Consider the following 143,491-nt stretch of genomic DNA (forward strand, 5'->3'; position numbering starts at 1 on the left):
GGTACTCCTTTGATAGGTGACTGGCTAAGAACTCCCCAAAGTCCTTGCTACACCTGCCTTAGAATTGCCTAGCAGCTGGGTTCAATGGTGCATGCCTGTAGTCCCAGTTACTCAGGAGGCTAAGACAGAAAGATTGTAAGTTCAAGGGAAGCATCAGCATCTTAGTAAGACCCTCAGCAGCTTAATGAGATCCTGTCTCAAAATATATAATAAAAAGGGGTAGCTCAGTGGTAAAGCACCCCCGGGGTTCAATCTCCAGTACCATAAAAAAAAATACTGCCCATCTCCTCCTTTTTCCTCCCACTCTCAGATAACACCTCAGAGCAGCCATCAATCCTGATCTGACAGTTCCCCAAACTTCTCTGAACTCCCTCTCTATTCCTCTCAGGTATTACCCCTCAATAAATTCCTTGCATGCTTAATCCCTTCTTGGGATCTGCTCCTTAGATAACCTAGAATAACATTTATTACCTGCTTAATACTTACTTTTACATCAACTCATCATTAAATAGACATATTTAAGAAAGAGATGTTACATACATCTCTACTGGAAATAGGAACCCAATATTGTTTGCATAAGAACAATATAATTGGGGGGGGGGGCACGGAGGCAAATGCCTGTAATCCCAGCTACTCAGGAGGTTAGGCAGGAGGATCACAAGTTCAAGATTAGCCTGGGCAATTTAGTGATACCCTATCTCAAAATAAAATAAAAAAGGCAGGCTGGGGTATATCTCAGTGGTAAAGTGCCCCTGGGTTCAATCCCTAGTACCACAAAAAAATAATAAAACAATGACCCCCCAAAAAATCACATGCTTAACAAACACAGGGAAAGAGTGTTTATTAAGCACATAACATTATTATTGTTATTTAATAATAATTAAATAATGTTATTTAATTTCTGCCAGATATCTAGAGCTTGCCTGCTAGAGAACCCAAATATGAGGATGGTTTGCTTTTGAAAGGGAATTTAGTTAATGTTAGAAAGGTATCAAAGACTCATTAGAGCTGGACACAGTGGTGCACACCTGTAATTCTGTAATTCCAGCTACTCTGAAGGCTGGGGCAAGAGGATGGCAAGTTGAAGGCTAGCCTAGGCAACTTAGCAAGACCCTATCTCAAAAAAACAAAAACTCTGGGTTTGTAGCTCAATGGCAAAATGCCCCTGGGTTCAGTACCTATAAGTAAGTAAATAAATAATAAAAGAGATGGGGATGTAGCTCAGTGGTAGAGCACCTCTGGGTTCAATTTTTGGGGGGTGGGGCATGGAGGCAAATGCCTGTAATCCCGGCTACTCAGGAGGTTAGGCAGGAGAGGGAAAAAAATCTAATAGGCACCAAGAGAAGACTTTTCCTGAACCTAATCAGAAGGATCAAAAGCAAATAAACAGGGGCTGGGGATGTGGCTCAAGCAGTAGTGCATTCGCCTGGCATGCGTGCGGCCCTGGTTCGATCCTCAGCACGACATACAAAGATGTTGTGTCTGCCGAAAACTAAAAAATAAGTATTAAAAAATTCTCTCTCTCTCACTCTCTCTTTAAAAAAAATACTTTTTTATTTTTATTTATTTATTTATTTATTATAATATTTTTATTAGTTATTTGGCCTTGGACCTTGCCAATGGTCTTATTCACTTTGTAGATGAAGAAATGAAGCCACAGGAGAAGTTAAGTTTTTATTGTTAGAATGGATTACCAGTACAGTACTGCCTCAAAACCAAGACTAACTAAAGCATCTGAACTTCTCCCTAAATGTTTGATGACTGTAGCTTTTTTTTTTTTAATCACTGAATACAATATGTACCAGATTTTTTTTTTTTTTTTTAAATTTTCGGCGGACACAACATCTTTATTTGTACGTGGTGCTGAGGATCGAACCCAGGGCCGCACACATGCCAGGCGAGCACGCTACTGCTTGAGCCACATCCCCAGCCCTACTTTTTTTTTTTTTTTAAAAAAAGCAAATAAACAGAATAACCAGAAGGACCAAAAACAAATAAACAAAATAACTTTCTCAATTGACACTTCCACTTTAACACAAGCTGGGTGTATTGGTACATGCCTGTAATCCAAGAGACTGAGGCAGGAGGATCACAAATTCGAGGTCAGCCACAAGTTCAAGGCCAGTCTCAGCAACCTAGTGAGACTCTGGTCAAAATAAAAAATTAAAAGGGCTGGAGATGTGGCTCAGTGGCTAAGTGCCTCTGTGTTCAATCTGTGGCACATTGCGGAGGCTGGTTTTGAACACAAGATTCTCCTGCCTCAGCCTCCTGAACTGCTGGGATTACAGGTGTGCTCCACCGCACCATGCACACTTGCAGTATTTAAAAAATATATAATTCATGATTGGAGGGAGAAATGGGAGGTTGTTCAGGGAGAGAGAGTCTCTGGATCTAGACAGCAGGAAGAACCTATATACCCGTTTTGGGGGATAAGATGTGGAGGGGAGGGAAAAGAAGGCAGCTATTTTATAAGCCTACCACTTGGGGTGAAACTGTGGAATGAAATTAAAATAAAATCACATGACATTATTTACACACCTGAGTTTGTGAATCTGGATTCATTCAGACTCTAAGCATCCTAAGCATATTAAAACAGCAATTCTTACAATAATAATCAAATTACTCCCTAGCCATTTAATTACATTTATATTTTCATGTTACCCCCAAATGATGGAGAATTGTTTCTTTCTATCTATCTATCTATCTATCTATCTATCTATTTATCTATCTATATCCTTAATGTACAGAGCCATATCCTCTGTCTCGCAAGAACAAGCTAGAAAGTTATTGGGCTCCGGGGGCCTTTGGAGAACTAGCTTGTAGTTTATTGGAAAAGGATACAGTGTCTTTTCTATGGGTCACTGGTAGGACAAAGAGAGCAGGTGTCACTTTAATAAGAGTTTAGTTGAAACTTGGTAGCAAATGAAGAAGCACCACCCTAACTGGAGAGAGAAGGAGAGGGAGGAAGGGAAGGTGGGAAGGAGGGAGAGAGGGGAGGAAAGAAGAGGAGGAGGGGGAGGGGAGAGGAAGAGAAAAGAAAATAATTTGACTACTCCAGGGATGGATTTTGCTTCTGGCAGGGCTGGATATAGCACTGTATTGGGGACTCTATCTCTTGGCTTTACTTTCTTCTTGTCATTAGTCTCAGGTGGCTGCTGGCAGCAGAGTTGGCTGCCCCAGGTTTATATCACATCCTGCCCTCAAGCTCAACCAAAGTTGGTTCTGTTTGGGTCTCAATTCTGCTCTTGAAGCAATCACTGTGGCAAGCTGACAGAAGCTCTAATTAACTGAGTTAAATGCCCACCTCCCACAGGAGGGGTGGAGTTAGCCTGTCTAGAACTGCACTGGCTGAGTGGAAAAGGAGCGATTTCCCAAGAAAATGAGACTGAAGTTGCTGGACCATAGGAGATGCTGGAGAACGTGAAAACACCAGGTGGTCTTCCTCAAGTTGAGTTGGTAAGGTCCTCCTTTCCCACCCTTTCACAGACACAAACGTGCTCCGATAATGTGGAGGAGCTGCTGAGATCTTGGAAAATTCTGAGTATGTATACAGACTGAGTAAACCTCAAGCCAGGGGTCCCCATATGGCACATCCCTGGCTGGGGGTGGGGTAGGGCTAGTGGACTCAGGGCTGATTCCTGCTGAGCTGAGCTCTGGATGCACATTCTTTGTATCCTGGTGCATCCTTAATGAGGGGCTTGGGAACTTCTCCCACTCACCATTCTAATTACCACTGGTATCAAGTTGATTAAGTCTATGCATCTTATCCTTCAGGAATATTTTGACTTTTCTTTCACAGAAATTTTAAGACAAGTTGGTCAGTTCTGCAATAAAGAACTTTTTTTTTTCTCAAATATTTTGGAGGTTTGTATTAAATTTGCAGAAGAATTTAGGGATTTTGGCTTTTTTAAATTCTAAGTCATCCAATCCATCATTATGGTAAATCTTTCTATTGATTAATATCTTATTTCATGTCTTCTAATGAAAAGTTTCCTAAGTTTATTCATGAAATTGGGCAATATTTTTTAAAATGTATTTCAGGGATCTTTGTATTTAGAATTTTTTTTTCCTGTCAAAAGTTTTCCCCCCCATTAGACTTTTTATTTTCCTGATTGTTGCTGGCATTTAGAAATATAATTGATATACACACCAATAGGTTTTCTATATGATTACTTTGCTAAATTATTTTAATTCTAATAATCACCTGCAAATTCTTTTGAGTTTCTATGTAGACAATCATACTGACTATAAATAATCATTTTTTTTCTCTTTCTTTTGGAATCCTTATACCTTTATTTCTTCTTTTTTGTCTTATGGTACCTTCAAGGACATTGATCTGATGTTGAAATGACCGTCCTGAGTGATGAGAATTGACAGTCTTGTCTTTTTCTTGAAGGCTGCTCCCACATGTGAAGTCAGTTTTTTAGAAAATATATCAGGCTGGGGCTGGGTTTGTAGCTTAGTGGTAGAGGGCTTGTATAGCATATGCGAGGCACTGGATTTGAACCTCAGCACCACATAAAAATAAATAAAATAAAGGTATTGTGTCCATCTACAACTCAAAAATATTTAAAATATATATATCAGGCTGTATACTTCTGACATCCATTTTCATGGTACTATACTATACATTAATAAAAACTAAAAAGAAAAAAATTTAGGAATCATCCTAACCTCTTCTTATTACTATGCACACTAAGGATGCCACTGAGCAGGTTTCAACTTGACTTTACATTACTGGGGAAAATAAGTCTTAAGTAAGAACACAGATGATTGCTGCCATGGACTTGGAACTATCAAGATGAGGAAGGGACACAGGGATGGTCTCAGTAGCTCCAGAACCAAATGAGAGGTGACGTGGAAGCAGAGAGAAGCAGATTTCCACATAGCAGAAAGAAAAACTATCATTGGTATCTAACCAGAGAATAGATTGCTGTTTGATAGTGAAATGAAAGTATTCAAGAGAACTGGATACATATTTCAAGGATACTGTACAGGACTCTCACTTCCAATATGGTGGGGGTATAGATCTTGCCATGTCTTCTGTCTCCTCCAACTTCAAGCCTGAGGTTTTTTAAAGAATTGGGTTCATTCAATCCTACTTGAGAGGTTACTCTATTTTCCTATAGTATTTAGAAAACTGAATTTACAATAAAGTTAACAAAGACAAAAGTTCGTTCTTTGTATATGGTAATAGCATTGGTACACCCTTGCCAAGTATGAGCATGAAAAAAACAGAAGAGAAAGAAAGAAAACACTATTAGAATTTCTTTCTCCCAAAGAAACACTTAGCACCTATTATAAGTGTGTATTTGATAATCATAGAATAAATATAGTTATAGTCTTTATTCTTCTTTTCCAAATCCTTAAACTTACCTGTGTTTTTTGAGGTTTCTAGGCATATATATCCACTGTTTTATAATTTTTTTAAAAAAGTTTTTATTGGTGCATAATAATTATACAGAATAGTGGTTTCATTGTAGCATATATATTTTTTCTATAGTCTTCACAAGTAACAGAAATAGATAAAGTGATCTTTTCATTGATTTGAAATCTTTCTTTTTTTAAAAGCTTTACTAATGGGGTTGACTGCCCTTTTTTCTAAAATAGGAATTTCCAACGAGGTTTTACAATTTTTTGAAGATGAGGGATAATTCTGATTGCATAGTTCCCTCTCCCCCCCCCCTTTTTTTTAATCTTTCATTCAACCCAGCGCCTTCTTTCTAGCAAATCTCCAGTTCGTTAGCAGATAAAAATACATCTGCAGAGTCTCCCAGAAGCTGCGCCATCAGCCTTGTAGCCAAGAAAGAAACCTCCTTTCTTGTGCTGCTGTAGAAATGTCTTCTTCCTCCTCCTCCTCCGGCTCACAGGGATCAAAGTCCCTTTCATTCTTGGATCGTTTTTCTCGGAGAAAATCTGGAGTTCAGACACGGCGAATACTTGAAGGCAGGTCTGCAGCCGTGGCGCGCCTGTCCCCTCCACAACCCCGGCAAAGCTGCGCCCCCTCGCCGTGCGCCTTGAGAATACGCCAGCCAAGCCGAGAAATCCGTTACCAGGCTGCGGTGTCCCCAAAGGCCATTCCAAGGCGGAAGAAGACCAGGAAAACCGCTGTGTTGATTCCCCCGCCCCTTGGGCTGGGCGCTCAGCAGGTCAGGTTACCGACAGGTGAGGTCGTCGGCCGGTTGAGCTGCGGCCGCTAGAACACCTCTGGCCAGATGTTCCCACTCCGCAACCCCCAGTAGCTGGTACCCCAGAGAGGGGCACCTACAGTGACCAGGCAGGGCAGGTTGCCTTGGGCGTATCGGAACTGGGCCTTGGAAGGGGCAGCGCCGCTCCCAAAAATGAGAATACCGCCCTTAGAAACTTAACATCTTTTACCAACCCCTCTTCTTTCTTTTCCTCCCCCTTCCAGGAATAAAGTAGATAGAGAAATGCAAATAAAAATAATAACAAAACTTTCCAGCCACCTCCCCGGTAAAGAGGAGAAAGAGGGTGTAACTGCATTCAGTTCCTGACTTCCTGAAATGCGTTTTCTAGTCTTAGAATTTGGGGATCAGGTGGTTAGGGGAGGCAATAATGTGAGTAGGCGAGAACTGGAGACTTGCTTTGAAGCTGCGTTTGCATAACCTGCACTTGGCTTTTGTTTCCACCATGTATTTATTTGGGGTGAAGGGGCTCTTGGGATGTAAGGTCTTGAGGCGGACGTTGCTTTGAAGGAGCAAGCCTTGTTTTTCTTAGATTGTGTGGCACAAATTAGTAAAATCACATATTCCAAAGACGCTACCTTTAAAAAAAAATTTTATTACTGTATATTCTGTTGTAGACAACCGGAAAGCTTAAACCCTCACGTTCCCCTTTACCAGGTTAGAGTCCCGAGGAGACTCTCGACCGCCTCCCACTTCCGACCACCAAAATTTCAGCAAGCCTCTGGAGCGATCCACAAGGTCTAGAGGAATCGAGCCATTTTCTGGCTTGCTTTTCTGAGACAAATCCACTCGGGAGGTGGGGGCCAACTCCCGGGAGGCTCTAACTCGGGGGAGGGGTGTCCCAGGGAGCAGACCTGCGGTTTACCTCGAGGAGTTCGTTCTGAGATGCACGTAAAGGGAGAAGGGGGCAGAGGGCTGAATAAAAAATGCCCTTCTTTTTTAAAAAAGAGGAGGGGGGAAGAATCAGACGTTAAATTCTTTTGCAAACATTCATGCCTAAGGAAGGGCTGGAACAGGCAGCCCCGGCCGCCGGAACCGGTCGGACAGGTAGCGAGCTTGTTGACACCGTTATGTTGCACGGCGCATGCTCACTCCCAAGTTTCCTGGTGCCTTTTCTATTCCACCTTATGAAACTTTTTTCCCGGCGTGGTCTCACCCGCGATTTAAGGCTTAGGTGTCGCCAAGCCCAGAGGCTGGGAGTCTCCGGGAGTGCGGGGGAGAGGCCCGGGCAACGCCGCGGCGGGGGGGAGAGGAAGAGGGCAGGCGAGGCGGGAAGGTGGGCTCTGACCGCCGGGAGCTGGGGACCCAGCCGCCACCTCAGCCCCTAGCGGGAAACAGTCGAGAGGAGGGGGCCTCAGCCTGGCAAAGGGACCCCACCATGCCCAAAGTCTTCCTGGTGAAGAGGAGGAGCCCGGGAGTCACGGTCCGCAGCTGGGATGAGCTCCCGGATGAAAAAAGGGCAGACGCTTACATCCCAGGTGAGCGCGGCGCGGGGGCCGGGCCTGGGCGCGGGGCTCTCCGGGTGGGGGAAGGGGCGGACGAGTTCTCTGTACTCTTGGGTCGGGGCTGGGCTCCCCCCACCTCATCTCCCTCTTTCGGGCAGAGGACGCTAGGGTCTTCCAGGCGGAGAAAAGAGGGGAGTGAGGCTGGGAAGCCTGGGACACCCTGCGCTCCCTTCCCCCTAGTGGGAGCCTCTAATTGCCCGGCGGCAGGACCGTTGGCTGCCGCGCGGGCGGAGGTGGCCCAGGAAGGAGGTTGAAAACCAAAAAGGGATACATTCAATCCCACGTCCTCAAGGTGGGTGGTGGTGCATGAAGGTCCGCCAACCCCTCTAAAGCTAGATTGGAAGAGGTCGGAGTCGCCTCCCCGGGCACAAGAAACTTGGCGCGCGGGGTCCTCCGCCGCGCATGACCCTCAGTTCCTCGTGAGCACCGGTTTGGGGCTAAGGATCTGACCCCAGCACCCCGAAGTAGTTCGAGGGGCCGAAATGGGTGTTTACTCGTATACCCCGGCGACATTGCCCACTTGGCCTGGTGCCCAGGTCCGGGGCGGGGCGGGGCGGTGGCGGCGGCACCGCCCGCAGGTCAAACTGCCGCGGGCGCCCGTGCCTGACGCCGCGTGAGTGTGTCTATCGGTTGCGGCCCCTCCCTCCCTCTGCAGTGGTCCTGGGCTGTCTGCTCCACGACCCCCCCGAGGACTGCCGCAGCGACGGCGGCAGCAGCAGCGGTGGCGGCAGCAGCAGCAGCAGCGCCGGGGAACCTGGAGGCGCCGAGAGCAGCTTGTCCCCGCGCGCCCTGGAGCGCGAAACCCCCGAGCCCCGCGACGCCGAGGACCCAGATGGACACTTGGCAGCAAAGCGGCGCCCGGTTGCCAGGTCAAAAATCAAGGTATGGTGTCGACTCTGCCCCCGCCGCCACCTGCACCACGCCCTGGCGTCGGGCTCCCGGGGCCGGCGCCCCTCCCTGCCGCGCCCGCCCGCGCACCCCAGCACCCGCGCCCCAAGCTGGCGGGTCACACTGCTCCTGCACCTGCCCCTGGGCGGCGGCCAGGGCTTCTCCGCGCGTCCTCTCTCCCGTGCCGCTTCGCCCAGTGGACCCGCTTCCAAAGCGGACTCAATCCTTTTGGGTGGCCCCGCCTGACGCCGATAGTGGCCTCTAGAACTGTCAAGAGGGATCAAGGACCACTTCCTCCCTTTAGCAGCCCATTCTACGCACAAGGCCTGACTCATAACCAGGTTTTGGGATTGCAGGGTCAGAAAAAAAAAAAAAAAAGAACGAGGGCTTTCAAAAATTCCATCCTCTGGGGCGCAGCCCCCTGCGCCACGTGATTTAGAGTTTCATATCCTTTGTGTTTTGAGGCAGCTTAGCACACAGTGGGCCTCTGCAACCACAGTTATTCCTAGTACCAATTGTGGAGTGTTTAGACGGGTTGTACTGGGCACTTTGATTCGTTGTTTCTCTCAAATCTTGGTGAATTAAGTTGATGGATAAAAGGGTTCACATAAGAATTTCTTTAGAGCCTTTAACCCAGTGGTTTGGAGCGTCTGTTTCCCTTTTACTGTCGTGCTTCGGCGCTCCATCAAGATTCTAGAATTGTAGGCAACATTATTTAGGTGCCCATGTGCGCTTTTTTGGGTAGACGTTCCATGATCGTCTGCTTAAAGGATCCGCTACCCCCCAGGATTAAGGAATCCCGTTCTACGGACTCACAGCCAGCCAGAAGTAGGGAGTGGTGTTTTATGAATCACCTGATCTGGGTTTCTAGCGTGGTGGGCTACAGTGCCACTCTGCAAGGTATGTGATAACTTTAGAACACTCCAGGGCGGTCCTGCCACCGTGGCCGGAGAGGGGGGTGGGGGAGATTGGGGTGGAGAATACAGCCTTAGCTGGGGGTTGTGAGAGCAGCGGTTAACTTTCCTGAGAGAGGCAGTCCCTCTCCCCATGCACATTCCTGGCTCCTGGGGCTTGACTCAGGGGTAGGCGGGGTTGCATTTGGTTATGAATTGTGGTTTGAGGCTAGAGCTAGAATCCGGAGGAAAGACCTCTTTAAAGGATATTGTCAACCGCGCCTGCTATTTAGCAGTCAAGAGTGTTGCTCAGGTTCAAAGTCAGTTGGCCTGTGGTGGTTCTGGGCCAGGTGGGGTTAAGTGGGTGGGAACGGTTTGCGTGAGGCTGGTAGCTCTGCCCTTTGGGAAATTCTACAAAGTGTCCCACTTGCATATTTATCACCAGGCTGGAGAGACAATCACAACCGTTGTTTTGGGAGGGACTGTAGCCAATTTGCCCCTCTGTCCCCCCACCCCACATTGCCCAGAATCCCCTGAAGAGAAACTGGGAGGTGTGAGAGAGATCTAGTCCCTTATCTAACATTTGAGGGCTTTCTTTCCTTCCCCAAGCAAATATCGCCATTGGAACCCTGGATTAAGGGAATAAATCAATCATTTCCAAGATCAGTCACTATGTTCTTGGGAGCTGGGAGGGTGTGTGTGGTGTAGTTTGCTCCTGTACCGTCTACAAGGATACTTCTCCCCAAAGTTTCCCAGGGCGTTTTTATTTACTGATAGCATTCGGGTTCCTTCTCTCTGCCTCTAACTCAAAGAGAGAAATCTTAGTATTAGTATTCTTTGATCCTTTAGAATATCAGCCATGGTATTGGTGGGTTTTCAAATGACTGATCAAGTTGTCCACAATTTAGCACCTTGTGCAATTCTAAAGTTCTTTGCAAGGCATGCTAAACTCAAAGAGTTTCTTTAAGAATTCGTTTCTTGGGCTGGGGATGGGCTCAAGCAGTAGCGCACTCGCCTGGCATGCGTGCGGCCCGAGTTAGATCCTCAGCACCACATACAAACAAACATGTTGTGTCTGCCGAAAACTAAAAAATAAATATTAAAAAAAAAAAAAGAATTAGTTTCTTAAGTGGAAGAGAAGGAAAGCCATTCAAGAATGAGGACCATTCATGATGCATTGCTGTTTGGGGTAGGGGTATTGAGGATGGAACCAGGGCCTCATGCTGGGCAAGTGCTCTACCATGAGCTAGGGTCCCCAGCCTGATGGCATGCTTTAATACCTCACTGGGCAGTGGGCTTTAATGATAGGAGTAAGGGCAAATTTGAGCCATTGTATCCTATACAGGGAGGCAACAAACCATCCTACTTTATGGAGTGCCTGCAGTATGCAAGGCAATGAAAACGCTCCCATCTGGGTGTTCCTTCTAGAATCCTCTTTCAGTTGTGGTGAAGCATCTAAGCTCCAGCTTTGTCAATTCTTAGCTTGTGACCTTGAGCAAGTTGCTCATCCTCTGGGCCTCAGTTTCCTTATCTGTAAAATGGGGGCTAACAATGATAGCTATCTAACAGAGTTGTGAGAATAAATAAGTTAAAGGTGCAACATGGTATGTGCCCAGTAACTGTAGATACTGTTTGGGTTGGTGGGGAAACATACATACTATTAACTATTATAGGAGAATGAATGTCCAACCAGAAGCATAGGCAAAGATGTGATCACTTCCAAATAGGGAAGTTTGCTTGACATGGATTTGAAGGCTGTGGAAATTGCTGGCAGGGCAGGCTTTAGGGTGGTATGGGTTGAGCCCCACAGCTTGAGTAAGGAAAAGACTCAGAGCTCTGGTGACTAAATGATAAGGAGACACAGCTGTTGGGGAGAGTTGGAGGTATAAGGTTGGAAAAGGAGGACAGGGTGAGATGGTTCAGGGGGCCAAGCCAAGAAGCATGGATGCTCCTGGACAAGAAGCTCTGGAAGGTTTTTGAGAAGGAAAACGAAATCCTACCATCTGTCCTCATAGACAGTTTATTTCCTCAAAGCCTCTTCCCTGATCTGTAAAATGAGGAAATAATAGAACTGGACTTGGAAGCATGGTGTTGGTTAAATAGTTAGATAACAAATGCAAAATATTTAGCTCTTTTGTGCGTGCACAAACTGTCTAACAGGGAGTTGGCTGACAGTGACATACAGCAAGGTCTGCTAAGGTCTAACATTGTGTTGCCTGCTATAGGGACTTGGGATTTGGCAACCTGTTCTTGTTTATGTGGTGAGGGGATCAGAAAAGGAGTCCTGGAGGCAGGTTAGGAAATGTGGTCCATCCCAGCTGCCTTTTGACTGTGGACCTCAGGGCAAGTTGTGAAATTGTCTTTTTAATACCGAGGATTCTATCATTTTACAAAACAGATTGAGGTGGGGAGATAACGTATATCTAGGACAGTGTTCATGCCAGGTCTCTTTGATTCCTTTTGTGATAAAACCATTTGTAGATCTCCAGCTGTGGGTTAGAGAAACACAGAAAATACTGATTACCTTTGTCCAGAGTCTTATCAAAAACAAAGTTTGGAATTAATTCAGTTGACTGATATTATTTATTTCCCAGTGTGGCTAGGAGAATCCAGAATCAAATACAGACTAGCAGGTGAAATTGTTCTCCTATCCATCCTGTACTTTTCTCTCTTCCTTCGGCCTCTCCTGTGGGTAAAAGAAATTGAGTTTAGTGGACACAGTGGTACATGCCTATAAACCCAGTGACTTAGGAGGCTGAGGCAGGAGGACTACAAGTTTGAGGCCAGCCTCAGCAACTTATCGAGGCTCTAAGCAACTTTTCAAGAACCTGTCTCAACAATTAGAAGAGCTAGAGATGTAACTCAGTGGTAAAGCACCCTGGGTTCAATCCCCAGTATCCAAAAACAAAACAGCTGAGTTTAGAATTCTTTGAAAGTACTCTCAATCTTTTACCTATCTCTCTAGTGTGACTTTTCCAGTCGTGACAGATATATGAACTTGGAATACTCTTTTTCTTCCCCATCACTTTTAATTATGGAGAATTTCAAAGGCAGAGTGGTATGTATCTGTCATCTAGCCCCAACAACCATTGCCCTTGACCAGTCTTGCCATACATACCTCCCTTTATCCTTCCACACATGACTTTGAAGTAAATCTCAGACGTCACTCTAAGTAATGCACAGAGTAACTGCAGACTACATCCATATACAGCTCTGGTCCCCGGAGATTACAATGTCTGGTGATTCTTAGCCAGCTTAGTTTGTGTAAGTGCACACTCTATGATGCCCACGCAATGATGAAATTGCCTAACAAGGTTTTCTGAGAATATATCCCTGGCGTTAGGCAATGCCTGACTGTATTGCGAGTATAAATAGTTCAGAAAGTACCTCTAATAGGTAAATACATGCTCACACCCACATGAACTATTGTTAAATATCTCATAAATTCCTACTCCCCCCCCCCCCCCCAGTTTGCTTAACCAGGTCTACAATGATGTCTACACATTGTAATTGATTGGCAACGTTTTTCAGTCTTTTTTAATTGATGCATTTTCCCTCCATTTCTTTTTATGTCCTTACAAGTTAATTGTTAAAGAAATGGGTTATTGTTTTGTGGAGTTCCCAACAGTCTGGATTTTGCTAAATGTATCACCAAGGGGTTTTAACATTCCTCAGTTCTCTCTGTTTTCTCTAAATGGATATTTGGCGCTGCAGCTGTACTGTCCAGTGTGATAGCCCTTGTCACATGTGGCTTTTTAGTTAAGTAAGATTAAAAATTAAGCTCTTTGGCCACGCTAGCTGTTTTTTTAGTGGCTCCCATATTGAACAGTACAGAATAGAATCTTTTGATCACCGTTAGAAAGTTGTATTGGGTAGTACTGTTTTACATGCTTGACCAGATTTATTTTATTTTGGCTAGAATATGTCACTGTGGGGTTGTATATTTCCATCAAGAGGCACTGAATATTTGTTAGCAACTGTTATGCTCAGTGGCTAAATATTTCGGGTTATCAGATATTGCAAAACAGTGATATTCCAGTTCTGTTCTTTATTTATGAGCTTACATATGTCTTTCTTTTTTTTTTTTCTTTTTGTGTGTGTGGTTTTAGGGATTGAACCCAGGGTCTTGTGCATGCTAAACATATGTTGTACCACTGAGCACATCTCCAATCCCCTGGCTCATTTATTTATTTAATACCTTTGTTTATTTTTATGTGGTCCTGAGGATCATATCTCACGTATGCTAGGCAAGCGCTCGACCACTGAGCTACAAACCAAGCCCATTTTTTTTTTTACAGAGAGACTTCCCCCATCTATTATTTGGTTTCCTTTTTTAAAAAATATTTATTTTTTAGTTATAGGTGGACACAATATCTTTATTTTATATTTATGTGGTACTGAGGATCCAACCCAGTGCCCCACACATGCCAGGCGAGTGCTCTGCCTTGAAGCCACAACCTCCACCCCTTATTTGGTTTCTTATTGAGACAGTTCATCCAGGAAAGGCAGAAGAATGCTTGATTCCTTACTGTTATTTTTTTTTTCATTTTTTTATTAGTTGCACATGATAATACAATGATCTTGACATATTATATCCTTACTGTTATATATGAATGAAGATAATTAATTGGCTAACCAAAATTCTCCAGTGATGGCCAATTAGTTATTTCTAAGCATTGTTGTGAAACATGGTTTTAGGTTGTTTTTAAAAAAACCTATCGAGGGGTTGGGGATTTAGCTCAGTGGCAGAGCGCTTGCCTAGCATGCGCAAGGCCCTGGGTTCGGTCCTCAGCCCTGTAAAAAACAACTAAAAAAGTATAAAAAAAAAAAAAAAAAAAACCTATCGATTTGATATTAGAAGGGAACATAAGTTCTGTCTCAAAACTCTTTGCCTCTTGTCACCTATCTACCAAGGCAGAATTGAATACTTTTCCTCTCTCCCCAGTGAAACTTGCTGACTATCTTCCTGTTGTATATTTGACTAACCAGACTTTTTTTTTTTTTTTTTTTTAACAGTACTAGGGTTCAACCCAGGGCTTTGCACGCTAGGCAACTGTTCTACTACCTCATTCCTAGCTCTTAAAAAAAAAAAAAGTAGGGATAGAATCTCACTAAGTTGCTGAGGCTGACCTTGAACCTGTGATCCTCCTGCCTCAGTTCCCCCAAGTAGCTGGAATTACAGGTTTTATAGCACTCTGACTAGACTCCTTAAAGTGTTCCCATCAAAGCCAGAGAATACTGCCTACTGTGCTCATTTCCCAGCACCTGGCAGTAGTACCTGACTCATAGGAAGATACAAATCAACACAGAACAAGAATGCAGGCAAGGAAGACAATTCTCCCTAGACATGAGTGAGAGCATTGAAGGAAAACACAGGAAAGAAGAGGAAAAGGGGATCTGGAAAAATGCTAAGAATGAATTATCAAGGTTAATTTATTTATTTATTTAGTTTTTTTTTTTTTTTTAAGTAATTTTAGCCTTTATTTATTTTGCTGTGCTGAGAATGAAACCCTGGGTCTTGCACATGCGAGGCACACTTTATAACTGAGCTACATTCCCAGCCCCTCAGACCACTTTTAAATTTGTATAAAGGTGAAGTGGATTTTTATTGTTGGAAAGGATGGCGTGAGTTTAACTGCAGATAATAGAATCCACAGCAGCTAATTAAAACAAAGAATGAGTAGTTAAATGGTACTAAATGAACCAAACTGGGCTCTCAGGAATGATCCTAAGAGCCCCACTGTAGAAACTAAATCACTTGTGGAACTATGGCTGCTGCCTCTATGGCTTGATGCTTCTGTTAATGAAGAGTGTAAGCTGACTGTCTCCTGCCTGGAATTGGGCAGAAGCCCAGTTAACTCAGGGTTGAAATCAAATCTCCCCAAAATGTGTGCAATTGGTAGAATCCAAGTCTCCTCTTAAACTATAGCTGCCAGGGAGTCTGGGAAATGTAGTTTGCAGCTCTCTAGCCCCTATAGTACAGGAAGGCCCAACAAAAGAAGTTGGAATTGATACTGAGATTGTCAAATCATAGGGTTCACCGCTGGAAACTTGGAAACTTATATGGCCCAGACTCCTTACTTTCTGAGTAAGAAAGGAAAAGCCCAGAAAGTTTTCACTGAATTATTTGCAGTTAGCCAAAGCCCTACCCATGGGCTCTAAGTTCCTATCTTGGGATAGAATTTTCTGAGGTGATAGAAAAATTCTATCTCAAGTTTTCATTGAATTCCTCACAGTCATTAGTGGCAGAGCCCAACCCAAGAATCTTTATTTTAGCATTTTTGTGCATTGTGGGACAACTACACCATCCAATATGACAGCCATGGTCAACATGTAGCTTTGACACTTCAGCCTTTATTGAGTCTGATGTTAAGGAATCTGAACTTGTTCCTCATGGAGATACAGGTTGGTTCATTTCTTCTCCCCCTTTCCAACATCAATCCCAGATCATGGACCTGTCCTGCCCTGACCTGTACTGAGGAGAGTATAATGCAAGTTTCACTTTTAAAAATCTCAATGTGGGTACCTTAGAGGCCAGGTGACCACAGATAGTTTATGTGTCTTTGAGCCTTGGTTTTATCTTCTGGCTTATAAGGAGGTATTCCCTTCATCATCTCTGCCTTTGAGGTTCTGTATTCTGCTTTGTTAGGGAAGTTGTGAAGTCTCAGCCTACATGTTAAATGGAGGGAAATCTGAATTCAAAAGAAGTTGGGAAAATATGCTAGCTTAGCATGCTGTGAGCATTCAGGCATAGGCAACATGTCAGTGGAAATCTTGTCCAAATGGCCACTGGAAGGTAGTCTTGAACTCAGAGTATCTTTCCACAGTAAATAGGACCATTGATTTTTTTTTTTTTTTTTTTTTTTTTTAATGGTACTGAGAATAGAACCCAGGGCCTTATGCATGCTAGGCAAGTACTGTTCCACTGAGCCACATCCCCAGTCCTAGGACCATTAATTTAATAAACTGGTCTAGTGGAAAAATCTTAATGGAAAATGGAGTTGTTCCCCCATTTTGTTGGTTTTTATTTAGAAGTTTGACAGGTAAGTGATCTTAGCCAGCTCTGAAGTTGGTCTTAGAGCCAGGTGAGATCCCTGCTTCCCTGGGTGCTCCTGACATTTTCCGCAGCCCTGATATAATAATCATTTTGGTTTTGCTGCAGAAGTCTGTTCTTTTTAGAAGGACTTGAGGGGAATTTTGTTTGTTTTTTAAAACAAAAGCTGAGTTGGGTTTGGTAGGGTACCCTGTAATCCCAGAGGCTTGGGAGGCTGAGGCAGGAGGATCCGGAGTTCAAAGCCTGCCTCAGCAAAAGTGAGGCACTAAGCAACTCAGTGAGACCCTGTCTCTAAATAAAATACAAAATAGGGCTTGGGATGTGGCTCAGTGGTCAAGTGCCCCTGAGTTCAATCCCTGGTACCAATAAATGAATTAATGAATGAATGAATACATACATACACACAGAGATCTTGCAGAGAAAGGACTATAAGCAGAAGAATAAGACAAGCCAAAAACTTGGAAAATTGCTTATTTGCTCTTCATCTTTCTTGCCCTGAATTAATTTCCAGACTGATGTCATTTCCCATCCTCTAGGGTAATTTCCCCACTTCATTAATAAGACTTTACAAAGTGATAATTTTGTATTCAGGGTGAGACTATTAGGCTTTTTCAGAAAGTAGCATGATGTAAACACCACCCTTGGCAGGTCTGGAACAGTATCCTATAATTAAATGCATTAACAATTTCTGTATCAAAACACATGAATGTTGACGCTACATGGAATAAAGTCTGTGCATATTTTCACATCAGCTTGGGTCAGATTTCACTGCCCAGGGAGATAGAAAAGAAATGTTAGTTTTCAGAGCTTTTGGGATTATAGCTTTGTGGATGAAGGACTGGGGGGTTTGTAGCTCACACTGAAGATTAGTTCTCTTGTTCTAAAACTGCAGAGAGAAAAATTCAAAAGCACACTGAGAAACTAAAGATTTTGACCAATTACCTTTTATTTAGGATCACAGATTTTTTGGAGCTGGTTTAACTGCAATAGGTCTTAACAAGTGCCAAGTCTTTTTAAAGTAGCTTATCTTCCTTAATTCCTTAATTTATTTCCAAGAGGCAAATATCATGATTCATATTTTACAAGTGATGAAATTAAGGTTTAGAGGTTATGTAACTCGCCTATATTCTCAGACTGTAAGCTGTGGAGAAGGAATTGAACTTAGAAAGTTGGAAAACAAACCCTACTGTTAGCTCCTGATACTGCTAAAGAGATCACATAGGACCATTTAATATTTTTATATATAGGGAAGCTATGACCCAGGGATATTAAATAACATTTCACATCACACAAATAACCAGGGCTAGGTTTTCATCCGATTCCTCAGCATTTCTTGTATCCCACAATCATAACCAATATGACCAAAATGTAACTTAGGTCTCAGTTTAGATCTCAGATGTAATTTGGTATAGTATTTGTAGAATGGAGTAATAAGGGAAGACTGGTAAACTCTCCTTTGAACTTTTAGGAGGTAGAGTGTTTGGTACAAACTTGTGTAAACATAATAAAAGTGCCCAGTGAGCAAATATGTGACCTGGGGAGGGAGAATTGGTCCTCTGGCCCAAGCGATGTCCTTCCAGGAATCAGAAAATGTTTTGTGCATTGCATCCTATCCTGGGAGAGAACTATAGAAACGTAGTAGATCTGGGCTGGGGGTGCAGCTTGGTGGTAGAGAATGAGCTTAGCATGTACAAGGCTGTGGCTTCCATCCCCAGCCCCAAAATGAATACAGTAAGTAATCAAATAAATAAATAAATATTTATGAAAAGTGACAGATCTGGTATTCTGGAAAGAATGTGATACATTTATTACTGTTCCAGTTTACCCAGTCTTGATACACAAGTAACCCCAAATTTGGTAACTAAAAATAATATATATTGTTTTCTTCTACTTGAGAAGGCTCAGCTGGGCAGTAATTTACCTGGGAGTTTATCTTGTGATTGCAGCTAGACGGCAGCTGGGGCTGGAGTCTACCAGGGCCTTCCCTACACTAGATATCCAAGAGGGCTCACTCAGAGGATTGGCAATTGATATGAACTGCCCCTGCCTCCAGTCTTTTCCTAGTTGCTTTGATTGAGTGGGTCTAAAATCATTTTTTAATAAGTACCTTCTGATGGATATATAAGTAGTTTTCAGGCTATTATTATCACAGACCAAATTTCAAGGCACAAGATGTGAAATACAAATTTTGGAATAAATTTTTTATTTAGGATTTATACTGCAAATATCCCTTCCTCTCTGAGAAGTGAAATAATCTGGCAGGCCTGCTGATAGTCTGGCAGAAGCTCACTTCATCAACCATAATATTTTACCACTTAACTAACCTTGCATTTTCTTTGAACAAGTCTCTCTCTAGGCTTTCAGTATAATTTGTTAACATCTGGTGGCTGTGTTGGTCATAAGGGTGGCATGCAGTGCTTTGTGAATGGTAGGGTGTACCTCCCAGTGAATTCCCTAAAGGAGTCTCAGTGGTGGCTGTTTTCAATGCCAGGAAGTAGGGTTTACAAAAAGATGGAGAAATGGGAAAATAACCTCTGCTGCAGGATACTTGGAGACTTTCAACTTTTGCTGTAGGAGAACCACAGGAAAGCTGGGCATGGTGGTGCACATCTGTACTCTTAACTGCTCTGGAGGCTGAAGCTTTTAAAGGATCACAAGTTGACATCCAGCCTGGGCAATTTAGTGAGACCCTGCCTCAAAATAAAATAAAAAGAACAGGGGATGTAGCTTAGTGGTAGAGTACTTCTTGATTCAGTCCCTATACTAGAGGGATTAAAAAAAAAAAGGAGAAAAAGAGAAAAGTATTGGCTGGGTACGTAGCTTGGTGGTAGAGTACTTGCCTAGCATGCAAGGGGACTTGAGTTTGATCCCTAGCAACACAAGGGGAAAAAAATAAAAGGAATTTACCAAAAAGATTAAGGTAAATAAAAAGTAAACAAGTGTTCAGGTTTTAATTGTGGTTGACAAGACATTCAAAAGACAGTTCAGTTCTAGGAGCTGCATATAGTGGCATATGCCTATTATCCCAGTGACTCAGTGAGGCAGGAGGATCACAAGTTCAAGGTTAGCCTTGGCCACCCTGGAGAACTTCAGCAACTTAGCAAGACCTTCACTCAAAATGAAAAGGGCTGGAGATATAGATCAGTGGTAAAGCACCCCTAGATTCAATCAAGGTACAATTTTTTTTTTTTTTTTTCAAAAATACAGCCCTGGAGTTTTACAGACTTTATATTAGAATTGTGAGGGAGGGTGCGTTGTCTCTATTCTTTTTCATTAGCCCCTTACTATCTCTCACTTTACCTTATGTGGATGAGACCATCAGAAGCTCAAAGTACTTGTGGAACACGTTTCCTCTCTGAGAAATCCCTTGAAGGGAGGCAGTGATCTGGATGGGAATTGCCGGACAAGGAGACCATGTCCTGGTGCCAGGAAAACCTTGGTCATGGCTGGGTCTTCCAAAGGCCAGAGTCAGTCCTCTGGGAGAGGCAGGACAGAGGCAGGGCAGCAGCACTTCTGAGGTGTGAGGCAATAGGGGGTCCAAGATGGCCAACCAGTTGGGCCATCCAACTTGACCCCTGTGACTATCCTTTGCCTTCCAGGGGTGCCCTCCTATATATATCTCAGCTCCGTTAGGGTTGCCCAGGTAGATCCCTGAGGGGATCCTACCTCTCTCCATTACTGTTACTTTCTCCATTAAATACTTTCCAGGCTCTGGCTGCCCCCACTGAACCGCACATGGTCCCTTGTTTCCCACTCTCCTCTCCCCAAACACTCTTTGCCATTTACCTGTGTTCCTCCTCATCGCTGCATGGCTGAGGGGCTCTCTTTCTCTGGAAGCATCTTCCCCAGGACTCTGCATCTGGAGTTGGTGCTTGCCCGAGGTGTCTCTGGCCTGTCAGATCTCAGTTGCCTGTTGACTTCTCTGCTTCCCGCTAGACAGTGGCAATGAGCCGTCTTGTTTCAGATCAACCACTGACTGAGCACAGGGCTTGTTTCAGATCGACCACTTCAGTGTTAACTGAGAAAAATTAAACTCCAAGCAAATGAGAAAGAACTGAAGGGCCAGGGTGTAGCTCAGTGGTAGAGCACTTGCCTAGCTTGTGTGAGGCCCTGGGTTCAATTCCCATAACCACCAAAAAAAAAAAAAAAAAAAAGGGAGGAGGAGGCAAACTAGAAACCCTGTTCTGGGGTCTCGTGCCTCCCTGTAGACTTCCTGCATCCTGCCATCTGTTCCCAGCTGCCTGTCAACACTCACTGACTGCACCTGCCCAGGGCTAGCCTTGGGGCGCTGGGAAGGGAGGAGGGAGGTAGGAATGTGAGTGGACACTAGTGACTGTCCTCAAGGCCTTGAGTTGAGGAGACCGTGTGCCTAATGAAACCTCTGGAATGAAGTAGAATGGAGTACAGCCGGCCCTCTCTGTCGGCAGTTTCTACATTTGTGGATTCAACCAACTGCCTATTAAAACTATTTAAAAAAAAATCTTTGTGTCTGTACCGAATTATGTATAGACTTGTGTGTGTGTGTGTGTGTGTGTGTGCACACGCGCGCGCACACACTGTTGGGTTTGAACCCAGGGCTTTGTGCATGTGAAGCAAACACTCTACCAACTGAGCTATATTCCCAGCCTTAGACCTTTTTTTCTTGCCAATGTCACCTAAACAATATGTCTAACAATTATTCATATAGCATTTATATCATATTAGATATTATAAGTAATTTAGAGATGGTTTAAGTTATATAGGAGGTTGTACATTGGTTATGTGTAAAAACTACACCATTTTGTATAAGGGACCTGAGCATTTACAAATTTTGGTATCTTCAGAGAGTCCTGGCACCAATCCCCAAAGGATGACAAAGGACGACTACTGAACTCAGGGCTAGTATTCTAGTCTAGCTTCGCTTTTTTCTTTTTCTTTTCTAAGTGTTAAGGAGTGAATCCATGGCCTTGCATATGCTAGGCAAACACTCTACAACTGAGCTACCCACTTTTCAAGTGCCATAAATACCATCTACAGGAGCAACTCTTGGGCACTGGCTAGAAATGCAGTACCTCAGACTCTACTGGATTTCCTGAACCAGAGTCTGCATTTTAACAATCTCCCTGAAATTCCCTCGAATGTGGGTACCCTCAAGTCTGAGAGGCACTAGTTTAAGGGGGATAGTGAAGAACAGTTTGGGCATGGGCAGCCATATTTAGAGAAGGTGGTGTCAGCCAGGGAGCAGTTGAGCTGGGTCTTAGAGGAGGCAATACCTCCTCTAAGATGATGAGAGGAAGATATTTGAAGCTAGTGTGGAGTCAGGAAAGGACCAGCTCTTCCTGCTAGTGATGATTAAATAAAGATAGGCTTTTCTTTGCAGTGGGATGTATCTGTGCCAAAGATCAATCTCAGTCCTCACACGTGCTAAACAAGCACCCTACCACTGAGCTATACCCTTAGTCTATTTCCTGATTTATGAAATGTGGAGCCGAGTCCTTACCAGCTCCATGGTACAGAGAATGGGGAAGGGATGCCCTTAGGGGAACAGAATTTCAGTAGAGCAATGAATCCATTTTCTAAAGCATCTGATCTGGTAACTTTTGAATCTATCAGATCTGCATTTTTTCATTATATAGCTAGAGATTCAGTTTCCTTCCTAGAGGCAGCAAATGCAGTTGAAAAAGCTCTTCAATTCCACTGGAGGTTGGAATTTGGTGATTTTGATTTTACACATAATGAAGCTGTGAGGTCTTGACTAAATCACTTCCCCAAGTGATCATTTTGTTTGATCTTGATTTTGTAGATTAGAAACTGGACACAGCTCAACTAAGCAATATATTCTGGATAACATTAGCAGGGGTCACTCACTGAGCTGGTGGCAGCCCTGGGTTAAGTGAGAAGATCCAAGGAGGCTTTATCCATATCTGGCACTGTGTTATGGCCTCTGGCTCTCCACATGGCTAGCTTGGGCTTCCTCAGAAGATAGTGGCCTTGAACTTCTTAGAAGGCCTCTGGCTTCCCAGAGGGTAGCAGTGGAAGCTGCAAAATCCCTTAAGAACTGGAGCTGACACATTATTACTGCACTCTGTTGGTCCCAGGGTCATAAGCCCTACCCAGATTCATGTCTTGATGGATGGAGCACACAGAGGTACAAGGAGGAAATAATCGGTTGGGTCTTTCTTTGGAGGTTATCTACAACAGGAGCCAGATTCCTTTCTTCTGCTTTTCCATCCTTAGCCCTTACTTTCACCTCATGATCCAAAGTGGCTGTTGGGTCTCTAACCAGCTGGAGCCACTCTCCCTCTTAAGGAAATTTCTATTTAATCAGCCAGCTAGTCACATGGTCGCATCTTGTTGTAAGGCTGTTGTAAGACAGCATGCACAGCTAGAAACCAGAGGTCTCTTCTAAGAGAGAAGGGGAAAATGAGCATCAGAAGGATCTGCCAGTTACTGTTTCTCCTTCTCCCAAACCAAGCCCCCTTGGAAGTTGTAGGGGGAAGAAGCCACTACCAGGCAAACCTAGAGACACAGGGAGGCAGGTCCCCCAAGTAATTTCCCTGGACACTCATGACCTCTCTCTGCTCCCAGTACACCACAGGCACGTGCACTGATTCAGTGATTCACAGCTGTGACCTGTGTGGCAAGGGCTTCCGCCTGCAGCGCATGCTCAACCGTCACCTCAAGTGCCACAACCAGGTAAAGAGACACCTGTGCACCTTCTGTGGCAAGGGCTTCAACGACACCTTTGACCTGAAGAGGCATGTCCGCACACACACAGGTAAGGCTGGGGCCGTGTGCTTTGCTATTAAGTCTATGTTTTGGGGCCAAGAGTTCCTGTACCTTTCCCCTCTAAGAACCAACTCAGAAGTGTGGAGCAGGGTCCTATTTCTGGAAAGGTCATGTAGACTGAGTATTTGGTGCCAGCCCATCTGGGTTCGTTTCCTGACTCTACTACCTGCCAGCATGCCAAGCAAACTGTCTCCTGTAGCCTGTTTTTGCCCCTATAAAATGGGAATAATGATATAAGTGCTGGTGAGTCTCAAAGCAAAGTATTCTGAGAATTATGATGCATGAAACAAATGCTGGGGAATATTGTAATTCAGCCCTGACTGGTCTTGACTTCTGGAATGTGATTCTGTGGTCTTACTATAAGTATTTTATTCCTCTTTCTTGAGAAGTAAGCCTGCCTTGGTATTTAGCTTTGTGTTCCTCCTAAGAGATCAAAAGAAGAAAATGCTCAGCTCACTTAGAATTGACCTGAGCCTTCTATGTGAGCTTGGTCGATAAGCATCTTCCATTTGGGCCTCCTGTTTCCTGACTTTTTTTTTCCCCCTCTTCAGAGCTGGGGATGGAACCCTGTGCCTCACCCATGTGAGGCAAGTGCTCTACCACTGAGCTACACCCCCAGTCTATTTCCTGACTTATGAAATGTGGAGCCGAGTCCTTACCAGCTCCATGTTATAGAGAATGGGGAGGGGATGCCCTTTGGCCTCACTCCTAGCCCTTCTGATGGGTCATAAGCCTCATTAGTTTTATCTTAGGGACATCTGGCCTCTAGGCTTCTCCACTAGGTGTGGCCCATAGTCCACACCTTTGCCCAGTGATCCCTTGAGGAGAATTTTAAGGATGCCATTTCCTTGGTAAAAAATTTCCAACTTCTGGCAGAATGAAATCCAGATTCCTCATTTCTTGTTGGATGAGCTTCATGTAAAGTCCTTTACAATCTGGGTCCCTGTTGTCAAATCCCTATTCTATTCCAGCCTAACCCTCCCCTCATCTATCCCATCTCATCCTCTCAGAACCTTCCTCAGGTCATCCCATCCCATCCCAACCCATTTCCATAATTCCTATTTTATCTCATTTAAACCCATCTCATCTCAACCCCTTCAGCCCCATCTAGATTGCCACCCACCCTTCTAACAACCTCATAGAATTTACTCTGTGTAGTGACCCTGGTCACTCAAGTCCTTTCAGAATTTAGGGTTTTCCCTGGCATTTTGGTGAAGTTAGTTTTCTAACTTCCCTCTTTCTAACTTCCACTCTTCCCTCCAGATGGAGTCCCCAGCTCCTTACTCACTCATAATGCTGTTCTTAAGCCCTCTGTATTCCATTTTTCTTTCATAGTTTTTAATAATATGTTATTGTTCTTAGGGTACTGGACATGAGCTACCTCCCTGGCAGGGGAAGAGTGTTTCCCAATTTATTGAACTGGCATATGAAAAGATACCCTTTTAATTTTTTCATTTAAAATATTTTTCTTTTGTTACTGGGATTGAACCCAGGGGCACTTCACCATTAAACTACATCCCTAGCCCTTTTTTTTTGTTATTTTGAGAGAGGGTCTCACTAGGTTGTTGAGGGTCTTGTTAAGTTTCAGAGACTGGCCTCAAACTTGTGATCCTCTTGCCTCAGTTTTCTGAGTGCTGAGATTATAGGCATGAGTCCCTGTGCCCAGCTATAATATTTTTCTAAAGTGAACTTTCCGTTGAAAAATGTAACATATATCTAGAAAAGTACACAAATCACAAGTGTCTAGATTAATGAATTTAGGAGTTTTTACAAAGTGAATATGCTCATGCACCTGGCATCCAAGATAGGAATCAGAATATTTCCTGCCTCCTCCAAGTCACTACTTCCTTGCCTCCAAGGGCAGTCACTATCATAACTTCTAACAGCGTAATTGACTTGCCTATTTTGGAACTTAATATAATGGACTCCTATAGTGTATACTCTTTTTTAAAAAAAAAAATTTTAATTGTAGTTGGACACATTACCTTTATTTTATTTATTTATTTTTATGTAGTGCTGAGGATCGAACCCGGGGCCTCACATGTGCTAGGCAAGCGCTCTACCGCTGAGCCACAACCTCAGCCCCATAGTGTATACTCTTTGAGGTTGTTTGGCTATAGTCTTCTTTTTTTAATCTCTAAGATATCATCTTTTTCTTCTTCTTCTTCCTCCTCCTCCTTCTCTTCCTCCTTCTATGTCTTCTCCTCTTTCTCATCCTCCTTCTTTTTTATCCTAGTGAATCAGTAAAGTCTAACTTCTGAAAGGCCTGGCTAGTCATTAGGGGGACAAAGTGCTTATGGAGTGGTGAGGGTCCTATAAGTGATGATCTGGCAGAATAGTGTAGGATCCTGGAGGGGGCAAAGGGTCATAGAGTAGCTGCAAAACTGGGCCTGGGGCAGCTGGCCCCAGGGGCAGGAGGAAATCAGGAACTACTTATTAGGTCAGTTGTCATTTCTGCTAGGAAAGTTTCTTAGCTTCTTCATCCCTATCTGAGGATACCCCTGAGGACCTGGCCTGTTTATTCTGCTCCTCACCTGGTAGATTCTATAGTCACTCCCCTACCCATGCTCTCTAGGACAAAGTGAAGGGGGCTCAGGGAACATGGAGGGCTACTGGTACCTTCACTTGAGATGAACATTGAAAGAATAAAATAAAAAAAGTTGGGGATGTAGCTCAGTGGTAGGGCACTTATTAACACATGTGAGGCCCTAGGATCAATCTCCAGTACTATGATTAAAACAAAAACCAAGAGCTGGGTGCTGTAGTACAGACTTGTAATCCCAGCAGTTCAGGTGGCTAAGGCAGGAGGATTGCAAGTTCAAGCCCATCCTCAGCCGTGAAGCCCTAAGCAACTCATCGAGACCCCCGTCTCTAAGTAAAATATAATAAAGGGCTGAGGATGTGGCTTGGTAGTTAAGCGCCCCTGAGTTCAATCTTTGGTACCAAAAAAATAAAATAAAATAATAACAAAAACTCATGTCTATGTTAGCTGACCATGAGCCTGTCTACATCACTATCCTTTCATTTTAGCTTTTCTTTCTCTTTTTCTTATTTTCCATTTTGGTACTGGGGATTGAAGATACATCTATAATCACCAGCAACTCATGAGGCTGAGGCAGGAGGATTGCAAGCTTAAGGCCACCCTCAGCAACTTAGTGAGACCTTTTCTCAAAATGAAGAAGGCTGGGGATGTAGGTCAGTAGTAAAGCTAGTGGTTTCAATCCCCAGTACCCCTGCAAAAAAGCAAGTGCTTAGTAGATTTTAATTATTGTTAAATTATTTTAATTATTGTAGATTTTAATTATTTTAATTATTGTTTAATTATTTTAATTATTGTTAGTAATATTGTTAATTATTGTTAGTAGTAAAAGTTTCAGCAATTGACAGGTTTCCTGGGAACCCAAGATGTGGCAGGCCCTCTGTGCACACTCAGCTCTGTAATTAGGAGGGCTCAGCCAACAGTGAGAAATACCCCAGACATCCTCCTGTCGCACAAGTGAAGTATCAGAGGGGCCAGTAAGAAGAAAAAGTGGCATCCTGGCAGGTGCATTTTTCCTGATGGCATACCAGGAAGGCCTCTCGGATGAGGGGCCTTTAGGCTGATCTTGAAGGATAGTGAGATTTCCATGGAAGTAGGGAAGGAATGGGAAGGCATTGCAAATGGATGTATGGATGAAATGTATGGAAGGAATGGGAAGGCACTGCAAATAGAAGTGTCTTGGTTTGAATTACCCCAGAAGAGTACCCCAACACAAGGATTTGGATATACACAGTTTATTTAGGAGGTAATCCCAGGATGCATGGTGAGGGAATGGGGAGGGGAGATAGGGAGAAGACAGCTAATATGAGTGCATTAATAATGAGCAGGTTACCACTGAGAGCAACTGGGGAACAGTCCCACTAGGGACCCTCTGAGAAACCACATAGAATGTACAGGTGCTGGGTGCTGTGGTATTTGCCTGTAATCCCAGGGACTCCAGAGACTGAGGCAGGAGGATTGCAAATCTGAATCCAGCCTGGGCAATTTAATGAGACCCTATCTCAAAATAAAGGACTAGGGATGCGAATGTGCCCCTGGTCACTCCAAGAGTAGGAAAGCTGGGATATTGTTCTGTCTACCTCCATTCCACCTTGTTTGGGAGTCCATCCTGATACCTTCAATGCCCAGGCAGTACTCCCGCCCCCACCCTTTGCAAGCCTGTCGTGTTTTCTGGGGAACTAGCTGCAGGTAGAAAGGTGCTGGAACCATCTGAGATGCCCTGGTGGTCTGCTGAGTTAACCTGTATAGGGTGTTGACAGTGTCTTCACCAGGGAGGCAGAAGAATTAGCAGGTGAGGTGGTGGCTCATCGGTGACTGGGAGACTCCTTCAGATGGCAGAGAGCTACACATGATCACTGTCCTGCATGCCAGGTCCTCAACATTGATCCCATTATCTCAAACAACTCCAAGGAGCCATTACTATTTTTTATTAGCCCCATTTTACAGATGAGGGAACCAGGCTTGGAGAGCTCACATGATCCATATGTGGTAGAGCTGACAGTCTGGTCCCGAAGTTCAAGGTCATTTATCTTCTATAGGATCCCTGTTTCCCTCATTGTATCCCAGGGCCTTCAGGTATTCTTCTTGAGGCAAGAATCTCACCAGCCTGCCCCTTTACAGTTTCTAGAAACCTGATTAATTCTGAAGGAAGGTGAGATAAAGGGAAATTCAGAGCTGGCATGAACTGTGCACTCCAGGATAGTAGTTAGGAGGTTCTAGAGAAGCCTGTGAGTGTATGTGTTCAGTGTGCCAAGATGCCCTCTGACCACGAAAGGGACAGAGCAGGAAATGGGGAGGCCTGTAACTCCCTGGTTCCCAGCTTCTGTTCTTCAAAAGTGAAACTTCTAGTGACTTCGTGTAGTGCTGAAAATCACATAAGTTGGTGCATAAATACACTTTCCAGCTGATGCTTTTGTAAAGGTCTTCTTCACCTAGTTTGTCTATTGGGGAAAGACCTAGGCAATGTCTAGCCAAGGAGAATATGGAGCTGTGTTAGCCAGGACAGCAGCCACTGTCTGCATGTGACTACTGAGCCCCTGCTATGGGGCTGAGCTGCATTGAGACATGGTTTAAGCATAAAACAAACACTGGATTTTGAAGACTTGCTGAAACCAAAAAAAAGGTGTGTAGGGGGTAAAATCTCAAAAATTTTAAAGGCTTTATGGTGATATTTTAAAATACATTTTTACAAAATATTTTTTTCGTTTTAGACAGACACAATGCCTTTATTTTATTTATTTGTTTTTGTTGGTGCTGAGGATTGAACCCAGTGCCTCACACATGCTAGGCAAACACTCTACTGAGCTACAATCCCAGCCCTTTTAATACATTTTGAAAGTTGTAGATGGACACAATATGTTTATTTTATGTGGTACTGGGGATTAAACCCATTGCCTCACATGTGCGAGGCAAGTACTCCACCACTGAGCCACAACCCCATCCCCAAATCTCAATTTTTAATGTTGCTTTCACGTTGGAATGATAATATTTAGGATATATTGAATTAAAATATATTGTTAAACTGGGTAAGGTGGCCAATGCCTGTTATCCTAGTGACTTGAGAGGCTGAGGCAGGAGGATGGCAAGTTTGAGGCCAGCCTTAGCAGTTTAGTGAGACCCTATCTCAAAATTAAAAACAAAACAAAACAAACAAAACCACCACCAATAAAAACAAAAACAAAATATATCATTAAAACTAATTTCAGCTATTTCTTTCAATTGGTTTTGATGAGGCTGCTGGAAAATTTTAAATTATAAAGTGGCCTGCATTTTAATTTCTATGGGAAAGCACTAAGATAATTGTTAACCATTTAAAAAATGTTAATTTTCACTCTTAAAGTGGTCAACCCAATAGCATTATGGAAACGACTTGGACCAGTTCTCCTGGCCACCACCCCTTTTGATACTAAGAATTGAACCCAGAGGTGCTTTACAACAGTTTATTTAGGAGGTAATCCCAGGATGCATGGTGAGGGAATGGGGAGGGGAGATAGGGAGAAGACAGCTAATATGAGAAGACAGCTAATATGAGTCCTCAGCCTTTTTAAACTTTTTTTTATTTTGAGACAGGATCTTGCTAAGTTACTTAGGGTTAGGGTCTTGCTGAGTTGCTCAGACTGGCCTCCAATTTGTAATCCTTAGAACAGGGCAACTAGGGAAAGACTCAAAGCACACAGGGAACTTCTTGGAAAAGATCCAGGGAAACCAGAGCCTGAAAACATCTTATATTAATATTCAAACCGATGAAAGAAAAGATTAGGTCTCCTTTTTGGAATATGACTTCATCAAGAAAAGAGTGAATGGGGGTGGGGTGGAGAATGAGTGTGATCAGGGAGGGGTGTGAGTTAAATGACATCTGACTGAAGATGGGAGAAGAGGAACCAATTGCTACAGAAAAAAATCGTGGTAACATTTTGTTAAAATATATCAGCAAATGAATGGCTGTTTTTAATCCAAATTGTCCTAGGTCTTGTTCCTGGATGCAGCTTCTTATCAAATGAATTATGAAGGGAAAGCTCTTGGAAGGAACCTGTCAGGGACTGAGGGAAGTGAATTGGGTGGGAAAAAGGGGCTGGGAAGAGGTGCGGTCAGAGTCTAGTCTCAGTCCCATCCCAGGGGGTGCTCTGGAGTATGAGTGATACCCTGGAATTGTTCTGTCTACAGGAAACTTTTCTGTGCCCTTTTCAGTCAGACATGGCAGATGGTCAAATCTCCCTGAGCTTCTGGGAGGTCAGTTCCCTTGGAGAATTGATTAGCCAAGAACAATTAGCTGCCAGAACACACCGCAGCTGATGATGTGCACTGGCCCAGAAAGGGGGTCTGGAGAGGGAGTCAGCATCACCTACAACACACATCATAGGGGAAAAAATCGCTCTGTTCCAGAGGAGTGGACAGGATTGCTGAGGCCAGAAACTATGGCTATTGACCCACCCCAAGTCAAAATAGAGAAAGGGCATATGAACATCAAAGAAATGATTGTATATGCGGTTCACAGCCTGTGAAAGTCATCATGGATTTTTTTTTTTTTTAACAGAATATTCTTTGGATTTATTTGTTTTATGTTGAACCACCTGGGATACTTCCTAAGAAGGGCTATCTGTTGATGTAATTGATTTGCTTTTGGTAGAGGGGAGATCTGTATTTTAGAGTAAAAAATAATAACTGAACACTAGCATATGCTGGACTTTGCCCTTTGTGTCCACATTCTTGCTACTCAAAGTGTAGAACCTGGGAACATGTTGGAGGCGCAGACTCACCCTGAGTGCCTCAGTGTATCAGCCTCACCATTTTAGGATAGCGATTTTTATGCTAGGCAAGGTGGTTCATGCCCATCAATGAGGAGGTTGGGGCATGAGGATTGAAAGTTCAAGGCCAGTCTTGGCAACCTAGCAAGTCCCTGTCTTAAAATAAGAAGTGCTGGGCGAACTGGGATTGTGGCTTAGTGGTAGAGCACTCGCCTAGCATGGATGAGGCACTGGGTTCAATCCTCAGCACCACATAAAGATAAATAAATAAAGGTGTTTTGTCATCTACAACTAAAAAATATTAAAAAAAAAAAAAAGTGGGGCTGGGGATGTGGCTCAAGCGGTAGCGTACTTGCCTGGCATGCGTGCGGCCCGGGTTCGATCCTCAGCACCACATATAAACAAAGATGTTATGTCTGCCGAAAACTAAAAAATAAATATTAAAAAAAAGTGCTGGGGATGTAGAGCACTTACTTAGTACTTTCATGAGGCCTTGGGTTCAGTTCCTAGTACTGCAAAACAAATAAATAAATAAAGCTGTAGAGAAGAAAGTCATCATCCACAATAGAAAGTGGGGTTCCTGGCTCAGTCTTGGTGGGGAGATGGGGCCCAGGGAGATAATAAATTCATGTTGGTTAATATACTCACAACTCAAGCTAGAATAAAGGAGGCCATTTAAAGCACATGCCATTTCTGTGGAAGCTTGTGAATTCCATAGAGAGAAGCTGAAGAATTCAGATTTGAGGACAGGGGGTGGGGAAGGGGGCCTTAGCCAAAGCTGCAGTGTGGCTCCACCCCAGGGGACAGGACAGGAGCCCTCTTGCCTTATCTTCCATCAGGGGCTACATTGAAAGGGATGAGAAGGCAAACAAATCCCATCTTGATTAAAGAAGAGAAAACAATGGTGTCTTTGTTGGGAGCTGATGGGAAGGATTGACTGGATTGGGAAAAATGCAGATTGGGAGAAGTTTGGAGCAGGGCAACCAGGGGAAAAAGAATCAAGTATACTTGCTGTAGCAGCAAGAGGGCTATCTTGTGGAATTGCCTCATCCACTTAGCAAACTGTCTCTCCCTGCTGTTTTACTCTTTTTTATTTGAACTTATATTTTTAGCTAAAATACATATACATATATATATATATTCATATGAGGAAAATTAAGAGGGGAAAAAAAGAGTAAACCTCTTTCTACTGGCCCAAGCCCAGTTGCACTCATGAAAGCACGTGGTCATTTAATTATTTTCCAGAAGTTTTTTAATGCACATTGCCTTTTTATGTTATATATATGTATGAAAATATATATATAGATAGATAGATATGAGCTTCCCTTATATCTGCATAGTAAGCACATCTTACTCTTTTTATTAGTTGTTGAAGTTTTTTTTTTTTTGGTACTGGGGATTGAACCCAAGTGCACTAAGTTGCTGAGGCTGGCTTTGATCCTCCTGCCTTAGCCTCCTAAGTTACTGGAATTACAGTGTGAGCCACCATACTCTTTGGAGCATTTCTTAATATGAAATCATGGCAAAGTTTCCAACATGGAGTGTACACAGTCCTTTTTTAGTTCCCCAGTGGACACTTGTTTCCATATTCAGGTTCGTTTTTAATTTCAGGCAATAATGCCATGAGTGAATGAATATTCTCATATATCCTTTGTCTACTTGTGGAAGTCTTTCTATAGTATAATTTCCCTCAAGTGGAATTGCTGGGCCAAAGGGTAAGGACATTATGATTTTTTTTTATAGGCTTCACCAAATTTCCTTCCCAGAAGACTGCCCTCAGTGTCTGCTCCCACAAGGAGGCCTATAAAAACTTCTTGTTGAAGTTCATGTTTGGATCAAGTTCAAAAAGGGACACATGAGCTATAGCAAGGAACGCAAGCAGAAAATTCCAGTAGCAGAGAATTTTCTTGAGGATCTGCTATGAAGCTTAATTTGATGTTAGGAATAAAAAACTTGAAAAGGAAGCCACCTTCCCCCCCCACACACACTTTTTTATGTAGTGTTGGGTATTGAACCCAGGGCAACTCTACCACTGAGCTGCATCCCTCGCCCTTCTTATTTTGAGACAGGTTCCTGCTAAGTTGCTGAGGCTGGCCTCGTACTGGTGAGCCTCCTGCCTTAGCTTCCTGAGTCACTGGTATTAACAGGCATGCACTATCACACCTGACCTGAGAAACCCTGTTGTTTTTTTTAATATTTTATGTGGTGCTGGAGATCGAACCCAGTGTCTCATGCATGCTAGGCAAGTGCTGTACCACTGAGCCACAACCCCAGCCTGAGAAACTCTGTTTTCATAATGAACAAAGAATATTTTGCGGGGAGGGAGGTAATACAGGCCTGTGGTACAGCATTCCCAAGGGCAGAAAGTAAGAGAAATCTTTCCACCAGCCATCTAGTGACCATGTTTAAAATTATTTTAAAAAATTTAAAAATTATTTTGAAAATATTTTAAAAACAGACATTTTTGTTGTGAAACAAATAATACATACAAAAGTGCCCATGGATAGAAAAGTTGACAGTGTAAAAAGAAATATGTATATAGGCACCAGACAGCTTGTGGATGGGCGTGTTTGCATTATGTCAAGAGGGATTGTGAGCACTGACCTTGTATCTTGTTGAGTCCTTAGTCTTGCTGGGTGCTTTGCGTGTGATGTCGCAGTTAACCCTCAGAGCAGCCTCCATGGGAGTGTGAGTGTTATCCCCACTTTACAGGCCAGGCAACTGAGCCTTGGAGGGGTTAAGCAGTCTCACCATGGACCCAGTTAATGAGTGGCAGATGTGTGAAGCCTGGCTTTTCATTGGCCTTGGACTTTGGTACTCACGTAGGTGTCAGTAGGTTAATGATATCTGGCATGGATGATGCATTTCAGTTCCCAGTTCCGCACTTTAGAAGTGGAGAAGATTGGCCTTTGCTCTGCAGCACTAAGATGGGTGAAGATTCAGTGTTGGGGGCAGGGCTCAGCCTCAGTCCCCCTTGTCCAGGGCTCCTGTCTGTCCACCACCTTCATCCCCTGAATGCATGGCGTGAGGAGAACTTGTTCCCAGGCCCAGAAACAGATACCAAGGAGCTTTGGGGTTGACCAATGTCTGTCTGCCTAGGGGTGGGAGTGTGGGGGGGTCAGGTTTACAAGTCAGAAACACCCTAACTAGAGCTTCCAGAACTCATGTTTGTGTCTGTGAGTCACCCAACTTCCAAACCAGGCTCAAATCCCATCCCCACCCCCAGTGGAGATGCAACAGTCATCTCCATTCTCCATGGTCCATGTGGTACCAGACTCTGAATTCTATCCTTTGCTATTTGGTCTTTCTGGGTACTCTGCAAAGAGAAGACAGAGAAGATGTATTGAATGAAGAGGAAAAGGAGACATGGCCCTAGGCACACTGGGCTTAGGTGGAGGTACCACTGCCTTCTCCCAGAGACAGATCACCCTTTGGGTAGGAACTTCCAGTAACATGGGAAACATCCATTTCTGGGCATCTAGAAGTTTCTTGATCCACGTTGAAGCCTGATGTCAGTGTGTTTTCCTCTATTTTTAGTCTGGACATTTTAAAACAGCAGCAGATCATTTCCCATAACTACAGAAAAAGGCAATTGGTCTCTAGGTACATTTGTTTTGATGACCTGTAGGTTTGAAATTAGGTTTGCAGTTTGACCAGCCAGGGATGGTGGGAGCCAGCTCCCAGCCCCAAAGACCCATTAATACACAAGTTTGCATCACAGTGCAAAAGTGAAAGATAAAGTAGGTATATTCCTTAGGAGAGACATCAATAGCCCTTACTTTGTAAAAACTTGTCCCAAAGATGTGACCTCTCTTTTCCAAGGTTAGTAGGGTTCATTCATTTATTCATTTAAACACTATTCACTGAGCCAGGTGTGGTGGCACACGCCTGTAATCCCAGCAGCTCAGGAGGCTGAGGCAGGAGGATCGTGAGTTCAAAGCCATCCTCAGCAACTTAGCAAGGAGCTGAGCAACTCAGTGAGACCCTGTCTCTAAATAAAATACAAAAAAGGTCTGGGGATGTGGTTCAGTGGTTATACGCCCCTGAGTTCAATCTCCAGTACCAAAATAAAAATAAGAACTATTTACTGAGTACCCATTATGTGCTACTGAAGATTATAAAGGGTGCTTCTTTGGCAGCTTTCTAGAATGTGTAGAATATAATAAAGGCCTGCATTTTACCTGATTAGCTGGAATAACATCTTACCAGGACATTGCTCCAACACATTTTTCTTATGTGGGTGTTGTAGGAAATTGTGCTTCTGGATGTAGACTGGAAGAAATATGGAAACGATTTGATTTTTTTGAAGTAGTGGGATGGAGTGGAGGAGAAATCCTTTTTTTTTTTCATTTTGAACTTGTCATCTGTGTAGTTAAACAAAAATAATAATAATGAACAGAAGTGGCTAAGTGGCTCTTTTTTGTTTGTTTTTGTTTTTTTGTACCCAGAATTTAACTTGAGGTGCCTAACCTCTGAGTCATACCCCTTTTTTTGTATTTTATTTAGAGACAGTGTCTTGCTGAGTTGCTTAGGACCTCACTAAGTTGCTGAGGCTGCCTTTGAACTGACAATTCTCCTGCCTCAGCCTCCTGAGCTGCTGAGATTATAGGTGTGCAACACTGTGCCCGCTCTAAGTGGCTCTCTTGATCCCCACTCCATGAACTGTCAGTAAGGAATTGGGGACATTCAGCCTTGAAGAGAAGAGCCTTGGGGCCTGGCTGCCTTCAGATGTCTGACTGCTGTCCTTAGGCTTAATTTTGCATTGTTTTGGTCCTGGGGTTTTCAAAGAGTGATCCAGAAGCAGTCTTATTATCACCTGAGAACTTGTTAAATAGAAATTGTCAGCTCCGCCCCCAGAATCAGAAATTCCAGGCTGGGATACGGGAATCTTTTTGCTTTTCTTTCTTTCTTTTCTTTTCTTCTTCTTCTTTTTTTTTTCATACTGAGGATTGAACCAGGATACTTTACCACTGAGCTACACCCCAGCCTGCCCCTCCCTCCTTCCTTCCCTCCCTCCCTCCCTCCCTCTCTTTCTTTCTTTTTTTCATTTTATTTTGAGACAAGGTCTCATTAAGTTGCTAAGGCTGCCTTCAACTTCTGATCCTCTTGCCTCAGCCTGGGATTAAAGGCATGTGCCACAGGAATCTATACTTAGTCTAATGCTCTATCAAGTTTGAGAATATCTGCTTTTAGATTCCTATTCAGTAGGTCTAGGTTAGAGCCCATATTACTCTGTTCTTTGTTGCCATACCAAAATATCTTAGGCTGGGTACTTAGTAATTAAAGAGGTTTATTTGGCTTAGGATTTTGGTGGCTAAAAGGTCCAAATAGCAAGGTGCCAGCATCATTCTGCTTTATTACAACATGGTATAAAAGCAGAAAGGGAACTGGCCACACGGAGAAGGGCCAAGTGTAGGCGGTGGTCTCCCTTTATAGCAATCTACTCTTGGGAGAACTAATCCATTCCTGTGAGAGCCACATTAATCCCTTCAAGAGGATGGAGCCCCCAAGATGTGATTACCTTCTACCAGGCCCCTCAACTTAAGTTTCTGCCATCTCCAATACCACCATATTTAGGGACTAATCTTCCAGCTCATGCACCTATGGGGCACATACTCAGAGCACATCCAAGCCACAAGAGGATTTGAGATTCTGTATTCCCACATGTTCCCAGCTGATGTGGTCACTGTTGGTCCATGGACCACCCATAAGTTATTAGGTTGTACAAAGCACTGTAATGTGATGGGAGGGTTTGGGTTGGAGGAATAGTTCCTCAGTCTTCATAGTTTTTTGTTTTTTTTTTTTAAGAGAGAGAGATTTTTTAATATTTATTTTTCAGTTTTCGGCGGACACAACATCTTTATTTTATTTTTATGTGGTGCTGAGGATCGAACCCAGAGCCCCGCACATGCCAGGCAAGCATGTTACCGCTTGAGCCACATCCCTAGCCCAGTCTTCATAGTTTTTAAAATAAGAGATTTGGATTCAGCTATACAGTGAGACACCATGGTACTGTTAAAAGGATTGAAATTAATGTAAGCACCAATGTGGAAAAATCAGCAGGAATATTGTTAAGTGAAGAAAAATTATTTTTTCCTTTGTGGTACTAGGAATGGAACCCAGGGACACCCTGCCATTGAGCTACATCCCTATCCCTTTTTATTTTTATTTTTTTTTAAGACAGAGTCTAAGTTGCCCAGGGTGGCCTTAAACTTGGGATCCTCCTTTCTCAGCCTCCTAAATTATTGGGATTATGGGCATGTGCCACTGTGGTAGGCAACTGCTTTTATTTAAATGTAAAAACTAAAATACAGTTTCCTAGCCCCCATACCTAGTTCCTAGAGTCAAGGCAAGCCCAGAAATCTGTACGGGCCTTGGGGGATTCCTCCAGATGGCAGCCCTCCTGTCTCCTAGGCTCCAAGATGGTTCAAGGGCCATGGCAGCAGCCTGCTTCGTGTAGCCCTAGTACCATATTCACCTCTCCAGGCTATCATGCTTCCCGTCCCTCCTTTATAGCCATGATCATTCCCTCTAGAGCCTAAATTGGATCTTACTCTGATTTGGGTATTTTTTTTTTAATGGACGTTCTGAGGACCAAACCCAGGGTCTTGTGCATACCAGGCAGGTGCGCCATGATTGAGCTATACCCCTGGCCTGCTATGGTTATCACTTAATTTCATTTATGTGGTTGCAATGTTTGAACAGTATGGGTGTGTGCACTACACTGCCTACTACATTGCCCAGCAGAATTGGACCCGGCTGCCCACTGCAGAGACTGGCGTGGTAATTCACTCAGCCCTGGCTCCTTCCCTTTCCTGTTTCGCTTCTTCAGTACCCAATTGGTGCTTCCCAGGATGGCCTCTCAAACTACTTGGACTGAAATCTTTGATTCAGTGTGTGTTTCCAAGAAAACCCAAACTACATAAAAGAAAACCAAAGCTGGGTATGGTGGCAGTTTGGGAGGCTGAGACCGGAGGATTGCAATATGAGGTCTGCCTGGGTAACTTAGCAGGCCCTTAAAACTAGAAGTGAGACCCTGTCTCAAAATAAAAATAAAAAGGGCTGGGGATGTAGCTCAGTGGTAAAGCACCCCTGGGTTAAATCTCCAGTGCTCCCCGCCCTTACCCCACCTACCCCCCCAAAAAAGCAAAGAAAGAAAAGAAAAAACAAAGTTGACTTTGCCCACTGTAAAATGAAAACATTAAGGCATACATGTGGGAAAAACAAGAATCCCTCCCGGAGGAAGTTTTGCTCTGTTGGCATTTTTGTGTCAGGTTTGCTTGTGTGGATGCTATGATGTTTTGCAGATGGTTTTGTGTTTCGCTTTAATCATTTTTCTCATGTTGCCATAAATCTTGGTCTTGGTGATTTTTAGTGGCTTCATAATTGAGAGGCTTTGGATTGGCTGTGACCTGACAATGATGTATCTGTCCCTCCTCTTTGCAGGCATCCGCCCCTACAAATGTGACATCTGCAACAAAGCCTTCACCCAGCGCTGCTCCCTGGAGTCCCACCTGAAGAAAATCCACGGGGTACAGCAGCAGTATGCCTACAAACAACGTCGGGACAAACTCTATGTCTGTGAGGATTGTGGCTACACAGGCCCCACGCAGGAGGACCTGTACCTCCACGTGAACAGTGCCCACCCGGGCAGCACGTTTCTCAAAAAGACATCCAAAAAGTTGGCAGCCCTTTTGCAGAGCAAGCTGATGTCCACACACCAGGAAAATACCCTCCTGAGTGAGGAAGAGGAGAAGAAATGAGGAGGATGAGGAAGGGAAAGAGAAATGCTAGTGCCGCCATGTTTATTGGGACTTTTGGTTTGGAGGCTGTCATACCCTCCCCTCATCCAACTGGCTTTTTTTTTTTTTTTTTTTAAGTACTGAGGATTTAACCCAGCTGCTCTTTATCACTGAGCTACACCCTCATCCCTTTTTATTTTATTTTAAGATTGTGATGCAGCCAGGTTGCCCAGGTTGGCCTTGAACTTGGGATCCTCCTGCTCAGACTCCTGAGTCTCTGGGATTATAGGCGAGCACAACCAACGGTGCTCGACTTCCACTGGCTCTTTTTAATTGCAAGTGTTGAGTTCACCTCTCTGTCTTTTCCAGACATCAACAGTAGGATCTGTCCCAAGGTTATCAATTATCATGTAGCAATCAGGCCCTGTCGCTTGTGTCCAGTTGAACAGTCACATTCATCAGAGTCACGGCTGAAATCACCATGTAGAACTTTTTTTTTTTTTAATTTCGCACATGGAGGGAGGGGTGTTCCTTGAGAGACCATCATTTTATGGTGCCTTGAAATGCTATTTAAGCAAGGAAAATGAATTTTATTATTCTGAAAGAGTTTACAGAAATTATTTTAATAAATGAAACATTCACGTGAAAGTTCTCTTTCCAAACAAAATAGAGTGTTGACCTATAATTCTGTGTTTAGGGTTTATTGTGTAACATTGGACTCCAGGTTATTTTGTGGGGAGGTTGATGGTCTCATAGGTTTGAGGAAGCAAATTTTCATTTATTTATTTAGTTTTTGTACTGGGAATTAAGCCTAGGGCTGCTTTACCACCGAGCTACATCTCTAGTCCTTTTTTTTTTTTTTAATCAGGAATTGAACCTAGGGGCACTTAACCACTGAGCCACATCCCCAGCCCTTTTTAATTTTTTTTAAATTTTGAGACAGTGTTTCACTAAGTTGCCAAGGCTGGCTTTGAACTTTCAATTCTCTTGTTTCAGCCTCCTGAGCACTTGGATTCCAGGAATGCACCACAGCACCCGGCTTCTCAGTTTTTTCTTGACTTTATTTTATTCTGGGACAAGGACTCACTAAGTTGCTTAAGGTCTCACTAAATTGCTGAGGCTGGCCTTGAACTTGAATCCTCCTGCCTTGACCTCCCAAGTCTCTGGGATTATAATAGTGTACCACTGCACCTGGCAAGGAAGCCAGTTTTGATGTTTGGGAAGAACAAATGATTGGTCGAAAGCATTGAGCAACAAGTTGGTGGGCAGATATACCTGGAATGGGAATACCAGGGAACTCATCCACTCTGGTCTTTATTGATGGCCTGGGGGCACCTGCAGAGGCCTTTGGCTTTTGGGGACAGGGAGTTGTTGGGTGGAGGCTCTGCTTCCTCCCTTGAGTCTGGCACTGGGTAAAGTATGCGGAAAACCCTGGAGCATGAGCAACCCGCTTGCACACAAGAGTGTACCTGCCTGGTGCAGTCTCCTTTGCTATCTCTGCTCACTTTGGATGCCCATTCCCTGAGGCAGGGGAGGTTAACAGTTAAGTCAAGATGAGAGTTGAGATGAGAGAGATAGGGCAAAAGTTGAGATTAGAGAGATAGGGCACGACAAAGTAGTTCTCAAGGTCCTTCCATGACAGAGCAGCAGGAAGGGTCCAGAACCCTCTCCCAGGAAGCCCCATGGTTGGGAGAGGCTTTTACTCAGACATGTGAGCTGCTGCCTGAATTGAGTAGGAATTGCTGATCAGCTGCTTTATGTTATCTCTCTGCCTACCCGGGTTCCCTGGGCACTGCCAGGGCCTGTCCTTGGTTTATGGAAATGTTGGGAAGATGAGTCTATTTTCTTATTTCTTCCCTCCCCATTCCCATCCTTCCCACTCTCTACCCTCTTCCTTTCTTTTCTCTCCTCTCCTTTCTCCTTTCATTTCTCTCCTGTACTCCAAGCCAGGCGTTATGCCAAGACCTGGGCATTTTAAGTGTTTCGTGTTATCATTTCTCTTCCAAATCTCTGCATTTCTTTCAGAAGGAAGGAAGCAAAACCCTTTTGTGAAACACCTGTGATGTGCCAGGTGGTGAGCTGGGCAACCTTCCTTGCACAGATGTCTTCTGGAACGTCTGCAGGGCATCCCCAGGAGTCAGCAGTCTTGTCCCTACGAGCAGAGGAGGCCACTGCAGAGGCCTTCAGGTCTAGTTCAAATCACTCTATTTTCTCCCTCTCTCAAGGAGGAAGAAAAAAGGCTTCAGATTCAAATGGGAGCACACGGAGGTGGTTCCTGACTTTGGGGAACCTCATCCCTTTCAGCTCCCCTGACTGGTGAGGCTTAACCAGCCTGCAGGATCTTTTCTGCCTTACCAGAAGCCCCAGGTACATGAGTTGAGTTGTGGCACAACACAGTCTGACTGACCACATTCAACCCTCAGCAGTGTTGACCTGGGGACTGCAAATGGCACAGGGTGCAGCACACCAGGAACATGAAGGGCTTGGTCCTAATTCCAGAGGACAAGTTGCTGACCTTGTATCTTCTAGCTTTTGCCACAGAGAAAGGTTAGAAAGCAGTTGACTTTTTTTTTTTTTTTCTTTTGCCTTAGTTATCTGGGTAATGCAGACAACAAAACAAACCTTCCTAGCAAGGAATATCTGTGGCAGGTTCAGACAAATGGCCTGTGGCCTGTTTCACCCAGGAAATATGTCCATCAACAACAAAAAAACATTTTTTTAAATGGCTTCAGCAAAGAAGGGAATGTACTAGTTGAAAACTCTAGGGTTATTCTGGTTTCAGGGGTGGCCACAACTAGTACCTAAATGACAGCTTCATCTCTCATCTTTTCCTCCATCTCTAAGCTCTGTTTTACCCATGGTGGTTTCTTTCTCAGGCTCTCAAGTGAAGCCCAGATGGCTGTCCACAGTTCTGCATTTGTATCCCACAGTGCAATAACCTGGAGGAGGGTTTCTTTTTTAGCCTAAGATCTTGGGTTGGTTTGGCTCTGGTATCCACCCTGAACCATCACTCCTTTGGGATGTGTGCCACCTTCTTGGCCCAGGCCTCAGTCACATGCTCCTGCTTCCCCTGAATCAGGTGCAGTAAGCAGGTTAGCTCCATCCTAGCCTACAAGTGGTCGGAGGGTGGTTCCCCGGCAGCAAATGAAGAGGCCATGATCTGAGGATGGAATGGATGTTGGGAAGGGGATGGGTACTAGTTAAGATAAGGCACAGCTGCTCTCACAAAGATGCCCAGCAAATCCTGTGGCATAAAGGAGAAGGTTGTTTTTCACATAGCAGTTCTTGGTTAGGTGCTTCTCCCCCAGTGCATCACTCAAGAACCCAGATTTCTCCTATTGCTCTGCCATGTCCGAGGATGTTATCAAGATATGCATGGTTGAAGCTGGGTTTCTGTGGGTCTCAATGCATAGTCATCTTGGTTTCGATTCCTCTAGAAGCCAGTTCTGAGGTAAGGAGTCAAGTTCCAGTCGATTGCTTAGGAGCTGACCCAGGAAGCATCTGTAGGGGCCTGGACAAGTGGGACAGGAAAGAGAGACAGTAAAAGCAACAGAGTTAGAATTTCTACAGTGGGCAACTGGAGTTCATCCCCTCTGGGAAGCAGTGTAGAACATGTCTGTTTCCTGTGGTTGGGAAGAGGAAAGTCCACTAACTCCCCATCCATCATTGGTGGAGGGACACTGCCATTTGGGGCATTCATTTCTGGGCTCTTCCAACTTGCCTGGTGCATTGGCCATGCATGTTTTATATGCCTGGAAAATCTCTATGCAGAGATAAATAAAAGCAGCCTTTAGCATATAGACCTGGAAGCTGACGAACCTGGGCAAGGTGACAGCCGTATCTGGTATGGGTATGGTAGAGTCACACTTGCTACCTGAAGGTGCTAGCCTGGATGAGGCACATGACCTTTCCACTCACATGAGAAGGATCCATGGGGAGGATTTTGCCACATTAACTAGATGGAAAAAAAAAGTCACACTTTTGTGTGTCAAAATGGGGGGATGGGTTATTATGGCGGATGACTCACTGTCTCTCTCGATGGCAGGCAAAACCAATGGATGTTCACTCTCAACTTTTTGACCCCCTCCTCATCCTAACCCTGCTGTGCTGTCCTGTCCTGCTTAGCCAGTTGCCAGGAAATCCAGCTAATGAGGCCAGGCTCATGATTTAGGACATTGGTTCAATGGCTGGTGGTCCTGGAACCTTGGGTCTATAGGTGGCGGGGATGGAGACTCATGAGTTGTTGACCTGTACTAAGTTTGCCCAGCATAACCTGTGTTGGTGGCAAATGTTCTTGCTAGGCACAAAAATGCATACTGAGCATTCATTTTGGAAAAAGGCATCTATTATCTTTCAGTGTGATTTACTTCATGGGTGTCTTAGGTTGGGTCCCATAAGCAGAACCAAAGACAGGGATTCAGAGGTGAGTAATTTATTGCAGGCAGCTCTCAGAAGAAACCAATAAGGAAGTCAGGGAAGCAAGACCTAACAGGAAGAAACGAGGCAACAATATGGGTTCACTAAAATCTAGTTGCAGCCTGATTTCATACGTACGGAGGAGTGTGAATGGCACCATAGAAGTTCCACCTTGAGCAAGGAGCCAGTTATCACATGTGACTTGTACTCTAATGTGTATATGTGTGGAAGGGGAGTACATAACCTCTGAGCATTTTCAGTTAGCAGCAACTAAGCTCTTTAGTAACCAATGTTCAAAGCACCTAGGGGCTGATTCACTTGGAGATCTCCAAAGTGGGGGAGAGAAAAGACAGAATGGATTCTTAGAAGTAAAAAAGGATCTGATGACTTCTCCCTGGAATATTGGCATTTTGATGAAGAATCTGCTTTTGGAGCTAAAGGAGTGAATCAGTTATTGCAAAATTAGGTAGTGTTTTGGGAAAAAAATTAAAAATATTTCTATATTAATGTATGCAATAAAAAAGTCATCTCCCTCATCTGCCAAATCTGTCCTCTCCCATCATAGTTAGCCACTGTCATTTGCTTCTAGTGTAACTTCCCTGAGTTTCTTTACCCATATGTAAGTAATATGAATGTGTATGTTTGCTTCCTACTATTTTTATAAAGTTGTAATTGACAGATCTTTTGTGTTTTTCTTTGTTTTCCCATTTATTATTATTATTGTTATCATCATCATCATCATCATCATTTCTATTTGTTCTAATTAGTTATACATAATAGTAGATGTGTTTTTCTTTTAATAGTACATCCAGCAGTTCTTTCCGTAATAGTTCCAAAAAGTGTTCTTGTTCTTCTTTACAGCTATCTAGGATTGAGTTGTATGGATGCACCATAATTTAGGTTATTGGTTTTTCTCTTGATGGACATTTGTGTGGCTTCCAAAGGTTTGCTACTATAGACAATGCTGCAGTGAGTAACTTTACACATATGTCACGTCACATATGTGCAAATATATCTGCGGGATAAATTCCCAGAAATGCAATTGGCAGTGCTAACAATTTCACATCAGTAAGTGCCATTTGTAGTTCCCTTCCCCATTTGTTTTCCCCACTGGATTTGGTAGTCTTTTTGTCTACCTAACTAGGGTGGGTTTTGGTGTTTTTTTTTTAGTTTTGTACTGGAGATTGAACCAGGGGCACTCAATCACTGAGCCACATACCCAGCCCTTTTTATTTATTTGAGACAGGATCTCACCAAGTTGTGAGGGCCTCGCTAAATTACTGAGGCTGGCTTTGAACTTGTGATCCTCCTGCCTCTGTCTCTCAAATTGCTGGGATTACAGGGCTGCACCATGGCACCCTGATCCTTTTTTCTTTTTCTTTTTGCTGTGCAGGGGATAATGGACTAGGCAAAGGTTCTATTCCTGAGCTACATCCCTAACCCCTCTGCCTAACTTCTACAAGTTGTATATGTATGTGTGTGTGTGTTTTAACTATCAGAAAGTTTGGTCTTTTGTGATGTTAGCTGCTGACTTTTGTACTGTTGGTAGATAGGACTCCTTTAGAAGGAGAAAGTGCCAATTTGCAATGTGTGAGAGTCCCCATGTCCTCACCATTAGACCAATGTTGTGTTGCTCCAAGTTTGGATTTTTGCCAATCTGATAGGGGAGAAATAGTTTTTCAGTGTCGTTTTTTTACATTTGTCTTATTATGTGTGAGAGAAAGAGGTTGAAGGTCTTTTCATATGATTAAGGCCATTTGTGATTCCATTTATTGTTAACTGCCTAAATATCTATTTTCCCACCAGGTTTCTGCCTAATTTCTTGGTCTTTTTTCTTGCCTAATTTCTCAGAGTTTTTTATTTATTTGCTTGTTTTAATGTATGAGGCAGTTTAGACCTTTGGATGGTTTTTCTTTCAGATTGTCATTTAGCTTTTGATTTTGCTTATGCTAAAGTATTGTTTTGTTTTGTCTTTTTTTCTTTCACCAAGCAGAAGTTTTTGACTTTTATGTAGTTTGAATTGACCCATCTTTTTCTTTTATGGCTGATGGAAATTGAGTTGTAGTTAGAAAAGACTACCCACTCTAAGGTTATATCGGAATTCTGCCATGCTTTTTTCTAGGACTTTAATGGCTTCATTTTATCACGTAGAAATCTTTGATCTGTTTGGACTATTTCCTGGTGTATAGTGGGAGGTATGGATCCAACTTTATCATTTTCCAGATGGCTGACAAGAGATATTTTTTAACAGGGAGCTGGTCCAAAACACACCAGAGAACACTTTCTTCAGGAAAAGGTCACGTGCCTCAGCAGAAGGTGTTGCGAATTATAGTAAGGAGCAGTTTTCTTTAATTAGCAAAGATTCATTTGTTCAACAAATATTTCTCAAGTGTCCACTGTGTGCCAGATAGTTTTCTAGATACTGAAGCTAGAAAAAATACATAGTCCCTGCCCTTAAGGAGCTCACGTTCTCTTGGGGGAAGATAGACAATAAATAAGCAAGTAAATACATTTATACCATGTTAGGAATTATAGGGAAGAAAGACGTTCCAGTTACCTTGGCTGTGTAACTAATTGTGCCAAAACATACTGGTTCTGTGGATCAGAGATTTGGACAAGGCACAGCACAGGAGCATAAGGGATAGGATAGCCGATGACTTTTCTCTACCCTTTGAGATCTGGGGCCTTACTGGAAGACCTGAAGGCTGGGGCCTGGAATTGTCTGAAGGCTCGGTCACTCATGTACCTTGTGATTAATGTTTGCTATTGGTTGGGAGCCTTGATTCCTTTCCACATGAATGTCCCCTTATGGTCTGTGTGGCCCAGTTTGGGCTCCAGTGATATGGTAGGTTCATATAGGTAATCTCAAAGAGTCAGGTGGATGGTGCATTATAGATTGAGACCCAGTTAACCAGTTGTGCAAGGTTGCTGCTGCCACAATTTGTCAGAAGCATGTTACTAAGGCTGGCCCATATTACAGAGAAGGAAAATAAGGCTCCCTTTTGATGGGAGGAATGGTTCTTGAAGAGCTAATGGGACCATATGTATTGCTGTGGCCATTTTTAGAAAATACAATTTGCTACTGAAGCAAAGAAGGCTGGAATGAGAAAGAAGTGATGTTGGTGGAGACTGGTGGCATTGTATACAGGGGGGCCAGGGATATGTGACCCGACAGAAGTCGGGGAGGAAGTTTCCTAACTGGGGAAGGATTCCAGACAGAAGGAACAGCAAAGTCATTTTGGCCAAGAGGCAGAGGGAGTATATTCGACTTATGTGAAGAGCATGATGAGCATTAGCTTATGTGGAGCAGGAACAGGTGGGGGGCATATAGACAGATGGGGGTCAGAGAGATTCAGGCAGTAAATCGCTACTGCAGGCTGGTTGTAAAGACTTTAGCTTGCTTTCTGAGTGAATTGGAAAACTATTAGTTTTGAATTACTATAACAGAATACCTGAGATAACTAACTTATAAAGAGAAAAGGCCTATTTAGCTCGGAGTTCTGGCAGCTCTAATCCAAGATTGGGTTAAATCCATTGCTTTGTGCATCTGGTGGGGATACTGGAAGAGTATCTGCTCTGGTGGGAAGCACATGGCAGAGCAAACCGCTAATCTCATGACCAGGAAGGAAAAAGAGTCCTATAATCCTCCTCAAGGGCATGCTTGCTCCCAATGACCTAAGGACCTCCCATAAAGCCCCACCTCCTAAAGGTTTATAACACATCCCAATAAAGGGCCCAGCCCTTAATGCATGGGCCCTGGAGGACACTCACCCAAACTATAACAGAAACCAAGGAGAGCTTTGAGTGGAGGAATAACATGCTCTCATTTATGTTTTAATGGATTTGCTCTGTCTGCTGTGAGAACAGATTTGGGGGTGGGAGGCAAGGGTGGAAGTGGGGAGACCAATTAAGAAGCTGTTGCAAAAATAAAGCAGGACACAATGAATGCTTGGACCAGGATGACAGTGGAGGAGTTGGTGAGAAATGGCCGGATGCTGGATATATTTTTTAAAATAGAACTAACTGGGTTTGCTGATGGGCTACATGTGGGTTAATGGCTAGACCATACATCCTTATTTGTCTGGGGCACTTCTGGTTTATGTAATAAAGTATATGGTCATCCTGGTTAGAAGGAAAAGAGAGGATACAGAATGACTCCAGAAGGTTTTGCCTTGTACAACTTGAAGAATCAAGGCATCATTTGTATGGGAAGAATTGTGAGGGGAGTCGGGTCTGGGGAGGGTGTGAATCAGGAGTTCAGGTTTGGATTTTTAAATTGCTAATAAGACACCCAAGTGTCTCAAAGGCACAGGGACACAGTGAGTGGTGGATAGAGTTAAAGGAGGAGGAATGAGGAGGCAAAGAAAATTTGTGTTACTGGATCACAGGGAGCAGGAAGCCATAAAGCTTCATGTCCTCAAGTTTTAGTGAGGAAGAATCAATGAGGGAGAGTGTATTAGTTGGTGTTTAGTCACTACAAGAAAATATCTGAATGGATTATGTATGAAGAAGAAGAGGTTTATTTTGTTCACAGTTTTGGAGGTTCAAGAGCAGGGCACTGACATCAGCTCAGATCTGGTGAGGCCCCCTATCCCAGCTATGTCATCTCACAGCAGAAAACAGTGAGTGTGTGAGTTTGCATCACCAAACAAGAATTCAGAGAGAGAGAGAGAGAGAGAGAGAGAGGCTGGGCTCCCATAATCCCTTCTGAGGGGAAAACTCCAATTACCTAAGAACTTCCCATAGGCCCTGCCTTCTAACGGTTCCTTTTCTGAATCCCACCACACTGGGGCCCAAACCTTCACCTGTAATGGACCTATATCCAAACCATAGCCACAGTAAGATGGAGCTGCTGTAGAATGGGAGGGGAAGTGGTGGAAGTCAGTGGAGTCATTGTTATGTGGAGGTGTATTTTCTACAACAGGGTAGGTTCGTGATGTTACTTTTTTTTTTTTTGGTTCTGGGGCACTTTACCACTGAGCTACAATTCCAATCCCCCCTCCACTTTTTAAAAATTCTTTTTCATTTTTTATTTTGAGACAGGTTGCTGAGAGTCTTACTAAGTTACTGAGGTTGGTCTTGAACTTGGATTCTCCTTCCTCAGCCTCCCCAGTTGCTGGGATTGCAGGTGTGTACCACCATGCCCAGTTACTATTTGTTTTGAAAGAGAAATTTTCTTAGGCATGTGTACTTCCTTATATTAAACAGGAGAGCAAATATTATCAGTTCTTTTTTCAAATTTAACAAAAATATTTAATGCTTCCAAACAAAAGTATAAAAATACAGTAGGAATGACAGTTTGCTACAAAGTGGTCTCTCCTAACTTATTTCTTTTATGTCTTTTCTACTTTGTGTGTTGCTGGGATTTGAACCCAGGGCCTCATGCTTGCCAAGTGAACACTTCACCACTGAGCTATATCCCCAGCCTGTTTTCAACATTTCATACATGCATTTTAAAAAGCTTAACAATGCTAGAGATGGTGGCACTTGCCTTTAATCCCAGAGACTCAGGAGGCTGAGGCAGAAGGATTGCAAGTTCAAGGCCAACCCCAGCAAGTTACCTCGCCTAGCATGTGTGGGGCTCTGGGTTCGATCCTCAGCACCACATAAAAATAAAATAAAGGTATTGTGTCCAACTACAACTAAAATAAAAATTTAAAAATATTTAAAAAATTTTAAAAATAAATTAAAAAAATAAAAAGAGCTGGGGATATAGCTCAGAGGTAAAGCGCCCCTGGGTTCAATCTCCTGTGCCAAACAAACAAACAAACAACACTTAACAATACATAAAAGATATGGATCACTTCACAAATATGCACGTCATCCTTGCCCAGGGGTCATGCCAATCTTTGCATGGGTCTGACTTTTTAGTATATGTGCTGCTGAAGCAACAAGCACTCGCTGACTCACGCCACCAACTGGTACAAGGGATTGAAGCCAGGGGCACTTTACCACTGAGCTGTATCCCTAGCTCTTTTTAATTTTTATTTTGAGACAGGCTCTTGCTAAATTGCCCAGGCTAGTCTCAAATTCACCATCCTCCTGTCTCAGCCTCCTGAGTTGCTGAGTTTACAGGTCTGCGCCACATGTCCAGCACCACTGGCTCTTTTAAGTAATGCCACAGATGTCAAATAATTTGTAGGCACATCCTCCAGAGTTGCTGAGGCCCCTGGCTGGCTTGTTCTTGCTATGCGGCCCTAGATATGCGGTGCTCTGAAACACCACCCTCTATTGCTTTTTCCTGCCTTTTCTTTGTGGCAGCTATTGTTTTCCTTCTTGTCCTGGGTCCCTCCTCCTTTAATCCTGGGCTTTCCAGGATACAATTGCTGATAAGGAGTTTATCAGGTGTGGAAGAACCACAGGTGAAGGAGGGTCTGTCCTGTGACCTTTAGTCACTATTTGAGCTGATTCAAGGCCTCTTCCTGCTTCCTTCTTCATTTCCCCTGGATAATTGCTTGCGGGAATGTGACTTTTGGGTAAACCAAGTGGAACTATAAAAGTTATCTTGTTGCTGAATCCATTCAGTCATTCTGTATTGGCCAGGGTCTTCACACATTGTGTCACACATTATGTTAGACCCAGCTGGGGCTACAAAGACGGATCAGTTCCTTTATATAACCAATACCAGTTGTGGGCTTATAGCCCAAACAGACAGCAATCCCTGCCTCTTTTGAATTCACATTCTAGAGGGAGAAGGACAACCATCAATATGATAAATGTATACAATATCAAGTATGCACATGGTGCCAAGCACCATGGAGAAATTGTCAAGCAGAGAAGGAGTATGGAGAATGCCAGGTGAGAACTGCACGGTGACACTAGGAGGCTTGGATCTTGTGGTCCTCTTGCCTTAGCCTCCTGAATCGCTGGGATTCCAGGAGTGTGCCACTGTGCCAGGCTACATTCCCACCCCCTTTTAAATTGTTTATTTTGTGACATTAAAGTTGGCCAGGCTGGCCTCAAACTTGCAGCCCTCCTGCCTTGGCCTCCTGAGTAACTGAGATTATAGCCAACACACCCAGCTCTGTCCTCTGATCTTTTTTCTTTTTTTGTGGGGCCTTATGATAACCTGGCAGCTTTTGCTTTTGAATGTTGGGAGCCCCAAGCTGCCATGTCTGGCCACACTGCTAGAAAGGTGTCACGAGGTGGCAAAATTGTAATGCATGCAGTCGAGGGGAGAAATAAAGAATATCCACGCACTTCTGCCCCTTTCAATGCTTTATTCACTCAAATTACTTAGAACAATTTTACTCTATAGGTTCTTAATGCTAGGCACAGCAGTAGACATAATCAATTCACAGCAAACAATTCTAGATTAATTCTAAGCACTGCAAAACACACGTAATCATAATAGGCTAATGACAGACATTTCCTCTGCATGCTAAATTCAAATGTCAGATCAAAAGTCTTAAGCCTTAGGCTTTAAGTCCAGCTGATGACACTCACTTAGACTGCGGTGACCAGGTCTGGAACCAAGGCAGGCTTTTCCTGGCATGGAGTGGAAGACCGGTTGAGGAGAGGGTCTTAGGGAGAAGTTGTGGCTCTCACCAAGGTCCAGACGAGGCGGTAGAGTTTGAGAGCAGTAAGGATCATGCAGAGGATTAGGAAACGATGACAAGTGATGGGATGTCAGGTCCTCATCAGGCTCTCCAGCTCGAGTGCATCCTTAATTTGGCTGGCTGAATTCCTGTTCATTTGCTCTATTATTTATACTAAATTTGGGGGCTTTTGACCCCCCTTTCAATCCTTATCAGCTACCTCTGGATTTCTCAGTGACATCATTTACCCTGGGGTCAGAAACCCTGGACTGGTGGTCTCCACCCTGATCTTCTTGCCTTTCCCTCTGTTCAGGCGAGGATAGCCTGCCAGGGGCTTCACTCTGTTTGTCAGAGTGAGAGGAAGTAACTTGTTTGAGGCCATACTGGAGGGCTCTGTGGGTGTGCCTGGTGAGACTGCAGGTTTCAAACTGGAGTTTTTAAAATGGAGTTGCTTAGGCTCAGGCCTAAGGCCATCCTAACAAAAGGCCACACAGACCAGCCTTGTGTCAAAGGAAAGGACCTGAGACTACAAGAAGAGCCTAGTTGTCCCATTCCAACATCCAGTTGGGCCCAGGCTCTCAGCCATCGCCTGATAAGCCATAGAAAAGTGAATGAGTTGTTTTAGATGTTCCAGCCTGGTCAAGTCTCAGATGACTGCAGCCCCCATAAAATCCTGTGTGGATGAAGAACCATCTAGCAGAGCCCAGTTAGTCTGTAATTTTTTTTTTTTTTTTTTGTCCCAGGGATTTAACCCCAGGGTACTTTACCACTGAGCCACATCTTCAGTCTTTTTATTTTTGATTTTTTTTCAGACAGGATCTTGCTGAACTGCTTAAGGCCTCACCAAATTGCTAAGGCGGCTTTGAACTTGTGATCCTCCTGCCTCCTGTGCCAGGCTACATCCCCACCCACTTTTAGATTTTTTTATTTTGTGACACTAAGTTGGCCAGGCTGGCCTCAAACTTCCTGAGCCACTGGGATTACAGGCATGCACCACCATGTGTGGCAGTCCACAAAATCTTGAGAGATGATAAAATGATTGTCATTTTGTGGTGGTTTATGGTGCCGAAACAGATAGCCAGAGTACTTTTGCTGACCACCCTTGCTCAAACTGCAGCTTCTGTGTCTTTCTGTTTCCTTTCCTCTGCTTTGCTATTTTCCACAGCACTTAAAACATCCTGACATTTATACCCATATTGTTCATTGTTCACCTCTTCTAATCTCCACGAGAGTGGGGAATTTTGTGTGATTTGCTCATGGCTTTATTCCCAGAGTTTAGGACAGTGCCTAGCTTCAAGTAGGGACCCAATAAATATTTGTTGAATGACTGACTATTTAAGTAATTAATCTTCTAAGATCCAAATAGTGCAGGGTGTGGTGGCTATAATACCAGATACTCAGGAGGCTAAGGCAGGAGGATTACAAGTTGGAGGCCAGTCTGGGCAATTTAGCAAGACCCTGTCTTAAAATAAAAAAGAAAAAGGACTGGGGATGTAGCGCAGTGATAAAATGCCCCTGGGTTCAATTCTCTGTGTGTGTGTATCCAAATAGCATCTCTTTTATAATGGCCCTTTCCGCCTGGGGGAGGATTCATTCTTAGCTCACAAGGACACATACTGTTCCCTGAGGTGCATCCTGCAACTGACCTCATGCATGAAAATCCACATATTTTTGTTGAACTGCTACATGGAAGACTGATTGGAAAACTACACATAAATATTTTAAAATAAACAGCAATTTTAAGCAATCAGTTGTATGTTTGGGCATCCCCTCTGTTGTGGAGGGGCAGGAAGCAGTAACTGATGCAAGGGCTGGTTCCAGGAAGGGGCCAAGAGCCCTGAGGTACTAAGGAAGAGGGGGATGTAGGGCTCTTATCCAGCTGCTCATGCTTCCCAGGGTCTACCTCTGAGTCCCCTCTATATAACAACTGCCCCATGAGATGCCTCCTGGACTCCCTCTGCCCCTACGCAGAGGGGCAGATTTGTGTCACCACCATGGTCCACACAGTTGCTATTCTCTCCTCTTGTTCTATCAGCCTGACATTTCCTCAGCCGATTCCAAGCCCAGAGTACCATTTTAGCTGACGTGGGTGAGTGTTTCGCGGGGACAGCAGATGGATGGAATGACAAATAGCAGGATGGTGGGGACAGCTGAGAAGTGCTTTTTCCTGTGCCGGAACTGTTGGCTGTGCACGTGTTCCGACGTAGTCTAGACACACTGTGGCAGCAGCAGTGTGTGCTAGGGGACAGCCAGCAAGCTGGCTTCCATTTTACTGCAAAGCATACTCATCCACACATGCAACCAGTCCACTGACTATCTTAGTTTGGGTTCCCCAAGAAGCAGACCTTCAGACAGTCATTTATGTGACCCCAGGAAGTGTGTAAGGCAGTGAAATGGTGAATAGGGAAGAGAAGAAAGCCAGTACAGAGTGGTTAGGGAGAGGACTCTGCCATGGGAAATGGGCACCCTGGGTGACTGGCAGAACTTGGCCCAGAGTTGCTCTAGGCTGGCTGTTTATCCACTAACTCCTGATTTTCCTTGGTTAAGAATTGCCCCAGGGGTGTAAACTTTGGTCCCCTCTGCACCCAAACAAAACCTTCAGGCAGGAATTCTCAAGTTCTCCTAGGTGTGGTGGCCCACACCTGTAATCCCAGCTACTTGGGAAGTTGAGACAGGAGCACAGAGAAAAGTTAGTCTTTTTCTTATTTTTTAAATTATTTATTTACTTTGTAATACAGGGTTTTATCCCAGGACTTCACATATGCTGGGCAAGTGCTCTACCACTCAACTACACCCCCAGCCCTTAAAAAAAAAAAAAAGTATTTTAAATAAAATAAAATAAAAAGTATTTTGAGATGGGTTCTTGCTAAATTGCTGGGGCTCACCTTGAATTTGTGATCCTCCTGCTTCAGCCTCTCCAGCAGCTAGGATTAAGGGTGTGCACCACTGCACCTAGATAGGTTAGTGCTTTTTATATTTTTCTGATCATTATTGAGAAGAAAACTTCTGGAGGTAAGAAGTTGGCACCTGACTTTTGCTGGAGTATACTCCCCCCTCCCCACTTTTTTTTTTTTTATCAGGAATTGAATCCAGGGGAGCTTAACCACTGAGCCACGTCTCTGGCCCCTTTTTATTTTTTATTTTAAGACAGGGTCTTGCTGAATTGCTTAGGGCCTTGCTAAATTGTACCTGCATTTTCTTTCTTCTTTATTTTTTTTTTTCCCCAGTGTTGGGAATTGAACCTGAGGCTTTGCACATGCTAAGCAAGTACCCTACCACTGAGCCACATCCCCAGCCCTGGAATACCCTCTTTTTTTAAAAAAAGAGAGCAGCCCTTAGATTCCGCTTTTTGGAAAGAACTGAGTTAGAATTAATCAATAGCCTTGTTTTGTTTTTATTATATTTATTTTATGGTTACCATCTATTTATGCCAAGGGAGAGCTATTTTCCACTGTAGTAGTAAGATAAATGTTTATTTTTGAAATAAATTTCTTTAAATAGTTAGCTGGCATGGGAGTCACTGAAGTTTAAGTAATATCGAGGCCAGGCGTGGTAGCACATGCTTGTAATCCCAGAAGTTTAGGAAGCTGAGAGGGGAGGATCTCAAGTTCAAACCCAGCCTCAGCAACAGTGAGGCATAAACAACTTAGTGAGACCCTGTCTCTAAATAAAATACAAAATAGGGCTGGGGATGTGGCTCGGTGATCGAGTGCCCCTGAGTTCAATCCCTGGTACAATAAATAAATAAATAAATAAATAAAAATAAAGGAAAAGAAAAGAAATATCAGCTTACCCAATAGAGATTAAACTTGATCATTATTATGATAACAATTAAGCAGCTATTATTGAGTATTTGTTATATGCCAGGGATTTTAAAATTTGTCATTCTAATCTTTATTATAACCCTAAGGGGGATGAGAGGGTGGTGCACACCTATAATCCCAATTATTTGGAGGGCTGGAGGATGGCAAGTTGGAGGCTAGCCTTTGCAATTTAGTGAGACCCTGTCTCAAAATAAAAAGGGATAGGGATGCAGCTAGCAGTAAAGCACCCCTGGGTTCAATCCCCAATACCAACAAAGCAAAATTAAAACAAGAACAATAGATGGGGACGTGGCTCAGTGGTGGAGTACTTGTCTAGTGTGTTCGAGGCCCTACCTGAATTCAGTCCTCGGCATTACAAAAACAAACCAACAAAAAACAAAAACAACAAAAATAAAGAAAACTCTATGTAGTATTTATAATTTTCCATCTACAGATGAATGAATGGAGCTGCAGAAGCTTTAGATAACTTGCCTGGGTTATGCTGTTAGCATAATAGATAATAAAAGTGTTCACAATTCTTTCCTTTCCTGTATCCACACCCCTTTATAATGTGACTTTTTGGCTCCTCTCGTGAAGAGGTGGAGTTTGTTTCTCCATACCTTGTCTTGGCCATGTGATTTGCTTTGGTGAAGGGGACAACAGAAAAAAGTCCTATAAAGTGCTTGTTCGTAGGGCCTTGTTTTTTTGCTGCTGCTGAGAACCCTCTGTCACCACTGCATGAACTAGCCAAGGCTAGCCTCTTGGAGGTTGAGTCACAGGCATCTCCCTGGCCACGGAGCCAATCCTTAGACATGTGAGGTCATCCTAGATCATCTATCTGGCTCTGGCTGAGCTGGCACGAATCAGAAGTGTTTAGTTCAGAAATACGTTTTAAACCAATAAATTTGGGGGTGATTTGTTACACAGAAAATGCTAGCCTTAGAGTTAGTGAAGAGAAGACTCAGAATAGAACCGGAGTGTCTCTCCTCCAGTCTTTCCTATCCCAGCAAATAGCTCTCAACTGCTCATGCCTCAAACCTAGAAGTTGCTGTTCACTTATTGTCTTCCTCATTCTATTCATCCGACCATGAGGGAGGGCTCCCAAAATACATCTCAAATTTGGCTCCTTTCTGGCATTTTCTGTCACTCCTCTAGTCTGAACTATTTACTTCTCATCACAAGTACATTGACAATTTTTTTCTGATGAAGTCTAGATAATAAATTAAGGCTTTGTAGGCCATATAGTCTTTGTTGCAAGGCTTAATCCCATTGCTATAGAATGAAAGCAGCCACGGATGATATGTTAACAAATGGCTGGGTTTTCACAAAACTTCATTTATGAACAAAGGAATTTAGAATTTTTATAATTTTCATGCATCATAAAGTATTTTTTTTAAAGAGAGAGAGAGAGAGAATTTTTTTAATATTTATTTTTTAGTTTTTGGTGGACACAACATCTTTATTTGTGGTGCTGAGGATCGAACCCAGCGCCCTGTGCATGCCAGGCGAGCACGCTACCGCTTGAGCCACATCACCAGCCCAATAAAGTATTTTTTATTTTTAGTTTTTCAGTGCTAGGGATCAAACTCAGGCCTCATGCATAATAGGAAAGAGCTCTACCACTGAGCTGTACCCCCAGCCCTACTTTTAAATTTTGAGACAGAGTCTTCCTGAATTGCTGAAACTGGCCTTGAACTTGTAATCTACCTGCCTTAGCCTCCTGAGTTTCTGGGATTACAGGCATGTGCCACCACAGCTATCTTCTAGCCTTACTTTTGATACCTTTCAAAAAATTTAAAAATAGGGCTGGGATGTAACTCAGCAGCTGAACACTTGTCTAGCATGTGGAAGACCCTTAGTTGCCCAACCAGTCTCTTTGCTTCAATTCTTTTCTCCTGTATTCTGGTCTCCAAACAATGCAGATATTCTTGAAAGGGAATGGAATGATGATATTCTCCTGCTTATCCTTCCTCACCTTCCCATCTTATTTAAAATCCAACCTCTTCACCAGGAGCTATTGAGTGTGGCCTCACCCCTCCCCAAAGTCGGCAATCCCTTAATTCCTTTCCTTTCCTTACTGCTTTCTGTCTTCCACGTGTAGCAACATACTTTCCTTTCTACCTCTAGGCCTTTGAACCCACTGATCCTTCCACTGGAGTGCATGACCATGTTGGCCACGTTTCATCCTTCAGGTTTCATCTGACTTGTTATGCCTGAGAGGAGCCCTTTCCAACTACCCAACCCAAAATTGCTATTCCCTTCTCTGCCTCAGTGATTCTCACTTTCTTCATGGAACTTCTCAATCTGTAATGTTCTTGTTAATTGTTTATTTTTTTGGCATTAGGGATTGAATCCAGGGGTGCTATACCATTAAGGTGCATCTCCAGTTCTTTTTATTTTATTATTTTTGGTACTGGAGATTGAACACAGGGGCACTCAATCACTGAGTTATATCCTCAGCCCTATTTTGTATTTTACTTAGAGACAGGGTCTCACTGAGTTGCTTAGGGCCTCACTTTTGCCGAGACTGGCTTTGAACTCAGTATCCTCCTGCCTTAGCCACCTGAGCCGCTGGGATTTTAGGCATGCACCACAGTTGTGGCTTTTTTTATTTTTTATTTTGAGATTCATCCTCAATAGGTTGCTGAGGCTGGCTTTGAACTCATGAGCCTCCTGCCTCAGCCTCCTGAGTTGCTGGGGTTACAGGTGTATGCTACCACACCCATTTTGTTTGCTACTCTTTTAGATTGTGAATTTTATGGATCTAAAATTTTTATGTCTGTTTGGTGCCTCTCATATTTTGCACAAAGCTAACACAAGATAGATGCATATGCCCAATAAACATTTGTTGGGTGAAAGAATGAATTACCATTGGCGATGGTAAATTTAGTTATTAACTTGACTGAATTAAGGAATATCCAGGTAGATGGTAAAGCATTATTTTAGGGTGTGTTTGTGAGGGTATTTCTTTCTTTCTTTCTTTTTCTTTTGGTACTGGGGATTGAACCTAAGGATGCTTAACCATTGAGCCAAATCCCAGCCCTTTTTATTTTTTATTTTTTGAGACAGGGTCTCACTAGGTTGCTTACAGCCTTGCTAAGTTGCTGAGGCTGGCTTTGAACTTGCGATCCTCCTGCCGCAGGCTTCTGAGCTGCTGGGATTACAAGTGTACGCCATTGCACCCTGCCCTTTTGTGAGGGTATTTCCAGAAAAAAATACATGGCATTTGAATCAATGGACTAAGGAAGACCCATCTTCATCCAATGTGGTTGTGAGGAGGCATCATCTAGTTGGCTGAAGGAAATAGGTAGAACAAAAAGGCAGAGAGGAAAGGCAAATTCTTTCTTTCAAAGGCAGAACACACTTCTTCTGTCCTTGGAAATCAGAACTTCAGGTTCTCTGGTCTTTGAACTGCAGGACTAGGAGCATCAGGTCCCTGGGTTCTTAGGCCTTTAGCCTCAGACTGAGTCACATCATTAGTTTCCTTGGTTCTGAGGCCTTCTGACTGGGATTGAGTCAGCTTCCTTGGTTCTTCATCTTGCTGATGGCAGATTATGGGATTTCTCAATCTCCATCATCATGTGAGACAATTCTCCAAATAAATCCTCACTCATATACCTATCTACATATCCTATTGGTTCTATCTCTCTGAAGAACTCTAGTACCTCATCCAACTCTCATTTCCATGACTTTTTTTTTTATTTAACAGAGAGAGAGAGAGAGAGAGAGAGAGAGAGAGAGAATTTTTTTTTTAATATTTATTTTTCAGTTTTCAGTGGACACAACATCTTTGTTTGTATGTGGTACTGAGGATCGAACCCGGGCCGCACGCATGCCAGGCGAGCGCGCTACCGCTTCAGCCACATCCCCAGCCCCAGTTCCATGACTTTTATAGCATCATGTCCACTGTGTTGCCTCACACATCCTATTTTATAAATTCTGATCCACTATGTAGCACTTCTAGTTGACACATACCTTTCAAATCGAGTTCACAGGTGTACTCATAGCCTCTTAGTCAGGGGCTGACCAGCACTAACTGGAATATTTAAGATAAAAAAAAAGTCTCTGGTAAGTTATTCTGGCCCCTAGATCTTTTTCTGTCATTATGGGGCAGGGCAGTTTTCCTGTTGTTTGTCTTCTCTTATCTCTCTTAAGGAACCCTTCTATGTGGCTTTTGTATACTTCTTTCATTTGCTTGACTTTGAATTCAAGATGCAGCCAATTCTTTCAACTTGTGACTACCTGTACTACATATGAAGTTGTGTAACTATTACCCAAGTCTTAGGTTAAAAAGCAATGTGCACTTTCCCCACTCCTCCAATACTGAGCCTCACACATGCTAGGCAAGTACATCACCACTGAGCTATATACCCCCCGTCCTTTTTGAAATTTTGAGACAGGGTCTAGGTTGCCAGTCGGACCTCCAACTTGTGATACTCTTGTTTCAGCCTCCCAAGTAGCCGGGATTATAGGCATGCACCATTGTATACAGTACAATACACACATTTAATTGGAGATTATAGTAATGGAAAATAAGGTGTCCACATGTAGGAAAATTCATTTAATAGTATGCTGGATGCCTCACATTTCTTTGGCACTGTAAACATTTCTCATGAAGTGGGGAGATGATATTCATATCTTAATCGGTGTAGTGACAGACAAAAGTAGAAACAAAAAATTAAAGTGGGTGATAAAAATAGTGGCACCACAGGAGTTCAATGAAGGTGGAGCCAGTTCTGAGAAGGGACAAACTAATATTTGCCCAATGCCTATTCTATATTGTTTGTCACATCTTCTCATGTTAATATCCAACAGCACTGATTTCTCTACTCTCCCCAAATTACCACTGAAGAAACAAGCATGGAAGGGTGAAATGACTTACTTAACTCTGCAGGGCTGGGACTCACACCCACATCTGCATGATTCTGCAGCTTCTCCTCTCTCCACTAACTTGCTTCCTGGGGAACAGGTAAAACTTGGGCTGGAGATGGGTAGGATTGGGGTATGGGTTTAGGCACTTAGACAATTAAAGATATGGCTGAACAAAAGGATGAAAGAAGTTGTTTTGGGCAAAGGAATCCTTACAAACAGAAGCTTAGAAATGGACATGAACCTGGCGTGGTGGGGCAGTCCAGATTGCTCTGAATGTATGTTTCTAATTACAACCAAACTTTACTTGCTGTTGTTTAGGTTTTATTTTATTATTATAAATTTTGATATAAATTTAGTAACAGTAATTTAAAGATATGTAACATTTCCAAAACTTTTTTTTTTGTGTGTGGTACTGGGAGCCAAACCCAGGGGCGCTTTACCTGAGCTACGTCCCTTTTTACTTCTGATTTTGAGACAGGTTCTTACTAAATTCCCCAGGCTTTCCTTGAACTTGCCCTTCTCCTAATTTAGCCTCCTGAGTTGCTGGGATTACAGGTGTGCGCCACGGCTAATATAGTTTGTTTATATCCTTAACTCTCACGAACATTTTTGTACAGATATTTTAAAATGCATCGGTGTCTTTGATGATCAATATTTAACATCTTAAGCATTCTTAACTTCTTTCAGACTGATTCCAGAAGTCTTCACAGCAGGTAATCTGAGGCCAATCTAGAAAGATATTAATGGCGACCCTCTTGAGCCAACTCAGCTCAGCCTTCTGTGGTGCTTGTGTGACTAGCACTGATGTTCACATTACCGTCTTTCCCACTGGAGATTCAAGACTGCTCAAGGAATGGCAGTCTCCTGCCCATTTGGTAAGTAGCCTCTTTCCTATTTTATCTCACTCCTCTTTTCTGAGCAGTGACCCAGATGCATTCAGCTGCAAGAGGCTTGGCTGGGCTTTGCAGACAGATCTTCCTTCATCTTGGACTTACAGAAAAGGCTATCACCATAGTAGAAAAAGTAAGAAGTACAAGCTGCCTAAAAATAGAGTAGATAATGGAAAAATCATGTAATTGATCTTATTCAAACCTAATAGCAACCAAAATTGCCTAATTTACCCCAAGATACAAGAAAATCTGTTCTTTTTTGGATCCTGCCCCATAACTGCAGTGTATACTTCTCTCACCACTAGAGGGCAATCCCATTTTAAAGCAGATTTCAAAGGCAAGCAGTAATGGTGTTGCAAATAAAAAATGAATGTTCACCCTAAAAGGTAGGGACTAAAAGGTCTTAAGATACGTGGAAAATCAGGAAATTCCAGACATTACTCGTGGGAGTGTAAGTTGATATTACCATTATGAAGAGAAATTTGGCAGTAATGTTCAAGCTGTCACCGAGCAAAGACATGTCCAGGTCTGATCATTTGACAATGACGACAGCTGACATTTTGTTCCCGCTCTGTAGCAGGCACTGTTCTAAGTGGTTGGCTCATTTAATTCTCACAACTCTAAGGATTATTATTCCCTCTTGTTATGATTTAGATTGTGTGTCCTGCAAAAGCTCACAAGTGAAACAATGCAAGAAAATTGAGGTGAGATGATTGGATTAGGAAAGCTGTGACCTAATCAGATTAATGGGTGTAACTGTGGGCAGTTGGGTGTTGGGAGGAGGCAGGTCCTGGGGGAGTGCCTTTGGGGTTTATATTTTGTCCCTGATGAGTAGAGCTCTGCTTCCTGATTGCCACATCCTGAGCTGCTTTCCTCCGTGATACCTTTCTGCTATGATGTTCTGCCTTACTCTTAGGCCCAGAGCAATGGAGACAGCTGTGAACTGAGACCTCTGAAATTGTGAGCCCCAAATAAACTTTTCTTCCTCTAAATTGTTCTTGTCAGGTCAGTGAAATAGCTGACTAAAATACCCCTGAATTTACAAATGAAAAAATTAGGTCAGGAGGTCAGGTAACCATGTCCAAGGTCACAGAACTAGTAAATGGCAAAGCCATGATTCACACCCTGCTTTCCACTCTAATTGCATATGCCTTGTATGTATGTACTGGGACACACATGCAAAGGTGTTCACTGCAGTATTGTCCATAGTACCAAAACATTGTCAGCCTTAGAGACCATTAGTATTACAATAAAAAATGAGGAAATATTAGAGAGCAGCTAAAGCCCAAGCACTAGATCTAGAAGTGGTCAACCTGGACAGATCTCAGAAAGAAATGTTGAGAGTGGTGGGTTAATCTTAGTGGTAGAAAGCTTGTTCACTATGTATAAGGCCTGGGTTTGATACCCAGCACTGTGGGGGGAGGAGTCAAGACAAACCAAGTAAAAATTAAAAAAGCATAGAAAGTAGGACTATGTTACTCATGGAGACCATACATATAATAAAACTATAAAAAGGATACACTGGAAAGATACATACCAAATTTATGATGTTTGTCCCAAGGGAGAGGGAAATGGGATTAGGGAAACAAACACAAGGGCTTTATCTGTAATGTTCTATTTACTTTCTTTCACTTTCTTTTAATCAAAAAAGAAAGACTAAAACCCTAACCCAGAACATCATTTTGATTAGTTTTTTCACAACTGCATTACTCAAACCTGAAAACTGTTAGTGTCAAGGTGACATACAAGCTTTTTGTTCAATAATGAGCATCTCCCCAAAGAGATTCTCTCAACCTCCCTTCTATTTAAGAGGATCAGCTGGTTAGACATCCAGGAGCAGCAAATTTGTGCTTAACTTTTAGGCCTGTGGGACTAGAAGGAAGAGTCAGTTCTGCCTTTTATTTAGCAAATGTTTAAATAATGTTTTTCTTCAGGTATCAGCTCAAAACACCTGAAGTGCTTCTTTATATAAGTTTCCACTATTCCCTTGTTTCACGTTTCTGTGGGGGTAGGGAGGGAGGGTATAGGGCAGGTTATAATCAAATGTCTAATTGTTCAGGTGGAAAGCTGCAGTGATTTAAACAAATTACCCGTCTCCAGCTCCTTTTAAAGTCAGCAGGCAAATTGGTTACCTAGAAACACTGACTTGTGACAAACCCTCTTCCTGTATTTACCAGGGTCAACACATATGAAAAACCAGAGGTCATATGTTGACAAGTTTTCCTGGAATTGTAATAGATTTATAGGGGTTAATGTTCTCAGATTGTCATGGTCTAATGGCTCTGAGGAACAGACCATGTTTCAAGGGGGGAAAAAGCCATTCTTATATTTTTAAATTGAAATTGTTTTTAAGTACCACTTTGAAGCTTTTGTCAGCTGCTGAATATATTAAGAAAGAGCAAAATTACATCAGAAAAGGGAATATAGTTAGTTTTGAATCTAATACATTTTTTGTAAAAGTAAAAACTACAAGGTTATGTCCTGAACTTCTGTGAGGAAGCCTCCTAAAGAGCAATATTTATCTCTTTTAAAAAATGTTTTAATAATGCTTAATTAGAAAATCTCTCCTTATTGTGCAACCTCAGTTTCATTTCACAGAATTTTAATATGCTGTGCATCACTTAGGAGAAAAGGTAGTATCCAAAAATCAATAAGTTACATATTAATTCTTGAAAAATTGTGACTCAATTCAGAAATTCAGATTTGGCTTTCTCCTGTCTTAGTAGTGATAACTTTTAAAAAAAATTTTAAATAAAGAAATAGGGTCTCATTATGTTGTCCAGGATGATCCTGAACTCCTAGGCTCAGGTAACCCTCTTGCTTCAGTCTCCTGCACCATGTCTAGGGCAATAACTTTTTTTTTTTTTTTTTTTTGATGGTACTGAAGATTGGACCCTAGGGGCACTTTATCACTGATACAGTCATAGTCCTTTTTTATTTTCAGACAGGGTCTTGCTAAATTACTGAGATTGGCCTTGAGCTTGCAATTCTCCTGCCTCAGCCTTCTAAGTCACTGGGATTACATGTGTGTTCCACCACACCCAGATGGTTAGTTCAACTTTTAACAGTTTCACTTGATTTTTAACTTTGAAAATTATTTGCTACAGGAATATATGCAGTATGGGAATCCATCCTCCATATTAATACAGAAGTGTACAGAGCAAGTATAAAGGTCTCCCACAACTCTCCTCTTTCCTACCTGTACTGTATTCTCTAACAGGTGACTATGGTTGAGAGCTTGCTGAGAACACCATATTCTGTGCGTTTATGTAGAACCAAGTAAGCTACTGGGTTGGTAACAAAACTGAATTTAAAAACAAAGTCCAAACTGGGTGCAGTGGCACATACCTGTAACACTAGCAACTCAGGAGGCTGAGCAAGAGGTTCACAAATTCAAGGCAGCCTTAGCAACTTAATGAGAACCTGTTTCAAAAAATAAAAAGGGGACGCTGGGATTGTGGCTCAGCGGTGGAGCGCTTGCTTTGCACGTCTGAGGCACTGGGTTCGATCCTCAGCACCACATAAAAATAATAAAGATATTTAAAAAAATAGAAATTAAACAGAAGAGAAATAGTTTAAAAAAATAAAAATAAATTAAAAGGGCTGGGTGCGGTGGCACACGCCTATAATCTCACTAGTTCAGGAGGCTGAGACAGGAGATCATCAGTTCAAAGCCAGCCTCAGCAATAACAAGGTGCTAAGCAACTCAGTGAGAACCTGTCTCTAAATAAAATACAAAATAAGGCTGGGGATATGGCTCGGTGGTTGAGTGTCCCTGAGTTCAATCTCCAGCCCACACACACACACAAAAAAAAAAAAAAAAGAAAGAAAAAAAAAAAGATTAAAAAGGGCTGGGGTTGTGGTTCAGTGGTAAAGAACCTTTGGGTTAAACCCAAACAAAATCCACAAAGTCCTGGGCATGTAGCTCAGTAGTACAGCACATGCCTAGCATGTACAAGGACCTGGGTTTGATCCCCAGCACCAGAGAAAGTAAATAAAATTTATAGCAGCCTATTATTTTAAGTCATCAACTGTAACTTAAATGCTACCAGACTTACTTCATAAAACAGAACAACTTCCCCCAGGGCAATAACAGGCATTTATTTAACTTTCTCAAACCCAAGAACAACTTATTACTTATCAAACATAGAAAAAACTTAATGGATTTTGTTAGTGTTCCCATAGCTACAAAGTTCTAAATAAAAATTTTATGTACAGCATCAGCTGACTGACACTAGAAGCAGTTACTAAACACCTACAGTGACAATTTCCACATGTCTGGCTACTTCTAGGGGTTATGTGGTATGCCATACTGTCAATGAAATGGTAAGTGTGCTCCATCTTTACAGATAGCAATGCTTACTCCAGGTTAAATAATCACATGTGTATGCAGTTAGTGTTCAATATAAGTTTTTCCCCTTAAATGAAATATATAGAGAACCCCAATATGTAAAAGCAGGTTTTAGGAAATTGCATTGGCAGTGGTGACTGGCTAATATATATCCTCATTCTACATACATGCTGGGGAAATTACAGGTTACAGGAATATATGCAGTATGGGGATGGGGGGAGAACACACACAAATACAGAATTGTACAGAACAAGTATAAAGGTCTCTCTCAACCTTTACACCCCTGGGGATATGCCCCTTCTCTCCCTGTGAACCTTGGGGAAATGCTTAGCACATCAAGCCTCAATGCCTTCCAATCTCAATTCAAAGACTGGGCATTGTACCAGAAACACAGAAGTTCTACAAATGTGGTTACCAATCCTAATTGCCCTCTTTTCAGGTAAATAATAAGAGGCAGCATAGTTCACATGCCATTATCTAGCTCTTTAAATCTTAAATTTTCCTGGCTTTTTAGTAACAACACGTTTTCTTTCTTTTTAAAATATTTTTTTATAGTAGATGGACACAATACCTTTATTTTATTTTTATGTGCTGAGGATTGAACTCAGTGCCTCACATGTGCTAGGCAATCACCCTACCAACTAAGATAGAGCCCCAGCCCAACAACACATTTTCAACAAATTGATATTTCTTCTTGTGTTCAGGCCAACAACATATTTTCAATTAATATTTCTTCTTGTGTTCATATAGGTTTTAAGATTCAGACATATCTCCTCTTTTAGAGGAGTGAATAGCAATGAATCTGTCTAAACAATGAGAAAGTACTTAATATTCCTAAAAGGTATACTATCCTGTTTTCTTTCTTTTCCAGTACTGGGGATTGAACCCAGTGGTGCTCTACCACTGAGTTACACCCCCAGCCCTTATTTTTTATCTGGAAACAAGATTTTACTGTTACCCAAGCTATCCTTGAATTTGTGATTCTCCTGCCTCTGCCCCCCAAACAGACGGGATTACAGGTCTACACCACTGTAACCAACTCTAATCTGTTTTTTGAATACGGTGGTTCTTTTTCTTTTCTGCATATTCTTCTAGCCGAAGAAGCCACTTGGTCCAATACTGGGAACAGAGCTCTGCATCCATGAAATGTGGGTGGGCAGGGGATCCATCTTTGTAAGCTACCACAATCAGGCCACACTGAACCTAGAAAGAAACACAGGGTGATACCAGTATTTCTACATTAGGTCCAGAATTAGGTTTATTTTCTTCTTACTCCAGGGCAAACTCAATCAGTACTAAGCATAATAATTCTAACTCAGTTTCTAAGGTGGGTTGATCAAAGACTTCACCAGGACACATGGAACTCAAAGATGACAGATAAAACACTAAAGAATGGTCTGTGATCATTAAATAACTATTTAAACAAATGCCCAGAATGAAAGGAAAAACAGTGATACTTAGGTGAGACAAGGATAAGAGACAGCAGTGGGATAAAAATAGGGTAAAAACCAAAACCAGTGAAGCAGCTGTAAATAAACATTGAGCAAAGCTTTAAGTAAGTAGAGGTTCAGTGCCCTAACCTGAAAACTGTAGTTGGCATCATGGTTTATGGCACCCACATATGCCACAACTTGTAGAGGGTTGTCATATGTATTTTGGATAAAAGGCTTTGGTTTCTCTGATGTCTTCCAATCAATCACACACAACTTGCCCCTGAGGAGAAACCAAAGGAAGTCTTTGTAGGTAACAGTCCAAACTGAGAAGCTCTATTAGGTTAACTCTTCTGTACCATTTACTACTTAGTTTACCCAATGACCTCCTGTTTCTATTCACCACTTTCCAAAACTAGTTTCACTTCTTTAGGATTAGAAAGGCACGATACAGCTGGGCACATGGTTCAGTGAAGAGCACTTTCCTAAGGTGCATGAGGTCTTGGATCCTGAGCAATATAAATAAGAACCTCAGATGTGAACTATGTGGGCAAACTGAAAAAAAAAACAAACAACTTTTCTGCAGTTTAAGTTTCTAAACTTTCTTTGTTTTTATTTATTTTTATGTGGTGCTGAGGATTGAACCCAGGGCCTCGCATGTGCTAGGCGAGAGTGCTCTACCTCTGAGCAACAACCCTTGCTCTAAGTTTCTAAACTTTCTTGTAATTCCTTGGACTTGTTTAATAGTTGACAGATGAATTAAAATGTGATTTTGCTTCAAAATCTTCAGAATGAAACACAATATGTCAATAGTGAAGTCCCCATCATGAAAGATTATGTATCTTGGCACTTCAAACATTTTCTTGCTCAAAAACCAAAGCTGGGGTTCAAATTCATTAACAATCAATAGGCACTGATTCCTCTACTAAAAGTTTACATACAAGGAAGGGAGTCTGGGATATTGGGAAAATAAAAATTTCTTGCCATTTTTTTTTCTTTTGGTACCAGGGATTGAACTCAGGAGGACTTGACCACTGATCCACACCTCAGCCCTATTTTGTATTTTATTTAGAGAGAGAGGGTCTCACCGAGTTGCTAAGTGCCTTGCTGTTGCTAAGGCTGGCAATCCTCCTGTCTCAGCCTCCTGAGTCACTGTGTCCAGCCCGCTATTTTTTTTTTTTTTCCAAGGGAGGTGTCAGGTAACCAGTATACCCCTCCTCACTCCCCCAATCCTGGTGGGGGTCTTATTTATTTATTTATTTTTTTGGTATTGAGGATTGAACCCAGGTATATTCACCACTGAGCCACATCCCCATTCCTTTTATTTTTTGAGACAGGGTCTTGATAAATTGCTTAAGGCCTTGCTAAATTGCTAAGGCTGGTCTCAAAATTGCTATGCTCCTTCTTGCCTCAGCCTTCCAAGTTACTGAAATTATAAGCATTCATCACTGTGTCCAGCCTGGTGGGCTCTTATATTACAATTATAGATATTAAAGGGATTGTAGTGGAGAGATATCATTGGTGCTATCTGTTCAATCTGTCTTTTAAAACTTCATTTCACAATCAGAAGTTTGGCTGGGTGCAGTGGCTCAAGCCTGTAATTCTAGTAACTTGGTAGGCTGATGAAGGAAGATTGTAAATTCAAGTTCAACCTCAGCAACTTAGTGAGACCTTGTCTCAAAATGAAAAATCAAGAGGGTTAGGGATGTGGCTCAGTGGTTAAATGCCCCTAGTTTAATCCCCAATACCAATAAATAAATAAATAAAAATAAAACCGCAGTTTGTAGAGTAATTTTATACAAAGTATGTATGTTACTTTTGTGTCAATATAACGCTAGATAGCTACAACTTATGCAGGCTTATATAAATAGAACAGCACTTTCTTTCTTTCTGTTACCAGAGATTAAACCCAAGAGTGCTCAACCACTGAGCTACATTCCCAGCCCTTTTTATATTTTATTTTGAGACAGGGTTTCACTAGGTTGCTTATAGCCCTGCTAAACTGCTGAGGCTGGCTTTAAACCTGCCATCTTCCTGCTCCAGCCTCTTGAGCCGCTGAGATTATAAAGGTGTGCCACCCTGCCTAGCTAGAGTAGCACTTTCTAAAATAAAATAAAATAGGAATGGGGATATAGCTCAGTTGGTAGAGTGTTTGCCTCACATGTACAAGGCCCTGGGTTCAATCTCCAGCACCACTAAAAAATAAAATAAAATGTCAGATGTCTGAAGTCCTAGCAACTCGGAGGTGAGGAGGGAGCAAGTAAGTTCAAGGTCAGCCTCAGCAATTCATAAGCAAGACACTATTTCAAATAAAAAATAAAAAAGAATGGGGGGATAGAGCTCAGCAGTAAAGTGCCCCTTGGGTGCTGTCCCCAGCACCATTAAATAAATAAATAAATACATAAAACAAATAAGATGCAAGCCATATGTCATTTTAAACTTTCTAGTAGCTATGATTAAAAAAAGAAAAAAATAGGTATTTAGTATTTTATTTAACCCCAGATGTCTAAAATATTATCATTTCAGCATATAATTAATGTGAAAATGTTACTAATGGGGTGTTTTGCCTTGTTGTTGTTCTAAAGCATTGAAAACTAGTTTGTATATAGTCACAGCACACCTCAGTTTGTATTGCCCACTTTCAAATTCTATATAGCCATTTATGGGTAGTAACTACTCAATACAGGTCTAGAGATTTTATTGTCTTTATAGTTGTTTTGTAACATTGCCAAGTCTGAGAATCTACCTAAATGAGAAGAGAGCCCCAGTAACTCCATGAGGATGGTATTTCTAATTTTCACTTGAATAAATCAAAATGCCTCTAAAAAACAAAACAAAGAAAACTCCAACTTTCTGCCATGGACCACTGTTTATAGAAATGTACTATAATTATAGAAATTAACATTGGTTGGATATATAGCCTTAACCAAAATGCTTAGGACATTAAGTATTTAAGATTTAAGCCACAGGCACATGCCTGTAATCCCAGTGACTTGGGAAACCACAAGTTCGAAGCTAGCCTTGGAGGTAACTGGGTGAGACCATCAGCAATCTGGCGAGATTCTGTCTCAAGATAAAAAATAAGAATGGCTGGGGATGTAGCTCAGTGGTAAATTGCCCTGGGTTCAATCCCTAGTGCAAAAACAAAAATGAAAACCAAAAACTTCAAGTTTAGAATGTTTCAGATTTTAGACTATTTCACATTTCAGATGAGAGATGTTCAACCTGTAATGTGAAATATCTTAGTAGCATATCAAAGACTGTAAAACATTGATGAAAGAAGATGAAGACGACACAAATAAAATTTAAGATATCCCACATTCATGGATCGACAAAATACTATTAAAATGTCCTCACTACCTAAAGCAACATACAGATTTAATGTAATCCTTAATAAAATTCCAATGTCATATTACATAGAAATAGAAAAAAAAAATCCTAAAATATTAATTTGAATCTTCAATAGCCAAAGCAATTGAGCTAAAAGGACAAAGCCAGAGCATTGCACTTTTTTTTTTTTTGGTACCAGGTGTTGAACCCAGTGACCTTAACCACTGAGCCACATCCCTAGCCCCTTTTTTCATGTTTTATTTTGAAACAGGGTCTGGCTAAGTCCTTGGTGCCTTGTTAAATTTCTGAGGTTGGTCTTAAACTTGTAATTCTTTTGCCTCAGCCTCACAAGTTGCCTGGACTATGTAAGTGTACCACTGTGCCCAGCACCACACTTCTTGATTTCAAATTAAAAATTATATGCTGGGCATGGTGACTAACACCTGTAATTCTAACCAGAATCGGAGTCAGGAGGATCTCAAATTCAAGGCCACTATCAGGAACTTAGTGAGACCCTTCTGAAAATAAAAAATAAAAAAGGTTGAGAATATAGCTCAGTGGTAAAGTACCACTGGGTTCAATCCCTAGTACCAAATAAACAAATAAATAAATCAAGTTTAGTAATCAAAACAGCATGGTTCCAGCAAAAATAAGAGACACACCGACCAATGGAACAGGACAGAGCCAGAAATAAATCCATGCATTTTAGTCAATTGATTTAAAAAAGCTGCCAAGAACACAATAGGGAAAGGACAGTATCTTCAATAAATGTTTAAAAAATGAATATCCACTTGCAGAAAAACAAATCTGCATCCTTATCTCACACCATATACAACAACTGACTGAAAATTAAACACCTAATTATAAGACCTGAAACTATAAAACTTCTAGAAGGGGAAAAGTTCTACAACATTGGTCTGGGCAATGATTTTTTTAATATAACCCCAAAAACACAAGTAACAAAAGTAAAAATGACAAATGGGATCATATCAAATTAAAAAGCTTCTACTCAGCACAGGAAACAATATAGTGAATAGACAAACCATAGAATAGGAGAAAATATTTATAAACGATACATGTAATAAGGAGCTATTATCCAAAATATATAAGAAATTCAACTCAATAACAAGAAAACAAATAACTCCATTTAAAAATTGGGCAAAGAAGCCAGGCATGATGGTGCACGCCTCTAATCCCAGTGACTTGGGAGGCTGAGGCAGGAGAATCACAAGTTCAACGTCAGCCTCAGCAATTTAGTGAGATCCTGTTTCAAAAGAAAAAAATAAAATGGACTGGGAATGTAGCTTAGTGGTATAGCACCCTGAGTTAAACTCCCAGTACTCCCCCTGCCAAAAGAATTTTTTTTAAAAATATTTTTTAGTTGTCAATGTACCTTTATTTTGTTTATTTTTTATGTGGTGCTGAGGATTGAACCCAGTGTCTCACACATGCTAGGCAAGCACTCTACCACTGAGTCACAACCCCAAACCCTGCCAAAAGAATTTAAAAATTTTTTTTTTTTTGGCATGTGTGGTGATGCTGGAGGTTGAACCCAGGGCCTGATGCATGCATGCTAAGTATATATGCTATCACTGAGTTACATACCCAGCCCTGTCTTTTTTTTTTTTCTTTTTTAAGTTAAATTTTAACTAGAGCTCTATGGGCTACACACACAGATACTGCCCCCACTCCCCATCCTGTTATCATTGCTCACATGCTTTATTTGGAATAAGGGTGCCTGCAGGTTATAGCTACTCTTGGAATCTGGACTAACTGGGAAAAAACAGTAATAGCAGCAATTTTAAAACTGCAGGAAGCTTCAGTAAGTTTAGAATTCTTCCTATCATGTCAACAACTTAACAGGAAGAGAGTTGATTTTCAGGGCCAACAGGTCATGGTACTACGTTTAGGAAAACAGGAAAAAAGAAAAAACCCCAAAATAAAAAAAATTGAGAAAAAAGGAAATGTAAGAATCAAACTGGATCTATGGCTGGTATCCTGTTTGGAGAGAGGAGAAAAAGGAAAGGCTGGAAGGCACCATGCTGGGGATACTGAAAACTAGACTTTTTTTTCCAGCAGTTTGATTATGAAATACTGATTATCAAGGACTATGCATCTTTCCTTTCTGTATCTGTTATATCTCCTTCCCTGCACCCAATACTTTCACCTATAATATAGGTTTGACTTTAAAGAGGCAATGCCACAACACCTACAGGTATCCCTTGAAGCAGGGGTAATGAAGAAAAAGTAAGCTGGGTACACGCCTAAAATCCCAGTAAGTTGGGAGCCTGAGGAAAGACTGCATGATCAAGGCCAGCCTGGGCAACTTAGCAAGATGGTCTCAAAATAAAAATGAGCTGGGAATATAGTTCAGTGGTTAAGTACCCCTGGGTTCAATGCTCAGTACCAAAAAATAAAAATAAAAAAACAGGAAAAGAAGTATCTCTTGACAGGCACCATCTGTCCTACCTGACATTCACTCACCACCACACTGTGACAGAAACAATTTCATACTTACTGATACTCAGCCACACAGTCCAGTAGACCTACATACTTTAAGGTCTCATGCTGAACAGCGCTTTCAAGAGCCCGCACTCCACTGACATCTTTCAGAATATGTTGGATGCTTTCGATGTAGCCACATTTGAGGAGTTCTTCATCTCTCTCTTTTATGTTCCCCTGGGGTGAAAGTATGCTTTCCAAGGCTTCATGGAACTGTTTCCCTTGTAAAAAGATGTCTGAAAGAAAAATCAAGGAAAAAGAAGGAAAAAAAAGATACAAACAAAAACAAAGCTAATCTAAAAATCAATGCTCTAGACAACTCTGAATCATAAAACTAAAAGTCACATGAAAGTTGCCAGGCATGGTGGCACAGCCCTGTAATGCCAGCGAATGGGGGAGGGCTGAGGCAGGAGGATGACGAATTGGAGGCTAGCCTCAATAACTTAGAACCTTATTCAAAATAAAAAAATAAAAATGACTGGGAATGTATCTCAGTGGTAAAGCATCCATGATATTGGTTAAATCCCCAGTACCAAAACCCCAAATCCCAAAAAACAACAACAAAAACACACAATTCATAAAAGTTACCTTTAAGAGGCAACCCTAGCAGGGCACAGTGGCATAAGCCTATAATCCCAGTGACTCAGGAGGCTGAGGCAGGAGGATTACAAATTTGAGGCCAACCTTAGACATTTAGTGAGGCCCTAAACTTAGCAAGACCTTTTCTTAAAAAAAAAAATAAATAAATAAAAAGGACTGGGGAAGTAGTTTAGTGAAATACTCCAGTACCAATTAAAAAAAAAAAAAAAAAAGAGAGAGAAAGGGGCAACCCCTATGATACCAAAATTTAGCTTCTGGTGGACCCTAAGAATGTACTTTCAAAAACCAAAGGGATCAGATCTGTTTAGAAATGAAACACATTAAAATAAAATATTTCTAGTAGAATTAAGCCAAAGCTAGAACTGAAGATCTGGGGGTGGCTTGGGGGGGCTTAAGGACCACATCTAATTTATGGTACTGTCTGTGTAAGTACCCAATTTAAAGAGTTTTAACTGGTTGTAATAAAAACCATTAGAAATTTAGGGCACTATGCTTCTGTTTAGTTCTTTTTACAACTAAAACTTAAGACAGGCATAGATTAAAAATATTTGGATGTTGTGGAATTTGGATGGGGAGGTGAGAAGAATATGTGGCAGTTTTCCTCTGCACTTATTTATTTTTTTTGGTACCAGAATCTGCTCTTTTTAATTCACCCCAAGCAAAGAAAGAATTTTAAACTCAGAGAACACCTTTCAGATACACACAACAATTAGTAGGAGATAATATATGCTTGGAGACAGACCCTCATAAAAGGAGAAAAACAATCTCATCCAATAGGTAAAATTAAACCATGTTAAGTTTTTCAAGTTTGTTTTGCACTACTGGGGATTGAACTTAGGGTCTCACATATGCTAGGCAAGTGCTCTATCCCAGCCCTTGTCAAGTATATTTATGAAGACTTTGAAAGTTGAATTCTACCACTGGCAAAAAAAATGGCATTGCTTCTAGGAAATTACTTGGAGAATTAAAGATGAATTCAACTTAGTAAATAAATTATTCTATTCTACATATACTTTGCTCAATTTGGATTATTAGCCCATAGAAAGCTTACAAAAAATTTTAAGACTGATGGAATTAAAACCTAAAGAATAGAGATGTGGTATTTATCTATAGACTAGCTTAATGAATCAGAAGATAAACATGTTAAAAACAGGAAGAGGGCTAAGGGGAGTAGTTCAGTGATAGAGCGCTTGCTCAGCATATGTGAAGTGGCTGGTATTCCCCAGCAACATACATAAGAAAATGTTGCTTTATCTACTGCCATGCAAACAGGCAATTCATTCTTTGCTGCAGACCTGACCCGTGGCTAGATTCTTCAATATATGTAACCTCACACAAGGAAATCTAGACTTCAGAGTCCCTTAGAGTATGCGGCTCAGAACATCAAACATGACTCAGTTTATAAATTTGGTCTGAGATGAGGTCATGAATTCAATCCCTGGCACCAGGAAAAAAAAAATAATTCAAGAATAGATTACAGGTATCATCAAGTCAGAGTATTTATTCAATAAAGGAATGCAAGTGAAATGTTTTAAGTCTCAGTACAAGTGCATTTAAAAAGAAATCATGCATCGTCAATATTCTGATGCTAGAACTGGCAAGATAATTGATATTTTAGGATTAAAAAAAAAATTAGCGTTGACTGGAGGGTGTAGTTGTGGTAGAGTGCTTGCCCAGAACATGTGAAGAGTACCACTAAAACAAAATAAAAACAAATGAGTGTAACAAAAACAAATAAATTGGAATAAACTTCAGCCTTTTTCATCATGATCAACACTTAAATCTGAGTGTAACAGACTTTCTCATCCTCACCCTTCTTTTAAAAAGTGAACTGATACTTGGAAATTGCTCAAATGTTTGGAAGAAGGTGAGCCTCTGGGCACATCCCTATGCTTTGGGCTTTGGATCCACTAGAGAGAATTTATCAATCCAGTAGTATTCAGATTGCCTCTCTAGACCCAGTAAGCAATTTAGTGACTTTTCTCTTTCCTTCTTTTTTTCTCTTTCTTGACATGACACTAATCTGTATGTGATTGCCCCTATTTTCTTAAAGAGTGAATTGAAGGTTGATCTGGAGTTAACAGAAAAACACAGCAGAAAGCTCATCTAGATCAACAAAGTTGACCTTGAAATGCGCCCTGGGTTACAGGGGCACATTTGCAATCCAAAGAGAAATTCCTTTCCTTTACCTAGGGGGCCACCAGTGCATTTCCTTACTCTGTGCCAAGAGCTGCAGACCCTAGGCTCCCATGTGACCCAGCAGGTTTCTCCCTTTACAATTCTTAAATTACCAGTAAATTCAGATTCCTGAAAGTTGTTTAAGGAAAATCAAAACAACTCCTCATGAGGAACATAAATTCTAGTGGTACAAATACAAAACTCAGGTCATTAGAAGAGTTTTTTGGTGCTTATTTAGAAAGCGGAGAATAATTTCATGGTTATCTCTAGTTACCCATTTTAAGAAGGCAGCCCCTGAGCCTGGCATGCTGGTACATGCCTTTAATCCTAGAAACTTGGGAGGCTGAGGCAGGAGGATTACAAGTTCAAAGCCAGCTTCAGCAAAAACAAGGCGCTAAACAACTCAGTGAGACCCTGTCTCTAAATAGGGCTGGGCTGGGGATGTAGCTCATTCGTGTACCCCTGAGTTCAATCTCTAGTTCCCCTGAAAAAAAAAGGTTGGGGATGTAGTTTAGTTGTAAAGCGCCCCTGGGTTGATGTACTGGTCATACTTAATTTTCTTTAAAATGTGTGCATGGTTACATCATCTTTTCTAAAATGCTTGAGAATAAGTACACTACTTTTACCTTTTCAGTACTAGGGACTGAACCCAGGTGTACTCCACCCCTGGGCAACATCCCCAGCCCTTTTTATTTGGAGACTTAGAGGTCTCCCTAAATACTGAGGTCAGTCTTGTGATCCTCCTTCTTCAGTTTCTTGAGTTGCTGGAATCACAAATGCCACTATGTTAGATTATAAACACCATAGTGCCCCTATGTCTAGTAAGCATACTACTTTTAAAACAAAAAGAAAAGCGCTCATGTACCACTAGAGGTATATTTACTGATCTTGAGGAAGCAAGGGCCAAGGAATGTCTATGTAAAATTTAGTTTGAACAAAACATACACGCAAATCTTGCCACTGAGCTAACTCCCTAGCCCCACTTTTTAAAAATTAACTAATTATTTTTTTGGTAGTGCTGGGGATAAAAAACAGGATCTTATGCATACTTTTTTTTTTCATTTTATTTTGAGATAGGGTGTTTTATTAATTTGCTGAAGCTGGCCTTGAATTTGTAATCCTCCAGCCTCAGTTTCCGAAGTACCTGGGATCACAGTGGGTACCAAGACTGTCCTCATGGGACCAGCTAATTGGCTTAAACAAATCATTTGTTTTTGAATGGAGCTATTCTTACCCATCTAAGAAATTTAGGACTTGAAAGCTAAAGTTAATTTACTTTTAGTTCCTAATCAAGAATATCTGAATAATGGGCCATGTGTTCTGGCTTATTGCCAGGATCTTTAAATTTACGTCAGTTTACACTTGATCTACTGAACAGGTGTTTATTTGATTCTGATGCCTACCAAATGAGAATTTTATTATCAAGTGACTTTTTTCCATAATTAGGGAAAATAACCAATTCTGATATAGTTTGTAGCTTATAAAACAAATTAATTTTATGTTCATGTAGTCAAATTATTGATCTCTGTGCTTCAGTTTCATCTATGAAATGGGGAACTAGTTTATGTTTCACAGGATTGTCATGAGGATTGTGTTAATACATATGAAGTGCTATTTTATGCTAATTAAATAAATAGTTCCTCACTAGTAAGGTTAAAAATGCTTAATTCTGCCAGGTAAAGTCGTATATACCTCTAACCCAGTAACTTGAGAGGCTGAGATGGCAAGTTAGAGGACAGACTCAGCAACAAAGCAAGATCCTATCTCAAAATTAAAAAATGAAAAGGGTTGAAACTGTAGCCTAGTGGTAGGGAATCCCTGGATTCAATCCTTAGTACCCCACCCCCCAACAGAAACCATCTTCATTCTTTTGATACCAATGCTTTCTCTATAATCTAAAAATTATAGAACCAGAATTAAGAGAATTACTTGAGGTGTATTCTGCAAAGCCATCTTCTCCCAGCTCCAGAATCATTCGCTGTTTCCACCTCTCCAAATAGAAAACCTGTTGTGATGTCATGGTCTGCTGAAGTACCCGGGTCACACTTGGTATCATATTCCTTTGCAAAGGGATTTTCAAAGGCATTGAAGAATCATTTGGATCAGAAGTGTCATTTCTCTCTGGATTGAAGATGGGAAACCAGTTTCGTGGGACTCTTGCCCCCTTATCTTGCTTTGAGAGTTTATGTTTACTCACGGGTCCATATAGTAAACAATCTTCCTCAAACAATGATTCTGGAGTCTGGGCAAGGCCTCTGAATGACAAAACAGACCTTACTAAACTAGAGTATTTTGTTTGGTCCACTTCTTCATAAGGGTTTTTTTTCTTCCGGCCACATGAATAAAGGGAAGTGGAGAAATTCACAAGGGGAGCTGGCTCTACAGAAAACCCCTTTACACTTCTGAGATGCCTGCAAATGGTCTGAAATGCCTTCATCTTTGGATTTTTTTTTCACTTCTATCTCTGCAATGTCGAGAACCTTTTTTATTTTGTATTCCTATTAAAAAGAAAAGTGGTGTTAGATACCAGACCTATAACATATTTGAACCACCAGTGAAAGCTGCATCGGAATCACGTCGCATATCTAACTGTATTTAGTAAACCTTTTCGACGTGTTTGCAGAAAGCTATTTCCCATGAAAGAATCAATCCCAGAAAGGCTAGCACTTATTAAATGCCAACTAGTAGATAGTTTGGGCAAGACGCCCCTAATCTGAAGAGATGCGACGCTCAGGAAGGAAGGTTTTCCTGGGAGACCGCAAAACAGAACGATGGAAAGCGTCCTGCAAAAGCCGCGAGTCGTAGTTATGGATCTCTAAATATCAGGTTTTTTGTTAAATATTCTGTACGGATATTTCTTATTTAATCCTCACACCCTCTAAAGTGGGCATTATAGTGATGCCGTTTTACGGACGTGAAATTCGAACTTCTGAAAGGTGGCCTTGTTACAGGTCGGTGCTAGTAAGCCGCGGTCAGCAGGGCCCACCGACCTATCCGGACAACGTGGTCTCCTGCTCCACCGCAGGTGCAGACCCACGGCGGGGACAGAGCGCCTGTGGGCCGTGTGGGGAGAATGTGGCTCAGGGAAGAGTTACAACTGAAACAGAACGTCAGCTTACAGCAGGGTTAGTACCTTGGACGCCACCACGCTTTGTTAACTCCCAGGGCGCCAACACCTTCTCGGGAATCCTACTTTTATCAGTCCCGCGCTTTGGCCTGGAGTCAGGCCCCGCCCCAGGCAAGACAGCCCCGTCATGCACTGCGGCGCTCACGCCCCACCTCCTGCCCTTTCTCAAGCCTCCATAGGCAAGCAACCCATAGGGAGTCCCACCCCTCGTGCTGAAGCGCGGGCAACACCAAATCTCGTACTTTCTCTCTCACGAGATCTTGCATACGTCACCTCTCGTCGCCATCTTGGACTCGGGCTGAGCAATAAATTGCTTGGTAGAGGTTCGTGATCTCTCTGTCGAAGCGTGCCTCGCAGGAAGAGGGTCAGTGGCTCCGCTCCGCGTCGCAGTCCTCGGGTCAGCGGTCTCCGCGTGGTGCGGAGCGAGGGTAGGCCCCGCATTACTTCTTTGCCCGGCTCCAAGATGGACGGCAGCCGGGACGGGGAGGCCGCTCTAGGGGAGCACGTGGCGTGCCGTTTGCCTGCTCCCGGGGCTGCTGGGATGGTGGCGGAGTCCCAAGGCCTCCTGCCGCCGTCGGGCAGGGAGGCCAGCGGAGGCGGGGCCGCGGTCGCCCCTGAGAGGCGCCCCGGCGGTGGTGGCCCAGCCTCTTCTTTCCTCGCACAGCCAGGCGGCCCCTGCTCTAGGCCCGCGTCGCCATGGCCGCGGTTCCCGAGTTGCTGCAGCAGCAGGAGGAGGACCGTAACAAGGTGAGGTCCTCCCCTCAGTCTCCAGGACGGGAGGCCCAGTCGACCTCCCGGAGCCTTGTTCCTTTCTCCACCCTCTCCCAGGGGCCTGGCTGCTCTTGGACCCCAACCCTCCCCCCCAGTACCGTAACACCTGCGAGATCTGGTACCCCTTTTCTGCTCTGTTCCATCTGAAGACTGCCCGGGGTCATCCCGGTGACCCCCGATTCTCCCATTGGGGCGAGGACTACGCATGCTGGAAGGACCTTACTTAGGAACCACTCCTCTACTGCCTGATACCGATACTGAGTAGTCTCTTGGCCAGTCTCCTTGACTGATTCTCGAAAACCCCAGAATGTGTTTTAATATTAGAAGTTCATAAAACTTCCGTTGGTTTCCATTGGTGACTGGAAGGTGGACGTGAAATTTACTCATTATGAAACAAAAGTCAGTGGTAGTTTCCAAACTGGCGCCTCTCCCAACCCCCTTTAAGAAAAGGGTCTTTTTGGCCCAAACAACTGGGGAAATTCAAATCTGTAGCATGTTCCTTGCAACTTCGTAAACGCTAAATGCGTCCTCGTGGGAGTTGTGTAATTTTTAGTAGGTCTGAAATATTTACTGAGCTGCGCTTTTATTTTTAAATTCTGTGTATTTATGTAAGCCCCAGGCGCGTTTCTTGAAGTCCAAAAGATTGCAAATGCCATAAACTGAGGTTACTATAGCCAATTAAAGATTTAGAGGTGAGTCTCCACTCTTTATTGGTCCTTTACGTTTGAATTGTTCGGAGCCGCTATCTTAAATGCAGAATCATCATGTAGTTTTCTTGACAGAAAATTTTAAAAAGGAAATATAAAACAATTAGGCGCTCTCAAATTTAAGAATTTTGGATCCATGTTAAAAACAGCTCTTTGGAACTCACAGGCATCTTTGGAGAAAGTATTCTTCTAGTAAGTAAATACCGAAGTTGCAGGCTGAGCAACTGGACTGTTGGAACAAGGGCGCCATTGTATTAGTTATTGAAACAGAGCTTTGTACACGGGAGGGGCTTGATTTTTTTTTTTAAGTTGAAAGAGGTTCATTTAAGTCAAAGTAAGAACTTGAAGTTAGTTTGAGTATTCTGGTTATTTTTCTCTTCAAAATGTAGATTTTGGATAGAAGTTTTTATAGCCATTTGTTTTTCTTATTTTCTTTGGTGGGGGGGTACCAGGGATTGGAACTAGGGGCGCTTGAATCATAGCAGCTCAGGAGGCTGAGGCAGGAGGATTTGAAGTTCAAAGCCAGCCTCAGCAACCTAGCCAGACCTTGTCCCAAAACAGCAACAACAAAAAAGATTTGATTTCTTTAGCTCACCTTATTTATTTAAATTGGTTTTTAAAATGACTTCCCCACCACCCTGATCCTCCATCAAAATTGGAAGAGGGTTATGAACACTATCAACTGCCTCTTGGTTTTAGTAGTTCCAGGAACTTGATCTATCAGTAGCGAAGATATTTTTTTGGAAACTATGGGTTCTTTACCACTGAGCTACCTTTTTACTTTTAAGACAGGGTCACACTAAGTTGGTGAGACTGGCTTTGGTGTCCCTGGGATCCTTCTGACAAAGTTATAGAAATCAGTTACCCTTCATTTTGCTGCCTGATCTGTGCTGATAACTAGTATTGTGCTGTGGTGGATCAGGTCTAGATAGTTTTACAATTTATCCAACAGGGAGTCTTGGGTAAAATCTTGATTAAAAAAACAGTTTTAGCCTGGCACGGTGGCACACCACCAGAGGCTGAAACAGGAGGATCACTATTTCAAAGCCAGTCTCAGCAAGGGGAGGCATTAAGCAACCCAGTGAGACCCTGTCTCTAAATAAAATACTGCTGGGTAATGTAGCTCAGTGGCCAAATACCCCTGGGTTTAGTCCCTGGTGCAACCCGCACCACCACCAAAAAAAAAAAAGTTTTATAGTTTGTTAGTCAACTGAAATATTTGGGGAGGGGGATGGTACTTGGAATTGAGTCTAGGGTTGCTTTATCACTGAGGTACATCCCTACTTAGTTCTTTTTTTAGATTTTGAGACAGAGTCTTGCTGACTTGCCCAGTCAGGCCTAAAACTTAAAATCCTCCTGCCTCAGCTTCCCAATATGCTGGAATTACAGGTGTATGTGCCTGCATCACACAGAAACATTTACATGTTAGCTTAATGTTTAGATGTTATTTGCTTTAGTTTGCAATTTCCACAAGGGTGGAATTCATGGATTTGCATAGACCCTACCACCCTATGGGGTTAAAACAAAAGTAGAGGGTAAAATTGATTATTGAGGATTTTGAATGCTAGTACATACTCATTTTGGCAAAGTGAGCAAAACTAAAAGTATTGAGCTGTGTCTGGTAGCTGAACACTCCAGTATTTGTAATATCCTTATGCCTAATGTGTTTGCTTGTTCCTCAGAAATCAGAGTTCAGGGGAAAAGTTGCATGGTTAATTTGGTCTTTCCCATTAGTGTAAGGGCAAATGTTAACATTTAACAGCATTTTTTTGTGGGTGATAGAGTCTCTTTGGTTCTGAAAAGCTTCAGATTTCTCTCCTTTATTGTGAGTGGACTGAAGTAAGCTGAACATTTGGAAAGGAAAAGCTGTCTAAGATTGAAAGCTGGTCTTAATTGATTTGGAAACTTTTAGGGGTGAGGGCCCTTAAGCTAGGATGGAGAAATGTCCTGCAGGGCCATTCCTGAATTTTGACCAGCTTTATAAGTCCAAATTTACCAATTTTTGTGGTCTAATGTTTTTTGCTACACTCATGACTATTTTTTCCAGGAAGTATGATTTATCAAAGCTGCCCACGCCCTAGTTCTGGATCAGTAACTTGCACACAGTGTCTTAAGGTCCCCATTTGTGAATACTATTTTGACAATTTATGATGATCTCCTATTTTTTGGTTACAGGAAGAAATGACCAAGAGGTTATTTGAGAATTTTCTAGATTTGACTTTTTTCTGAGATCTGAATTCTCATTTGGTAAGACCTAGTAAGTGACAACATCTAATCTAGAAGTTTACTTTAAGCCAGGATTTTTTTCCAACTTGAGCACTGTTGACATTTTGTTTTGGGAACTTGTCTTGTACATACATAGTAGGTTGTTGAACAACATTATCAGCCTCTCCTAGGTAACAGCAGCCTCCTCTCCTTCATTCTGATAGTCAGAAATATCTGTAGTCTTTGTCAAATGTCCTTTGAGGCCCAGTAGATTCACCCTTGATTGAAAATCTCTGTTTAAACTGACTCTAAAATGATGTGCTAATGGCTGGAGTAAAGTTGTTTTATAGATGCTAATCTTAGTTGGCTAGTTTGATGCAAGTTTATGGTGTAAGGAAGTAACATAAAACTTAGATAATTGATTTGATATCTTTGGTAGCTTTTCCACTAACATTGAAGAACTTTGTTGAAAAATGTTAAATGGTTGTCTTCAGCAGGTTCTGGGGGCACTTAAAGGTTATAAAGGGGCAGCTTTGTATATGTTATGTTTGTGAATGAAGTCCTGGGTTTGGACATTGTAAACCTTGGGTTCTTGTGCCATAACACCTGTAAAAGCTCTGTGGGCAAAAATTGAAGCTCACTGAGTAATGTGCTGTGGTGAGATGATTTTAAATTCTACTGTTTATTTAATTTTGCTTGCTATCTTTACTACCAGGGCTTTGTTGCTTGAGCAAATTAAGAACAGTATATAGATTAGAAATCTGAATATCTCAAATAGCCAGTGGTCAAAGAAGTATGCAGCAAAAGTTAGTATTTAAGGAAACTTGTAAACTTGATACCCATATTTTTAGAAGACTTTCAGAACTTTGTAAGTTCTGCTTTTTCTTTTTGAAACAGGAAAAGAAGATGGCTGTAGGACATCATGTGTCATGAATGTGGTAAACTTATTTAAGTACCATAATAATTAAAGTCTCTGGGTTGGGGATGTGGTTGACTGGTAGAGCACTTGCCTAGCATTCCTGGGTTTGTTCCCCTGCACCAAAAAAAAAAAAAAAAGAAGTTTCTCTGATGTAGCTTTTCAAAAAAAGCACTCTCTCAGCCTCCAACCTATTTCTGATCAGTTGATACGTTACTCCTAAGATAGCTGTCTTAATTCTAAAAGAGGGACATGGGCTTTGGTGTTTGTTTTTTTTTTAATTTGTTTTTTGGTACTAGGGATTGAATCCAGAGTGCTCTACTGAGCTACATTCCCTTTTGCTTGATTGCTTTTTTTTTTATGTATGTATTTGGACATGGGGTTTTGCTGAGTTGCTGAGGCTGGCTTTGAACTTGAGGTCCTCCTACCTCAGTCTTCTTCTGGGCAGTGAGATTACAGGTGTGTACCACCGTGCCCAGCTCTTTATTTTGAGATAGGTTCTCATGAAGTTGCTAGGCTTGCAGTCCTCTTGCCTCGTTCTCTGGAATTGCTGGAATTATAGGCATGCATCACTTTGCACTGGCATTTGTTGAGCTTTTTAAGGAAAACCCCAAAGGCAAATCATAAATATGCAAATTTTGGGTGGAGGTGAAGGGCTTTAGCTCTGAATGAAAGAAATATTTTTTTTCAACTATGGGAGCTTTTTCTCTTGCAGTGTTGTGGTTGTTTCCCAGTAGGATTTTTGTGCCAAGAGATACTTGCAGATCATATGGTTCACCCAACCCTTTTTGCTTTGTGAACTCATTTGAAGATAGTCCAGATAGCAACTAATTAGATGGATTTCTAGATATGAACTTAAAGCAATTCAGTGGAATCTCTTCTCTATTTCTATGTTCAGATTTGACTACTGAATGGACTGCAGCCTTGTGAAATGATGATTCGGTTTATCCATTCGCTGAGTGTGCTGCATTGACCTTCTTCCAAGCCTCAGTTCCTGTTCTAGGAACTTTGGTGCTATGTAGCTTCCAAATGCCCTGCAGTCTGCAATGTTCTATTGCAGATTGCTTGTGTGTTGGTAGCCTACTGGTAAGAGTGGTTGATGTCAGCAGGGATGGGTCCCTCTGGGTCCTATCTCACCAAGATGAGTGGTGCAAATCTGATCACTTGCTGCAGCCCTTCCAGGTTTTTGTTAAGCCTGTGCCTAAGTAATTTTCATGTTATTAGTAGCCTGAGATCTAGAAGTCCTAAGTTCTCTTTAAAAAAAAAATTATACACATTTAGTTGTTGATAGACCTTTATTTTATTCACTTATTTATATATGGTGCTCAGAGTTGAACTCGGTGCCCCTCAGATGTGAGGTCAGTGCTGTACCACTGAGCTACAATCCCAGCCAGTTTTCTTATTTTTGAGGATAGATATATGGTTATAGGCCTCAATCAGGGGGGAGAAAGAGCGAATTACCCATAAAGGCAGAGAGAATTAGTATAGTGGTTATAATTGATTCAGTTGTTTTATGTACCAGTGCTACAGTGGAGATTAAATTTTAGTTATTTGTTTTTTAAAAAATATTTTTAGTTGTAGATGAACACAAAAACTTATTTTGTTTATGTATTTTTTATGTGGTGCTGAGGATTGAACCCAGTGCCTCACATGTGCGAGGAAAGAGCTCTACCGCTGAGCTACAACTCCAGCCCCAAATCTTAGTTATTTTTAGGGTAGGAGAAAACAGTAACAATTCAGAATACCAATACTTTGAATCATTTTTTGCCTTTTAATACACTTAAACCATGAAGGAGGTGTAGGGAAGGCTATGGTATTTCTTAGAGCACTTTCTTCTTGTGAGTTAAAACAGTAACAAATTAATGTTTTATAAGCATGTGTGAGATGGATCTCAAATGTTTGCAGAAAATAGTATAAATCTGGAGTATTTGGACAAGTTTTTCTTTTTTCTATATTGGATATTGATCCCAGGGGTACTTTCCCACTGAGTTACATCCCCAGTCTTTTTTTGAGACAAGGTCTCTTAAGTTCCTGTGGCTGACCTCGAACTTGAAATCCTCCTGCCTCAAATCTCCCCAATCTATGGTAGAATGTTTTTGCATTTTATTTCATACTAATGAGTATTAGAAAGGAAGGTATTAATTAGTGCCTTGCCAGCTGAAATAATGCCTTGCTTTTTCTTACTGTGGGAAAAAAATGAAAATCTGATCCAGAAGGCATCTTTCCCCTCTCAGTTCCTTGTACACTTATACAAAACAAATAGTGTTTTCTCTGTAGTAGTTTATTTGTAATATTCAGATACATAGGGGAATATTGGGACTGACATACAACTTTGTAACATGGTGTACAAAACTGATTAGATTAAAATAGCTATTTCACTAGCTCCCACTCTGGCATATCCCTGTTTATGGAGTTTCATTTTGGCTATATGGCAATAGTCTAAATCAGAATTTGCAAGCAGCATAACATCCTGGTGTTTATCATTTCATGTGTTTTTGTTTCTCCTGTGGGTTTTGAATTTTGGAACTTTGCCCTTTTGTCATGCAGGTACCCTTTGCCATCTGTGATCCTTTAGATCTTTTGAAGAGGAAGCTTTGCTGATGGCATTAAGTCAGTCTTGAGCCAGAATGAGTCACAAGAGAGATTTGAACCAAAAGTGAAGGTCCCAAAGATCTGCCGGGTTGTCCTACCACCAGTGCCTGATTGACAAGTGGAGGAAAATGCACAGGGGAGTCACTAACAGTTTTTCTCCCTTCAGGAAAGTGCCTGGCTCTTACCAAAAGCATTCAGATTTCTTAAAAATGGTTCAAGGTTTGTTTCTAAACAAAGCAATGCTTCTTTACCCCTTGTTGGCCTTGAGGAAGGTGCTTGTAGTCTGTTGGTTTTAATACTGGAGATTGAAACCAGAAGTACTTTACCACTGAGATATATTTCAGCCTCCCCTTTTTTTCCCCCTCATACTGAGGATTGAACTCAGGGGAACTTAACCACTCACATCCCTACCCCCTATTTTGTATTTTACTCAGTGAGACAGGGTCTCACTGAGTTGCTGAGGCTGGCTTTGAATTCTTGATCCCCCTGCCTCAGCCTCCTGAGCTTCTGGGATTATAGGCATGTACCACTGTGCCTGGCTGTATCTCTTATTGAAAAATGGATCTGGTAGAGAGGTTGCGTGTGTGATGCAGTGGTTTATAGGGAAATCTAGAAGAGTCAGTTTAAAACTCAATTCCATTGTTTGGGTGTAGGTATTTGAAATTTGATTCTCTCAATGATAAGGGGTCTGAGAGAGAAATGAAACTCTACATGTCAAATGTCTGGCATTGAGCCATTTTCCCTGTCCCTAATGTCCAAGGTTGAACCTGGTTCTGAAGCCTTCCTTACCTTGCTGAATGTAAATGTCTATGTAAATTCTAGGTATTTTAACATCTGTTTAAGTCATTTAATATGTGGGTCAAGTCAGATGTTCACAATATTGGCCTCACCATATGAGAAGTAGTACTCTGGGTGGTTTAATCAAGATAAGGGGTAGAGGTGGGTAAAAACCCCTGAGTCTAACAATTTATGTAGCAAGTACTGGGGCATGGGTCTGAAGGGTGTTGGTTTTGTTAATCAAGTGTAAGAAGGAATGCTGACTTAGAAGCTCTAACCATTTCACAGTTATTTTTTCCCCCAGTGCTGAGGATTGAACCCAGGGCCTCATACATGATAAGCAAGAATTCTGTCGCTGAGCGACATCCCCAGTACATTTACAATTTTTTATTCCATGATGATGTGTGCTTCATCTGGAGGATTGTTTGCTACAGTGTGAGGCAGTTGGTGATGTCCTTCTTCCCCTGGGAATTTTGTCAGTATTCTGTTTCAGATCATTATTTAAGGCCCACATACAGACCTGCTTATTTGGTGGTTAAGACTATCATGTCAAGTTGTTGGTATTTTTGTTTGAATTCCTTCTAGTAGTGATATGAGAAGCATATCCTGCTTGGTTACTTGGTTGCCATTTTCTGGGTTTTTGATATTTTTTTTGTGGTACCTGGGATTGAACCCAGGTTGCTTAGCCACAGAGCCACATCCCCAGCCCTTCAAAACCATCTTTATAGCGCTACCTCTGGTTTGTTTTTTACAATTTGAAACCTTTTCTTTGTCACCATGCTTACAGAAAAGAGAAGTACTTACAACTTCTAAGATAGGGGAGAGAGAAGTAATTATATTTATGGTTTGTTTGGTACTGGGAATCAAACCCAGGACTTCATGCATGGTAGGCAAGCATTTTACCATACCCTAATTATATATTTTTAACGAATGTAGTCTTTTTATAGCTGATTGGGCCAGGTTTCTTATTTAAGTTCATCAGTTCCTAGACTTTAAGTTTGTACTTTGAAGACAAGAATTAAAAGGGAAACACCTCAGACTTCACTGAACATTTTCTAGAGTTTTATGACTTTAGCATTAGTTACATTGAGGAATGGGAAAGGAGATACTTTTGAGCTTTAAGAATTAAAGAATTGTTTGGGTGCATTGCTGCACACCTACAAAGCCAGTTCAAAAGCCAGTCTTAGTAAAAGTGAGATGCTAAGCAACTCAGTGAGACCCTGTTTTTAAATAAAATACAAAATAGGGCAGAGGAGGTGGCTCAGTGGTTGAGTGCCCCTGAGTTCAATCCCTGGTCCCCCCTCTCCAAAAAAAAAAAAAAAGAATTAAAGAATTTAACTTGATTTAAATTTAGTAATAAAACTATTTAACTGCTTTTTACTAGTAACTCAGTTTTAGTGTTTGTACTATTTTTTTTTTCCTTTTTCTGAAAAGAAATATTTTCTTAAATCTGGCAAAATGAAGATGGGTGTGTAGGCCCCCCACCCCATTTTTTCCAGATTTACAGCTCATAAAGTCAGTCATTTAGTTTCCAGGGCAGGATTCACACTTGTGCTCCTGTGTAACCATAGTAAGATTCTGCTTTGGTTAGTATCTGGTTTCTGTAATTCACCCTTCTTGTTTAGATTTCTCAGCTGTTTGTAACTGTCTGAATATAATTAGGTCCATTTATTTCTCCATCTAGGACCGCATACCAGGAGACTGTTCTCTGTCATTTTTCAAGGTTTTTCTAGTCTTTTGGATCCTTATGATATATAATCTTTACAGTCAATAATGCTACTGGGGATTCAACTCAGGGGTGCTTAACCGCTGAGCCTCATCCCCAGTCTTTTTTTTTTTTTTTTTGAGACAGTCTCACTAAGTTGCTTAGGGTTCCACTAAGTTGCTGAGACTGGCTTTGAACTCCTCTTTTCTTGGCCCGCCCCATCCCCAACTGCTGGGAGTTTTGTACCACTGTGCCCAGCTAATAATGCTTCTTGAGGGTCTGGGTCTGTAGCTCAGTGGCACAGCACCTGCCTAGCATGTATGAAGCACTGGGTTTGATCCTTTGCACCACATAAAAATAAACAAAGGCATGCTGTCCATTTACAACTACAAATTATTTAATAATAATGCTTTTTGAATGTTGTCATTAACATTTACATAAGAACTCAAGATTTCATCCTCATCTAGTTAGCATACCGTCATAAGAAATGCAATCTCATGTACATAATATTAGAATCATACAGTTAATTGCTTTGTTCAGTTTACGGGAATGCTTTGGATACATGGATTGGACTTAAAGAGCAGGTTTCCCTGTAATTTCAAATATCAAAACTGACTTTGTTCTAAATGATCTATATCAAGAATACTTTTTAGGGATGAAATTAATACTAAAAAAAAAAAAAATGTGTTTCAGCTGAGGTCTGTGTCTGTGGACCTGAATGTTGATCCCTCACTTCAGATTGACATACCTGATGCACTCAGTGAGAGAGATAAGGTCAAGTTTACAGTGCACACCAAGGTAAGTGACAAAATGGCTTTGGTAATACTAACAGTGCTAGGTTATAGCCTTGTTCGGATGTGAGAAGACTGATTCCATTAACTACAATGGTTACTATTTGCTGTGTACCAACTGCAAAGTATGAACCCCTCTCATATGTATAGCTTGCTGTTAGCAAGTGCTGTTGCTTCAGCATCCTTCTGCTCTGGTGAAGCCACAATGACAAAGTGATGTAGCTGGGTGCTGCCTATTTATATAATTCAAACCTTGCACCTTTGGTTTTATTTGCATCTGAAGGTAGTGTCTGGCTTTAAATCTTAAGTTTGGAAGGCCCTTTTTTCTTTGTGGTATTCTTCGTATACCTCAGGTATACTTCAGGGTAAGTGTCAAGATGGGCAACCTGATTTCTCTACTTGAGTTGACTTGATCATAGTAGATAAAATTAGCATTCACAGGAGTTCAGAGGAAGCCACGGATAATTTCCACCACCCTAGTAGCTAAGACTTTTTTAAAAAGATGATGATGATGATGATGATTTGATATTTTTTGGTCATAACTGGGATAAGTTCCTTTTTTTCTTTTTTTAAGATGGAAGTAGGGTTGTTTAACTTCCTGGAACTTTTTCTTTTACTAGTAGATATTTTTCTCTTTGATTTGATACCTTTGGCAAACTTCCAAAAAGTGTAGCTTTGTGAAAAGTCTTCCTTAAAGATCAGATTGAGTCTTAGCTGTGGCTAAGTGGTAGTTGGAGATCATATACTGCTACTTCTTTATCATGATGTTGTATTATGCAGAATTTTCCCATAGTGCAGCCCAGGAAACCCAAACCACATTATCAGGTGATGGTTAGCAATTAACTTCTTTCTCTTTACAGACTACACTGCCCACTTTTCAGAGCCCAGAGTTTTCTGTTACAAGGCAACATGAAGACTTCGTGTGGCTACATGATACGCTTATTGAAACCACAGACTATGCTGGGCTTATTGTGAGTATGTTTTAGCATACCAAGTAATTAAGTTATGCTACCTTGGTATTAGATTTCACCAACATTTTATAATGGGTTGTGAAAACTCTTGATTTTTATCTGCCTATTAGAATATTTGCTAACTCCAGATTGGTATAGTCTTTAACTGTGAATAGTGCTGTGAGAGAAGCATACACAGAATATAGTATATACATTATAAGTAGGTAAACAAGTTTAATGATTCAAGTCCTATCTACCTTTTCTCTGGCATCATTTTTGGGCATTAGTAAGTTCATTTCTAGGATACTTCAGTATTGTTATAGTTCCCAGAGTAAGGAGGCCATTGTCACCTTTTGAGAATTAATTTTTGGTTGTGGGAACTTCTGTTCAGGGGTCTTCCCTTCATTTAAAATTAGGATCTTTTGATTGTCCTTAGAGGTTGAAAAATTTGCTTTTCCTTAATCATTTTTGTCATTGATTATCTTAATTTTAAGCTAATTTTAAGCTGCTAGTTCTCTATAAACTGAACAAATATTTATGTCAGAATGCCCAACTGTGGGGAACATACTCTGGGGTCAAAAGATTTAAGGTTTGGGTGAAACCCAGTGACTTTAGATAGCCCCACTTGGGTGGCCAGAGTTGAATGAGGCATTAACTAGAATGTGGCGGGCAAAATGCTCATCATGTATTACCTGACTATGTTGCAGATTCCCCCTGCTCCTACAAAACCAGATTTCGATGGTCCTCGAGAAAAGATGCAGAAACTGGGAGAAGGTGAAGGGTCTATGACCAAAGAAGAGTTTGCAAAGATGAAGCAAGAACTGGAAGCGTAAGTGGATTTTCTTTTTAAAGTTTTGAGACTGGGTTTCACTAAGTTGCTGAGGCTGGCTTTGAACTTGTGAACTTGTAGGTGTGTACCACCACACAGTATAGCTGTTAATTGCCTAGTGTTGATTTCTAAAACTACATTTTGTAAATATAGTTTTGTGGGGTACAGTTTTTGTACTTCTGACCTTTATTCCTTGAAGTTCATTTTTTCTCCCACATAAACCATAGTTTTATTAGGGCATACTGGTCTGGCATAGGGAAGAAAGTAGACCTTTAAATCTTCATAAACAACATTTTCAAAGTGTTAAAATGTATAAAAATTTCTCCCTTGAAGTTTTGTTACAAGAAGTATTAGAAGAAACTAGGTTGTAACAAATGCTGTTACAAAGCATTCTAAATAACCATATTGATGGTTTGAAAGAGGCCAGGTACATAGGCAGCATATTTTAATCTGGTTGTAATTTTAAAGCAAAAATGTATTCTTTATTCTGTATCATAGGTATAGGTTTGCATTACTGAGTACTGAAAAACTTATAGCAGATGTTTTTCAACTATTATTTCTCTCCTTAAAACAAATCAAATATGAATTCTAAAACCACATACCATTTAAGTACTGGAAGGTTAGAGTAAAGGTACTGTGCTCTTCTCACCCCCACCTTGTATTAGGGATTGAACTCCTGAGTGCTTTAGCACTTAGCTATGTACCCTGCCCTTTTTATTTTTTGAGACAGAGTCTCACTGAGATGTCAAGGCTAGCCTCAAACTTTCCATCGTCTTATCTCATCTTCTCAAATCCATGGAATTATATGTGTGTGCAACTATGTATTTCACTTTGCTTAATTGGTTACTTATAGATGATTTTTTTTTTAATTTCTTGTTCCTCTACTCTTGAACTTCTTTATCTTGGCTCAAAAGCATTCACCCTTTCCTTTTATCATCATCAGCAAGTTGGAATTCAGGTGCTCCTTTCAGCAACTCTTATGCTCTGTCTCAAGCCCATGTTGCGTAGGGCAGGGCTCACACCTGAATAACTCTGCACTTTGGAGTGCCTGTGAGTCCAGCCCTGGGGATAAAGCACTCAACACAAGTTTCCAAACCCTAACATCTTGAATGCCTTAATTGAGGTAACACTGCTTTGTAATTTCTGCTGATTCCAATCCTTATTAAGGATTTGTGCTGTGTACATGACTGCCTAAAGGGGTCTCATCCTTTTTAAAGCAACAAATGTCAACGTAGCTGCTAAATTTCAAGTAATTACATGTAGGCTTTGGGAGTCTCAGAAGGCAGAAAAGCACCACTTTCCTCCTCTATTGGTTCATTCCAGATTCTAAAATGCCAACTGATTAACTACCAAATCAAACCGGTATGTTGTTTTGGCCTAGTTGTAGTATTTTACTTAATAAAAATGAGCAGATCACTAGATTATATATAGTTGGCCAGCAGCACATGATAATGTCCATCAGGTAGTAGAGTGATGCCGACTGAATTGTGTATGCATTTGTCTTTTCAGTGAATATCTCGCTGTCTTTAAGAAGACTGTGTCCTCTCATGAAGTATTTCTTCAGCGGCTTTCTTCTCATCCTGTTCTCAGTAAAGATCGAAACTTTCATGTTTTCCTGGAATATGATCAGGATGTAAGGCAATTTTACTCACATTTCCATGGTTCAGTTGAAATGTATGATTATGACCCAGGCATGATGGCAAATGCCTGTAATCCTAGCTACTCAGACTGAGGCAGGATTGCAAGTTTGAACCCAGCCTTGGCAACTTAGAAAGATCCTGTCTTAAGCTTTAAAAATGACTGGGAGTGTAGCTCAGTACTGGAAAAGAAAAATTTATACTTTCTGAAAAATGACTTATCACAGAAACACAATGGAAATGTTTGGGGATGCCCCCCCCCCAATCCATTTTAGAAGTCATTTTTGTGACTCTGCCTAAGCTTTGGCTTTTTATTCATCTTCCAAAGACTGGTTTTTTCCTTGTTAAGTTTGGGATTGTTAGAAGGAAATTAAATTGATTCACATTGATGTCTTTTGGTTACCCTTTCTGTTAAAGGAGATGTGCTCGTGTCCTTATTTTTGTATTTTTTTTAACATGTTATATTTATTGTCCCTTCATGAAACAATCCCTGATTTAGAGTTCTGAAGCTTAAAGCCTAATCAGCAATATAGATTGAAAAGAATGTAATTCTGCCAAGGACTGAAAATCCTCAAAGACTTGGTTCCTACATATGTGATCCTTTTAGAAAGAGATGACTTACATTTAACATTATCCATTTATTATGTTTTTCAGTTTAGTTGGTAAAGCAGAACTAAAGATATCTATATTTCTGTATTAGTATTGTTTGGAATGTTATTCTTAACTTGAGCCTAGAAAAAATATATAACAAACTGTTTTGAAATTTTCTTTTAGCTAAGTGTTAGGCGGAAAAATACCAAAGAAATGTTTGGTGGCTTCTTTAAAAGTGTGGTGAAAAGTGCTGATGAAGTTCTTTTTTCTGGAGTTAAGGTAAGGGACTTGAGCTTTTTAAGAAAATTCATAACTTTTTCGGAATAGATCATCTCTTTCTTTGGATGAGATAATACCACAATGTACTAATTTTAAGGAATGGGCTATTTTCATTTACTTAATTCAGTTTTTGCTTATTTCTCCAAAACACCTTGTTCTCAGGAGAAGTGACGTGAACCTTTCCACACTTGAGTATTTTCTCCTTTTGTAAGGACAGAGGTTACTCAATTTTAAAAAGAAAATAAGCTAGAAGATCAGTATTTCATGCCTTTCTCCGGTATGGTGGCCGCCAGCCACAGGTGGCAGGTGAGCACTTGACATGTAGCTTAGTAGGCATGGTGAAAAAAAATAGATTTTGTTTTATTTACATACTGGATTTAAGAATTTACTACAAAGAAAAAAAAATAAAATGTCTTACTAATGTTTTACATTAGTTATGCGGTTAAGTATAATATTAAAATTAATTTTACTCTTCCCACAATACCAGTAGAGAAGTTAGCATCAGAAATTCCTTTTGGGTAGTGCTGTTCTAGAAAATAAGAATTAAAGCACAAGTCTCTCATTACCCTCATAGATGTGATTTCAAATTTCTTTACTCTTCAGGCCATTCCCCTCCTTTAAACTGAGATACTTTAATATTTACTAACAGAATCTGACTTTGTCTTTCCAGGGTAAGGGTTAAGTGGGAAACAGTACAGGTGCATAGTAGAGAGGGTAGTTTCATGAATTTGGAAACTCTTAGGACAGTCCACACATCTCAGCACTGTGCCAGTCAATTCATTGAATGATATTTAGCATCTTTGGCCAGTGCCTACCAGGTGTACCAGTATGGCCTCTCAAACTGAAGCCATCTAAATTTAAATAAAAAATAACCACATGCATATTCTAGTATTCAAGTCTGGGTGGCAGTACCTGACTTGGCAGAACTGCTACAATAGTAATAAAAACATTGGGACTTGGGTTACCAGAGATTGTTCTTCAAAATGATTCTCTGTCGACATTTTCTTGATTATTGCTAGTCCTGGGTATTATCACTGTGTTTTAAGTTTGCAATCCTCTTATCTGTCGAGGTTAAACTTTTTACTTAGAAATTTGTCACAAAATACATTCTTGTAATTTATGCTAAAGTTCTTTTTTTTTTTCTTCTTTTAGGAAGTAGATGACTTCTTTGAGCAAGAGAAGAACTTCCTTATTAACTATTACAACAGGATCAAGGATTCCTGTGCTAAAGCTGACAGAATGACCAGATCTCACAAAAGTAAATATCTTTTACCCACTAGCCACTTTTGGCTTTGCTAGTGTGCCTGCTCTGCTCATATAATAAGGATTGCACTGTCTCTCCAGATGTTGCTGATGACTATATTCACACTGCGGCCTCCTTGCAGAGCCTGGCTTTAGAAGAACCCACAGTCATCAAAAAGTAAGCTATTGGGCTGGGGATGTGGCTCAAGCGGTAGCACGCTCGCCTGGCATGCGTGCGGCCCGGGTTCGATCCTCAGCACCACATACAAACAAAGACGTTGTGTCCGCCGAGAACTGAAAAATAAATATATAAAAAAAAAAAAAAAGATGGGTTTTAAAAAAAAAAAAAAAAAAAAAAAAAAAAAGTAAGCTATTATTGTGAAAGCATTTCCCTGACTTCCTGATTGAAGACTACTGAGTGATATAATTAAAGAATAAAGAGTACTATCAGAGGCAGTTCTTCCCTGGAACACAAACTTATCAAGAACACTACACTGTTCAGCACTCAAGTGTTTGGAAGGCACTAGTAAGAGAATCATAGGAGACTTTGGATTCTTCTGTATGTAGCTGAATAGATACGGTGTAGAGCCTTTATTTCTGTCACATTAAATGACTTCTTTTAAAAAATATATTTTTTTAGTTTAGTTGGACACAATACCTTTATTTATTTTTGTGTGTGCTGAGGATGAACCCAGGATCTCATTCATCCTAGGCAAGCACTCCACTCCTGAGCCACAACCCCAGCCCAAATGACTTCTTTTTTGTTCATTTTAATTTTGTGGTTGTCTTTGAGAGAAGTTTGCCTTGGTTTTCTTTGTTAATTGGTTCTTGCCGGTCTATCTGGTCTTTCTTTTGAAGAGATTTCTTTTTGTTGTTGGGGTGTTTGTTTCTTTTGCACTATAGTTTGAACAGGGACACTTTAACACTGAGTTATAACCCCAGCAGTATATCTTCGTTCCCCCACCCTCACCCCCTGCGCCCTTTAAAAATTTTTTTCAGACAGGTTTTTATAAAGTTGCTTGGGCGTCTAAGTTGCTGGGACTTGTCTCAGACTTATTATTCCTCCTGCCTCATCCTCTTTTCAGTTGCTGGGATTATAGACGAGCACTACCACACCTGGCTCTTGCTGGTTTGGGGAACAATTCAATGACTCTATCCTGATCTTGGACTTTTACATTTGCTTTCCACTTTTTCTCTGTACTGGGCATTTTGAGTATAAGACTTTAACCTAACACATCTCTACTTGGTATAATAGGTGATACAACCTCTAACTTGAAGTTGAAAGTCATGCTAATAGTAGAACCAAGATGAGATGGTAGCATATTTTTGCTTTATGATGCCCTTGGGGGAAGCTCATTAGAATCTGACTTTCTTTGAACATAGGATAGGCCTTTGATAACAGTATCCTGGACACAAGACAAGGTGACTGAAGGGCAAGAAAGAGAGGCTAATGCCAGTAGGCTGTGGCACTGAAAATGTGCTCAGTTTTATAGTCATTTGGAAGGAGAACGAACACTACTTTTAAAAATCAAAGCACATTGTACTCATTCATGTCTTGAGTTTTGATAAGATCATTTATTTAATACCTTAAACCACAACTGTGTTTATTTTCAGATACTTATTGAAGGTTGCTGAACTGTTTGAAAAACTTAGGGTAAGAATTTTTGTTTCTGTCTTAATAAAATATATATTTTGTAATCTGTAGATAACTGCTTTGATGGTGACCTTTACTTTTTTAAATAGAAAGTGGAGGGTCGTGTCTCATCAGATGAAGATTTAAAGCTGACAGAGCTTCTCCGATACTACATGCTCAATATAGAGGCTGCAAAGGTAAGATGAGGAACCGGGAAACCCAACACAGTGCTAGACTACCTGTTGTGACCAGAAACCTAATGCTAGAGCTATTCCTTTTTTTTGGTAAAAAGGAAAGTTGCTTTATATTAGGAGGGAAATAGGAATTTTATCAGACTTCTTAAGTGATGTGCCCTTTTTTGGCATTGGATCCATAAGTAGTATGCAGAATAAACTCCAGTCTCTTGACCTGAGCATACCTTTTCTTATTCTTTTATTTGGACATTTTTAATGCTTTATAGATTTTCATGGAATTAAGAGCTAACTTACAAAACTAGGTACAGTAGTTTCACTGAGCTTCAATAGTTTTTGGCAGTACTTAAGAACTGTGTGACGGATTTTTTTTTTTTTTTTTTTAATACTTGCATTCTAATTGTAGATGTTAGGTGTTGAGGTGACTTCTACTTTGCTATAAGATTGCAAAGAATCATTATTTCAAATTAGGTTAGTCCCTAGTATATATTTCCAGAAGCAGGATTTGCAGTGTAGGGTTATGTGTGGTCCAGACTGCTTTGTTGCTTAGTTGTATTCTTGCAGTATTCTGCTCTGACTCACCAGCAGTAACATGTGGTTTGTTGTTGTCATTATTAGATTTTGCTGGTATTTGTTTTGTGATACTAGAGGTAGAACCCAAGTGCCTCATGTTTTGCTAGTCAAGTGTTCTAATTTTATTTTCTTTTGAGACTGGATTTCACTAAGTTGCTGGGACTGGCCTCAATCCTGTGATGATCCTGCCTCAACCTCCCAAGTACTGGAATTAGGCATGTGCCACCACAACCAACTGTGCATGTGTTTTAGTACACAACATTTAATTTTGTTAATTGCTTTCAATTATTGAATCAACTAGAAAATAATCCTTATTTTTACTCTGTTGCATCATCCCGCCACCCCTGCCCCAGGGGTGAATCCAGGGGCTCTCTACCAGTGAACAACATTCCTACGCTTTTAAATTTGGAACAAAATATTGCTGAATTGTCTTGGTTGACCAGGATCCTGGGATTCTTCCCCTGCTGAGTTGCTGGGATTTAGGCATGCATCACCATGCCCCACTGTTGAGTTTTGTTCTGTTTTAACCTTACACATAAAGAATTCTGGGAAAGCCCTCAAATATAAGAGTGGCATATCCCTGCTAATCTTATGAGGGTAGATATAAGCATAAAGGTAGATTGGATTCTAGATTGTGTAAGCTATTTGGTATTCCTGTTTTGTTCTCTGGAGATTTTTATGTTATAACTGTTAATTTTCTTCTCAGGATCTCTTATACAGACGCACCAAAGCCCTCATTGACTATGAGAACTCAAACAAAGCTCTGGATAAGGCCCGGTTAAAAAGCAAAGATGTCAAGTTGGCTGAGGCACACCAACAGGAATGTTGCCAGAAATTTGAACAGCTTTCTGAATCTGCAAAAGAAGGTTGAGCAGGAACATTCTTTACTTATTTTACGTTTTATTTGAAAAAGCTTACAGAGAGGAAAAGTTTTTCAAAAGTGCAGTAATACCCACATGTCCATATCCTTTATCACTTGGACACTAACACTTGCCTTCACATGGTATAAACATGGATGTCTGGTGTTCCTAGTCCATATGAATGTCCTAAAAACTTTGTTGGGTTTCCTATCCAGTTATCCTAGATCTTAGTCTCCTTTATGAGGAAGTTTTTGGTTATTTAGTTTTTGTTGTTTGCAATATTTATATCTTTTAACTATTTTATAAATATAAATATCTCTTTGTAAAAAGATTTTTACAAATAGATTGTAATGTTTGTGTGCATCTTCTTTCCAGTTGTGTTCATTTTGGTTACTTAGTCAAGTGTCCACTTTCTCCACTGCACTTAATATTCCCCATCACCTACTATAGGGGAGATAACTGAAGATCACATACATGTCCTGCTTTTCACTAAACTTCCCTGGGCTTAGTGTGTATGATTCTTTCCTAACCAGCATTTATTCTGATGGTTGCAATTAGGTGATGCCTCCTCCCTCAATTCTAGCATTTCATCTGCAGGTCAGCAGTTGCCTACGTACTTCAAACAAGAGCCCTGCCCCTCCACCCCTTTTAAAATATCATCTTAATTCTTTGTGGGACGCTGGGGATTGAATTTAGGCTTTTGAGCATGCTAACCAAGCCCTCTACCACTGTGCTACATCCCCAGCCCTTCCTTTTCTTTTAATTTGTTACTATCCTTAATTATTTTGGTGCTTAGAGTGTCCACACTTTTCCAATGGGAACATCTTGAAACTAGCATGTCTTTGTGACACATTACACACACTTTTTTTTTTTTTTTAAGTAGTTAGTTGTTCTATGTAATCAGTGGACATTTAACTCCAACCCTGGATTTGACCATTTTTCAAGGAGCCAAGGTTCTTTTTCTTAGGGAATAGTAGCCAAGATCTGGGTGTGCTGGGGCACTTATTGTTTGGGGTGTCTTTGCATCTAGGCCCTTTAGGAGACAGAATTGGGAGATGTAGGTGAATACATGTGATTGCACACCTAGGCAAGTTTTAGGGATCATGAGTCTATCCTGATGACTCAATTCCAGTCTGTGTCCACTCTATTCTTTCTTGCCTTTACCGCATTCCAGAACAGGTTATTTTATTTATTTTTTTAAATCCTGGGATTGAACCCAGGGGGTCTTAACCACTGAGCTGCCACATTCCCTAACCCTTTTCATTTTATTTTTAAGACAGGGCCTTGCTTAGGGCTTTAATAAGTTGCTGAGACTGGCTTTGAACTTGGGATCCTCCTGCCTCAGCCTCCTAAGTTTCTGGGATTACAGACACGTGCCACCATGCCCATCCCTATCTCATTTTAAAGCATATTTGTCACAGGACTTTTTGGTTTTCTTTTGGCCAGTGGTAGAGCCATTTATGTGTACTGGAAATGTCTTCATAATAACAGTGGTCTGATAACAACCTGCTTGTAACTACCTGGCATGTCTAAGCCTAGATTTTGTAGAGTATAATATCTTGCTTTGCTTCATATCTGTGCTTTGCTTCTCATGCTTTAACTGTATGGCAAAGAGCTTTTTATTGCAAGTTGGCAATTGCATGCAGATATTTATGTTGCTGGCTGTGTTGGATTGTTTCAAAGTATCTTTTTTATTGCCCTATTCTTTCTTAAAAAATAAATTCTATTTTTTTGTTGTTGTTTGATTTTTAAACTGGGGATTGAACCCAGAAATGCTCTACCACTATTCTACCCTGTTATCTTTTATTTGAAACAGGATTTTGCTGAGTTGCCCAGGCTGTCATCTAACTTGAAATCTTCCTGCGTCAGTCTTCTGAGTCTCTAAGATTACAGGTGTACTCCACCAGTTTAGAATTTTGCTTTATTTATTTTTTTCTTTAAGGCTGAATAATACTCAATTGTGTCTGTAATTCATTTTTTTTTAAAAAATTTATTTATTGTCCATTGATGGGCACCGATTGATTCCATGTCTTGGCTATTGTTAGTAAAGTTGCAGTGAGAGTTCAAGAAGCTTTTGACTGTTGTATTTTGAGAAGAGTTTTCACCCAGGGATCCTCCTGACTCACTTCTCCCACAATAAGACCCTTTCTGCAAGCATCACTATCTTGAGGGCAAGAGTGAGGCAGTTCCTCACAAGTTCTTCTGTGGTGCTTGGTGATTGAGTAGTGTGTGGCCTGCTTAGGATCACAGTAACAAGAAGACAATTAGTGTATGTCCCAGTTAGAGTGCTTAAGAAGGAGGAAATAATGGTGGTTTGATCATAATATTTGGAAGCTACATGAATATGAAAATTTAACATTTCTTGGTTTGATAAACTTTAACTCTTTCTTCCTGTAGAACTTATAAATTTCAAACGGAAGAGAGTGGCAGCGTTTAGAAAAAACCTAATTGAGATGTCTGAACTGGAAATAAAGCATGCCAGAGTAAGTGTTTTCAAATTAAACCAATAACATTTTAGGTTCCACCCCTCTTTCCCAGTTCATTGCCCCAATGTCATCAGGCAGATAAGGTTTGCCATGTGGTTTTAATTCCATGTGGTACTTAGTAAATGGGAACCACCCATCAGAATATTTTTGTTACTGCAAATCAGAAATCCTTATCTTGAAACAGTTTGCCTGGTGGGGGTGGTACTAGGGATTGAACTCAGGGGCACTCCACCACTAAGCCACACCCCCCCTTTTTTTTTTTTTTTAAATTTAGAGACAGGGTCTTACTGAGTTGCTTAGCATCTAGCTTTTGCTGAGGCTGGCTTTGAATTTGTGGTTCCCCCTGCCTCAGTCTCCCAGGCTGCTGGGGTTACAGGCATGTGCCACAATGCCTGGCCTTGAAATAGTTTTGAGAAGAGCATTCTTGGTAAGGCTCCCTTGGTTACCCCTCACAGGCCTTGTGAGCCACACTGACACGCCTGCTCTAGTAATTTAGCAGTAAGCTCTTTAGTATCTTGGATTTCGTTGGCTTTCAGAAGAAACAACTTTTTGTTTGCCAAGCTTCTTTCAGTACTCTTTCTTGGTTTAGAAAGGAAGACAATCTTCTGTTGCATATGTCTGTAGCTTAGCACAGAAGCGAGAGGACACTGGGGTCTTTTGAGAGTTTTTGGTACCTTGGGCCATTCCAAGGACTTGGCTTCAGACTGCTGTGGACAAGGTCAGCCCGTCAACCTTAAGGGCCATAACAGGGATTCCTCCCTTGGAAGGAACTATCACTGGCCTTCAGTTTGTGCTTACTTTTTATCCAACCAAGGCCTTTGTACATACCACTGAGCCACATTCCCAGTCTCATTTTTTTCTTAATTGGGTCCAGCTTTCTTTTTTTAACTTTTCATTGGAGTTTAAAGCATAATTTTGCATAAATCAGCCATGTTCTGGGCACTTTTTTTTAAGTTGTTTTTGGGGTGGTACTAGATATTGAACCCAGTGATACTCTACCACTGAGCTACATCTCCAGTCCTTTTTGAGACGGGCTGGCTTCGAACTTGCAAGCCTCCTACCTCAGCCTCCTGTGTCACTGGGATTACTTCGCAAAGCAATTTTTAATCTTGCCAATGACTTTTTTTATTTAGAGACAGGGTCTCACTGAGTTTTTGAGGTGATCCTCCTACTTCAGCCTCCCTAGCCACTGGGATTATAGGTGTGGGTCACTGTGCCCGGCATCAATGACTAATTTTTAAGCAACTCTTTATCTGGTCTTTTTAAGGCCTTGTAAAGCAGAACAGGCATGGTTGCATTTGGGAGCAGATAGGGTGGGAGATGCTAGAGTAGTGACCAGTAGTCCCAGACAGACTCTCTTAAGGGAGAGGAAACTCTCCACATGAAATGGGTGGTGAGTAGTTTGTGCACTTTAATTGGGATTTAGAGGAGAAAAATTCCAACCCACTTGGGCTAGTTGTAGATCTCTATAGACATGCTATGTCAGTTGAATTTATGTTTCATTCTTGAGTATTTAACAATTCTTAGATTCTAGAATGATTTTTTTGGTCTACTTTGACTTTGATGTTACTTGTGTTTTGTTTTTTCCCTAGAACAATGTCTCCCTCTTGCAGAGCTGCATTGACTTATTCAAGAACAACTGATTTATCTGCCTTTTCTCTGAAGGAAACAAATGTGAAAACTGCATCACTTGCACTTAAATCATTACCATAGAATATGATTAACTTTGACTTTAGTTTAAAATTATGTGAATAAATATTTTGATTTCTAAAAATCTTAACACTTAACCATGTTGGTTTAAAAATATTTTTATTGCATGCAACTTGGATATAACTAATCTTTTCCTTATGCGTTTAATACCTCAGAGTGGGCAGAATCTAAATACTGGATTCTCCTGTAGTTTGTCTTCAGTTACTTAAGAAAGGGTGTGGAAGACATGTGCCTTCTGGAAATATGTAGAAGCAATCACCAGGCTCATGTCTTGTCACCCCGATTCATGTGCCCATGACAGACTGATCTGTCAGGGAGGTGCCAGTTCAACAAATGATAATAGCTACTTGTTACAGCTAACATTCCATTCCTTCATTAGGGTTTTTTTTTTTTTTTCTTCCTCGTTACTTTCATGTTCTTGAGTCACCTAAAGTGTTTATATAATAACAAGGGCAAAAAAGATCTCATTTATCTTTTTAAAAACCCTTTGCAGTCCATTTTTATAGTTGGGATATAAATATTTGAGGGGAGAGAAGTATGTAGGGGTATATATAGAAATAAACAGTATGGCCTGCTTTAAAGATGGCTACACAAGAAAAATGTAAGCTCTTTCCCTGATGTTGGGGGAATGTGTGTTTGGGCTTTTGTTTTTTTATAAAGTATGCAATAAAATAAATCATACTACTTATGGAGTTTTTCTGTGAAAAAGATGAAATGCATTTGCAGCTAAGCCTTGTCTGGTTGACCACTGAGCCATCTCTAGCCCTATTTTGTATTTATTTATTTTTATAATTTTTTAATATTTATTTTTTAGTTTTCGGCGGACACAACATCTTTGTTTGTATGTGATGCTGAGGATCGAACCCAGGCCGCACGCATGCCAGCGAGTGCGCTACTGCTTGAGCCACATCCCCAGCCCCCTATTTTGTATTTAGAGACAGGGTCTCAGTGAATTTTTGAGGCGATCCTTCCTTCTATCTAATCTTAATTTTTGAGGACTTTAGGCCAGTTAGGCGGTCTCTTAATCCTGGTCTGTTTGTTCCTGTTTTTATTCAGGTTTGTATTTTTGACAGGGGCATATCTGACACTAGTGTCTTTGGGTTTGTGTCATCTTTTATTGGCGATGACTCCAAAGCACCCAAGGTTGTTGTGTCTGTCAGGTTTTCTTTATTGTAAAGCTTAATTTTTACCTTTGTAATAAGATACTTTGACATTAGGTAAAATATTATTACCCAGCATCTTTAGTATCTATTATAGTGTAATCAGTAGCTGCTACAAGGGTTACTTAGCTGATCATTTGAATATCACAGGGAGCACTTTTCTATTTTAGCAGGTGTTGATGTCTTGCCCCAGCTAGGTACAGGTGGCTGTCTTTATGTGCTGGCCACACTGTCCTCTACTGCCTCTGGTATTTATTTGGGAAGTGTGATTCATGTAATGGATGAATTTAAGCTCAGCTGTTACTTCTCCAGTCTAGCTTCTATCCTCCTTCTCTGTCATTCCCATTAGTGTTCATAGTAGCACAACCACAAGGTCCTGTATTTGGATGGGTGACAGACAGTACAGAGCTAGTACTCAGACCTTGACCATAGCTGCTGAGTACCCATGTGATCAGACCTGGTTTACTGAGCTGTCTGGTTACTGGGCTTGGGGTCTTATACTTCTTCAGACTGGATCTTTTGCTGGTTATAAGATAGTGGGATTATACAATAATTGTGTTATTCAAATATGAAATAAAACTTGATTTAAAAAAAAGTCGGATGGTGGCTTAAGCAGCCTCCCCATGTGAACCACCTGAATTTTGTGCAAGCTGGAGTTGGCATTTTAGACTAGGTGCCCCTCAAGTTACCTTAACTACCATTAGTCTCTAAATCGGCCTTTGTTTCACGATTCTGGATGTGTGTACCTTCCACGCTGCTATAATGTTCCTTCACACTTCCCAAATTTGATGGCGATGAATGAGAGCCTTAAGTGGGTCAGGGGTGTTTATATATAGTCCTTTTTCTTCTACCCATGTCAGTCAGCTTACAGTTAATATTATATGCAGTGAATTAGGCTGTAATAATAGTGTCCTTATGGAAGTAAGTGAACTGGCAGGAGAGGTCACGGTGTCTTGAATCGCGAAGGCAAGGCTGGGACTAGATGCAGACTGTATATCGTATCCTTTGGGGTCAAATACAGGAATGCTGGAGCTGAGATCTGGGCAAGCAGGTTCTGCACAGCCTCAGCAGGGGTAATTCAGTGTGGGAAACTAGCTACCGAGGAGCTTCTTATGGGAAATGGGTAGAGTTTGAACTATTAAAGATGATGCAAAGCTTTTGGTGTATCTTTTTAAAGTGCTTTTTTTTAAAAAAAATTGTTTTTGGTACTGGGTATTGAACCCAGGGCACTTAACCACTGAGCCACATCCCTGTCCTGTTTTGTATTTTATTTGGAGACTAGGCCTCACTAATTTGCTGAGGCTGGCTTTCAACTCAGGATTTTCCTGCCTAAGCCTCCTGATTATAAATGTGCACCACGCCACCTTGCTAGAGTGCTTTTAGATTAAAGGTTGTCTTGAAAAAATTAGCTAGTCATCCCTCAGGAAATCTCATATACTGGTTTTATGCACAGTTTTTATGGAACCCTTCGAGAAGGATTCTAAAAGCAAGGAATGGAATGAATGGGGAATAGTTTGGGAGATAGGCCACCTAAGGAAGTCTAGTACTAAGGATCTCATCTGCTGGGGTCACACTGAACATACAGATCCCAAATTCAGATTATACATTATTCCTAAAGAAAAAATTTAAAATGATCAAGAGAAAAAAACAACATTGGTCTAAACTTTGTAGACAAATTGAGATCCATGCTGTATGGGGTAACACTACAAGCAATAGGCAGCTCACCTCTCCACATCTATACTTGTTCCACATTTCTCTCCATGTTTCTTCCATATTTGCCTTGCTCAATGTTTTTGGAAGTTCATTTGAGGTAATGCTTGGGCTCATCCCTAAAGGGGGGATTTCCACTTTGAAGGTCTTTTCAGGTGAAGTAAGCATCTTGCACCACCAATCTTCTACCTGTAGGTGGCAGACCAGACCCAGCACAGTTACAGGCCCAGGGCTGGTGGTGCAGGTGGGCCCTCCTTGGTGCAACTGAGGGAACCCAGCATTCCTGCAGAGTTCCTCAGATCAATGTCCTGTTGCTCAGGTGCTGATTGTACCAGGAAGAGGAGTGTCCTGCTACCTGGGATCTCTAGTAGGTGTGGATTGTGTCTGCCCAGACTTCTGGGCCTCAGGTTCTCAGTGACCCACGAAAACCTCCCTGGCTGAAGCCTTTCTGTTCCAGGAAGAGAACATAGCCTGTTTAGCAGCTAGTGAGGGTTAATAGGAGCCCAAAGCCTGGCCATGTCAGGTGCCTGAAAAGGAAGCAGAGGACCACAGCTGTACAAAAACCTTGTACAGTGGAACTTTAGACAGCTGGAACTATAAGGTCCAGGGAGGCACTCTCCTATTCACCTACCCCCTAACACATGGGTCCTCTGCTAAGATGGCACTCCCAAAGTGATTATTGGAGGATTGGTTGACTTGAATCTTTTTTGGGTGGGGGGCGGGTACTAGGAATTGAACCCAGGGGTGTTTAACCACTGATTTTGTGACAGGGTTTTGCCAAGTTTCTAGAGCTGGCCTTGGACTTGAGATACTTTTGTCTCAGCCTCATGAACTGCTGGGATTACAAGTGTGCACCACCATGCCTGGCTGTTTTGCTTAGTGGTGCTAGTGATTAGGACTATGTGCATGCTAGTGCACTACCACTGAATTACATCTACAGTCCCTCTTCTTCATGGGCTAGGCCTCATACAGACTTAAGGAATAAAACTTCCAGAGACTTGAAACTACTTGTGTATCTTTGTCCTTCTACTGCTAGTTTCCCATTAAAAGGGCAGATTTCCCTGCAGATGAATAAGAGAATCTTGGTCCTTTCCTCAGTCCTTCCAGACTCTTCCCTCCCTCTGCTTCAAAAACCTTGTTAGCTGGAAGTTCTGAATGACTTACAAAGCTGTTTTTGGAGTATTTGATTTTTACTGGGATTTTGTTTTCTAATGCATGCTTTATAAGAATCCTTTTAAGGAATTAAAAGCATGGGGGCTGTAATAGTCAAAACATGAAAAGAAGAATCTATAGTCCCACCCCACAGCCATTTTTGTTCTGGATGGTCACCTTTTAGTTGCATTAATTCACCTGTTGTACTAATGAAACTTGGCTAATGAAACAAAGTGCCTATTGGGGAATTTTTAGCATCAGTCAAAGGGGAGAGTTTGGAGGGCTTCAAGTGTGGAGTTTCCACTGAGCTTGTTTCAAGGAAACTAGAAGGTTAGCCAGCTACTTATGTTCCATAAACTGTTTACTGGCAATATTATTATTAGTTGTAACAGTAGTAGTTGTATTGGGGATTGAACCTGGGGGTGCTGAACCACTGAACTACATCCCTAGACCTCACTATGGTTAGGGCATACTGAGGCTGGCTTCAAACTTGAGATTGTTCTGCTTCAGCCTCATTCATTGGGATTACTGGTGCGTGCTACCATGCCCAACTTGTTTGCCGTGTCCTAAGTCTGGTTTGTGTCTGTAGTGCTTTGTGACCCCTTCTGCACTGTTAAAATGTTCGTTGCGCAGTGAGGAGGCTGGAGCAATGAAACTGACCACACATGAATTGCTTCAGAGTTAGGACAAGAGAAAGCTGATGTGAGGTGTTTCTTGCTCATGAGGGACGTGGGGTCTGGAGACCAGGATCCTCATGCTGACTCAATCACAAAGGATTTGGCTGGGGTCTGATTTGAGCCTAGTCAAGGCTGAGCTTGACTTAAATACAGTCCCAGGCCCTGCCATCACACACTTATATCTTAAGGCAATCAAAGGGATCTTTTTAGGCTGGGTGTAGTGGCACATGCCTGTAATCCCAGTCACTCAAGAGGCTGAGACAGGAGGTTCACAAGTTCAAGGCCAGCCTTGGCAACTTAGACACTGTCTTTAAAAAATAAAAAATGGTGTGGTTTAGTGGTAGAGCATTTACCTGGCATGTGTGAGGCCCTGGGTTTGATTCTCAGCTCTGCAAAAAAATTAAATAAAAAGGTCTGGGGATGTAACTCTGGTAGAATGCCCTTGTGATCAGTCCTTATAACTGCAAATAAACAAAAGGGATTTTTTTTTTTTTTTTGGGTGCTGGGATTGAACCCATGGCTTTGTGCATGTGAGGCAAGCACCTCTACCGACAGCTATATCCCCAGCCCCAAAAGGTATCTGTAGAATGTATGTCAGGTTATGACCTTTTTTTGCCACCCAATAGAGAGGTTTTTAGGAGCAACAAGGCAGGATGGTGGAAAACGGTTGGCTCTTGTCTCCAATGTCCTTACCCTAAGGGAGACACTTGGATATGATTTTTCATGGGAAGGTATGTGGGTCCCAGACAAGTGGGCGCCTCAGTTGTCCAGTGTTTTTTAAAGTACCTTTTTTTGACATGTGGGTTGTGTACTTATCTCATTCACTCACGTAGTCCGCTGAGACTTGCAGTGCAACAGATCTAAAGACAAATGATCAAAGTTTCTGTGCTTATCAAAGTGACCTGTGTCTGGTTTTTGTTGTGGTCAATGTTTCTGGCAAGCACTCTTCCAGGTGTGACTTTCTTTTGTAACTTGGGACCAGGGAGTGTGGGAAGGGAGGATTTTGTGCCTTCTTAGCTAACATTAGTATGCAGTTTATCTATAAAAGATAGGCTTCAGTGGGCAGCTAATCCTTATGACACAGAACAGGCAGAAGCAGAACTTCTGAGAATTGGGTCTGGATCAGGGGGGTCTGTGCACTCTCATCAATACCCCCCATATCTCCACTTTTGACTCAAAAGCCCAAATCTTTCCAATGACTACAAGGCCTTACCTAATTTGATGCCTGCTACTCCAAGATTATTTATACTTTCCAAAAGTGTCCACAGCAATAGTTCCAATCCTACTTGCTCTTTGGAAATGGAATTTTGTTGTTTTCCCAGAAAAAGGAATCTAATTGCCCTCCTCCTGAATCTGAGGTGGTTTTAATGACTTATGAGGTAACCCAGAGAATGGGACAGAAGCAACATTGAGGGGCAACTTTCATGTATAGGGCAGAGGAAGTTTTGGAACTCAGCTACCTTGCAGTGAGAATCCAAGCCACATGTATGAGAGGCCTGGTGTCCCAGTGAAGTCTGTGGAGCCTCCCAGTCATTCCAGCCCAGGATGCAGATGAGTGATGATGTCTTCCCATCAGCAGTGTCCCATAGAACTTTTTGCATGATGGAAATGCTGTGTTTGTGCTATCCAGAATGGTGGCCATTAGCCCCGTGTTAGTTAGGGTTTGGATAAAACACAGGAGGCCCTGTCAGATAAATCTAATTTTCAGATAACATATACGCTACTTCTTTAGTGTAATACATCCCATATAATGTCACACTGTGTGTTTTTTATCTGAAATTCAAATTTTCACAAGGTGTCTTGCATTTTTATTTGCCAAGCCTTGCAATTCTGTCTGGATCACCCAGAATGGGACTAGTACAATTAAAGAACTGAATTTTACATTTTGTTTAATTTTAATTTACGTTTAAATAGGCACATATGACTAGTAGCTAAGTATTAGTGAGTTCTAGATAATGCCAATAGGCATTCTTTTTTCTTTTTACTTTTTTTTTGGGGGGGCGGTCGGTGAAGGGTATATGTGCTAGATGTGGAACCCAGGGCCTCCCAGTGCTAGGTGAATACTCTAACTACATCCCTTCCCACAGAAGGGAAGTCACCTTGAGACTTTTTTTTTTGGGGGGGGTACAGGGAATTGAACCCAGGGCACTTAGCCACTTTTTATTTTGAGACAGGGTCTCGCTGAGTCACTTAGGATCTTCCCAAGTTACTGAGGCTGGCCTTGAACTTCCTGCCTCAGTCTCCTGAGGATTACAGGTATGCATCACCACTTTTGGCTGAGACTTTCAGGTCTTCCTAGCCAAAGTCCCCAACATTGTGTAACAGGGAAAAATCATTCGTCCTAAGCTCTGTCTGGACTCTTGACCACAAATGTCCAAGTGGTAATAAAATGGTGGTTGTTTCAGGCACTCAGTATGGGTGTTTTCTTTCTCAATAAATGTAACTGGAAATCCCCTAGCCTCTTGGACCTTTCCATGTGCTGTCCCCTCCTTCATTCCACTCCAGCCTGGGCCTCCTTGAAGCTCCTGAACACTCCAGGCTCCCTCCTGCCTCAGGGCCTTTGTATCAATGGCCACCTTGTCTGGAATGTTCCCCCTTCACCTCCACCAGATTTCAATGGCACAGGGTACAGCCTAGATCTTGGTAGTTTAACAGATATATCTGGCAATTCTGATATGCAACCAAGGTTGAGACCACTTGGTTGTTCAGTCTCAGTCATATCCTGTGAGCTGGGGATTCTCATCAGCTTCACCTTACAGAGGAAGAGAAAAAGGTGCAGGGAGGCCAGGCCATGTGCCCAGGATCAACGCGTGAGAAACAGTGCACTTGGGCCTCCCTGGGGTCCTCAGTGAAAGGCAGAGTCTGATCAGAAGGCAGAGGCCTATGACTAGGGCCCCCTGGACTAGAGCCCCTAGACACCCTGTCCTTTACCTCCCACCCCAAGGGTAGATAACAACTTGTCTTTGTTCCCTTTGGCTGGGTCTGTTTGATAGATAATCAGGTTAATGAAAGCCTCTCTCATCTTGCCCATTCTCCCGCTGTAATTTGCTCACAGTGCTTCCCTCTCATTTGATTGCTCCTTCAGCAACTCCGGGGACCTGGGGAGGTCCCTCCCTGGCATAAGGAAGAGGCAGCTGGCTCATTTGCAGAGCCCATGAGATGGGAAAATGTGTTGGCAAATGTTTAGAACAGGAGGTGACAACCCCTTGTGTCCACCAGCACCACCAAATGCCATTCTAAATACTTTTTTTTGGTGATGGTGGTATCGGCCCCTGCACATGCTCGGCAAGCATTGAGCTACATCTCCAGCCCTTCTAAGTACTTTTTTAGGGTCTTTTTCTTCTTTTTTAGTACTGGGGATTTAACCCAGCGATGCTTTACCACTGAGCTACATCCCCAGCCCTTTTTATTTTTATTTTGAGACAGGGTCTCTCAAGTTGTCCGGGCTGGCCTTGAACTTGCAACCTTCTTGCTTCCATCTTCTGAGTCTCTGGGATTACAGGTGTTTGCAATTCTGCCTGGATAGATACTACTTGAGAAACTCCACAGACCGGTAAAGAGAGTAGGAGGCAGGACATCCTAGGAGTGAATAAAAGGCAATGGGATCCAACACCTGAATGTGCACAACTGGCTCTAGGTTGGACTCTTGTCCTTTTACCTGTCTCTATTGTCCTTTTGCCTCCAATCCAGTTTAATGTCTCTTACTGATTTTCCTCAAGGTCTTGTTTTCCCTGGTGGCTCCTTTAAGGTAAGAAATCTGATGTGTTTGAATCATCCAGACTTCCTGTGGTTTCTACTCTGACAGTGGTGATGTGGAATTCAAACCTTTCCACACTCATTTAAAAAAAATGAAGGAAAGTACTCTGGGCAAAGAAGGGGGATCCAGTTTGTGCCCCCCACCTCTCTGAGAGGCATTTGGAATATTGGCCCCATCTTAGATGAGGATAATAACTCTGTCTGGCAAGAGGAGCTGGGAGGACAGAGGGAGGTAACTGATATGAAGCCTTAGCAAGTTCTTCATAAATGTGATATTGGCTTTATATTACTGTTTCCTGCTCATTTTCTGGTGTGGGTATGCACACAGTAGGCTCTTAATCAGGGTTGCTTGTACCTTTGCATGCAATGCCATTGGATTGGGGGCTAATTCTAGGAGTTCCATCTCTGCAGAAGAGTCTTAATTTCTGGACTTCAAAGGTGTAACCAGAGGTGATTGTTGTGGCTTTTCGAAGGCTGAGTAGTGCTCCAGTAGTGGCTCAGAGCCCTCTCTGAAAGTGCTGACCCTTTGCTCAGGTGCCTCAGTGGGCACCTTTAGCCAGGTGGGCTTGGAAAATTTAATATCCAGCCTGAAGGTGGAGGGTCCTCCTGCTCCTAGTTGGTCTGCTCTGCTGAAAAGCACTCCCAATCCCAGTTATCTTTTGCGCTCTGTGCCCTGGGGCCTTGCAGGTCCCCTGAAGTCAAGAATGCTGTTCCCATTTTTCTACAGGTACCTCGCCCACTTAGGCCACCTGCAGCACCTTCCTGAACACACATCTGCATCCCACCTCAAGACCTACCTGCCTCTGTCCAATGGCATCCCTGACCACAGCACATGCTCTGCCAGGCAGTGAATGCCCAGAATTGGTGCCCTAGGAGTGTTCCTTACCCAGTGAGGGGCAGCAACAGGTGGGCTATTGCCCCCAGTTGCAATAAATCAGAGGCAAGCTCTACAGAGTCCCAAGGAAGCCCCAGAGTGGGCGGCCAAGCCCCATGGGTCCATAACAGTGGTCTGCTCAATGACCCTGTTTGACTTGCATAGTTTCCTACCAGAGCTTCCTGGGGCTACCTCCCTATCAAATGCTTTGCCTGTATTTTCCTCTTGGTAGACTTCAGGAAAGCCTGAACTAAGGCAACATTACGAAGCAGTTACAAGGGAAATCAAGAGACTCTGTGGTTTTCCTCTCAAATTCCTTTGGATTCCCCCCCTAAGGTGCCCAGGATGGAGGGTGGGCTACTAAGCTGCAGCCATTTTCAGCTGGGCCATGAGGTGCTGTGGGATGTACTTGGTGGGCCTGTTCCCCTTTGATCCACCATGCAGTATGCCCATCCCTGAAGTGAGCAGTTTGCAAAAGAGGGGTTATTCACAAGGTGACTAAATGAGGCAGCCCTGAGAATCCAATCTGCTTCCCTGAGGACAGGGTTTATAGCTATTTATGAGGTAAAGAAGCAGTGTGGGGGCTGGGGTTGTGGCCCAGAGGTACAGCATTCTCGTAGCATGTGTAAGGCACTGGGTTTGATCCTTAGCACAACATATAAATAAATAAAATAAAGCTGGGGTTGTGGCTCAAGCAGTAGCGCGCTCGCCTGGCATGAGTGCGGCCCGGGTTCGATTCTCAGTACCACATACAAACAAAGATGATGTGTCCGCCGAAAACTAAAAAATAAATATTAAAAAATTCTCTCTCTTTAAAATAAATAAATAAATAAAATAAAGGTATTATGTCCTCTACAGCTAAAAAAAAAAAAAAAAAAAAGGAAGCAGGGTGGACTGAGGCATAGGGAAAGGTGATTTGAGGCAGGAAAAATGAGGTAATTAGCCCTCTGCCCTGCCCATACATGGTCAAAGTACATGGCTCTTCTAGGATTCATGCTTAGAAAATAGTGGTGTCAGCATGCCTTGAGGGTGGAATTTCAGCCCTCTGACCTCAAAAGGTCATCCTCTGGACACCTGCATAGGGCCAAGTGAGGGATAGGTAATTTCAATGGTTTTGAGCTATACAAGGTTACCTCCAAATTCCTGAAAAACAACTGAAGCAATCATTTCCACAGGGGCCATATATCAGAGGTGTTATCTATAGCAAAGTTAATGGGAGTATACTGCAAAGCTAGGTGACCTCTAAGATTGGTGCCAAAAACAAGTAGCTTGAAAGCAAGTGAAGCTCAAGGGTTTATTCAGGTTTCCCTGTTTCAGACCCTTCTTCTTGGGCCTCTCTCCCTTAGTCTCACTGAGGCTCCGAGAGGGGCTCTGTGGGCAAGGTCTAATAGCCCTTGTTGTTTTCCTTTGGTGGTTTTACCATGTAAAGTCAATGTAAGTAGTAGTGCTGGGAATGTTAGGGGCTGCTTATTTTATTTTTTAGTTTTAGGTGGACACACATTTGTATTTTACATTTATGTGGTGCTGAGGTTCGAACCCAGGACCTCATGCATGCTAGGCGAGTACTCTACCACTGAGCCACAATCCCAGCACCAGGGCTGCTTATTTCTTACTTTTTGTCTTTCCATACTAAGGACAATTCAGGCCTCAATGCAGTTTGAGGAAAGAAAAGGCTAGTACCTGGGTGTCTTCAGTGGGGGGCCTGGGAGGACCTTTGGCAGAAGGAGGAGGCACCTCTGTCCAGTGGTAAAGAGAGCTGTGGGCAAAGTACACCTCAAAATACCCTTACTTTCTTGTACAAGTTGCTTAGTCTTGGTTTTCTCATCTGAAAATTAGGGGTAGGAAGCAGGGCCTGCAGACTCCACTGGCAGATTGAGGAAAAAGATCAAATAAATAAGTGTGGAAGTCCCTTTTTACACTCTAAAGGGTTATTCAAATGGAGTCACTACTGTGACTGATGAGATGAGGGCCCAGAGCAAGGCAGCAGATGGAGAAGGCCCAGAATGTCTCAGTGGTAGTTCATGGCCAACTAGAATGGAATCACTAGGGTGTAGGATGAGCTCATTCATTCTACTTGCACGGAGGCCTCCAGAACAGTGCCCCTCACCTGGGGCAGTGAGGGAGGGAGGCAGTTGGAATTTGTAGGAAGAGAATTTTGGATAGAATAAGGGCAAAAGCCTTGAGATAGAGATGTATTAGTTAGCTATTGTTTTAAAGGAGAGAAAAATAATTTTTCCTCAATCCTCACGAATTGGGACAGTTAGGACAAACTCCTACAGTGTTTTAGTTTAGATCTGGACTGTCCTCCACTCCAAAGACTGGGTTCCCAATTCAGCAATGGGAACAGATGGGGCTTTTAGGAAATGATTGGATCATGAGGGCTCTGGTCTTATCAGTGGATTAATCAGTCAGCTGATGAATTAATAATGGACTATTAGGAAGTGGTGGAAGCTGTAAGAGATAGGAATTTAGTTGAAGGGAGTGAGTTCTTGGGGGAGTGCCCTTGGGGACCGTATCTTGTCCTAAACCCTTAAGCTTGCTCTTTACCCTCCCTCACTTTCTTTCTGTCTCTGCTTCCCAGCTGCCATGAGCTGAGAAGCTTTTCTTGGCCATGCCCTTCCACCATGATGTTCTACCTCACCTCAGGCCTAAGACAGTGGAACCAAATAAACATAAAATGAGATCTCCAAAACCATGAACCAAGATAAATCTTTCCTCCTTTATGTTGTCTTTCTCAGGTGTTTTGTTAGTGATGAGAATCTGATTAAAACAGACAGGTTAACAAGAGAGAAACAAGCAAGTTTATTAATTCATGCCCTGCATGCCAGGCAGAAAAGTAACTCAAGGCAATGGTTTAGAAGTCCGGCCATTTTAGACAAGTGACTAGACAAAGGAAAGCAGTCCCAGGCTTCCAGTGGCAGGAAACCGTGGAAAGCACTGTGTATGGAAAACATAAATGGAGTAAAGTCTGCTGAGTCCTCTGACATCATCTCTAAGCTGCTAAGTGTTGTAAAGGAGGATTTAGATCCTGTCTTTAGGCTGGAGATGCGGGGAGGATAGAAATATCTTTTATCTTCATGAATCTCTGTCCTGCTTGTAAGCAGAGAGCTCCCTGTGTTCTGTCTTCAACTTAACAACCTTTCACATTTTGGGGAAGCATGTTTCTGTTTACTTAATTTGATACAATTACAAACTACCCCAAAACTTAGGGGCTTAGCATAGCAGCCACTTGTGTTTAATGGCTCTACTCAGTGGGGCAGTTCCTCTGGTAGGTGATTGTACTCAGTTGTAGAAGATCAACTGGTAGGTCTTCTGGGGCTGGCTAGGTTGACTGGCCTCCATGGGCATGGGTGGACTTTGCTCCATGTGTGCTGTCATCCTCCATCAGGCTAGCTCAGGCTTGTCCTTATGGCGGCTGGGCGGGGGATCCAAGAGCACAAGGGAAGCTGCAGGGCCCATCAGGTGGACTCTGAACAGGCACCATCCCTCTGCTTCCTTCTGTTGGCCAAAACAATTCACAAGGGCAGTCTATGTTCAAGCCGGAAAAATAAATTCCATATTTTGATGGGAGAAGTTGTAAAGATCATAACCATTTCTGCTATTTTCAGTTGAGAAACCAGGGCTAAGAGGGCTAAAGGCACAAGCTGCTCATCTGAGGTCATACAAATATGGCAAAACCCAATCCTATTTAACTTCAAGTTTTTTGTCTTTTCCAGTACAATCTGCTGCTTTTCCTCTCCTCCCCCTTACCCTTTTCTTTATTTTGAGACCAGATCTTACTATGTTGTCCAGGCTGTCCTCAAGCCCCTAGACTCAAGTGATCCTTTGACCACAGCCTCTGGGACTTCAGGTTTACGCAACCTCTGCCCAGCTTAATTTTCTTAAATTGATCTTTTAATTTCCCCCCAATTCCATACTAAGGTACAAAACACAGAAAAGCAAATAAAGTCACTGCAATGGCAGCACCCTGAGGTGATAATTCCAAAATATACTTCTAGCCTCTTCTACACACCACATGTAAATCCATACCTCCCACACCAAATGCACACACACACACACACACACATTCTCACACACTCACAGGCAAATAAGTTTTCAGAAGGTTGCTTCCCTGCCATGAAGTGAACAGGCAGGCTTCCTCTGACATATACTTCCAACACTGATGTACTTGCCTTGCCAAGAACTATGGGGCCAGAAAACCATGGACTGAAATTGCCAAAATTTTGAATCAAAAGAAGCTTTTCCTCTTTTTTATTATCTCAGGTATTTTGTTTTAATTACAGAAAGCTAACTAATCAGAGTGATTTTGGTGTGGTGGTGGTAGATAATGTGGACCCATTTGAGGGACTGAGAAGTGGGCAATACATGCGTAGGGAATGACAGGTTTCTGTGGCAGGCCATCAGCACAGGGTGGGTCTATAATCCATGAACTGAAGTGGTGGCACATGAAGAAGTGAGAGCGCAGGACCAAGGATGCACCGAGGTAAGCAGGGTGGGGTTTGGTGGGGGTCATGAGAACTTCTAGCAAAGCTTTCAGCATTCTCAGGTGAACAGTGAGGCCGAACCAGATGTGGCAAGTAGAAGAGATGGGGAGACAGGATTTGACTCAATTCCAAAGAAATTTATGGTCATCAAAGCAGCTCCCTTGTGAGGTCAGGAAAGGTGTGATAAGCTAGAGTGGATAGGCGTTGAGTTTTGTCTGCCTATCTGTTAAAGATGCTTTTGAGGAGAAAAACCCCACCTCCTAATTATTTTTCCTCTTCCCCATTCCTGTTTCCACCCTTCAGGTGGTGATGACTCAATGTTCTGCATGCAGGTGTGGCTAGAACACTAGCTCTGGCCAGTAGAGCTACAGAGACTGGTTCACAGACAGGAATATGGCCCCCAACAGGACAAGGAGAGAGAGCCTTAGAGCTCCAGGGTGGGAATGGGTTTGTATGGTCCTGTAAGGGCCAAAGAGGATAGGGCTGAGATGCTGAGAGGAATTCCTGATGGTATTGCCCAGACATCTGCATCTAACTCTGCCTGCTGTATATTGGTCACCAAGTTGGTATGGGATGGCCAGTTGGTGGTTAATCACACTCCAGGGTGGCCAGTGCTAGAGAATGGGAAGCCAGGGGACAGGGGACCCAGGAACAGGCTGGGGCAAGGAGAGGAAAGGGAGGAAGAGCTGTTTAAATCAGCTTTTTCATCTCTGTGACCAAAAGACCTGAAAAGAACAACATAGAAGAGGGAGAGTTTATTTGGGGCTCACAGGTTCATAGATGGCTGACTCCATACCCCTGGGCCTGAGGTGAGGCAGAATATCTTAGTTGAAAGAAGAGGTAGAGAAAAGCAGTTCAGGATATGCCACCAGGTGAGCTCTGCTCACCAGGGACAAAATATAAACCCTAAAGACATGACCCCAGTGAGCTGTTTCCTCAGCCACACCCTACCTGCCTATGGTCACCACCCAGTTAATTCCCATCATCTAATCATTTCACCTCTGAACCTTGGTGCATTGTCTCACATATGAGCTTTTGGGGACAGATCATGAAAACCATAACAAGAGCCTTTCCAGTCAAAGCAACAGAAGCACATCTGAGGTCAGGTAGAAGCCAGGAAACCTGGGCTCTCCCCCTCTTGCTGCCCTTCATTCCTTAGGTGGCAATGGAGAGTTATGTCCCCTCTTTGGGTCCTGGCTTCCTCTTACATTAAATGGCTCTAATGGCCTTCTACCTGAACAGAATCACCTGAGAAGGTTGTAAAACCACCCCTGAGCACCTTGGTATAGAGGCAGGATGGATGAGGCTCAGGCTGTACCTTTTACCCAGCACTTTGCACCCCAGGGGCCTCTGGTGAGAGTCTTGAGCCCACATTGAAGAAGCTTCAACCCGGGGCTGGGTTTGTGGCTTAATGGTAGAGCACTTGCCTAGCATGTGTGTGACACTGGGTTCAATTCTCAGCACCACATATAAATAAATAAATAAATAAAAAATAATAAAGGTCCATTGACAACTAAAAAAACATTAAAAAAAAAAAAAAAAGGAGCTTCAACCCTAGAATGTCAGCAGATCCTTTGAACTGCGGGACCCATAGGACAGGTGTTTCCCAGGGTCTTCCAGCTGAAGGATCCTTCAGAGATTCTGGGTAGCTCCTCTGAGCCACATCTTTGTCCAACAAGAGCAGTTGAGCCTCTAGAAACCTGACTCAAGTCCCCAGGGTCCTATAGGTCTTCACAGAGGCACTGAGGACTTTTGTAAGAGAGGCCTCTCCAGGGGCCCCTAGGGAGGCAGCTCAGACCTGGGGTTTCCTCAGAACTCTCCTGGGAGCCCTTTCTAGGACATGCTCTCGCTGGGGCTGGCCACCAGGTCTTGTTGCTTCTCACCTTTGTCAATATTTATTTCTTCCTGGCCTCAAATAGCCTGGTATTTGCTTAAAGGGCAGGAACAGATGAGGCTGTCTTTCCTCTTTGCCTTGTACCCTGCGTGCCATTTCTGGGGAGTTGCCTCTTCTCTGCAGAGGCTCCCAAGACAGGCCTGCCTCTGTCTCTGGCCCACTGCCAGGGCCAGAGGTCTTGTGAGAGCTTTCTCACTTCATTCTTGAATCCATTTCCCCTGCAAGACTCTGACTTGATTTTATGGCTCACATACACTGTGTCTAGTTGATGAGCCTATCTAGTTGATGAGCCTCTAACAGAGGTGCTCAGAACATTCGTAATATCCCTCAAATACTCCTGGCTCCAGCACTGGCCCTGGATCCAAATTTGAACAGGCCACAAAGAGGCTGGCAAAAGGTCATGTGGTTTGAAACATATATGCACATCATTTTTTGTGGAATCAGAACTTGGTGTAGACTGAGGCCAGGGCATGGGCCTGAGAGACCTGAACTGGGAATATAGAGTCACTCATGCTATTGATAAGTGTGTGACAGACCCAGGACAGGTCACAACATCTTTTCTCCTAAATCTATTCAGCTGGGACCTTGTAATTGTTGCTTCCTCCCAACCTCAGGGGAAGGTTTCCAAGAGAAAATGCATCAGACTTTTACCACTCCATTTCCACATTTCAAAATATTTTGTGTTGCGTGGTCCCAGTTTTAAGCATTGTCCATACCCGATTGTCCCTTTTCTCATAGAGATACTGCTGAAACACTAGGCTTTTTTTTTAGTTGATTATTTAAAAAAAAAATTAATGACAGCGGAATGCATTACAATTGTTATTACACATATACAGCACAATTTTTCATATCTCTGGTTGTATAGAAAGTATGTTGACACCAATTTGTGTCTTCATACATGTACTTTGGATAATGATGTCCATCATATTCCACCTCCTTTGCTGCTTTTTTTTTTGTTTTGAACTGGGGAATGAATCCAGGAGCACTCTACCTCTGAGCCATATCCCCTGCCCTGCTGCTGTGTGTGTGTGTGTGTGTGTGTGTTTTAACTTTCTACTTTGTACTAGTTTTAGACAAATAGAATTAAGAAGAAATAGTAATAGGTTTGGGAGTGTAGCTCATCGTTAGAGTGCTTGCCTAGTATTTGTAAAGTCCTGGGTTCGGTCCTCAGCCCTGAAAAAAAAAAAAAAAGTAGTAGAAAAGTTGTAAGAATAGTTGGGTTTTACTGTATCCCTCCCTCAGTCTCCTCCAACCTTATAAAACCATAGCACATTTTACAGAACCTTAGCCCAAAGACAAGAACTGGGAAATCAACCTTGCTACAACACCCTTCATCAATTAAAGGCCCTATGCCACCCTAACCAATTTTTCTGTTAACATATTTTTCTTGCTTCAGGATCCCAGTCAGAATAACATTTGCACTTAGTTGGCTTTTTAAAAGTCTATGGTCTTCTGCCCTCTGCAATCATTGTTCTATTATTCTTTACCTTTCAGGACTCAGATATCCCTAAAGAATATCGAGAGTCACTTTGCTGAAGTCCCTCAGTTCTGGTCTGTTTGGGTCTTCTCATGATTGTCTGCAGGCCATGTATTCTGGTGATGTAGTGACAGAGGTGGGGCTCAGTGCACTGGGCTTCAAGGCCCATGGCATTGATGGTGTCACATTTCCGGTCAGGTGGTCCTATGGGGTTCCTATGTGATGTTGCATCTACCTCTTGTCTGCTGTCTTTGTCAGCGCACCTTCTCCGAGAGATACCTTGAGGATTTGCAAATCCTTTTTCTTGCCAAACTTTTCATTGATTCTAGCATCTATCAGCAGATTTTGTCTGCAGTAGTCTCCACAGTTGTGTTGGCCTAATGCTCATCTTCTTCTTCCTTCCTTCCACATTGGTTGATTGGATTTCCATTGCAAAGAAGAACAGCCACTTCTCTATTGATTTATTTAATCAAATATTTATTTATATCAGTATGAACTCATGGTTATTAATTTTATTCCATGGGTTACAGTCTGATGCTATTCATTGTTCAGTTATTGGCCATTGGGAGCTCATCCATGGCTTCTGTATTCTTTCCACAAACTATCTTTTCCTGGTTCCATACAATGTGCCAAGATTTGCTGTAGATGTTTGCTAAGCTCATAGTTAGATATTCTCTTTGAGTTTTGCATAGATGGTGAGCTACTGAGGCCGTAGATCAATCATCTGCTTGAAGCTGGGCATGTGGCGCTCGCCTGTAATCCCAGCCTCTTGGGAGGCTGAGGCAGGTGCATTGAAGGTTCAAAGCCAGCCTCAGCAACAGCGAGGTGCTAAGCAACTCAGTGAGTTCCTGTCTCTAAAGAAAATACAAAAAAGGGATGGGGATGTGGTTCAGTGGTTGAGTGCTCTTGAGTTCAATCACTGGTACCAAAAAAAAAAAAAAATCATCTGCTTCACATCATTTGATGAACTTAGTCAATTTTGCTCAACATTGTACTTAGTTCATTATTATATTGGAAGAGATGATTCTTTGAAAGTTGGAGGTTGGGAGTTGTGTTGGGAGCAGTTAGAACTGCTCAGGAAGGACTCAGTGGGCTCCAACTCCACTATCTTTTTAATTTTTTCTCAGTGCTGGTTCACTCATACTAGACAAGAGCTCTCCCCTGAGTGGCGTCCTCTGGTCTTTACTTTCTTTTATGGCTTATGTTCTTCCTGCTTTAAAGTCTCCACATGACCATCTAGAATTCAAAAGCCCCAGAATACCCACTCAGATTGACTTGACATACTGAATAATGCCAAGATTTCATGTCCATAACATTGATTCAACTTTTTTTTTACCCTTTCTTTTTTGGTACTAGGGATGGAACCCTGGGCTGTTTTACTACTGAGTTATATCCCCAGCCTTTTAATTTTTTTTTTTTTTTTTAAGTTTGAGTCAGTTTTTTGCTAAATTGCTGAGAGTCTCACTAAGTTCCCTTGGCTGGCCTGGAATTTTGTTATACTCCTGTCTCACCTATAACCTGCACAGGTGATGGAAATGGGGTTCTCCTCAGTGGAATGGGCTGGCTGAGAAATAAAAGCTAAGAAAAACAGAACTATGAAAAAACCCCTCAGGATACAGAAAGTAGTTTCAAAAGTGGGGGCAGGACAGGCAAGCCGATCAGATGGATGGAGCTTCTATACTATGGCAAAGTGGAGCCTGCTTGCTTTATTTATATTGGGGAACATCAAAGATAGGGATAAAGTTTCAAGAGTGGAGTCTTGTTTCCGGTGTCTGGCAGTCAGCAGGCTGATTGACATCTTGGCAAGTCACACCCATCTCAGGTGCTATGTGGGATCTCTGGCAGAGCTTGAGGGGGAAATTCACCTGCATCAGGAGGGTCAATCCCTGTAGGGGTGCCACGGGAGGTTCCCAATGCCAGACTTATCCCCTCATTAGGCTCCCATGCGCAACAGTCCACACACAGCCCAAAGACAGCTCGTGACACTTCGGCCTTAGCCTCCCAAGTTGCTGGGATTACAGGTGAGTGCCTCTGCTCTTGAACTTTGTTCAAGGACTTTGCCTGAATTTACACCTTGAGAAAGTCAGGAAGTCTGGGATCCTTCAGAAGCTGATCCTGTTACAACTTCAAGTGCAAATACTGTCTCTGGCAGGTGAACCCAAGGGGCCATGGGGAAGTGAAACAGAGAAGGGAAAGCAGCCAGGGTAGGCTATATCATCAGGCTCCTCACCACTGTGGGCAACTGCTGCTCTGTCTCACTGGAGAATTCTGGGAGACAAGTAGAACATGTACTTCAGGATTATCCTTCTCCTTGGGAGCTGGATTTTTTAATACCCACCTGTTGGTCTCTGGTTGAGGGTTTCTCCTGTGAATGTTAATTTTTACACACTTGTTAGTATGCAAGCTAAGTTGTGCATGTGGTGGTAAGGGCTGCAGAACACTGGGAGGTATCAATGACATCTAGCATAGCAGATCCCCCTTACAAACAAGGACATCAAGGTTCAGAGAAGCTAAGTCACTTATCTGGGATCTAGAAATGGTACAGAGAACTAGTACTTGAACCTATGTATTTGCATAATGATCAGGTTAGAAGGTTCTAGTCTCCACCCAACTTTCAAATCTCTGCTGCTTAGGGTGTATTCTTCCTGTGCTTGCTTGCCATCAGGTGGACTGGTCATTATCACCATTATTCCTGGAAATAGCCTGCTGGACTTGGCAGGGTGAGTGTTTGCACAAAGGCACACCCAAGCACAATGAGTGATGGTTTGGCTTAATATCTTGGTGGTTGTGAATTCATTCTTTGTGTTGGATAAGGACAAGTCCCTGTATTATTTCAGGAGGTTTGAGTTACATCAGCCCTACCAATAAGCACTATTAAAGGATTAGGCGAATAGACAGAAGAAACTCCTAGCTTTTGCTTAGACTGAATCTGTTCATCTTTCTGGCCCCAAGTCCTTCTGACACCTCTAGGAGATAGACATTCCCAGTGCTGAGATAGGCTGTGGTATGTCCTGCTTTTTCACTATTCCCCCTTTCCCTTCCCAACCGCCCACCTCTAGTTCTTGGTGCTTATTCAGCTGCCCCCTTCTCCTGTGCCATCACATAGTTCCAACCTGTTCTAGTGACTTTGGGACCTAGGCTACCTTTATGGAAAGAATTCTGGTCTGGGAGACCTGGGCTTAGACTGGCCCTGCCAATAGATATGTTCCTGTTTCTCACAGGAAGAATTGGAATGCTTAAAGAGTAAATTACCCCTGCCTGGTCCACATACTAGGATTGCCCCCAAGTTCAAATCAGATACAGTTACGAAATGGTTTCACAACCCAGGGCTTGGCTGGCTTCCTGGGTTTGAAGCAGGCTGTAAGACACATGTAAAATGATAATAAACGTAGAAGCTCTACCTCACTGGATTCAGGAGCAAGAGAATTACAAGATACCCATGATGTTGGGGGACCAGCCTTTGGTGAACAAGTGGATACCATCCATTACAATAAAAAACATCTATATTCTACATCCCAGAGAATCATTGTTTTATTTTGTGTATTGCTGGGGATTGTGCTAGGTGATGAAGTTTTGCATATGCTACGTGAGTGCTCTGTCACTAAGTTGTACCCAATCTAGACTTACTTCTTTCTATCTATAGATGAGATGCTTGACACAGAAGAAGGAGGTAGGTTTGCATAAACAAGCCTGTTCACAAAAGCAATGCTTCTCAGCAAGCTGGGGGCAAGCTCCCATTTATCTCCAATCTGTTGTAAATGTGTACATTTTTGCTTTCGCAATAAAAATGAATTACTAGAGAAAGAAAGATTTAAAAAATCAAAGACTTAGAAAATACAGGCCTCTTTTTTTTTTTTTTTTTGGTTCTAGGGGTACTTTACAACTGAGCTATATTCTCAGCTCTTTTTATTTTTTATTTTGAGATAGGGTCTCACTAAGTTGCTTAGGGCCTTGCTAAATTGTTGAGACTGCCTTGAATTTAGGATCCTCTGGCCTCAATCTCCTGAGTTGCCAGAATTACAGGTATGCATAATCCACAAGCAGCCCTCCAATTTTTATTATGAGACTCAACATAACATTGCTCTGCCAAAATGCCATCAAAGTTTTTCAATGCTTACCTTCAATTTATTTTCATTCTTTCTTTTTTCTTTTGGTGCTGGGAGTAGAACCCAGAGCTTTACATATGCTAGATAAATGCTCTACCACTGAGCTACAACATCCGCACACTCTCAATTTTTATTATTATTATTTTTTTGGTACTGGGAATTCGACCCACAAGGGTTTAACCACTGAACCACATCGCCAGCCCTTTTAAAATATTTTAATTACAGTACAGAGTCTCATTAGGTTTGAATGCCTTACTAAGTTGCAGAGGCTGGCTTTGAACTTGTGATCCTCCTGCCTCAGCCTCCCAAGCCACTGGGATTTACAGGCATGCCCCACAGTGCTCCACTCAATTTTTATTCTTACCAGAGACTGTTAAATAAATAGCTTATGTGGTTGTGGGAGTTGTAGACTTTGAGTATACCTGCATAGTGCTTCGCTTGTAAATAAATAAATAAAACAACTTAGAAACTACCTAAACATCTATCACCAGAAGAATGGCTATATGAGTCTGTGTCCATGCCATGAATTCCATGTACTGGTAAGAGATAAAGAGGGGACACTTCACGGGGAAAAATGGCTAAGACACATTATTGAGTGAAAAAAAATAGCAAGGTGCAAAATGATACATAGTTTTCTTGTAATGGATGACAAAACCAGGCCTGGATGTAAAATAAACTATAAAAACACTGTCGTGAAAACTAGTGTCCAGGAAAGGGAGAGTTTGCTTCCCACTTAGTCACCCTTCTTCAGGAACCCTCTACCTTTTGGATTGTAAATAACTACCACTAGGAATCTAACTACACCCCTTTGAAGTGTAAACATCCTCTTGGAGGTTTTGGGCCCAAGGCTATTGATTTATCTAAGGCCTTGTGAGAAGAGCCTGTTCTTCCTCTTATCACTCTCTGCTTCAGTAAACATTCTTCCCTCTAAACCAACTCCTGCCCCCACCCTCTCAAGCACGGCTTTCTATCGTGTAGATAGAAATTTTATGGCACCAGATAACCTATAAATGTTGTGAGAAACTGGAGATGGGGGCTCAGAATTTGATTCTGATCTCCTCTGGGCCCACCAGCTTAAAATGAAGTTTGAGTTCTCCCAACCTCCGAGTGCCGTTTGTGACTTCTTGACCTGTCTGATTCCCTCAACATTCTCATATAGTATTAAAAAAAAAAAAATCCATAATGACCAACACTACACATTTCCTGTGGGTACATGAATACTTGTGAAAATATGAAGAAAAAGGACTGGAAGTGGATACCACCACATCCCTGGCCCTTTATAAAAAAGTTTTTATTATGAGACAGGATCTCACTAAGTTGCCAAGGTTGGCCTTGAGCTTGCTATCCTCCTGCCTCAGTCTCCTGAGTCACTGGGATTACAAGCATGAGACACTGGACCCAGCTGCTTGTACAATTTTTAAAAAGTCAAGGTAGATCTAAGGCAGGCAAAAGCTATTCCTCCCCCCTAAGTTACACTGGGAACCCATTTTCCCAGCACCTCCATTCTTCCCCAGAGGACTCCACCACCCCTTTTGAGATGCAGGTGACATATGAATTGCCTAAATAATAAATACCAAAGTGAACAATATGTGTGGAGAGTGGAGTTGGTTAAAAGAGCCACCTGGGCCCCAGCTGCAGCCTAGGGGGCTGGAAGAGGAATGGACTGATGGGTCAGTTGCATCTGAGCCCATGTGAGGCAGCCAGGGGCAGAAGAAAGAATTTGGATTTCAGATTCTAGTGTAGGATAAAACTCTAGCTGGACTTCTGAGTTAAGAGAGGGGCTTGAGTGCAGGTACTAGTTCCCTCCTGAATTCTAGCTGAAGTGACAGACAAAGGCAAAGTTGAACGAAGCTGGAAGACAGAGAGGCTTGCTACTGATGTAGTGAACAAGAGCCAGGCGAATCCTCAGTGAGTAGTGGGGTGTGGACGGGCCCCACGTTATCCCACAAAGCTCCCAGGAGGTTCTTTGATACTTTTCTCTTTTCCTCTAGAATTCTTTGATCCTAGAATTCTGAAATGAGATGATTTGCTTTTCAGAAAGTTTGTTCTCCTACTTCTTTTCAGTTCTTTTAAAATTAAAAAAAATTTTTTTGTTGTAAATGGACACAATACCTTCATATTATTTGTTTATTTTTATGTGGTGCTAAGGATCGAACCCAGTGCCTCACAGGTGCTGGGCAAGTGCTCTGCCACTAAGCCACAACCCAGCCCCTCATTGTATTTTTTTTTTTTTTTTTGTACTGGGAATTGAACTCAGGAGCACTTGACCACTGAGCCACATCCCCAGCCCTATTTTGTATTTTATTTAGAGACAGGATCTCACTGAGTTGCTTAGCACCTCGCTTTTGCTGAGGCTGGCTTTGAACTCATAATCCTCCTGTCTCAGCCTCCTGTGCTGCTGGGATTATAGGTGTGTGCCATCACACCCAGCTCTATATCTATTTTTTTCTGAGAGTTTTTAAAAATTGTGAATGGATGTTGAATTTTGTCAAATGCTTTTTCTTCATGGATGTAAGCATGTGGTTTTCTTCTTTAGATGTACTACACTGATAGATTTTTTAAATGTTTGAACCAGCCTTGCATCCCAGAAATAAACTCCACTTGTTCATTGTGTATGACTTGTTTTATATGTTACTGAATTTTTTGCTAATATTTTGTTAAGGATCTTTGCATCCATATTCATGAAGAATATTAATCTGTAGTTTCTTTTTTTTTTTTATACTATTTTGTCTGGTTTTGTACCAGGGATCCTATCTTCATAAAGTAAAGTGAAAAGTACTGCCTCCTCTTCTATTTTCTTAAAGAACTTGTGTAGAATTGGTGTTAATTCTTCCTTAAATGCTTCATAAAATTCTTCAATGAAACCACATAGACCTGGTGTTTTATTCTTTTTTTGGGAGTTTTTAATTTGCAAATTCCATTTCCTTAATAGTTACAAAACTGTCATATGATCTACTTCATATTGAACTCACAATCCTCCTGCCTCAGCCTCCTGAGCCACTGGGATTATAGGTGTGTGCCACTGGGCCTGGCCCATACCTTATTCTTGATATTGGTCATTTGTGTCTTATTTTATTGTTTGCCAGTCTTAGTAACGATTTGGTGATTTTGTTCACCTTTTCAAAGAAACAACTTTTTGCTTCATTGATTTTTTTCTCTATTAGTTTTTATTTTCATTTTTATTGATTTCTGCTTTTATTATTTTCTTCTTTAAATTTTCTTTGAGTTTCATTGTTTGCTCTTTTTTTCTAAATTTATGAGTTGGGAGCTTAGATTATTGATTTGAAACTTTTGATTTTTTTTCTAATGTATATGTTTTATTGCTGTGAATTTTTCTCTCCATATTGCTTTAGCGGTGTTCCAGAAGTTTGGGTGTGTTTTCATGTTTGTTCAATATATTTCATTTAACTTTTAATTTTTATTTAATTAAGAGTTAATTTATGGTGCCAGGAATTGACCCTAAAGCCTTGTACATATTAGGGCAAATGCTCTAACACTGAGCTACACCTCCAGTCCTCATTTCAGCATATTATAAGTTTCCCTTGAGACTTCCTCTTTCACTCATGGATTATTTAGAAATCTGTTGTATAGTTTCTAAATTTTTGGAGATTATCCTATTTTCTTCCTTTCTTTTCTTTTTCCTTCTCTCCCTTCCTCCCCTTTTTCATTCGTCCATTCGTTCCTTTCTTCTTTCTCCTGGGGACTTAATGTAGGGATATGCTATTACTGAGCTACACCCCCAGCCCTTTTTATTTTTATTTTGAGACAAGATCTTGCTAAGTTGCTGAGAGTCTCACTAAGTTGCTGAGGCTGACTTCAAACTTGCAATCTTCCTGCCTCAGTCTCCAAAATTAGTGGGATAATAGGTCTGTGTCACTGCAGCTAACTGATTTCTAATTTGATTCCATTTTAGTTGGAGAACACACATTTTATGATTTAAGTTCTTTTAAGTTTGTTGGTTTGTTTTATGGCTCAGGATAGTTTGGCTTATGTTCTGTGGTTACTTGAAGTGAAGCACATTATGTTGTTGCTGGGTTAGGAGTTCTATAAATGTTAATTAGATTCTCTTTTTTTTTTTTTAATATCTATTTTTCAGTTTTCGGCAAACACAACATCTTTGTTTGTATGTGGTGGTGAGGATCGAATCTCGGCCTCACGCATGCCAGGCGAGTGCGCTACCGCTTGAGCCACATCCCCAACCCAGATTCTCTTGTTTGATATTGTTGTTGAATTATTTTACATCCTTGTGATTGTCCAGATCCTCTATCAACTGTTGTGGGAGGGATGTTGAATTTTCCCGTATAACTGTGGATTAGTCTATATTTTCAGTTCTGTCAGTTTTGCTTTATGCATTTTATAGCTCTGTTATTTGGTGCATGCACATTTAAGATTGTTGTCTTCCTGGCAAATTGAGTCTTTTATCATTATATAATGTCCCTCCCTGTTTCTGGTAATATTTTTTGCACTGAAGTCTACTTTATCTGATACTAATACAGTCACTTCTCTTTCTTCTGCTTTAACAAATGCTTAGCATATATTTTATAGTGTTTTTGAATGTTTCTCTTGGCATATTTTTTTTCATGGTTTCCTTCATTGTTGTGGCATATATATGTAAGGCATATCATTCTACTTACTTCCCTTCATCTTCCTGTATTTATAATATGATTGTAACTCAATATTTACTCCACATACCCTTTGAACCACATCAACCACTGTTATAATATTTGCTGCAACTTTCAAACATTATTTTGAAGAGGAAATGAGGAGTCTATCATGTTTTTCCAGATGCATTTTGTTTATTCTCCTCATCCTGATGTTCCAGTATTCCTTATTTTATAGATTCCTTTCTGTTTAGAAAAAGTCCTTTAACCATTCTGCTAGGATAGTTGTGCAGGTGACAAATTCCAAGTTTTCTTTCATCTGAGAATGTCTTGACTTCTTCTAATGGTCTTGAAGGATATTTTTGTTGGATGTAGGACTCCAGGTTGGTAGTTCTTTTCTTTAAACCCTTGAAAAAATGTTGTGCTACTTTCTTCTATCTTCCATGGTTTCTGGTGAGAAAATTTGACCTATATTGTTTCTAGTTCTCTAAAATAATTTAACATATCTTACAGGATAGTTCTACTGTCAACAAATCCTCTCAATTTGTGTTTGTCTAAGAAAGCCTGTTCTTCTCTTCCCTTTTGAAGAATAATTTCACAGGATACAGAATTTTATGCTAGTAGTATGTGTCTTTCTTTACTTTTTTTCTTTTACCAATTTAAATATTTCACTCACTCTCATCTTGCTTGCATGACTTCTGAGAAGTCAAATGTAATTCTTTGCTCATGTATTGGTAAAATGATTTTGCTCGATTTTTTTCTTTGATTTCCTGCAATCTGAATATTGTATGCCTAGGTGTAGTTTTCTGAACATTTATTTTGTTTGGTGTTTTCTGAATTTCTTGGTTCTGTGGTTTGGTGTCTGCCATTAATTTGGGGAAATTTTCAGTGAAGGGAAAGCAAGGAACGAGAGATAGGTAAGTGAGAAATGAAAGACAGAGACCAGGCAGAGATACACATGAGAGTTTATTTGTCAGAGCTGACAAATAAAGGCTATCTCTCTATAGTGGAGAGAAGCAAAACAGGCTTTGGTTCCAGGACTTTTTTGGGGCAGGCTCAGGAATCAGAGCCGGGTGGGTCCTAGTGCAGGCGGTTAGGGGTTGAGTTGGTATGAGCCGTGGTGAGCCTTTCTCAGAAATGCCCCTGGGTGGGAAAGTGAAACTTTTTTCTTAAAACAGCAGCTGTCACTTAAGCTGGCTATCCAGATGCTTAGCAAAGACCTTATACTCAGTGATTATTGTTTCAAAAATTCTTATTTATTTCTCTCTCTTTTTCTGGTATTACTGTTATGCACCAGTTACATCTTTTTTAGTCAATCCACAGCTTTTGTATGCTCTTTTCTTTCTTTCTTTCTTTTTTTTTTCAGTCTTCTCTCTTTTTTAAGTTTTGGAAGTTTCTATTATCATGACTTGGCATATTTTGTTTATTTTTCTTTGAATTTTCATGTCTTTGCATATAGTACCCACCTAAAGCATGTTGTCTACTTTTTTTTCCATTAAATCTCTTACTATGTTAATCATAGGTTTTTTTGTTTTAACAATCCTGGTCTGAAAATTGTAGCATTCCTGCCACATCTGATTCTGATTCTGGTCTTTGCTCAGCCTCTTCAAACTCTGTGTTTTACATTTTAGCATGCCTGGTCATTTTTGTGTTGGAAGCCAGATATGATGTATTAGGTAAAAGGAAGCAGTGGTGCATGCGTATAATTCCAGCAGCTCAGGAGGCTGAGGCAGGAGGATTGAGAGAGAGTTCAAAGCCAGCCTCAGCAATTTAATCACTAAGTAGAAAAAAACAAAACAAAACAAAGCAACAAAACCCCAAACCACCAAACCAGAATCTCCATGGCATACAAAAATTATGTTTATTTTTAGTCATAACTCTAGCAGTTGGTGTTGGTTCTGCTCATTTGGGTTGGGTTCTGCTGACTTTGCCTGGGGTCTTTCATATGCACAAAGGCAGCTGGTGGTTGGTAGGGGCTGGCTGATCTTTTATGGTCTCAGCTGGTATGACTCTGCTTTCCCTCATGTGATCCCTTGTCCTCTAGCAGGCAGCTCAGGCTGTTCGCAGAGTGGCTGGGCAGGGTTCTGCAGCACCTCCTGAGACCTATGATCAGAACCTTGTAATGCTTCTGTTTTTGTTGAAAAAAGCATGTCATAAGACTATCTTGGATTCTAGTGATAAGAAGGGACAGAGCCTATTTTAGCAATCACTCTCCCATAGTTTATTTTATTTTAGAGGTTTTGTTCAAATATTCACTGTTTTTTTTTTTTTTGTTATTTCTTCATTTGAGTTTTAAAACCCATATGCATAGTATACTTTGGTAAAAATATAAATTTAAAAATATTTATAGCTTGTTTCTGGAATCTATGCTAAGGATAAAAAAATTATATGCAAGGATATTTTCTGCAGTGTTATTTGACACAATAAAAAAAAGAAAATCTTAAGTGTTCAATAAAGAGAATGTTAAATAAGTTATGGTATATTTATTAAATGGGTTATTCAGCAGCCATTAAGAATATTATCTTTGGGTGTGGTGGCACACACCTGTAATCCCAGATTCTCTTACAGGAATTTTAGAACATGATGTAGGCATTTGTCAGATGCTCACCAGTGTACATGCAAAGCCCAAATAATAATCCTGACATCTGCTTTAGGGGAAGGTTCCCATCATCCTGTGAGTCTTGGGCTCCACCCTCAGCCACCTCATACTCTCTGCAGCTGTCTTTTTTTTTTTTTTTTCCTGGAGACTGAAGAAAGAATGTTGAGAGAGGAGTCTTGGGATTGACAGTGGCAATGTGCTCTTAGTGCCCCTCCCAGCAAAGTGGGAAGGGCCACCTGACCCTGTTTCATAATCTACCCCAGTAGGAATTGTAGCAATGTCGATAAAGATGATAATAAAGTCCTCTGCACCACCCTCAGGGCTGAAACCCATTAGACCTTGCTAATGAGGTAAAATCCATCTTCTGTTAATAGGGAGAAACTGGCTCCTTAAATAGATTACAAACACACTGAGCACTTAGATTTTTTTTTGAATGGGCAATGAATTCATAGCTTTCTAAATTTTAATGAAGATAGAAAAGTATATCCAAAAAGTCTTCCTAAGTCCCTGTTCCCATCCACTTCCATCCCCTACAAATGCATGACCACTGGGCTGATGGCGTCACTCAACCGCAGAGCACATGCTTAGCATGCACAAGGTCCTGGATTCAGTTCCCAATACTACTAATAATAATGACAACAACAACAATAATAATTTAAAAAAACAAACTTTACTGAAGTATAATGTTCATACAATAAAATTTATGCATACATTGTTGGCATTTAATTTGATGACTTTTGAGAAATATGAGCACTTAATAAGATATAGAAGTCATCCATCACCCCAGAAAGTTTTAGTCTCCCTTGCAGTCCCCAGTCAACCACTGATCTGCTTCCTGTCACTATGAATTAGTTCTGCTTGTTTAAATGTTTTCTATAAATGGAATTATATGGTAGGCTCTCTTTTGCATCCAGCTTCTTTGATTCCACATAGTGGTTCTGAGATGATTTATGTTGTGGCATCTATTAGTGATGTTAACTTTTTGATTACTGTTCCTTTTTATGGATGGACCAAATTTTGTTTAGCCATTCCTTAATTGATGAAGATTTGGATCATTTCCAGTCATAAACAACCGTGAATAAAGATGCTATGCACATTTGTGTACAAGACATTTTTTAAAGATAATTTATTCTTTTCATGCAGATTTTCACAAGCTTTTGAGCATCCAGAGTTTATGGAGTTACGGTCACTAGCTTCCTGTGGCTGTTTGCTTATGTGTATGAGATTTCTTTTTTTTCAGATGTGTGTTTTCATTGCCCTTCAGTAAATAAATACTTAAGAGTAGAATTATGGGTCATATGGTAGGTATGTGTTTTGCTTTAAAAGATATTCCAGTATTTCTCCAAAGTGGTTGTACTATTTTAAATTCCTGCTGGAAAATGAAAAGAGCTCTTGTTGTTTTCTATCCTAACCAGCACTTGATATTACAAGTCTTTTTGATTTTAACCACTCTGGTGGGAGTTAAGTGGTATCTTGCTGTGGTTTGTTTTGCATTTCTCTGATGACTACTGATATTGAGCCTTGTTTCATATACCTGTCCATTTGCATATCTTTTGTGAAGTGTTGGTTCATGTCTTTCCTTCATTTTTTCATTGTTCAGCTTCCTATTAGTGAACTCACTAATAGTACAAGTTCTTTTTGTTTGTTTTTGTTTTGGTCCTGGGGATTGGACCCAGGTGTTCTACCACTGATCTATATCATGTATCCTCCTTGCTTTTTTTTAAAAAAAAAAATTGAGACTAGATCTCACTAAGCTGCTAAGGCTGGCCTCACACTTATGATCCTTCGGCCTCAGCTTCCTGAGTGACTGGGATTATAGGCCTGTGCCAGTGTGTGCTGCTCTCTAGGTTGTCTTGCTGGAGCCAACTCTCAGGGTTGGACACCTGGAAAAGGGAATTCTATCACATCAGTAACCTCAAAGTGTAAATTTTGTTGGAATGAAAAGAGGCCCCAGAAAGGTTAAACTGAGGTAATTTTCTTCTTCTTTTCCTTCTGTGGATTTTCTCTCCAGATTTGGGCCTCCTGTCAGATTAGAGGCTGCAGGGCCACTCACTTGGGTCATTCTTATTTTCCCCCACTCTTTTTCAGAGCTTGGCGCTACTCAACAAATAGACCAAGATGGTTCTCAGTGTGATCCCTAGAACAGCAGCCCAAGAAACTTGCATTACTCAGAAACTCGCTAGAAAGGCAAATTTGCAATTAGAGCAGTGGGTCTCACACTGGGATGTGCATCAGAATTTCTGTCAGAACTCATCAGAAGAGTTAAAACAAAGATTACTAGGGCCAGCCCTGGAATTCCCTAGGTCTGGAGTGGGCCTGAGAACATGCACGTCTAACAGATTCCCTGGTGATCATGCTGCTGCTGCTCTGGGGGGACGCACTTGGAGAGGCACCTAATGAGAGGTTCTAATCAGTTGGTGGAGATCAGACAGGCCCAGCCAGCATGTGTCAAAAGCATCCCCAGGATTCAGACTTTCAGTTGAGATTGGAAATTCCTGTTGTTGGTCTGGGGTGCATCATAACTATATGTGCACGTGTCCAGTGGAAAAGATTTTTACGTACAGAGCCTTCCTCATGGGCTTCTTCCTCCATCTAACCTTTCATTACAAGCCAACCCTGTCTGGCCAGTGTGATTGGGGCTCTTAGACTTCCTCTAAGGATCTGCAGGGTCCTCTCTGTTTGGGTCTGAGCATGGTGGTTTCCTGGAGTGCTGCTGCAGCTGGTAGCTCACCTGCTTGACCCCAAGTGCTGTTGGAGCCTTAGAGGACAATTCAGGGGAGTGAACCATTGAGAGCTGTGGGAGGGCTCCCAGCCTCCTTGGCTGAAAGGGGACTCATCACCTTTGGTGCTGGTGCTGGTGAGCATGGAAGGTATTGCTAAGGGAATGTGACTCATCTGGCTGTTATGAAATTATATTGAATTCCCCAATGACTCTGTTTACTGTAATACATCGAGCCTTTGACCTTTGATTTTTCAGTTGTGCCTATCTCAAATCAGCACTTTTGATTATTTTTACTCTTTTATTGAAGTATAATTTGCATATGGTTTAATGCACAGATTTTTTTTTTTTAAGTTTTACCATTGAGCTACATTCTCAGCATTGAGCTACATCCCCAGCATTTTTTTTTTTTAGACAGGGTCTAGCTAAGTCACAGGCTGATCTGGAACTTGTGATCCTTCCATTTCAGCCTCTTGAGGCACTGGGATCATAGACATGTGCCACCATGACAGGCTAATGCACAGATTTCTAAAGTAGACAGCTTAATGAATCTTTACCTATGTAAACATGTGTGTCACTATCACGCAGATTAGGATAAAGAACATTTCCATCACTCCAATAAGTTCCTTTGAGTCCTTTCCTAGTCAGTTCTTATCTACTATCTAACAGGCAACCAATATTCCTACATCTCTTGCCATAGATGTTTTGCCTATTCCTTTTTTTTCTAAAAATTTAAAAATATATATTCTTTAATTTTTAATTGACATATATTAATTGTGCATTTTATGGGCATACAGTGTGATATTTCAATGCATGTGTACGCTGTGTAATGATCGGATCAGGGTAACTCAACATTTAGCATTTAGCATTTTTTTGTGTGGGAAACATTCAAAATCTTCTCTATTGGCTATTTTTCCCTCCCCCTCCCCCCCTCCCCTCCACCTCCCCTCCCCCTCCCCCTCTCCCTCCCCCTCCCCTTCTTCTTCTTCCTCTTCCTCTTCTTCTTCTTCTTCTCCTCCTCCTCCTCCTCCTCCTCCTCCTTCTTCTTCTTCATCTGGCTGGGGATTGAACCCAGGGCATTGTTCATGCCAGGCAATCTACTGGCTATTTTGAAATATATAATTGTTGCCAACCATAATTACCCTACTGTGCTATAGAGCATTAGAAGTTATTCCTCTTTTCCAACTGCATCCCTGTATCCTTAGCACCTACTCTCCATCTTCCCCTCCCCCATCTTTACCAGGCTCTGGTAACCACTATTCTACTCTCTCCTTCTATGAGTTTTTTTTTTTAAGTTTCTATATATAAGTGAGAACATGTGGTATTTTTGTCTTTCTGTGCCTGACTTCTCATTTAACATGATGTCCTCAGGAGTTTTGCCTGTTCTTGAACAACATGTAAATTTAGTCTTATAGGATATGCTCTTTTGTGTCTGATTTCTCTCTCTCTATCTTTCTGTCTCTTTTTTCAGTGCAACAATCAAACCCAGGTCCATACCACTCCTAGGCAAGCGCTCTACCACTGAGCTACACCCCCCAGCCCCTGAGTCTGATTTCTTTTGCTCAACATTGTATTTTTGAGATTCATCCATATTACTGCTTATAAGAGCAATTCATTCATTTTTCCTGCTGTGCTGTACACCACAATGTTTTCTGTTGATGGGCATTTGGATTTTCTTTAGTTTTTGACTATTATCAATTCAACAGTGATGTACATTTGTGCTCCTATATTTTGATGTGCATAAGCACTCATTTTTTGGGGACTATATACCTAGGAGTGGAACTGCTTGGTCATATGGGGCGTAAGTGTATGTTTAATTTTAGAAGCATCTGCCAAACAGCTCTCCAAGTGCTTGTACCAATTTACACTCCCACCAGCAGAATACGAGAGTTAACTTGCTCTACATCCTCACCAATTCTTGATATTTTTGAATGTTTAATTTTAGCCATTCTAGTGTGTAGTCAGAGCACTTTATAGTTTTATTTTACATTTCCCTGTAACTGTTGGTGTTGAGAAACTTTTAGTAAACTTACTGGCCACTGGGATATTCTTTTGAGGTGTCTGTTCAATTCATTTGCCAATACTTTTCTATTGAGTACCTGAGGCCTTATTATAAAGGTAAAAGTATTGTAAAGTAGCACCTTACTTATGCCAAGAGTTAAGAGGGGGCATAAGTGGGGTTGTGCACAGGGTGATGAGGAAGGGAAGGACCCTTCTTAACAAATCTACCCCCTCCCCAGGTTCCTGAAGCTTATTGGTCTCTGACTTGCTAGAACCTAATACAGAGCCAGGCACAAGGTCGAATCTCAGTAAATGTCCATCTGTCCTTGTAGGTGGTGAGTGTTGCTACTCTTCCTCCCCCACTGAACCCAACCATGGAACCCTTTCAATTTCAGACAGTGGCCTATAAGCAGCCTTAGGCTCCCAGCTCTCTGACACAATTCTTAGTTTTACTGAGCAGCCTGTTTGAATTCCATGACACATCTCTCCAGAATGAGGGTCCTCGATAATCCTTAGGTTTGCATCATTGTCTATACCTCAATTTCTTTAAAGTCAAGATTTCTGGGGCTGGGGGATGTAGCTCAGTGATAGAGCACTTGCTTAGCAAGTGTATGACCCTGGGACTGGTCCCCAGCACTGCAAAAACCAAACAAAACAACAAAACTCACACAAACAAACAAACAAATCCCCAAGGATTTGCATTCAATAGGGCTCAGTCCCCCAGCTCAGGATCTTTACATCCTTAGAAGAGTTCTACAGAGACCATGGGCTGCTCTCCCTCTCTGTTAAGCACTTGCCCAGGTGATTTCCAGATTGGGGACAGACCTTGGACTTATTCTTTTGTGTGCAGAACACAGAGAAGCAGCCTCCACCTCCATTTATCCACACGTCCCCTTGACTACAGGAGTTCCAATGAATATTTGTAAACCGAGAGTGCCTCGCTGAATAATTTAGGGTCTGAAACATCTCCCAATCAGAAACAAAACAAAACAAAATCAAAACAGGAACATATTCTTAGACTTTACCAGATACTAAAAAATCTTGATGTTTTCATGTTCTTGATCAGCCTGTAAAGCCAAACTTCTTTTGATGTTGGATACTTGTGACAGCTCAGCCGTTCAAAACAAATCCCATTTCTGCATTGACTTCATAAGAGATACGTCCATTTGAAAAAAAAATGTTAAGAAAGATAATAAAGGGGCTGGGGTTGTGGCTCAGAGGTAGATCACTCACCTACAATGCGTGAGGCTCTGGGTTGTCCTTAGCACCACATAAAAATAAAATAAAGATATTGTGTTCACCTATAACTAAAAAATAAATATTAAAAAAAGAGAGATAATAAAATGTTCAGTGATAGAGTTCTGGAATCCTCAGAACTAACCAATTAATTAATAATTTATTTATTCAAATAGCTAACATTGATGATTATCTCCTAGGTGTCAGGCATTGTGATGGGCCTGATAGATATGATACTGGAGATTTCAGTCTGTAGGGGTTGGAGTTTTATGACTAAGGTTTTTTCTTTCTGGTTTTTCATTCCTTCTCCTTTCCTGGTATTGGAGTTTTTCTCACATTTGTGGATCCCCTGGTACCTCATTACCACATTGATGACTGTTGAAATCCAATCTGGTGGGTTCCAGTGTCTGATTGTGCTAGGTTGTAATTCCATGTTATGCCAGTAGGTGTCTCCATCTAACACCTGATGCTCCTGGAATGGAAAATTCTTGTTTTGTTTAACAAATGAGAATAGCGAAAGAGACAATTTTGCCGGTTTGAAGTTTTATTCTTTTTTTTTTTTTTTCAAAGTTAACTTTGAGTGAAAAGTTACATCGGGTCACAAGATGTAAGTAAAATATTTTGGGACAGCACCATCCAACCAAACTTTTTACTGTGATGGAAATGTGCTACAATTTACAGTGACTACAATTTACAGCTACAAGTGACTGTCAAGAAATTGAAATGTGATTAGTGCCACTGAAGAACTGTATTTTAAATTTTACTTAGGTTTTAGTAATTTAGATTTGAGTGGCTACATGTAGCTAGCAGCCTACCTTTGGAATCATTTCTGCTTCTATCATTTTAGCAAAAGAGGAACTATAGCAGGGTACATAGCACATGCCTATAATTCCAGTTTCCAGGGCAGAAGGATTGCAAGTTTGAGGGCAGCTTCAGCAACTTAATAAGACCCTGTCTCAAAATAAGCTGGGGTTGTAGCTCAGTGACAGGGGCCCCTGGGTTCAATCCCCAGTTTAAAAAAAAAAAAGATTAGCCACCATTAAATTTCCTAAAGTGTCAGTGTGGTTTATGTACGACTATGAAGATTTGGGAAATCAATTCTGGCCTTGCTTGGTCTTACCATTGAATAGCTGCTCTGATACTTAGGTAAGTGAGTTTATCTCTCTGGGCTTCTGTTTTTCCACCTGTGAATTACAGATAGTGATGCCACCCTCAAAGTCCATTGTGAGGAATGAGTGATGTATCTGAGTAGCACTCGGGCATTGCTAGCATTGTCTTCTATAGAAAGTGCTCCTGTCCCTGCTGGTAGTAATGATGGCTGTGACAGAGTACTTATCACCACCAAAGTCTCTGAAAGCCTTCCTGCTCAGTGTCTTTTCAGGGGTTAAACCAGGGTAAGGACACAGTCCAAGGTCAAGAACATCAAGTAAATGGATTTAGCCTAGGAGTTAGGCTGTCATGTCAACTTCATTAACCAGAGGTTAAAATCAAAGGAGCTCACAGAAAAAACACAAGACTAGAACAAATATTTTTTTTTATTCTTCACTCAGAGTCCCCAGATGTTAAACATTTTACCACATTTGCTTTATTTTAAAATTTCCATTCGTGCATAAAAATATGTATTTATATAAATCATACGAGAGTAAATTGCAAATATGAAGCCCTTTACCCGCCAAGCTTTCGTTTTTAATTCCTAACAAGTAAAGGACATTCTAGACATAACCACAGTGTAATTACCTAAGTCAGGAAACTGACATGATTCAATACAATTTATCTAATTTACAGACCTATTCAGACTCAGATGTCACCAACTGTCCCAATGTCCTTTATGGCAAAACAATGTCCTGGATCATATGCTGCATTTAGCTGAGACCTCTCTTTACTCTCTTCCAGTTGGGAATAGTTCCTCGGGCTTTCTTTGTCTTTCCTAACACTGACATTTTTTGAAGAACACAGGCAGTTATTTTGTAGAAGATCTCTCAATTTGGTCTGCCTGAAGCTTCCTCATGATCAGACTCCTGTTGTGTGTTTTTGGTGAGAACATGCAGAAAATGATGTGTTCTGCTCAGTGCATCCTATTAGTAGGGATGTGTGGTTAATTTCTTGATTTGGGACAAAAGATTCTGATGATAAATATTTCCTAGTGAGAAGGAAAACTGGAAAAGCATCCAAGGAGACTGGTGTGGTTTGCATGAACAACTGCAGTTAGCTCAGATTTCCAGGGAAAGAAGCGAGGGGTCAAAGTCAGAGGACTCAAAACAGAGAGGGAGCAAATAGAAGCATGGTTGAAAAGCTGATGCCCAGAATGAGCCAAGGTCATGAAAAATGCTGACGGCAACCAAGTGAGCTTTTAAATCACTTACTTAAAGAACTCTCATTTGTTTTCCTGACATTAAAAAAACAGAATTGTGCCCATTGTGGAAAACACAAAAAGGTGTAAAAAAGAAAATAGCAACTCTGAGTCCTCCATCTAACTGTAGCCACTCTTAAAATTTGTGGGCACATTCCCTCTGGCTCCAGGAAAGCTTTTTCCTAACTGCACTTGGAGCAGGAAACAAAGTGGGGAAAAGCCAAGTCTTCTCAGCTCGCTCAGGGAAGGTGATGTCATGCTAGCAGAGGCTCTGTGCTTTCCCTTCACTCAGCGAGGACAGTGTCTGTAAACTGGGAGGGAGGGGACCAAGTCCAGGCAGGAGTCCTAGGGTGCCTTGAAGAGCCCAGAGCCACTGTCACAGCCTTTGGGAAACTCTGAGGCTACTTCCAAAAGTTGGAAACTGATTTTTGAACATATAAAGGAGGGGGCGAGATGTGTGGTGACAGGGCATCCCAACTGTAGACTCAGCCCTGTGGACTTTGGGTTCAGACTGGGGAGGCCAGCCAGGAAGGGGCATGCCAGGGAATGTCCTGGGGAAGGATCCACAGCGAGGGCGGAGAGCTACAGGATATGGTGGGCCTGGGAACCAGCTCTTGGCATTAGAGGGATGTCCATCTGGATTGGCTCACAGCCCAGCCCGGGGCCCTTGTGTCAGGGAGAGGGGGACAAGCTGCCCTTATCAGGAAGGAGGGAGAACCCTCTAAGCCCGCTTAGCCCTTATGTAGCACAAAGGATGAATGGGTGGGGGCATTCTTGGCTCTTTAAAGCTGGCTACAGCAGTGCTATTTCTTGGCAGTGGCTCTGGGGTACCCAGTACAGGTCTGTCTTGTATGAGAGGTTCAATTCACCATGGGGCCTGGGGTCCTGAAGGAAGGGGTAGGCAGGATGGCTGAGAAGTAGCCTTCACTGAGGAAGTCTCTGCTAGGAGCAGAGGGGATTGTTGTGACTCCCTCAATGAAAGCTGCTTCTCAGCCTTCCTACCCACCCTATAGAAAAGGCTAATGTGAGCCAGGCGTGGTGGTGCACACCTGAAATCCCTGGCTCAGAAGGCTGAGGCAGGAGGATCTCGAGTTCAAAGCCAGCTTCAGCAAAAGCGAGGCGCTAAGCAACTCAGGGAGACTCTATCTCTAAATAAAATACAAAAAAGGGCTGGTGATGTGGCTCAGTGGCTGAGTGCCCCTGAGTTCAATCCTAGTACCCCTCCCAAATGAAAAAAAAAAAAAAGGCTAATGTGGATAATGTTTATAGTATACTTAACCTGTGCATCATGCCCTCTACTATGGAATAAAAAGTAGCTTTTATTACCCTTCTGCTGAAGTGGATAATTCTCATCTCTCATGCACAGATAAGGAAACAGTGACTCAAAAATAAATGAGGTGTCAGATGCGGTCAGTGCCCCTCCCAGTGTCCTCAGCCATCCTGAGGTTACCATGAACTGTGCCCATATGTGCCTATGGTTTCCTGCATCTCTCTGCAGAAGGGGTTTGCTTGTCCACAGAGTATGGGGAGTTAACACCCCAAAAGTGATTCTGAGTCAGTGAAGGATGGGAACTGATAGATGAATACCCTAACTTGTTTATTTCTTAATGAGACTTTTATTTTTAATTATGGTAAAAAATACATAACATTAGGGGCTGTGGGGGTAGCTCAGTGGCAGAGTATTTCCCTAGCATGCTCAAGGACCTAGGTTCCATCCCCAGTACCATGGAAGCAAAAATAAATAAACAAAAAACTTTACCATCTTGACCATTTTGAAGGGTACAATATAGTATTCTTAACTACGTGTGCCATGTTGTGTAATGGATCTCATGAACTTTTTGTCTTAAAAACTGAAACTCTACACCCACTGAACAACCACCACCCCACCCCTGACCCCCAGGCCCTGGCAACCACATTCTGCTTTCTGTTTCTGTGAAGTTGACTATTTTAGGTATTTTGTATAAATGGGATCATGGGATCTTTGTCCTTCTGTGGCTGGTTCATTTCATGTAGCATCATTCCTCAAATCTCATCTATGTCATAGTATGTGTTTTGAATTTCCTTCTCTCTCTCTCTCTCTCTCTCTCTCCCTCTCTCTTTTTAATTTTTTTTTAACCCAATACCTTTACTTTTATGTGGTGCTGAGGATTGAACCCGTGCCCCGCCCGTGCTAGGTGAGCCCTCTACCGCTGAGCCACAATCCCAGCCCTCTCTCTCTCTTTTTTTTTTTTAAGGCTAAAATACAATCTATGCATGTACATATCATGTATTTATTAACTCGTCTGTTTATGGATATTTAGTTTGCTTTCATCTCTTGTCTATCGTGGATATTGCTACAAAAAACATAGGTACACAGATATCTCTTTGAAATCCTGTTTTTACGGGGCTGTGGTTGTGGCTCGCCTAGCATATGCAAGGCCCTGAGTTCGATCCTCAGCACCACATTAAAATAAAGGTATTGTGTCCAGCTACAACTAAAAAAATAATAAATTAAAAAAAAAAAAGAAATCCTGTTTTCAGTTTTTTTTTTTTTTTGGGGGGGCCCTAGGGATTGAACCCAGAGGTACTTCATCACTAAGCTATATCCCCAGTCCTTTTTTTAAAATTTTTTTTTTTTTTTGAGACAGGTCTCACCAAGATGCTGAGGTTGGCCTTGAACTTGATATCCTTCTGCCTCAGCCTCCTGAGTTGCTGGGTTATAGGTATGCACCATCATGCCTGGTTTATAAAGTCTCTTTTGTAAGGCCTAATTCCACTCATGGGGGAGGAGCCCTCATGATTGATCACCTCTTAAAGGCTCTACCTTTTAAAACTAATCACGTTGGTGACACCTCAGTTTTGGAAGGGACACATTCAAGCCATAGCAACCTAGAAGTGGGATTGCTGGATAATATGGTAGTTCTAGTTTTAATTTGTTGAAGAACTACCATATCATTTTCCACAGTGGCTGCAGCATTTGATTTTTGAGACAATTTTGAGACACACTCCCTCTGAGGTCCCCAGTGGTATCCTGCTCACAGGAGCCTTTCTTCCACTGGTTACCTTTTCTTCCCTGTCTCTCTTCTCTGTTCCCTTCCTGTATTTCCTGGTCTCATCACCCAAATAAACCACAAGCATCACATCTTGGTCTCAGGGTCTGTTTCTGGCAGGAACCTCAGCTAAGACCCATCACTTGCTTCAGGTTTTACAGTTATTAAGAGACTCTTTTAAATATCTACTGCTATAAAATAAACGACCTCAATACCTGCTGACTTAAAACAAAAATTTAGCTGGGTGCGGTGGTGCACAACTGTAATCCCAGGGTCTCCAGAGGTTGAGGCAGGAGGATTGCTCTTAGTTACTTAGCGAGACCCTAAACAATTTAGATAAAATGTCTCTAGATAAAATATAAAGAAGGGGTTGGGGATGTAGTTCAATGGTTAAGCCCCCCCCCTCCCCCCACCGGGTTCAATCCCTGGTACCTACAAACAAACAAACAAAACCAAACAAAAAACCTCCCAAAACAATGACAATTTATCATCATGCGTCTGTGAATTGGCTGGGTCGTTTTGGCTTGGAGTCCAATGTGGTTGCAGTCAGACATTACCTGGGGCATCTGTAGTATCTGAAGGCTCGACTGGGCTGAATGTCTACAATGGCTCAAAAACTGGCAGTCAATGGCTGGAAGTTCATGGTCAAGAGATAGGAATAGGATACTGTTAAGGGCTTTGTCTGGGAATGATCCATATGATATGATCTATCATATTCTAGTAGAGAAAGCACTTGCCGGCTCATCTAAGATTCAGGGTGATGTGGAAATGGACCCGTCCCTTTTCATGAGGAAAGGGCATGGCCACATCACAGAACAGAATGTGAATTGGGAGATATTTTTGTAGTTGCCTTTGGAAAATACAGTTGACCAGAGTGACAGGGTTGGGATTCAGACCCAGGCAGTCTGATTTGAGAAACTATGATGGCAACCTTTACACTGCCTCCAATTAAGAGACACACACTAGGAATTCTAGATATTTTTACAGGGCTGGAGAGATGACAATGATGGAAAATCTGAGAAATGCTGATTTTTTATTGATTATGACCCCATTTTCACATCCAGACTGATGTGACTTAGAGATATAGAGTTATCAAGTGATCACAAAATGTAGAGAGAGTAACCTTGGTATTGACTTTTGGCAAGACACGGCTTAGCTTATTTGTGGATATTAGAAAGAATGCAGTGGTGGTGAGGTGGGAAAGCTGGGTGGGGATGCGTGGTCCCAATCTGGGCAGAGACATCTGGCCCTGCAGAGACATCAGGTCCTCATCTTGGAACATATATATGTTGTCTTATAAGAAAAAAAGGGGTCTCTGCAGATGCCATTAAGGATCTTGAGATAGGTTATCCTGGATTTTCAAGGTGTACTCAAATACTATCACAATGTCCTTATAAGAGAGCCAAAGGGAGACCTGACACATGACAGAGGAAAGAAAATGACGTGAAGATGAAGCACAGGAAGATTTGAAGGTGCTGACTTGAGTGATATGGCCACAACCAGGAAACACCAGTAGCCACCAGAAACTGGAAGAGGCAAGGGATGGATTCTCCTCTGGGGCCTTCAGAAGGTTGCATTGATACTGCTTTCATACTTCTGGCCACAGGGACTAGCAGCGAATAAATTTCTGTTGTTTCAAGACATTTGGTAATAGCTACTACAGGCAACCAATATTACAAGCTGAGATGAATCTCTTTTTAGGTAGTGCTGGGGAATGAGGTGAATAAACTTATGTCCAGCTAGCATTTTAATAAAGGCTTGGCAAACTCACTGATCACAATTCTGTCTCTAGGAGATGTACAGCAGGTTGCATGACTCTCTGCAAAGTGTTTGTGATCAAGGAGCCTGTCAAGAACTCAAGGTTGTCATGGAAACTATAGAGGAAGACCACAGGGCTCTAGGGTCAGCTCTGCCCAGGTCAATAGTTCAATCAACTTTCTGGATGAAGATGATGAGAAACTGTCATCAAATGTATAGGTGACAACCGTGTTGGAGGGAAGTGTGAAGTCCTGGCAAGATGGAGATGAAAGTTATTTTGATAGATTAGAAGTTAGGAATGAAGCCAAGATAAAACTGATAAGAGAAAAAGATCTTAAAGAGAAATCCTCTGTTAAGTATTGAACCTGTTGAGGGGGTCTGGCTGGGCAGTCGTTTTTATGGAAAGGATCTCCCCATTTCAGTATGGTGCAGATTTTTGTAAGAAGAACATAATTTGGGATACTTTGTGGGAGGGGAATGTTTAATTCATGGAAAAGGATGGTCCAGAGTACTTGCCTCTGGCTGGAATATACTGAACTATTTTGTTTCATTTTTAACACTCCTTCCCTTTCTAAATTGAGTGACAGGATGTAAGGGACCATGAAAAGGAGTATGCCAATTTAGTCACTGTTTGTCCCCCTTTGTCTACTTTTTATCTTTCTCCATGCCCCCAGAGGTTGCCCTTTTTGGACTTTATAACTAAAACATTAACTGTACAATGCTGTAAAACTATCCAGTGGAACAAAATATAGTGATCTAAAGTAACAATAATCATTGAGTGTCTCACAGTTTCTGTGGATCTGGAATCCAGGATGGCTTAGCAAGATGGTTCTGGTGTGTGAGATTGTTGGTAAGATGCAGTTGTAGTTCAGTCCTCTGAAGGCTCCCCTGGGGCTAGAGAATCAGCATCCTATATGGCCGCCCCAAAGGGATGGAAAGTTCAGGATGATTATTTATAGGAGGCCTCAGTTCTTTGTTCCATGGACTTCTTCCCAGGGCTGCTTGAGCATCCTTACAACATGGCTGCTGACTTGTTCCAGAGCAAGTGATCCAAGAGAAATCAAGATGGAAGCCACCAATGTCTTT

At 41.8% G+C, this 143,491-nt stretch overlaps 3 protein-coding genes and 2 non-coding genes across 10 annotated transcripts; 3 read left to right on the plus strand and 2 right to left on the minus strand.

The window, feature by feature from the left end:
• The first annotated feature begins 7,584 nt into the window (after positions 1 to 7,584).
• On the plus strand, positions 7,585 to 38,361 carry Ovol2 (ovo like zinc finger 2). Its single transcript, XM_027922255.2, has 4 exons — positions 7,585 to 7,684; positions 8,367 to 8,593; positions 23,114 to 23,303; positions 38,045 to 38,361. Exons 1-4 carry the CDS (start codon positions 7,585 to 7,587, stop codon positions 38,359 to 38,361), a joined length of 834 nt encoding a protein of 277 aa, XP_027778056.1.
• Positions 38,362 to 48,545: 10,184 nt separating this feature from the next.
• LOC114081291 (U6 spliceosomal RNA) lies at positions 48,546 to 48,654 on the minus strand. Its single transcript, XR_003580768.1, has one exon. It is a non-coding gene; the product is annotated as a U6 spliceosomal RNA (small nuclear RNA).
• A 15,285-nt stretch (positions 48,655 to 63,939) lies between these two features.
• On the minus strand, positions 63,940 to 77,706 carry Mgme1 (mitochondrial genome maintenance exonuclease 1). 3 transcript variants are annotated; one of them, XM_071608706.1, is made up of 5 exons: positions 77,620 to 77,706; positions 76,180 to 76,748; positions 71,489 to 71,708; positions 65,791 to 65,923; positions 63,940 to 65,413 (listed from the first exon to the last, which is right to left on the minus strand). In XM_071608706.1, exons 2-5 carry the CDS (start codon positions 76,685 to 76,687, stop codon positions 65,252 to 65,254), a joined length of 1,023 nt encoding a protein of 340 aa, XP_071464807.1. In that variant the 5' UTR covers positions 76,688 to 76,748; positions 77,620 to 77,706; the 3' UTR covers positions 63,940 to 65,251. The 3 variants fall into 3 exon arrangements, with proteins under 3 accessions (XP_071464807.1, XP_027775576.1, XP_071464808.1); XM_027919775.3 differs by lacking the exon at positions 77,620 to 77,706 and adding an exon at positions 77,384 to 77,471; XM_071608707.1 differs by lacking the exon at positions 77,620 to 77,706 and adding an exon at positions 77,370 to 77,451.
• Snx5 (sorting nexin 5) lies at positions 77,701 to 100,899 on the plus strand. 4 transcript variants are annotated; one of them, XM_071608702.1, is made up of 14 exons: positions 77,701 to 77,805; positions 78,042 to 78,124; positions 87,744 to 87,848; positions 88,702 to 88,812; positions 89,499 to 89,620; positions 91,130 to 91,253; positions 92,032 to 92,127; positions 93,280 to 93,385; positions 93,472 to 93,547; positions 94,984 to 95,023; positions 95,113 to 95,199; positions 96,473 to 96,632; positions 99,024 to 99,109; positions 100,705 to 100,899. In XM_071608702.1, exons 2-14 carry the CDS (start codon positions 78,074 to 78,076, stop codon positions 100,753 to 100,755), a joined length of 1,215 nt encoding a protein of 404 aa, XP_071464803.1. In that variant the 5' UTR covers positions 77,701 to 77,805; positions 78,042 to 78,073; the 3' UTR covers positions 100,756 to 100,899. The 4 variants fall into 4 exon arrangements, with proteins under 4 accessions (XP_071464803.1, XP_071464806.1, XP_071464804.1 ...); XM_071608705.1 differs by lacking the exon at positions 78,042 to 78,124 and having other exon boundaries at positions 77,784 to 77,805; XM_071608703.1 differs by lacking the exon at positions 77,701 to 77,805 and having other exon boundaries at positions 77,942 to 78,124.
• LOC114081023 (small nucleolar RNA SNORD17) lies at positions 82,903 to 83,140 on the plus strand. The gene has a single exon (XR_003580695.1). It is a non-coding gene; the product is annotated as a small nucleolar RNA SNORD17 (small nucleolar RNA).
• Positions 100,900 to 143,491: the final 42,592 nt, after the last annotated feature.

Source organism: Marmota flaviventris, chromosome 2 (assembly GCF_047511675.1).
Source record: "Marmota flaviventris isolate mMarFla1 chromosome 2, mMarFla1.hap1, whole genome shotgun sequence".
NCBI classification, from domain to species: Eukaryota; Metazoa; Chordata; class Mammalia; order Rodentia; family Sciuridae; genus Marmota; species Marmota flaviventris.

Excerpts from the sequence above, each read along its gene's own strand:
- Ovol2 (XM_027922255.2), top strand. The coding sequence starts at position 7,585 with ATGCCCAAAGTCTTCCTGGTGAAGAGGAGGAGCCCGGGAGTCACGGTC. Across the intron at positions 8,594-23,113 it reads TTGCCAGGTCAAAAATCAAG|TACACCACAGGCACGTGCAC; the intron begins GTATGGTGTCGA and ends CTCTGCTCCCAG. Across the intron at positions 23,304-38,044 it reads GCATGTCCGCACACACACAG|GCATCCGCCCCTACAAATGT; the intron begins GTAAGGCTGGGG and ends TCCTCTTTGCAG.
- Mgme1 (XM_071608706.1), bottom strand. The coding sequence starts at position 76,687 with ATGAAGGCATTTCAGACCATTTGCAGGCATCTCAGAAGTGTAAAGGGG. Across the intron at positions 65,924-71,488 it reads GACTGTGTGGCTGAGTATCA|GGGCAAGTTGTGTGTGATTG; the intron begins GTAAGTATGAAA and ends GTTTCTCCTCAG. Across the intron at positions 65,414-65,790 it reads ATGCCAACTACAGTTTTCAG|GTTCAGTGTGGCCTGATTGT; the intron begins GTTAGGGCACTG and ends GTTTCTTTCTAG.
- Snx5 (XM_071608702.1), top strand. The coding sequence starts at position 78,074 with ATGGCCGCGGTTCCCGAGTTGCTGCAGCAGCAGGAGGAGGACCGTAAC. Across the intron at positions 88,813-89,498 it reads CAGACTATGCTGGGCTTATT|ATTCCCCCTGCTCCTACAAA; the intron begins GTGAGTATGTTT and ends ACTATGTTGCAG. Across the intron at positions 93,548-94,983 it reads GAACCCACAGTCATCAAAAA|ATACTTATTGAAGGTTGCTG; the intron begins GTAAGCTATTGG and ends GTTTATTTTCAG.